The sequence below is a fragment of the Anomalospiza imberbis genome, chromosome 1 (genome assembly GCF_031753505.1).
Source record: "Anomalospiza imberbis isolate Cuckoo-Finch-1a 21T00152 chromosome 1, ASM3175350v1, whole genome shotgun sequence".
NCBI lineage: Eukaryota > Metazoa > Chordata > Aves > Passeriformes > Viduidae > Anomalospiza > Anomalospiza imberbis.
In genome coordinates this window covers 134,002,852-134,130,405 of record NC_089681.1, presented here as the reverse complement: position 1 = coordinate 134,130,405, position 127,554 = coordinate 134,002,852, and the positions used below count along the sequence as shown (strand labels likewise).

At 42.2% G+C, this 127,554-nt stretch overlaps 3 protein-coding genes and 1 non-coding gene across 5 annotated transcripts; 1 reads left to right on the top strand and 3 right to left on the bottom strand.

The window, feature by feature from the left end:
- Positions 1 to 9,824: 9,824 nt before the first annotated feature.
- SPAG6 (sperm associated antigen 6) lies at positions 9,825 to 44,380 on the bottom strand. Its single transcript, XM_068212761.1, has 11 exons — positions 44,245 to 44,380; positions 44,049 to 44,144; positions 33,041 to 33,207; positions 29,427 to 29,610; positions 22,550 to 22,755; positions 21,528 to 21,701; positions 18,979 to 19,131; positions 16,408 to 16,599; positions 15,115 to 15,231; positions 12,269 to 12,414; positions 9,825 to 10,068 (listed from the first exon to the last, which is right to left on the bottom strand). Exons 1-11 carry the CDS (start codon positions 44,267 to 44,269, stop codon positions 10,002 to 10,004), a joined length of 1,527 nt encoding a protein of 508 aa, XP_068068862.1. The 5' UTR covers positions 44,270 to 44,380; the 3' UTR covers positions 9,825 to 10,001.
- Positions 44,381 to 54,478: 10,098 nt separating this feature from the next.
- Positions 54,479 to 65,304, bottom strand: BMI1 (BMI1 proto-oncogene, polycomb ring finger). 2 transcript variants are annotated; one of them, XM_068212733.1, is made up of 10 exons: positions 64,635 to 65,304; positions 59,506 to 59,639; positions 58,998 to 59,094; positions 58,233 to 58,288; positions 58,060 to 58,110; positions 57,689 to 57,797; positions 57,553 to 57,598; positions 56,909 to 57,007; positions 56,492 to 56,572; positions 54,479 to 56,406 (listed from the first exon to the last, which is right to left on the bottom strand). In XM_068212733.1, the coding sequence occupies exons 2-10, from the start codon at positions 59,615 to 59,617 to the stop codon at positions 56,077 to 56,079; spliced, it is 981 nt and encodes a 326-aa protein (XP_068068834.1). In that variant the 5' UTR covers positions 59,618 to 59,639; positions 64,635 to 65,304; the 3' UTR covers positions 54,479 to 56,076. The 2 variants fall into 2 exon arrangements, with proteins under 2 accessions (XP_068068834.1, XP_068068842.1); XM_068212741.1 differs by lacking the exon at positions 64,635 to 65,304 and adding an exon at positions 60,148 to 60,278.
- A 1,268-nt stretch (positions 65,305 to 66,572) lies between these two features.
- Positions 66,573 to 70,095, bottom strand: COMMD3 (COMM domain containing 3). Its single transcript, XM_068212749.1, has 8 exons — positions 69,915 to 70,095; positions 68,960 to 69,071; positions 68,792 to 68,855; positions 68,669 to 68,703; positions 68,297 to 68,357; positions 68,155 to 68,211; positions 67,997 to 68,056; positions 66,573 to 66,939 (listed from the first exon to the last, which is right to left on the bottom strand). Exons 1-8 carry the CDS (start codon positions 70,045 to 70,047, stop codon positions 66,880 to 66,882), a joined length of 582 nt encoding a protein of 193 aa, XP_068068850.1. The 5' UTR covers positions 70,048 to 70,095; the 3' UTR covers positions 66,573 to 66,879.
- A 29,203-nt stretch (positions 70,096 to 99,298) lies between these two features.
- TRNAN-GUU (transfer RNA asparagine (anticodon GUU)) lies at positions 99,299 to 99,372 on the top strand. The gene has a single exon. It is a non-coding gene; the product is annotated as a tRNA-Asn (tRNA).
- Positions 99,373 to 127,554: the final 28,182 nt, after the last annotated feature.

The window sequence follows — 127,554 nt, the reverse complement described above, 5'->3', positions numbered from 1 at the left end:
CGGGGCAGCCGCGCTCCGGCTGCGCGCTGAGCTCCGCGCCCGGCGCGGAACTCGGGGCTGGCAAAACGACATCAGGGGAGCGGGATGTAGCAGCTTGTGCACTCTGCCAGCCCTCCGTGCTGCGTGCCTCCTGCACGGATATGTAAAGAGTGAGTTCTCTGTCTCTCCCAGTTCCTCCGTCTTCCCCGGTTGTTTGGGCTGTACTCGGAAGCCTTCCCTGCATTGCGTCCCCTTTTCCAATGCCCAGTTCCACGATCTCGGAGATTCTTGAGACGGCTTTACCGAGGGAGGACTGACAAGCCCAGCCCGAAGAGAGATTTCTGCTACCACTTAGAGGAGCTGCATCCCAGCTCCCCTCCCCCAGCCCCTTCAACACCACCCACACAGCAATCCATCAGCATCACCCTTGGAGCATCTGGGGGCAACATGTAATTAGGAATGATGCTGTCTGCCATTTATAGACACACTACTGCAAGGAAAGGCTGGTGAAAGTAATACCCACCGACAGACATACCTTAGAGCGTGCATCGAACATTAATGGGGGAAAGTAACGGAAAGGTGGAGGAAAGATACAGAGAGGAGAGAGAAGGATGAAAGCAGCAGTGTACTCCTCACAGCTTTAAACTAAAGCAGTCATTAAAATATCCTCTCAGTGTGACCATGACGTAGTTGTCTGATAAAAGTTTATTTGAAGAAATAAATCAATTCTGTATAATAGGAACATCCTCTCTTGCTGAGTAAGTAGACTTGCGCTTGCTCTGTGATCCCTTTACACAAATACAATCCAGCAGAAACTGTGCAGGCATCCACATGTTGCATTGCCTAGGCACAGGACATCATGGGGCCCATGGTGTTTTCTCTCAACGTTTTTTACTGCAAGAGATCTTCTTTCAGATTTACCTGACAGCTGATACTGAGTGTCTCATCTCAGGCATGCTTGGTTTGGTATTGTTTCTTTCCAATTATTTCCAATTTTGAATCTCCATCTTAATTTTTTTTTTAAGTATTTAAAAACTTGTTTGTGCTTGTCACAACACTGTAAGTATTTAATATGCAGGCTGTGTGTTCGCTCTGGAGCATACATTAGTCTATTATCACAGTAAAAAACAGCTGTTTGTGAGATGCTGTAACAATTCTGCCAACACTCTGACTAGCTTTGGATAAAGCAAAGTCAAACAAAAGGGGTGTGAACTATGACAAGCAATGTGTGGAATGGTAATTCAGAAGGGCTGAAGGAGATGTGAAAAGTAGTTAGCCAAATAAACAAAAACGGGACAAATTATTTAAGTGCATCATGACTTGGAAGCAAAGAACAGAGGGAGTACATGAGGACTGGGAAAATATTGGAGTGAGCTAAAGTTGAGATTCCTGCATTTGTCCCACAGAAAAAAAACCATGTAGGAGATATGTGCATCCCTGAATGTCAGTTAAAGAAACGAAAGAGGAAAAAATAGAGGTGAAGGAAATCCAGAAGACAGTGACTGAACCACTATTTTGCTCAGTAGGAGAAAGGGAAGGGATGGACCAGCTGCCCACTTAGGACACAGCAGCAACAGACGACAGCAAAGATCTGAGTTCTGTGCTTTTGGGGCTATGGCAAATGCTCTTCTAATGGAGAGTTTTTCAATTGCAGTATGAAGCCAGATCAGTTCCCTCCATTGCTTTGTTTTGTACTTGGTTTGCTCATCTGCAGCAGTAGAACTGGTGGCAGTTAAACAGGATGGAATTTGTATCAGGCTTAGAAATTGTCCTTGCTGCCTACAGTTTCCCTGCAGAACAGCTTCAAATTACACCGTGAAGTTTTTTTTCATTACTCTGTGAAGTCACAGAGATCCAACCATCCCACCAGTCCAGAGCACATCATGGGAGCTGCACCACCGTCATCTGACTGCCATATGCCCCAGCCCAGAACGTTCCCTCAGTGCACAGTCACCCTCAGATCAACAAAAGCCTTTGCCTGGCTGAGGGTTTTCAGGACCATCTCCCCAGAGAAGTAGGATGGCCTGTCTGCACCATTAGCTAACTAACAACCATCTTTTATCTATTCTTCATGTGTTTATCACCACAGGATTCCAACACCACTAGCACCACATTTCATTCATCTGCTACAGATTGGAATGAACATTCAGCTGAAGTTTTATTAACTTACTTGTGGATTTTCAAGACTTACTTTTAGTTTTGTGGATTTTTGCAGCTCCTTCAATAGCTATTGCTTAAGGGTTTTCACACTATGATCCTGACAGGTGACTTAACACTGTATAAAATATGTCTAGCTCTGTTCATTTGGACTGCTCACATTGAGGGGAAGGAAGAGGTATATCCTTCTTTCAAGATTCAAATAATATTCATTGAGATTACAGAAAATTACTTGTGGCCTCAGAGAAGAAGAAAAAAAAAATCCAGATTTTAGATTGCTTTTATATTTCTGTGTGCTTCCTTTAGGTGTGCAATGATGTAGCTCTGTCTATTTTCACACAGAAGGAATCCAGCTGAGAGCATGTTTTATTATAGTTCCAGATGATGTTCAAGGGGATGAAAAACTCATTTTTCTCAGGTGGTCAGAGAACAATTCCCAGTAAACGGACATTATTTCCTCTCTAATCTGAATTCTGCAGAGGAATTCAAGTTGTTTATAAGACATTTGAAAGATGTTTCAAAAAAAAAAAATATGGTCTTGGACTTTTTTACATTTTCAATTACTTTTAAATCTCTTAAGAACAGTCATTTAGGTCAGAGTAGTTAAACTGCTATAAAACAGCTGCTAAAGCAGTCTTCTATTGTAGATTAAATGGCAATTTTACCAAACATTCACACTGCATGACTACATTAGAACAAACACAAATCTGGATTTAAAAAACACTTAGGAGGGGGAGGGCTAGGCCTTAAGTAGTGATTCATGACCTCATGATAATTCGAGTCCATGGCAAAAAATTTAACAGATTTTATTACTAGTTGGTCATGTCTGATTTTAAAAAAATACAAAAATAACGAGAGGTGGTCCAAACTGGAGCTCCACACTTAGAGGGAAAGCCAAGTTTCTGCTCTTGCTGTCAGTCAGGGTGATACATCACAGACATAGCTATAGCTTCTGAAATGGCAGCTTCTTAAAACATTGTCATCAAAACAGTTCATTTTCTTCAGTTTAACCAAGGGAATTATCACAGGGAAATGAGTTATAGTCAGCTACACATTGATGGCACTGATGAACGGTAACAGCATGTAGCACTCATAGCAGATTTCAACTTCAAAGCATTATGAACATCCCCCCTGGGACATCCTGAGGAGCTGCAAGTCCTCATTGTGCCAGAGCCAGCTAGGTAAGGTTGATGCACTGATGCCAAGTGGACATGGGATGGAGGCAGGGAGAGGAATCCATAGGGTCTCAACCCTGTAGGCATATGCTCTGGGTGTGGTACCTCTCTCCAAGGAAGGGTGGGTCTTGACACATGCAATTCTGGTGGAGCAATTTCAGTTCCACCCCCTAGATGTGACAGCATACAAGCAGCACCAGCACAAGGCCCACTCTCCTTGAATCTTCTTCAGCCTCCCACTGCCAAATTTCCCTGTCTCTTGTGTGCTCCAAGACCTCGTAGTCTTCATAGATAAGCTGGTATAGGGTTTGCTCTGGAGTGACTGAAAGCAAGGAAGTTTCATATTGTTAAACTGCTTATAAATCGCTTAAATTATCCCTCTTTCCATTTCCATAAAATAAAAATGTCTGTATGACTCACGATCCAATGCTTGGCTGGCCTGAGCAGCACTGCCACGGTGTCACTGATGCAATTGCCTGCCCCAGACTGGAGGCAGAGCCCCATGACCAAACTTGGGGACACTACAGCAAGGATGTGTTAGCCATGAAAGGAGATGGGGAACTTGAAGCTTCCTTAACATCCATTTCCCAAAGCAGGTGAGGGCTGCATCACCAGCATGTTACTGATTTTTCAAACCTCCCTTTCTATCTCATGCTCTGCATGGCTGCAGGTTATGTTTCCAACACAGAGCATGAGCCATTCCCCAATGCTAGAAAGATTTTCCTACCATTCCCTCATTTGAAGCACTGCTGGAGAAGAAAGCAGGGAAGTAATTTTCTTGCTTCTGCTTTGCTTCCAGTAAAAAGCAGAGCTGTTTGGAGCACAGGTGATGAGTACCTAGTGCCTGATTCTCACTGCAATGAAAATCAGATGTATGCTGCTGGCCTGGATGGAAATCAGTACCATAAAGCTGGCATTAGTGAGCACAGGAGCTGCTGGCCAGCCCCTAAAGATGCTTTACAGAGGCAAGTCTTGTGAAAGCAGACAGATGTAATTTTGATTACATTTTGGTTGACTATGCTTACAAGTGTGTACATATGTATATACAGGGAGGAGTTACAAAAAGACCAGGGCAGACTGCAAATGGGAGCTGTTATTTCCAAATTTTACACATTACTTGAGTCACAAAATATTAACTGCACCTAACCCAGTGAACTCCCTTCCCTCTTTGTTCATATTCACTCTAGTATATCCATCATTTTTGATTCTCTGCAGATTTCCATTGCTGGGGCTTATTTTCTGTGACTTGAGAACCTGAAATTACACTATATATCTTTGTAGTTCATTGAACTAACCAGTATTTATTTTAATTTAGTAAGGAAACATTTGGCTGGGTGTGACCAAATAAATACTGTGTCTGAACCAACACAAATATAGTTTGCACAAGGCTATAAACCTGTCTCAGAGCTCTAATGATATTGCAAGTCAATGAAGCTTCAGTGTTCTCATTAACATGATTCCATCAGACCTCTATGTTGCATATTATTAATTTTTAACAATAGATTGTAATATAATTTATAGCACTGTGGGGCAACAAAGGCTGGATCCTGATAGCAATCCAACCTTTTAGGTTGATAATGGCTTTAACACTGACCTAATACTGAAAGGTGAACGTGTTCAGAGGGCATCAGACCTAATTATAAATAGAACAACAGGGATAAAACACATCACTAGCCTGCATCAGCGAAGACAAAACTTTCCTTGAGAGCAAAGGGCACAGATCTCGTCATAAGATTATGAAGAGTTCTGCTGCTAAATTGACACAAACAAGAAATCAAAAGCTTTGTTTTAAAGAAATATATTAAAACACTTTTCCCACCCTTTGAAATTTAATTTTTGTTACAAAAGGAATAAAATACAGAAGAGCTAATGTTAATCTGAGTACATATAATTTAACTCAATTTGGAAGTTGGAACAAGCATATATTTATGAAGAAAAAGCAAGCCTTCAAAATCTCTGTAGAAATGGGCTAAACAGGTGACATTAGTAGCCTTGCATTGTTCCTCTCCATGGCTTGCTGATGCATGAGAGTGAACACAACCGGTTTCTGCTACGGACAGCAGCTCCCAGTCCCTCAGCACCTCACTGAGCACTCAGAGCCTTGTGATCCGACCTCTGGGCAGCAGGGACGCAGCCATGAAACGTGCTTAACCCAAGCAGGAGTAACTTCTCGTGAAAGGCAGCACAAAACCATTTCCTGGCTTAAAAGGCATTTTCATCATCAAAATATGCATTAGCATTGCTTATACATATTTGCTAACTCAGTCTTTTGTGCTGTATCTAGAAATACAGTACAGCAGTAATAACATAATTAGTATTTTCACTAGCTAAATTACGGAGCTGGCTGCAGAATAAAGCACAGTAGCATCAATATTATCAGTTAAGTATTATACAAAAATAACATCAATAGTTTTAGTATAGTCACAAGATCTAATAATTTCCTCTTTCTCTGTGATTCCTTTAAATTGTATCAGATGAGGAAACTCACAAAATCCACTGACTGTTAGTTCAACTCCAATTCTAAAAATCTAGGTAAATTTTTGTAGGTTCTTGAACAATATTTCTTTCTGAATATGGTATTAGTTATAAAGAACTTAAGTTCTGCTGCATCAACCTCTCATATGAATTTAATTTTCCCAGCACTTCTGTAAGTTAACAAGGGGGTAGAACAGATACTTCACAGATGAAGATGATGAATCATAGGGATTTGTAATAATTATCCAAGACCATAAAAGCAATCCTATGTCAGTGTGAGAAGTGGAACCACTGGCTTTGCAATCCAGTCCTACTCTATATTTCCTTCCCCCACTGGTCACAAAGGGAGATCTAAAATTCCAACAATCAAGATACTGGAAACCAAGCAGACATTAAGGAAGAAATTGAGGCAAGTGTGCTTTTACAGATTCCTCACATGGTGAGACGATTGTCTGCCACCCCTTCATACTCAGAACTCAGAGGACTCAAATTTATAACAAACTTGAAAGCATCCCATGGCACTTTCCATGTTTAAAACTCCCCTTGGGCCAGGCTAATTCACAACCCCCTAGACCAAATCAAGAACACTTGAAGATCTACTCACACTCCATCCACTTCCTAATTACAGTAACTTTATGCTTTACTTCACAAAGTGAGGCTCATTTCCTCCACCAGTTCCATTCAACTTCAACATTTTGTTCATTTGTTTGTTAAGATGCAGATCTCCAGCAGCTTGATCACTCCAGATGAGACAAAGCAATCCCTTGGTAAATCCCTCTGGACATACAGAACACATTATATGCACAAGAGTTGAACTCCTTGAATTTCCCCTTTTCAATCCTCTAGGTTTCCAGTCATTCAGATAAAGAAAGGAGCTTTTGTAGGCCAGTTAATCCATCTGCTGAATGAAATATGGTAAAAGTTCTACACATCTACAAGTTCTGTCAAGGCCCTGGTTTACATCTGTAGTTGTAAAAATAACTGTAGTAATGCAGACAGAAATCACGGCTCAGGCCCCCAAAGAAGATCTTTAGAGACTTGAGTTGAAAAGTCCCAATGCTGCAGTCAAAGGAACAGGCAAAATGATTTAAGGGCTTACATTTATTTCTGCTAAAGCCCTGGCTTAATTATCTTTGTGTGTCTTAATAAGCCACCTCTGTGAGAGGGACTCTTACTTGAAACGCCTGTATGTCCTAGGCTCCAAAGTAGGCACTGTTGAGTGGTAAGCTGAGACAAACATCCAAAGGCAGTGTAGGGGCCAAGCTGCAAAATGAGCCTGTTGTTCATCTTCTCTAGCACCACAGTCACACACTTGCATGAAAACAGCATTTGAACGAATTAAAATGCAAATCTACATTTTATTATATGAAATTGAGACAAATGATACACACTTGAAGCCTGCCAGAGCAGCTATTACAAACATTAATATAGTTTTAGATGATGACTTAAACCAAATGAGAGGATGGAATAGAAACACTGAAGAAACACCTTGTGAAACACTACAGGAAAAAAGCAACTCTTGCCATAGTTACATAAGTGAAATACTAATTAGCAATAATTCTGCTGTAAAGGGCTAGATCTGTCTTGTGTAGACATGTACCTCCAGGGAAGCCTCCAGCCACAAGGTGTTTGTGCAAGGCAAAGAAGCAGCCTGCCAGCAAAGAACAACTGCCGGGGTCTCTACGTGGGAGAGGACTTTGCACTGCCACAGCCTAATGGGATGTGGCATCGTCCAGGAATCCTGCAACAAGAGGCCAAACAGCCACTGGCCTAGGCCAGAGCTGCCCAGGGATGTAAAGATGTATTTATGCTAGGTCTGATTTAGATTGTGCTCTACACAATCAGATCGCTTTGAAGGTTTGCCTTGTGCAATCATTTCCTTTGTCAGGAATCAGAAAAAGACTGTGAAAAGACTGTGAACAAATTGTTTAGGCATTGAAATTTAACCCTGTGGAATCCTTACAGTGTAGCACAGTGTGACACAGCAGGAGCACATTTGTCAGGGGACTGAAGCCTCTTTGCTCTCTCTGCACAAAACATATACATTAGCATTGTGTGGGGTGGGGGTGCTCCCGAGCCCACCAGGCAGCTCTGGGGACACGCAGCTCCATGCCTCTGCTGCCTCCCATCTGCACACAGCCCTCTGCACCACTTCTGCTCTGTTAGGGAAAACAGAGGCTTCACATCCTTCAAGATTGTCTTGAAGCCCTTCCATTGCATTTTGGTTCAGAGATTGCACAAGATTTGATTTTTAAATATCCACAATGCACCTGAGAAAATTATTAAGTATTACTCTTAATAACAGTCTTCTTAAGTCTCAAAGTTTTTCCACTAGCCTTAATAGTGCCAGAATATCCTAGCATTAATGTCAGAATATAAACACTAAAATCAAAAAGGCATTTGGTAGAAGCTAGTCAGTTCCAAGGCTTTTCACTTAGTTGTGGGCTAAAGAAAGAACCCATCTGGTGTGGATTCTATACCAACATTCATGACACCAACAGTTTCTGTCTCAGTCTCTGTACAGTAAGGTACTGTGCATCCCCTGCTCCTCCTGAAAAGCAGAGTCTGAGAGCACTAAGTACCTCACAGCAGGAGCACAGCCCTCTGTAGAAATAAATTTTAACACAGGATAGCCCACAAATATTTTTGTGAACTGTTGAGAAATATGCTGACAGGAATAAAAAATTAGTCATTTGGAATTCGGCAAAGAAAAGCCACTCTAAATAATTTCCAACTGCAATCAGTCTTTGCTCCTGCTTTACAAGTAATAGATGAGACTATCCTTCTTTAGATGAGACTAACCCATTCAGTTATATGTTTAAGAAAGTAGGTAAGTTTCTCACCAGTGGAAGTTTTCAAATATTGTCTTTCTTTGTGGCTGCCAGTATTTCCATATCCCATTCCAGAAACACTGTTTAGTAGTCTTTGGGGAAAATGAAAAACAAAACAAAACAACATCCAAAAAAAAACCCCACCAAACAAACAAAACAAAACCAAAAAACTACACCCCCCCAAACGGCTGCAAATGAGAAAAAGAAAAGTGCTTAGAACAAAAAATGGTAAATGACAGTTACATATTAGAGAAGACTAGAAGGTTGTTTGCTGTGTGATACACCAGAGGAGTAAGCAGAATGTAAAAGTCTTTTCACTCTCCAAAAGAAGATGAAAATAGTTTCAGGATGTTCTACAGATGGGAAAGAGCTCATATCTCTACATCAATGTGATCTGCAGCTTCAAGACTTAAGTTCCAAATGCGTTTTAACTCAACTCTTCAGCTCTTGAAGGATAAATCCTAAGCCACCTTAGGCCCATCAGTCCATTCAGTGCAACCTAAGTGTCCTCAGATTTCCTCTGAGTGTGCTCAGAACTTTGCTCACAGTGCTCCTGCAGCCAAGCAAACCTCCTCTCTTCTGAGCCACACAAATGTGCTGCCGACCCCCGCAGAACCAAACCTCCAAGGGTCCTTCCCTTCGCGTCTGTGGAAGTTCTGAGTTCACTCTGTCCTTCTCAAGAGGAACAACCATGCACAGCCCCTTTCCTCCACAGAGAATCCAGCCTTAATTAGGAGGACTTTGGCAGAAGATGTATTATCTACCAGGCCAGGATCACCACACTACCATATCATGCAGAATTCAGCCCTTGTATCATCTTCATCTCTGATTATTTCTTTGTTTAGCTGCTACTAACATGTTTGGAGATGTAAAATCACAACACTTTACTTCCTCAAAGGTAGCAGTAGGAGAAATCTCAGTGCAGAAAGAATTCCATAATTAGAAAAAACACAGTAGTCAGCTTTTTTCCCCCTCATCAAGCCTGGGAATCTTTAAACAATATACAAAGGCAAAAGGGGAAAATGGTAATAGTACTGAGAAGGCTAAAATTTGAATGAGATAACAAACTTTTTTTGTGGAAGGAAAAGGAAATTACTGATTCTAAAAAAGCTTCTGTGATAAATCATCACTCCTGCATGAAATTCCATTCATATATGTGGCATACCTGGTAGTAATGTTAAAGAAAAACAAAAAAAGGAACAAAAACTTAACAACGAACAAGTTTATAAAGAACAAAATATAACTTGCTAGAATTGCTGAGCTTTTTCAGTAGTTCAAACAGTAGAAAGAGATTTGAGAATCAAGCAAGGTTTTCAACAGTTGTATTTGTATTACAGTCATAAAGGCATAAATGTGAAATGCAGCTCTAATAAAACACTGAAGTTTATAAAACTGGTTGGTAATTTTCCACCCTTTCCAGGAGTATCTCAGAATATCCAGGGGAATAATACCTGAAAGAGAAACATTTTGTTTGTGTGTTAGACTACAAGGCATGTTCTGTGCAAAGTAATGAAACACTATGCATATTTCTACTGATCAGGAAAAAATTAAACACTGGTCAAGGAACTCTACAGTTGCTCCCCTACAATGTTTTAACAACCTGCTTTTCAACTTCCATTATCATTTATACTTGGAAGTCAGGTTTTTAAAAATATATTTAGCTTCTTTTAAGGCATGTAGGTAAGCAGCTACATTTTAGATAGGTTCAGCTTCAGCTGCCATAAGCATTGTCTTTTCTGATAAATGTAGGTGCTGATTTCTTTTAAAATTATGGCCTTTAACAAAAAAGCATGAGTTTACACAGAACTGTTAGCTGCAAATGACAATAGTCTGCTGCTGTTTGTCAGACATAAGCACACACCACAAAACTCACACGAAGCCTACATCCATGAGAGGGACATTGGTTCTAGAACCAAAAAAAATTGTCGCAGTGACCTTCTCTCTCTAATGCCACTCAAGGATGGACATCATCCAGGAGGTTTTCATTAGAGTAGGACTCTATGGTGCCATTTCTGCCCTGCTGTCATTCAACTGGTTTTCCACAATGGACCAACTACATGCATCCAATATGCAAGCATCAAAGCTGCATTTAGTTCTTGTTTTCCAGGTTAAGAGTATCTGAAATTTAATAATGTATTATTCTAAAAACATACATCTCAGTATATTTCTAGTTTTGTAGGCATGTGTATTGCCACCTCTGAGCCCTGAAAGCTTCAACTATAAAGAGAGAACACACCTTCATGTAATGTAGGCCTAAAATATACTCAAAAAAAATCCCCAGTGCTTTCCCTTGAAGGAAAATCTATTTACCTTGTTAATTTTCTTTTTTTTTTTTTTAATAATTTCTGCATAATTAAACCATTTTTAAACTTCATATTAGTTCTGTGATTTGTAAAGCTAACTTTCCAATGCATTACTGTATACAGTCTGCCAAAAGCCTAAAATAACAGGCCTCCAGGACAAACCCAGAGCTGGATTCTATCACAGCTGCTGTGCCTCAGGCAGCACAACCAACACCAGGCAGAAGCACAGACAGGCAAGCAAGAGAAGCTCAGAGGGGCCTTTTCCTTTATTACATCGCAGGCTAGATGAGTAACCTTTTTTCATTTACAGGGGGAAAAAATAGCTGTAACAAAAAACATTATTAATATCCAGAAAAGCATAAACAAATTCCTCTTTCTCTCTGAAGTACTAGCTCCAGAATAAAATTTCTTTATGACTTTGCTTTTACCCATTTGACAGCTACTGGCTTTTCTTTGTGGAGACAAACAGGGTTTCATTTTGTGAGACTTAGTTTCTAGCTACTATTAGCTGAAGAATTCTGCTGCTATAATTAAAATTGATGATGCAGATTTTCAGAGCCTGTAGAGGGAGTACATGAGTACAACATCCTTCTGATGTGTTGATGGAGTGAAGGACTGGTAAATGGATATCTAGAATCTAGGAGGGCATTTCTCTCATTATTACAATTTAGGATGGTGACATTTTGACTGTAAGCTATTTAATAGTGTTTCTGTATTCATTAAGGGCAAAGTTCAACTTTGTGCAGACAGCTGGTGTATGGTCCTTTTATATAACACTTAAGCCTTGTGATGAGGCTCAGGGAGGAAGGGCAGCTGTGGGCAGACCAACTGTGCAGGAGAGCCTCTGGACCCTCTGTACATCAGAGGAAGTTTCAAAGGAGCCTCTGAATACTCTAGTTCAGACATACTATTATGAAAGTCAAGGATGCAACCAAAGATTTACCAATACCTGCATTTTGGAGCCTAAGTAATCCACAAATAAGTTACCAAAATCAATATCCCACAGACATTCATAAATATGAGTGGTTGTACTGAAGGCTCAGAGTCCATCTGGGCAGTGCAGGACTGACTTTTTGTCACACTTTCCTGCAAGAGCCTGATTATTTGGGCTTTGTTGACAGACAAAGAAATTTGATTCCAAATACAAAAAGGGAAAGCGTTCTAATGTATGTGTCCAGAGGTTGTGTTACCACTGGGGCAATTAACCAAATGTTATGCTTCGGTTTTATTAAAACCAAAATTCACTTAGGAGTTAAATTACTATTTTAAATCCTTCCTTTTTGTTGTTCCTGTGAAAAACATCTAACAATGTTACAAGTATGAATTCTTTAAATTTCATTTTCCCTACCTTACTATTTCCTCTGGATAGCAATTGTTAATAGTGTTGATATATTCCTGAAGAAGTGACCCAGGTTCTGCTTTTATTTCTTGAACCTTTTTAAGTCCACCAGTTGTTACAAAGAGACGACGTGCTTTACTGTCATGTGGTAACACCTACACACAGAATAGTACATAAAAAAATATTTTGAATTAATCTGTATGCTACTAGGCTTATATGGACAGATAAAATGGAAAATCAGAGAAACAACATCTGTAACGACTACTGTTTTATAATACCCATCTGTATAGGGAAAAAACCCCCAGAAACAAGCCCTTTATAATTATAACATAATTTATCATGTACTTTAATACATAACATATATAAAATAATGAATTTAATATTCATCCTTACATAAATAATATTTCTTGAGTTATTCCTACAGAGACAATAAGATTGCAAAGAATAAATAGATAATCAAAACAGAACACTAACATGGAATAACAACAGCATCTGTTCCACTTAAACCAAGTTATTCAGGTCTTTTATGTCAATTCCCACAGTTTAATTGTAGAGCTGAATTTTATATCATTATAATGATCTAGTATAGATTAGTGCATGAAAACAATACTGAGAATTGTTGCAAGTGAACAATACAGCCTTGAAGCATTACATGCTACTATTAAATTCCTAGATATTAAAATCCTTTAACACACTGTGTATCCATGGAAGCCTTTTACAAACACACACACAAAGCAAAAACGTGAAGTTTCTGCAGCCAAAGGGGATGAGAAGCAGAAATGATCAGACAATAACATTCTGTGCTCCCTGAGTGATGCCAATACGCAGCTCTGTCCAGAGGACGGCAGGGAGGGAGAGAGGAAGGAATGAAGGGAGGGAGGTGGGGGCTGGGCCAGGCAAGGGAGAATGACAGCATGTAGTCCACAGGCCCATAGGGCTGCAATATTATTAAAAAAAAATAGAGAAAAAAAAAAGATAGAAAGATAATGCAAGATGTCAGCTGCATCTACAGCAAAACCAGATGCGTTTAAAATCAACTCTGAGAGTTACAGATTACGAGGGCAAAAGCATTTTGTAAGCTTCCACACTGGTCAGACATTAAGCCATAAATTTGACTGTATTTCAGTGTAAAACAAGAGCCTCAAATGAGGAAGGGAATGCCTAAAAGGATGAAGAAAAATAACAAAATTTCTTCTATGCATACCGGCAAACAACCTTCATTTCTGCAGTTCCTCTAGGCTGTACAAAATCAACAGGCAGGTAAAGAAAAAGCAGGAGAGCACAAAGACTTCTCTCTATTATATCCTCCACAGAAGTGTCAGGAACAACTGTGATTTTTTTCATTGTGGGAACTGAACAGACGTCTGTTTTCACATATCTCCCACAACAAGAACTGCCAAGGAGGAACTAGCAAGGAGACAGGATATGGCCCTTTCCCTGCCTTCCTCCTCCACACTGTGACTTCCAGGCTGGATAAGACAGCAGAAAACTCTCTGGAAAGAGGCCCTAAAGAGAGAGAGCACCTCTAAGACACAGTCTCTTCCCCCAGTCCAACCTGAGACAGCACAGATCTGCACAAACCCTGAAAACATTAATGCTAAAATGCACAGACCGGCATGAAAAACAAATAGCACCCCATTTTGAAGCACAGCTTGGAAATCAGGCTTTTACTGTGCCATAAATAAGCCCACAGAAATAACAGACCACAGCTCTAAGAATAGGAAATTCCCAAGCTATGGTACAGGAGAGAAAAATGCTTTTACTGCAGAGAACTTAAAATTAAGAGTATACTTCAGAAGAGCAAATGCCAGACAAGTATAGTTTAATAATGTATAGGCAAAGGAGAAAAATGAAACAAAACGAAGTATCAGCTGATATGAAGGGCACAAAACCATTTCAATAGCAAGCAACATTCAAATATACACTGGATAACAAATTGCTATGCACTTGGCTGATTAACAGCTCCAGTCAGAAAGAAGCAGCAAAAGGGACTGGATTCTGTGCAAATCTCCAGTCTTTGAACAGCTTTACCAAGAAGACAGGACAAATGAATCTGTGGCAATGTAATCAGAAATCTGCACTACCAACAGCAGTGCTTCCAGATCTGTCATAATCAGAACTGAGTATCAAGACTGTTTTACTTGGCCATTTCCAGAAAGAATATCTCACCAACAGAGCTTGGTATACCCTGCTAACAGGTTACACTGCAGAATATTGCACAAAACACAGTCTCTAGTTGAACAGGATTCCCAACACGAGCTGAACATGACAGACACTGCAAGTCTCCCAGTTAGTTAGGAATTACTTACAAATGTTAAATATTTTTAATAAATTGTATCACCTTTACATGCTGCATTCAAATCAACAATGTATTTAACAACTAACTTGCAAAATTTTGAGAGGGATGAAAAAAGATTTGGAATTTTCACACTTATTTGCGACTGAAAATTAATCAGGATAAAAGAAGTGAAGCCTTATATTATTGTAAAATACCTGACTTAAGTCACTGCTGTACAGACAGCTTGTAGTTTATCCAAAACAGATGTGACTGGGATTTATGTGATACATTGGCTCAGTGAAAATATTTGCACGTGAGTTAATATTCCACTTAATCTCAAGAGGCAAGGAAGAAAAAAACACCTTGCTTATAAGAAACTGTTTTCCCAGTCTTAGGATGAATTATAGCAGATTCCAAATGAAACAGTATCCAGCTGTATAAGACAAAAGAACAGGATCCAATCTGCTTTGGAAGGGGATCCTTGAGGATCCTGAGAAAACAACGACACCTTTAGAGTGGCTAAATGGGAAACAATTAGCAATTAACATATTACTCACCACGAAAAGCCTTTTCTTACCTTACTAAACTGCCCAATAATATGCTTCATAATACTGGGAGGGGCCTCATGAAGCAGTGGTTCAAGTGCTGGAAGATACGTGCATTTCTGAAGAATGTTCTTTAAGGCTTTCTTAGTCTATTGAAATGCAAAATAAACTTTCTGTAGTAAGATATCAACAAAAACAAGAATTCATATATATCACTGAAGTCTGATCAAAAAAGCAAATTGATCAGAATTTTCAATGAGCAATTTCTGAATAGAAACTATGATATCTATGAGGTCACTTAATGAAGAATCAATTCTCTACTTAGATTTATTAAACCTCAAAACCTACAGTGCATCGTATTATTATTATGTTATCTACAGTCAAAGCAATGGCAATTTTCCTTTGACTATAATGAAAGCTGGAGTAGACCCTTTAGGTTAATTGAAGTACTCTAATATAATAAGAAAGTTAAATCAAAACATATTTTAAAAGACTGTGTATTAGAAGTGGCTTACTAGGAGAGGCTGCTGGTCTGGGATAGCAAAGTGCAGTACTGTCCAGGCAGCGGGGAAAAGAGAGAGTGGTACAATTGTGCATTGGTGCATATTTCTGAAAACAAACTCAATGTTGACTGATACAAGCAGTAGTCACCTTCTTGGGCAGGATTACAGGTACAGCTAATTTGGCTTCAATATTTTTGGGACTACTGGAAATTACTATATGAAAGGTACTTTACATGGAATGGAGTATTTCAGTGGAATGTACAGAAGCATAGTGCAACATGGGAGATCATATCCTATCCTTTAACACTCTTACTGTTGCTCAGAAATGCACTTTACTAAACTGCAACTCTACTGGCTCCCACACAAGGAAAGGCCCTAAATATGGGCAGTTGCATGTTTTAAAGAGCAGAGCCTTAATTAGCTGTTACAGTTTTATTATAATAATAAATGTGTAGGAAAAATTATTACAAGGACTGTAATATTTTCTACAAGAGCCTATACATGCAAAAAAAGAAGTGGATAATTAGAAATGAGTCACAAGAAATTACAGCAATATGGGTCTATGCAACTCTGATCTAAACTGGGAAAAAAATAAGGGATTTGCTGTGGTGGCTGTAGCATATGATTTGGTATACACCATATGCACATGCATTAGGACCAGCCAGTCCCCTAATAAGTGACACAGCCTTCAAACACTGCACCTAGGAAAGCTGTGATTCAGTGAGCATCAATTAAAACACATATAATTTAGTCATTTTTAAGCACTTAAATATCTTGATTACAATTAATATACCTCACTGCAAATACTACAAATCTACTTGCTTTTGCTTTAAGATCTTCTGAGCTGCATGTGTCCACAAAGATATCGAGCAGTGTGGGCAGCACGTTTGCTACTGCAACATGACGTGCATGCTCAGTAGTGTGTCTTCCAATCTGTCCCAAGGCCCAAGCAGCTGCTGCCTTAATATGATCTTCATGTTCTTCTATCAAGCAGACACACAGTGGTGGTATTCCCTGTAGCATTAATCAAAAGCACAACCTTTACAAATGTAGACCAGGGAACGACAATGCGAAACAGATACAGATACTTAGAAAATGTTTCTCTATTTACGCTCTTCTAAAAAAAGCTGTAAGAGGATGCATGCTACTAGTGTCATATTTTTACAACATCATGATTAGCAAGAATTTTCAATAAATTTTAATAAATATAGTTAAAAAGAAACAGATTCAATGTTCTAAGTTAGAAAGCGGTTTGAACAAGTAAGCAAATTTAAGGTATAAAAAGAATACACAACATAATTCAGGCTGTACTGAGTAAAGGTGGCAGTTTTTCTCAGACTGAAAATAAAAGAATTTGAGCGCTTATGAATCTATGATAGCAGTTTAAGACCAGAAGGGCTCAGTCACTGAGACTTTCTTTTTTTTACTATCCACAGGACTAAATTTCAACTTATCAACCTCTTCTTGAGTCCGGCAGCTCATGTTTGACTCACTCAATCACTTCAAGAAGGGTTTCAACTCTTGATTTGCAGACATCAAGAGATGGAGGTCCCACATCCAGCTGTTACAAAAGTTGTTCTGGTTCAGAGCCTTTATACTTTCTCCAGAACTACTTAGTAGCTGGTACTTTATGCCAAAACACTCCAACAGGAAACATTCCATGCTACTTTAGGTAAGGCAAGGCTACTAAACCTCTGTCAAAAAAAACCTTTTTCTCCAACCCATGAATCCTTCTTTACTCTTTTCTGCACAGATTTCTGCTTTGTTGTTTTGGGTTTTTCCCCAATATACTTTTCAAATACAGACAGTGGAACTATACATATTACTAAAACAAACAGATTAACTTTTCTTTTCCAATAATGCTTCATCTTCTACTCTTTCATACCACAAAGGACTAAATTGTGGGTGTTTTTGCCACTGCATTACAGCAGAAGACCACAATGAAGTGTTTGTCCAATATGATCCCAAAAATCATTGCTTGAAATCCATCCTTTCCAGGTTAGAGTACCATGGAATGGAACTATCACTTTACACCATAATATCATCAGTGTCTAACTGCATATGGTTATGCCACAGTGCATTTTTTTCAAATGGTTCCAGTTTACCAAGCCCCATCCTCAGCACTATGTACCACTCCACAAGCTTAATTTCCCCTGAAGCAGGTTTTTTTTTTTTTTTTTTTAATGGGTTTTGGGTTTATTTGGGTTTATTTTTATTATTTCTTTTGTAGATCATTCATTAACATATTTCAGTTGATCAAAGTTTGCCCAGATACCTACAACAGTTCTCACAGCAGTTCCATTCAGTTATGATAGGAATCATTATTATTCTTCAAAATTCTAACTTAGGGGCTTCCTCCAGAACTTAATCCTGGTTTCCTCCCACTTAATATCAAGCACTCAAAAGCAGGAGCATATTTGCTCTAGGCATCCCTAAAAGTGGAAAGAGAGACACATCCAGAGAAGAAGAGCCTCCAGAGATGGCAAGAAAAAAGCATCTATTTCTTTAGTTTCAAAATCCAGAAGAGCATTTTTTTGATCACTCCTACTTTCCCTGTATACTATATTATAACAACCTCCATTTTTCAACTTGAATTTCTACTAGAAGACATTTCTGTTCCTTTATTTATATTGTTTTGTTGCTTCACTCATACATAGGTTTTAAATGACTGACATAGTGTGAAAATGGGTCAAAAATGATAGTGAAACTGTTTCCTTCCTTCTGTCATTAAATTAGCATTATTTACATCGGACTACTAAGCCAGACACTAATTTCACCTATTGCAAACATTGCAAATTCTCCCTCTTCTTTTGCAAACATTGCAAATTCTCCCTCTTCTTTATCATTGCCCAGCAGAATTTATTTAAACCTGAAAATGTATAACTTTACTCATTTGAAATGTCACTTGCACAACTGAATCAAGCCACATTACATAAGAAACTGAGCTCTTTTCAAGTCTGAAGATCACTGTTGCAAGATACTCCAGCAGTACTAGCAGAGCCAGGCTTGTACAATGAAGAAGACGCCATTAAACACAGTTGTTCCAAAGAAGCTTTCGATGCAGCCACAAATACACATTTTAAGAGGAAGCAGACTACAGAAATTCAGTGACTTATTTTCTGTACCCATGCAATTGCAACACGGAAAAATCACGCAGTGTCATACCAACTAATCCACGATGTTTTGTAAAAGGTTTAACAGCATAAAGACACCCTTTTATCAGGTTGCCGCAGAATTTCAGTCATAGAAAGCAATAATGCTAGGAGAAAGTGCATTCATCGAGAGCAAGTACATAATCCTGTCACAAAATACATTCTCTGCCTATGTTAATTTGTATCTCTACCAAAGAATACTGCTGAAGAACTACAGGAAGGCAACAAAGTGATTGCTAACCTTGGAGACAATCACTGCCATTGACAAGTTCTCCGAATGAGCTGCCACATAACCAAGTGTCATGATGCCAGGCAGTCTGACAGTCCCTCTGCAGCTGCCAATACAATCAATCACAGCAGCAACTCCGCCTGAATTTACTATAAGCTGTGAGAGCTGAAAAGATAAACAGAAGAGATTAGATACTCTGAAGTATCAACAGGCAAAAAGAACCACATCAGAGAAGCCTTGTAATGTATTGCTCCTATTTTCCAAAATAAAGCTGGAATAAAAGTGTATCATACAGACTGTTGGGAGCTAAGTGCAGCAACAAGTTTTCAGGAACGAGGCTAATTTGCTACTGTGTTTTTGATTGACTTTACTGCAAGGAAATCAGAGTTCGGAATCCTTGATGCTGTATAATATGGAATGGCATATTCTCAGCTCCACCATCACACACCAGAGAAATGTGCAAATGACAGCCTATCACATGACTGATCTTGAAGATGCACCTAATGAGCCAGATACTGTTTCATCCTAGTGGACCCTCATTCCCAAACTAACATCCTATGTTCTATGCAGTGACAGAGGCAAAGGCCCATTCCTCCTCTCACCTGCATTCTAAATTACCTCTGTGGCATAAAAGCCTTTGTGGATCCTCACACTGATGCATGAAGCCAAGGACAACTGTTCTGGATGTGCAAAACCAACTTGGGCTGCACCATTCTGCCATGTTAGTATGCTCTGAGGGAAATGTCCAGGGAACACACTTGATGGGTAATGGAGTCTGCCCCAGAATGCCAAATTACACGGCCTTGCTTATAAATGATAATCAAGCTATGCAACATGGGTTTCTAACAAAAGAAAATTTGTCACATCACTTGAGGAACAGCAGTAGAATATGTATGATATCAATAATGCATAGAAATCAAAATTATTTCATATTATAATTATTTTTATATTCTTCCACGTTTTTAGGTATATCCCATTCTCCCTACAGATTCCAAAGCAAAAGGAATGTGTTCTTAAAAGTCAAAATTAAATGAACAAAACTGAGGCACATGAATTCCCAAACCAGTTGATTTCTATAAATATGAAATCCACCTTTGTCTTACAGCCTTTAAAAGGGGATTGTTTTCTTCATGAAACAGCCAGATGAAACTTTCAGTTAGTACTTAGGAAAATCTGTTCACGTGATTGTGAATTACAGCCAGTGGCAACCAAGTCCTACATCTGGACACAGCCATGTGCACCTGGATGTGCAGAGCTCCTGCCCTGTCCCTCAGCCCTTGCGCTAAGTCCCTCTGCTGCTGACCTTCACATTAATTTTACTGCATATGCAGCTAGAGAGTCAAGATCCAAAAGCCATGAGTCTCAAATGACACAGCCAAGTCCTCTAGAAATATCATTTGCCAGCCCGTCTCCACTGCAACATGCATTGCTTGAATAGAGTTCCCAGAGCTGGACAGTCATCTCTGTCCATCTCTGTCACTCTAAGTCAGACATGGATTGTGACTTCCCATTGGGAGTCACCAAGATGCTTCCTAGTGCTCCTTTGGAGAGCTGCTAGCATGGCCAGCTCCTCTTGCATGGAGGATCTGGTGGTGTCAGAAGCTCTTCTGACTTTACCTGCAAGTAAAAGTTTGGTCTCTGAGTTTGGTCTCTGGCTTCTGACTCTAGGGCCCCCTTTTGATAATGATAATTTCTTTACTTTTTTGAGGAAGTGAAGTTGCATTGCCCATGAGGTACATACAGAGAGAAAGCAGGAAATGTGCCAAGACTGTAAACTTTTATCACCAGCTTAAAGACTGGCAGGCTGAAGAAACTGCACAATATTCATGTTTAAACACTTTTCAGTTGTTAAGTTAGCATCATAATTTTGAAATTACTATGCTCAGCATTAGTGTGTTCCACAAATACATGGCTTATATTTCATTCCAAAGTCATATTTAGAGCCTTTTAATTATCTCTGTGGTCTGGCAGATTACCATAGTTATAATTATATGGTTTTCCTATTTATTTTGTATTGACTTTGCCAAACATCCCCACCTTCTTAAGGGCAAAAACACTGTAAATGCTCAAACTCAAATTACAAACTCAAGTTACCATCAGGTTAATAATAAATAAGAGAATTTTTGATCTTTGCTGTCATTGGAAAAATAATTAAAATGTGATCCCAGCACCCCTGAAGATTTTTAAAAAGACACACACCATCTATTATTGTTAAAGGACGATCTTGCAATTTATTAGCTGGTATCATGACTTCTGTGAGGCTTTTCTCGTAATATTTTTAATATCTAGGACTGACAGTACTGTCAGCCAAGAACTCCCTCTCTGTGCTGATATCTCATAGAATGAAGTAGCTAGGTATACATTTTATGATTCCCAGTTTCCTAACCCAATTCATATTCAATACACATCTCATAATATCAGCATTTCCATATTTTCCAATGAACATGCCAAACAGCCATTTGCCCTCCCTTTCGAAAAGCAAATGACAGAATAATCCTGTATTTTATTTAAAGTGTAAAATCTAATGATATGACCTTGTATTTGCATTTTCAAGGTTTTACCTCAGGCGTATGCTTTGCTATCTCTCTAATTAAAGTTGCACCATTTTTCTTGACATATTCATCTGAGTCCTTCAGGCATGTGAGCACAACTGGGAAAATTTCTGCTTCAACCACCAACTCTGCAAGTTCCACTGAATGCTTTGCAATTTGGCTTAGAGCTGACAGCACCTGACGCTAGTAAATAAAAATCGTTATAAAATCAATAGTATACAAACATCCCACAATACACACTCCCCCTGCACACAAAAATCTATTGCATCAAGGAAAACAAAGCAGGATAGGGAAAACAATTACAGCTATTTTACAATTCACTGAGTCAATTCATGCACAAATATAATGGCACAGAACATTCACTGGTTCCTGAATAAAAGTTTCTCTTTTGTTTTATCCCATTCAAGCTTGTATGTATTAAAATACATATGTATACACACCATTTAAAACTGTAATTTAAAATTTACTGAAATCTATAGAAAGTATTTTTATTTGCATAAATTGGATCTATCAGATCTTATATTAAGAAATTTTTGTGGCATTTTTATGTTGTCTTCTGTTTGGTAGAGTAAGACAGAAAATTCAGAATAAACAATTTTTTGTCAATTAAACGCTAGTGATTAAACCTTTGACAACAGCCATTCACATCAGATAGTACATTCTAAAATACAGTAAGTTCACTATTAACTGGCTTATCATATGATCTTTAGTATGCAGAGCCTTTTTTGTAACTGAAATGTGCAAATCTTACCTATTAAAAGTATCTGTTGCATTCTTCATATACTATATATTTCTAAAAAAACCCCATACTTCTCACTTTAAAGATTAGTTTAGCTGTTCCTCACAGAGCTGCAGTTTTTATCCAGTATCTAAATTTGTAAATATGTGCAGAACTCTTTGTCACGAACTACATAGTTACATTTTGTTAATACCCAAACCAAGAGCTTCTAAATAAATATGCACATCCGTGTCTTTGATTCAATCTCAAGTAATGACTGGTATAATGGAGATTAAAAAAAAATTAAAAGTACCTTCAGTTTAGCATCAGGGTTCGGGATCATCTGAGCTAAGTGAGCGATAGCTCCTGCATCCACTACTGTCTGTGCTAACTCTGGAGAATGCTTTGAAATATCACTGAGAGTTGAGGCAGCAATCCTTTTCAAAGCAATTTCTGGCTCCTGGATACAGAGCACTAAAAGAGGAACAGCGCCTGCATCCACCACAGCTTGTGACAGTTCTGTAGGTCCAAGGAAAGTAATTAAGTGAGTATGGGTGACTGACCCTTGTGCAAGCCATTTTTCACCCTGACAGATACAGCAAAGGAAAAAGGGGAGGGTGTAGTTCACTGTCTCGACATCTGCATTTCAAATCAGCCCTCCTGGTTTCATAAACCGTGTGGACCAATCCACAACTGAAAAGAATGCAGGTCAATAGATGGACCCCCATTTACATGCACACATTTGAGGTAGATTAGGCTGAAATGGTTTGTTATTCTGTTTTCTTTTTCTTTTTTTTAAAGTAAGCAGATGTCAGCTGTTTAAACCCTGGCTATTCTACACTGATCAATAGGAAAGCATTTTATGCATGGCTAACAACAACACAGAAAGCCAAAGTACCAAAATTTTATCAACCGGCTAATTAGAGAGCATTTTACCCTCTTTAAATGATAAGCAGATATTAGCATAGATCAAATGCCAAAAACAAAAATACAAAAAACATACATAAAAGATTTCCCTTACATAAAAGATTGCAAAAATGGAACTTGGTGATCAAAACTAGTCTTTGCTACCATACATGGGATGAGACAGAATTTATACTTTAATGACAAGAAAATATTATCATACACAATTAGACAAATGAGAAATATCATCAGTAATACTGTGTGGCTGAGATTAGCACAATATCCTTAACTAACTGCACGTTAAACAAAAAAAAAATCTGAGCATGTGATTAGCTGACATGGACAAAAATTACACTATTAGAAATTCATTAGCTCTCTCTGTGTATGCAGCATTAATCACAGTCCTAAAATGAGAATTACTGGGTATCAGAAGCAAAATTTATATTATAACCAAGCTGTGCTATTTTAAAGTAGTGTTGAAAAAGTGGTAAAAACCATAGGGGATTCAATAATCTATTAGGTTCTTCATTCAGTTTTGCTACACCTTATTATGCATATCCATTATTATCTTTAACATTTATCTTGACTTACAGTACCATGGCAACATATGGCTGTTGTATTTCAAGACTCTAACTTAGCTTTTGATTTATAGTCCATCCATAAAGAGATTTTCACACTAAGAAAAATACAGCATACTTCATTAAATATACATAGACTAATATAGTTTTTCATGAAATCTGTAAGTCATGTCATCATTACGTTGTTAATATCCAAATAATGTTCCAGACCAGATTTGTTTTCAATTAGTGAGTTATAGCCACACACTGTAATACATGTGATAAGACAAATATTTACACTGTATGTTATTTTATGATACAATATTTTAAAGAAAATATAAATATTACATAAAAAAAATAAATAATGCAATAATTTTTAAACTAATACAATACCCTGAAATTATCTTAGTTGGCTAGAGCGTAGTGCTAATAATGGCAAAACTGTGGGTTCAACCCCTGTACAGGCTATTTACTTAAGAGTTGGGCTTGATGATCCTTGTGGGTCCCTTCCAATTCAGAGCATTCTGTGAATCTGTAAAATTAACTCTGCTACAAAGTTAATTTTTCAAATAAATATTTGACTGAAAATGTAGTGCATGCATCCTCAAAATACACCTATCATATGATTTCAACAAACTCAAATGCTGTATCTTCAGTTTAAAAAATCTGAAGCGAAATGTACCTGAAATGTATGTAAAAACAAATCTGAAAAGGAGATAAGCAATATAAGTGGTATAAGTTACAGTCAGCTTTTCGTAGAAAAAGCCATGTCCAGTTTCTTCAGATCATGTTTTGCTGCTGTACACTGACCAAGTGGAATAGATGGTGATATACTGACCAACAGCCCAGGTTAACCCCTCCGATTGTGCCTCAGAACTTCAGACCAACCAGAGCTCCACTGCCCACAGTCTGCTGGGAAATGCTAAAATCAAGAATCTGATGTCAAGAGGAACACAGTGCTGGAAGAATGGATTATTTGATGTCTCATGAGCTAAAAGCATGAAGTTCAAGCAGGGAGAGAAAGAGCAATACTTTCAGGTCACAGCTACACTCAGGCGTGCAAAAGTAACCGTAAAAGATATTTCAAGAGAGCAAACTAAATCTGATTCAATTTAGATCAGCTCTTGCTGCTAGAAGTCTGACATCATTTAAATACTGATGGTTACTGTTGGTCATGGGTAATTAAATGGTTTTTCTTCCAGTGGTGTTTATAAGGTTCATGGCTAATAACTTACCACATGAAGGGCTGGACCATGTGTCAAGATAGACAAGTCGTAAATGGACAGTCAGAAAAACAGAAAAGCTGAGGCAGGGAAGAAAGGAAATACAGTATTTCCCATCTTGTTTCCCTGCAAATTCAGCCCAAAATTACAATTCTAAGCATTAATGATTCTATTATAAATTATAAATCTTTTTTTTCCTCAAGAAAAGGCACAAATTATCTTCCTACTTGTAGAACATCTTTAATGCGGATTATACACCAAAGGATTAATGAAACTTTGCCATCCAATTAAAAACTTTGCTTTTCAATTAGAAAGAGGTGGGAAAAAATTTAGGCTGAGAAGGAGTTAGAGATTAAAACAAACTTGGCAATAAGAAATTTTTAAAACCAAATATTCAGTCAGAAAAAATTAAAATAACTGAAACTAATTACAAAAATACTCTTCCAAATACTATGCCATGGTTGCATAATAAGGGCAAAGACAAGACCGATAGACAGCAGAGAAAAGCTAATGTATGAACCTCATTTAATTCCACAGAAGGTTATGAAAACCACAGGCTGGAAACTCATATTGGGATACAACTCAAGAAACCTGTCCAACTACATGATGATAAAGTTGAACTTCTCCCTGTGTGAGTGAAAGTAGGAAATTGAGCTCCATTTGTTCAGACACAAGAGAACTACAGCTCAAAACTGACCAAAATTAATCGCTTTCATCCAGATCTACACGAGGAAGATTTTAGCAAGTGGAGATACTGCAGACAAGACTCAAATGGATGTAGAAGAAAGACTAATAAAGATAGATTTTGGAGTCTGAAATGCCACCAGTTCTAGTACTAGAAGTTGTACTAGAGTTGCACTGGTTTGTCTCAATACAAAAGTACTCCCCAGGGAAGAAGAAATTAATTCAAAGTAGAAGACTCATCATGAGTTTATGTGATCAGGAGGAAGGAAAAGCCAAGTGGAGCCAAGATCCTACCTACATACCCACTGAAAACATTGGGAAGTCTTACAGGATTATTCTAAACTAGTTTAAGGTGTTAAAAAAAAAAAAAAAACTACTAATATTATCACATTGACAATAATAGCATGGACTATAAAAACCAGATGAGGGTAAAAAAGATCAAGGTGAGAAAGTGAATATCCAGATTGTCCCTAGAGAAAGAAAATCAGCTCAATACTATATTGACAATATCCCCATAGTAGAGCAGCAGCAAAACCCCTGGTTGGAAGGAAATTCAAGTTTCAGTTCAGACCAGGGCTCTCAAACAGATCTTGCTGTGGTAGCAGGTGCATCCACAGGAAGCAACAGGTTTTGACCAAAACAACCACCAATACTGCATTTTACTGAGAACTGTATAATCATGTTATGGCCACATAGAAAGACTCTAATTCCCACAAATAGCCCAAAGGCTGCCCTTCAAAATCAGAGGGTTATGCAGGCCTCTACAACCACAGTGCTAAATATTCCACTGGAACCAGTGGGAAAACCTTTTTTTCAGGAGGATGTAGGTTAGACTCAAATCACTGAAGAGCTGAGGAACCGGTTCTTGTAGGTGATGCTGCTTTGAGTAGGAAGCTGGACTAGAGATCTACCAAGAGATCTTTCTAAGCTGAGCTATGGTCCACTGTATGACAGAAAATGACCAAAATTCTGCTCTTAGCAATAAGCTTCAGTATCAACAGTGTTGTTTACTCTTGTTTACCTACCAATTTACAATATACTGAAGCAGGTATGAGACAATGAATAAATTACACCTTTAATGCAGACCAAGAAAATGGAAAGCCAAATTATTTGCACACTCCAAATTTTGCATTTTAACTGAATATGGTGTAAGTAAAATGTTGCAAAATATTTTTCATGGACCTGATGGTATCTATGGTATTTTAAATATTTACACTTCTTTTTAAACCCAAATAGTAAAAATAATGAATGGCAAAATCACAGCACATTGATTTGTACACTTTGGAGTAAGATTAGTATTTGAAATTCAGCTCAAAAGGAAAGAAAGAGCAGAACTGCAAGAGCAGTTCCTAAATTTTGGAATCTGACCTGGCAAGATTCCTAGAATCTTGAAACTTCATGAGACATTTGTCTTTACCTAAAATCTCACAGGCCTTCTGGAGACATCTGTTCCCAGAAGAACTGCATTTTAAGAGATTTTTGTATGAACTCAGTATAGAACTTGCTAAGCAGAGTGTGTTTTCATTGTGGGGGGAGGGGGAAAACCTCAATTTCTCAAAATTGAAGTCTTTTCATGGGAACATACACTGCAGTTCTTAGTAGCTTTAGTGGGTCAGGGATGCAATTTCTGATTAAAAGCAGAGAGATTCTCACCATTGCAAACAGTTATCACTGAATGCTGGGGGGCTTTGACTGCACTCACTAAGACAGAGGTTCACATCCTGCCTAATACAGATCAGGACTTTAATCCCAGAGAAATGCCCTAATCATTGAACTTTTCTTGCTGGGACAAACAAATCTCCCTATCCCCCAGTCTTTTCAGGAGAGAGAAAATTCTTGTCTTATTATTGTCCCAGTTCAAAACTAACAATTTTTGAAACTGAAAAACTTTCTGTGGCTGGGGAAAACCATTTCACACCCAGGTCTAATTTTAAAGTTAAAGCTGCATTATGTGTCCATAATAATTGACTGTCCAGACAGTGAATGACAGAAAATCATGACCACCAAATTTTGTCAACAGGAGCAAGTCAGTCTTATCCAGAGCTTCTTGAACAGTAAACACCAGCTACTGATAAGAGAAAGTCTCTGTATCCTTTTTCTCTATCTCTGTATCCCATCTCCAGCAATACAATGTTGCAAAGGCATGCTTGTAGCGGTGTAAGAAACATATGATGCACAGAGTGATCTTTTCTCAGTATAACTCCTCTACTTTCAATAATAATTTTTCAGACATCCTGTGACTGTTGTAGAGGCAGGTAAATCCCCTAAATTGGCTGTAGTTGGGCAATTGTTTCAGGGGTCTTTCGGTGGGCTTTTGTTGGCATTCGGGGTTCTTTTACTGATTACATCTCATGATCTGTCCATGTCCTGATGCTTGCAGCTTTGTAGCACTCACAATTTCAACCTAATTTCTGAGGACACTGTTCTTATTGTCATTGTAAATTGACATAAGGTATGCACCCATTCACCATCAGCAAATAAATTATTCATAGCCATGGAATAAAAATTTGTACAAGGAATTTTTTGTCTTCAACACCCCCACAACACCTGCATCCTTGCAGACAATCCTGTCACGGAGTGAACTGGATCACCCTAAAGCTCCATCAGCATTCATGCAGTGAATAGCATGAAGGGCAATTGAAGTGAGTCAATATTGATTTAGTGACATAACAAAACCGCAGAAATGTTTATGTTAAAAGTAACACAGACACACACATACACTACACACATTTATACAAATGAATGCTTTTGATATTTAAACAAATATCTTTCAGATGGAAGGAACAATTATTTCCCATCAAGGGTGGAATTCAATCCTGATGACCAAATGATAAAAGATCATTACCAGAGAGGTGTCCCAATAATTAATTTGTTCCCCAGAAAATGCAGTCTGTTAGAAAGACGCTAACAACTTTGGAGACTGTCCCAGTAAGCTAACCTGCTAACTGGGAAGGGGGAATCCCCCATCCCTTCTGCAGTCCAACATTCTGTATTGATTAAAAAACAAAGAAAAACACTTTCAAAATCAGTCTATGTACGTTTTAGAGCCAAAACCAAATATAAAACCATGAGTTCATGTTATGATCCTATAGTTAGTTTAACTTTGAACGATACAATCACTAACCATTTCTCCCACCCCTTCCAGTTTCTTCCCTCAGTTCTTTCATTCACAGTCTAAACTTTTACTTGAACTATATAAATAGCTGGTAGAAGAACTATCAACCATGTGGATCAGCGTTTAAATAGGAACATGACACCACCAGTGAGTTATACAACTGCCTGTGAGACAGCAGTGAACTGCTCGATATTGGATTCCTAGGATCTATTCCTGACTCTCAGAAAGTAGTGTGGTCCACTGGCTAATGATAACATAGTGCAATAAATTTGGCCTATTTATCCTGCAAACACTACTGTAATGAATGAATGAAACTTGCTTCTCCGTTCAACTATGTATATCAAAGAAGAACTAATGTCAAGCAAAAGAAACCTGGTTCTGCAGTAACACCTACACAACATATAAAGATTCAGAAATCTCTTCATAAAGAGGAATAAAGCCGAGTGTCCTTTTCTGACCACAGGCCCAAAACATCTTCTCTTAAAGCACCTCTCATAACTGTCCGCTGCTGGTGTCAGGTATGCCACTTTCCACAAAAAGGTACAGCATTGTTGGAATGGTACAGTTACACTACAGTTTTATCCCAAATTTAAAATTTTGTAACTGTAGAGATGAAAAAGCATCTTGTTATATTTACCAAAATAACACAATTTATTATTGTTATCACATGACATTAAGTTAAAAGATAACACATATGAAACTTGTTACCTGGATTGTGTCGGGCAATATACCCAAATGCCCAAGATGCACCTTCTTTGACTCCAGGGTCAAAATCTTCCAAGCAAATCACCAGCATTTCCAGTGCTCCACACTGAACTATTGCCTGAGCTAGTTGTGGAGAATGTTTAGCAATTGCTCTTAGCACAAATGCAGCTGCTTTCTTGTAGTAACGCTAGACAAATCAGAAACAAACAAACTTTCACTAACATTAAGAAATTCAAAGCATAATATAGTATAGACATGCCTAAATTAGACTTTTTTAGTAGCAGCAATATCTCATACAGATCCAAATCAGGACCACTAGACATCACACAAACAATGAACCTACAGTTCTTTGGGACAGCTCATGATATAAAATCTGCAGCAAGTGCATAAACAGAAACAATGAGAGAGCTAAGAGGATATGGGAAAAAATAGGTAAGCCTGTTTGTTTAAGTGAGTAGTGAACAACAAGAGCTGCAAAAACAATAATGCTTAACATATTTAACCAGATTACAAAGGTTATCCAGGGCAAGCTCCTAAAATAATTCTACCTATCTGCAACACTTGCAAGGTTTTACACTTTCTAAAATACATACCCTCACAACATCTCTATGAGAAAACAGTAGTTACATTTGCAAACAGGAATCTGAGACAGAGAGAATTAGATCCAATAAAAGAGTTTAGGATCTGAATCCTGAAATGCCTAAATAATGCCTAAAACCCACAGCTAGGATACTGAAAACCCATCCCACCAACACCCAGTACTGAATAACCCCAATTTTGACCAAGCAGACTGCAATTTTACTCCTGCCTGTGTCCAGAAAAAGCTCGCTTTGAACAGGACTAAGCACCTGGCCCTTTTGTCATAAGGGCACGCAAAGTCTAAGCTCTTGTCTCAATTCTGCCCATCTCCCTCAGTGCTGAACCAAATAATGGTTTCAGTATATATAATACATGACACTGCACACAGTATGGGGATCCCATGTAAACTGCAGCAGTGATTTCTTCTAAAACCACAGTTAAGTCTTTCCTCAAAAAGTCACATTTCAGTCTCCTGCAGTTTTATAATCGCCATTAGGATATAGAAGCTGAAGTTTCCTCTACTGCCTTACATTTGCAAAACCCAGAGCCCAGTTAAAGTACTCTGGCCAGAGAAAACCATGTTGTGAGAAAGACTGGTTGTTCCCCTCCCTCGTGAAGGGCAAGATGCATGGGGACACAAGTAACCTGCTGCTATGTCTATGTGCTGGAGTATGCCCTCCAGCCTGGGCACTGACAGGTGATCCCTACGGACAAGCTCTAGAGGGCTCTCTCTCCGTATGCCAGCTGGCTTTGATCTCATCCCAAGATGCTTGATTCCGCCCTGCTCAGCACAGGGAACCTGGGCACTTTGCAGTGCTAGTCCTACTGTCAAGGCACCCAAAACTTAAACAATGTGAAGCCCACATCCCTTCTGGATCAAGTCCAGAAAAACAAAGAACCACGTGAGCGCTTTTGTGCATCCTGTAAGGTACCCAAACACCTTCAAAAGCCTGATCTAAAGCACTAAGATATGGCAATAGAACAGTATCTGCAATGGCTCCCCAGAAAATAAAATGCACCCAGGCCCACTCCCTGGCCCTAAAAGAAGGTGACACAGCATAACACATCTGTCCACCTAAACTCCTCTTTCCTCAAAGCACAATGGCCTCATCTATGCTACTGGAAACTGTTCCTGCCTTGTGCTATCCCTTAAACCATGTCCAAGCATTGTTGAGTAGCATTGGCTAAAACCACATCAGAGAGCATGCTACTGATTAATGAGCACAGTCATCTTTCAGTGCTCCAGCACATGTCCTTACCTTCCTTAGTTTACCAGTACTGATATAATTCCTTTATGTCAAAAATCCAGTTTTCTAAGTTAAGGTCTACAAGCAGGTACATTAAACATAGCAGTTAAACTGTATTTAAAGCATTAAACCTCATTTAGGAAGAACAGAAGTTAAGGGAAACAGTACAGACAAACAGTCCAATCCCTAGATAATGCAAGTTACTGTAAGTTTTGCTGAACTCAATGGAGCCATATTTGTTTACATAAGTCTGTACAAATACGGGTATGTTGTTTCTGTTAAGTAATTATGCTCCTGGCAAAGAAAAACACTTCTTTGTTTTCATTATTCAAAGCACATTCTTTAGAAACAAACCGTATTCACAGGCATAGGCAGAATATGCTGTAAAACTGAATTTTGCTCAGTTTAATTGACAAAACATTGATCTGGGATGTTACCCTGTGACTGTTCCCCATAAATCAGTAGAAACAGTATTCATTGTGTGCTCAAAGAATCTCACCCTTAAATACAGATGTTGATACATTAAAAGTGAGTGGAATGGAAAAGGTTTCTTTGCCTGTGGGAAGTGACAAACTGTCTGCTTGCTAAACTCTGCATGAACTGGATGAGTTTCCTCCTCTTGCCCTCAGTCACCAAGGGTAGCAGGCTTTCCATGACCTCACACAAGTCTTGCTGTTGTTTCCCCTAATTACTCTATCTCAGGGTACTTGAGCTAATTTAGTGAGGGTTTCAAGTTGTAGCAGGGGGTAGTTTCCAAACCAAGAAAGGGTAGAGTTTTGTTTCACATATTCCCTTAAAAACAGAAATAAAACAACCAAAATGTTTACAACCTTGTCTAATTAAAATCTTTCTTTTCATACTATACCAGTATCTTGCCATCAAAGTTTTTCTTTAGTGTTTTCTTTTCCAATTTTAATTGTATAGACAATGATTCTATATGCACAAAAAGTAAGCAATGAATACATTTATATCTTTGTTTTCCTCAAAAGATTGAAAATGAAAATACATGGTTTTCCAAACTATATTTCCATTGAAAACCTACTTTTCATAAATCAAAGCTGCAACATAAGTATGGTAGTAATATCAGTGCACTTAACCCTTCAGCTGTCAGTTTCCAGCTGCTAGGAACCTTACTTGAAAGTATTTCTGTTAATCTAGATTAGCATCATTCAAAAAATCAAAGCTGAAAGAGACACAGAGCTTGAAGAAAAATGTGAGGAAGGGAGTGGAAGAGACCAACAGATTTATTTGCATTGCAATTGTGACTGTACTTTTTTTAGTTTTGACAAATATGAAGATGAAAACCTTTCCATATATTTTCCTGTGACAGAGGTTTGTTATTTATCATGCTACAGATTTCCAGAGGCCTGAGTTTGGAGATACAAAGTATTTCACTACAGAAGTTCAGGGGTTTTATATGTATTTTTCATGTGTCTGGTATTACAGACAAAAGCTAGTCAACTATCATGACAGCTTCCAAACTGTCTCCTTTTTGAAGAGGGTCCTTTTACAAAGCATCACTCAACATTTTAAAAATGTTACAGTGCAATGAATGTATTTCCTACAGTGCATTAAACAGTAATACAATATTTTAAAGTCAAGCTTATTTGAAGTCAGACTTCAGCATACAGTACACAGTGATCTCTCAGGGGCTCAAACATACATGCTGCTCTGACTTCAATACATTTAATGTCCTATCAGAATAACAGCAGATGCCGATACAGAAAGATTTCCCTTTCCCTGCATAATAGTTTAAAAAAAATATTATTTAAGAGAACAATCATGCCTTACATTCTCCTCAGGCAATGAACATATGAGCTGTGGAAGAATGCCTGCCTTCACAACTGCCTCTGCCAGTTCCACATCATAATCAGCAAGTCTCCCAAGAGCCAAGGCAGCGGTCTGTCGAATACTCGGGACGACATCCAGCAAAAGAGGTCTCAGCAAACACACTACACCTGAGTTGCAGTAGGAAGACAAAAGCCAATTTGGTAAGCAGAAGTTTTACTAAACATTTGCCTTTACTCATAAAAACCTACTAAATTACTCTTCCAGGTAATAAGAACATGTAGGAAATCCAGGTGTTCCGCCGAAATGAAGTTGGCACTTGGATAGCTCTGCTGATGTATAGCAATGTTTCTGCCCACTTTTCATTGGTACAAAACAATTCTGAAATCAAGAAAAAGGCACATGTAGAAATAAGGTGTATTCAAATATCTATAAAATACATCTTAAAGTTTACACAAGAAACTAAGTTATATTCAAACATACCTAAAATGCATGTGTTACCGTGTGCACGGGAAACTCCTTCTGGAGATCCTGGTGAGAAGACAATGGCATGTCCCTCATTCATCATGCCAGTAGAACCTCTACATTGAATTACACTAAATTACATTTCATCTGTTGTAAGCAATGACTGATTTGAAGACCAATATCCATAATACATTACACTCCAGATAGAAGAGTTGTAGATTTTCTTACCATGTTATTATTTATGATGTGTTTTCACCGATGAGTTCACAGTATATCAGCTAAGCATAAAAAATGTGAAAGTAGCAGCAAGGGAAACTACAAGAAACTACAGACTGAATGACTGGATAAAAAAATGGCAAGTGCGTCGCCCTGATTTCTTAGGATTTTCTAAAGCCTTCTGAATTTACATTCTTGTAGAGAACTTTCTCATGCAACTTTCTGTAAACAACCTATTGTTTTGCATTCTTTCATAGAGGTGGAGAAATTTGATAGACTGGTAGTTTGTCCAGTGTCGTTGAAGAGGTGGCACATTCACCTTCCAATCCACTGGCACCTTTTGAGAACTATAAATGATTGGAGTCAGAAAAAATAAATTAGTCTCTTCATGGTGACCAAAGCTGTGGTGCGTCGTTTTTCCTTGTGTCCTCTGGTGACACAAGTGAAAAGAGGCTCATGCAGGGAACCCAACTCCAAACTCACATATGCAGTGATGGACCCCAAACAGATTACTACCAACCAGGAGAAAAATCTCAATGTTAGAACAGAGAGCTCCATAGAGATCCCAGCTCTTGCTCAGTAATAGAGGAGAAACTTTACCTGCAGAAGTATACAGAGTGCTCAGGATTATTGGGAAAGGGGTAGAGGCTAAAGCAGAGGTCATCACTATCCTACATCTAATACCCTCCACTAAAGTAGAACTGAAAAAATTTCAGTGAAAGGGAACAAGGATGATCAAAGATGACCAATCTGTATGTGGAAGCTCTTCCTGTTAAACTAAGACTCTTCAGTAGGGATAGAAATGAGATCCAAACAGTTATTTAAAGAATGTGATTTCGTAAGGTTTGGGAAGGGAAAAATACTTGTATTGTGATCCCTAGAATGTGCCATGCCTGTAGCAGCCAGCTCCATGAATTAACATTTTGGAGCTTTATATCTTACCCAGAAAGCAGAGGTCTCTGAAAATGGAGATGTGATACAACAGAACAATGAACACTCAGAGCTACAGGTATCTTTGTATCAGCTCTCTCAGTCCTTTCCACTAAATTTTTATTACAAATATAAAGATCTAGTTGAGCAACAGTGAAAGAAAGCAAGTCTTGCCTTCTCAAGGTTATTAGCACTGAATAAATGCCTTTTGGTGTGACAGTGCCACAACAGGGGGACCACTGCCTAATGGCAAGCAACAAACACCCAGGTGTTCAACAGGCACTCCATGACAAGGAAAAGCTGAGGACCTCAGAGCAAGGAATAGTCCAAGGGGCTGCAGCCTACAACAAGTTACACCTGTAGTATACTTCTTTCCCTAAAAAGAAAAAAAAAAACAAGTAGATAAGCAGTAAAATTCTCACTTTTATTGTACACCAAAACCAAATTGCTCCCAGCAAGAAGAAAACAGCCAAATCATCTATACATGGCTCTGAAGGGGCTGGAAGAAAGATACAAAACACTAACCATGGAGGTCATGCTGTCCACTAAATTTTTTTTAGGAAGGTCAATACTGTAGACAAAAGCTGCACTCTCATGAGAGGTACAGCCTCCCAGCATGTTCACAAGACAAAATAATACAGGTTTCAGCGGGACACATAACCAAAGCAAGTAAACTGAACCTATGGAAACAGGTCTGTAATATAGCTGGGGTCTGCTCACCCTTCTGTTAAAGCCAAAGGGAACTGAAAGAGGCCTCCTGTGTACCAAATGACAATAGATCCTCCAGTATTGCAAGATCAATGTGAATTCATTTAGCACTTGCAGAAATCACTACTTCAGAATGTGGTCATCATACTGATATCTTCTCATGAACCCTACATGGCAGGTACAGTGTCATTAGCAAGTTATGCTTCATATCAAAAACCACTAAATACTTTATGTGACAAATTAGAAGTAAAAACAAATATATGAGTTGGGGCCAATGCCATTTATCATCTATTACCTTCTAGCCAGTCATCTACACCCTCTGTGGGAGAATATTTTCTTGTCCTTCCCTCTAACACCAGTTGCATGGTCAAACAGCTGCTGAAATTCCTAAGGGGACCTCATACTGTTCTTATCATCTACATTGAAGGTATTTCAGTGAAGCAGGAACTGTTAGAAGTAGTTCACTTGCATTTACTGTACAGATATCACATTTGAGCTCCTGACTTGAGATAATATGAAAACAAGATTATTTAATACATAAATTTTAAAAAAGAAAGGGGAAAAATGATTTTACTGATATAAAAGAGCCTGTCAGAAGTGGCTGGGAGAGAGGGAAAGGAACACTTCAGCCTGCAGTGTCCTGACCCTAAAAAAGCCAAGATCCTGATGGCTGAGACATTAAACCATGATGTGTCAGACTGTTTAATTCTGATGATCTCAAATCCAGATAAATCTCAAATTTAAAGATACTAGAGCTAGATCAAGGCCACGTGACACACTTCTGACCTTTATGACATACCTAGGCACGGCAAAATGTAAAACCACATTTAACAAGGTTTACATACATATATGATTTGACTTGTTCCAAATGTTGGATTTATATATTTCGTATTTTCAAGATTAGCTGATACAGCTTTCACTTTTGGAACAGCCTAAAAAGCCTTCAATCTGAAAATGCTTCCAAGCAGCATGCTTCCCCATGACCAATGCCTTTCATTTCATGACGGTATAAACCACGTAAAGTTTGGTGATGATATTTAAGCACCAGCACAAAATGTTCTACTGCAAATTACTTTAGCTGGTACAACTTATAATAAGGAAAGAGATGAAAAATGTAATGGAAGTTACTATTTGAAGAAAGGACACAAAACGTTACAACACAGTTAGAAGAAAAACCCAAGTTTAGAAATAATAGCAACTGTACTGGTCCTCAAGGAGACTGTATTTTCTTAAAGTCATGTTTGAATGTAAGAAGAGACAGTGGAAAAATAATTATAATGGAACGAGTTTTGGAGAAACAAGACAAAGAAAAAACAATTCCTGGTGTTGTACAAGCCTTATATTCACATCAAATTAACTGAGAATTGAGAGAAGTATATATAGGCCTAGACCATGCCCGTGCATTGAACATAATTAAAAGCTTTTACCTCTACTTTCCACCTTCTCTTAAAACCACTTTCTTTCTCTGTGTCAAGATGCTTTCCATCACCTCCAATTATTCTGCAAGACCAACTGCTTGAGGAGCTTTCACCATTGTCATCATTTTTGTATCTTCAGCAGACCTAGTATTTCTTTCTTTACAGCACTTTAAAAAATTCATTCTGAGAGTGTGAAAACAGCTAAATAGAGACCCTACAGTCTCCACTCAAACACCTATAGGAAGCCAAGATAGCCAACCTTTTCCTCTATGACTTTTAAACGCAGTGCTGTAAAGGACAGATGTGCCTGGCACAGGATGAGGCTTTCCTGCACTGGGCCCAACCCAGCTCTTTGTTCCAGGGACAGCTGTATTTGGTGACCTCCTCTATTTGATCTCTTCCTTTCATCTGTCCTGTTTACAGCAAAGTCTACTCCTCCAAAGTGGTCCAAGCCAGGATTCCTATCAGCATTTTAATTAAATTCAAATATATTTAACATTACTAAGAGCAGGGAAACAGGCAAGAACCTTCCAACTACTTCCTTTTATCTTGACCATTCACTCAAGTGAACAGGGCCATACAGATCATGGAGTAGCAGTGTCTTGTTGCTGAAAACTTTAGAACTCTTTGGTCTTCTTCTAAATAAGTCTGTTGTGACAGCAGTAGGAAATTCATTAACTCTAATTCAAAAGCAACCACACAGAAAGTAAACTACAAAATAAGGCATTTAGACTATTGGACTAGATTTATTTTGGAAGAGTTCCCACTAGCACTCAGAAACTGAGTAACAGAGAATTACTGCCAAATATTCTCTCTTGCATCACAGAACCTTGACTGACATTGGGCACGGAACGATTCCCCTTTCTATCCTCAGTTTCCCACTCAAATTTGTTTCAAAGAATGACACACTTTAGAAGCTGAATCACTCTTAACACACATTTCTCAAGTGGAGCTGCTACATACATGCCTGATGCACTTTCTTTTAGCAAGCAAGTGCTGGCTGCTGCCTATCTGGAAAACAAACAAACAGAAAAAAATCACTCAGGGCAGCAGCAGGTTCCAATTTTTTTTCATTCTAAGTTTCTATAGAAAACAAACAGTCACTATTCTGGAGATAGCAATCTTTGCTTGGCCATTTTGATTTTTTTGGGGGAAACAACCTGGAATTCATGCAAAATACTTCTACCCTCCTCCCATCCCCATCAACTCCCTGTCAAACTTGACTAGTCACAAAACAGAATCACTACACTGGAAATTCTTTCCATTTCTGCATCTGAAGATGACTACTCCTACCTTATCCTCCTTCCTTAAAGAAAAAATAATTTCTGTTTGAAAATGTGGAAAAAAAAGTCATTCTACACTACTGTTGTCTCTGGACACACTCTTGTCTTGAAGATGCTGTCCTTCTAATTTATGCTTTGGACCAAGATTACATCTTCTCATTTTTGTGTGTTACCTGTTACATTTAGAACATCCACAGAGCTAATAGTAGCACTCAAACATTCATCATATCAGATTGATTTTTCAAAAGCTCTTTATGTCAAATTCAGCTGAATTAACAAGGTAATGAAATGGAAATTTATTTCTGCCTCACCCCAATATCATATCTTCAACAAGCTTTTTCTAGGAACTGCATAGCAGTGAGTTTTAAATCCCCTGCTTAAAACAAATTTCCCAGAAGAGCAGTGAGATAGAATTTTCACACTCACTCGTCTTGACACAGTCTCTTCCAGAGACAGCAGAGTATGCAGGTCTCAAGTACATACTCCTCAAGTGTGACTTGTCACAAGAAAGGACTCCTCACCACCACAGTTCCATGCACAGCACAACTACCATCCTCCAGTAATCAAAGGGAACATAAATACAGTTTGGTAACAGAGACTGTGCCTGATCAAGTAATTCATACAGCAACTACCAGATGGTGTGGGACATGATGCAGATTCAGTTTGACAGTATCACTGAAGATTCCTGAAAGATCAAGGAACAGTAAGTTTCTCCTTCTTAGATGCCAGACCCTGTTTCTGCATTAATGAAGCAGAACTAATCCTGTTACAAGACGACAAATTTCTGAAAACATCCCTTATAGGGCTGTTAGTAACCACCAGGCAATGGTGCACAGACACACCAAAACCAAGGTGGTCACAAGGAGCTGCTTCTTTTTAATGTCCACTTGTTGAGACTGAAGTGTCTAAAAAATTCTGGTTTTGACATTTTACTTGCAAACCTCCAGACAGGCCAGGAGACTGAGAAGGGGAGGAACAGTTGAGCTTTCACTTGATTGAGTTGCCGAAAAACCCTCCAGCTTCAGCTGCATTTATTTTCTCCTTCTATGTCATCTCTCTTGTACTTTCCTTAAAACAGCCTCCTTCTTCCCTTCACCTGGCACCACAATTTCATAAAGCCTTTGGGAAAGCCACTCTCCACACCTGATCTACTACAACTGCAAAGACAACCTTTTGTCTTTTATGCCACATTGCATTAATCCTCTCCCACTTCCCCTGCTGCTAAAGCTCAGTAAAGCTTTAAACTCAAAAATATTTTAGAAAACACAAAACCAAACCAAACAAACAACAACAACAAAACAACCAACCAAAAAAAAAAAAAAAAACCAAACCAAAGTTGTGTGAATCCCTTACAAAAGAGAGTACATAAACTCCAGTGTTGAAACTGGCTACTTGGGGGTACTGGAGTCTGTCCATGCATATCCACTTGCAAGATCCAAATGCTCCCAGGCTTTCTATTAAGCACAGTGCTATCAAATAATATTCTTTAATATTATATAAAATATAGAACTATATCCTAAAATTCCATTCTAGGCCAAGTGTCCAATGTCACATTGAAAAACAGTACATTTAAAAACTGAGAAAAGTATGGGCAAAAATATTCCATGTAATTGGAGGAAGGAAATCAATTTGAACAGCATTTTCTTAAAAGTAAAGGCTCCTAAAACCAATCCAGAGATTCGGAAATACGGCTTTTAAAACCTATCACCAGTGGAATAGATCTGGAGCCAGGAAAGAGCTAACAGTGATGACATCACACTTTACCTACACAAAAACAGACCACGAAGCAGGGGAAAGTCTGCCATGCCACAAGGGCTGGTGGTGGAGCCCTAGTCTGATTCAGGTAAGTCCTGCCTCCAGGTTTTAGCCTCGAAGCAGCTTGATACCAGGCATAATGTAAGGGAGAGCTCGGCTCAGGGCTGTGGGCTGATGGAGTGGGAGGACAGTAGGAAGAGATTCACTGGGACAGGATCTTCACTTACAGTGACATTTTGGAACTTTCCTGGAACCATGCAGACTATCCAGCAAGGCAGAGGAACAGCAGTTGAAGTTATCTGCCCAAGACGATAAAAATACCCCAGCAGCAATGTGAAGGGAAGCCAGGTGTGCAGGGCCCCAGCACACAGGCTGCTGCACCACACAGATCTGTTTTTCCACGTTCCAGCTTTCCATACTCAGCTTTTCCAGTTTTTCCATACTCAGCTTTCCCCATGACTTCTGCAGTCATTGCACTTAAGAATGTAATTAGCCCCAAGAAAGGGGTTAAAGAGCTGATCTTGTAATATCTTTGGAGTCAAAGTAGCAAGACTAAACTATTTCTTAATCACAGTGATAGCCTTAAATAACTCATATATTAAAAACAAGATTCTCATCGCCATATGTTCTAACACAAGATAAATTTTTTAAAAATCAAATAATCAAAAACAAATACACAGAAGTAATTATTCTGATACATATATTAATCCTGAATTGTAAATGCCTTCAAAAAAATCAAAACAAAATGCAATTTCAAAGGGGTTGTTTATTTACAGAGCGCTGCACTTCACAAGGAAAAAACCCGATGAACATACTAGAAGCACTTCAGATTTTCACCCAGCTCTTCTAAAAGACAAACAGCTGCCTAAATCTCAGTGCAAGAGCAAGAGCTCAAGTTCATCTGCCATTATAACCGAAAATAGCCTGTTTCTTGGATTTTAAATTTTGGAAGGATGAGGAGATGTGGAGCTGAATAATGCATTCCAGTACCAAACTCCAGGAGCAGCAGCTGCCAAACGAACAGATTTATTTTTAAAGAGTATATTTAATGTCATTACTATCAAAGTAGCTTCTCCCATTAGTCAACAGCCCTCAAGAAACAAGATGTGATAAAATGTCTGTCATTGTTTCACATGTATATTCACTAAGTGGAAAAGGTTTAGGAGTTTTGGAGCAGACTTTTCTCCCCAAGTATCAACTAACTAAACATTCAAATAACAAATCCTATAATTATTCATGGTAGTATTTAATCATAAGGAACAACTTCATCAAAACAAAACAGAGAGTTGGAAAACACACAGGAATGAGTTCCAACAAAAGAATCTCTCTGATCATTCCTTGCACTTTCCTGCCACCAGAAAGCTGTTAAGCTCCCAGGCACTAACGCCCCCAGGACATTCTTGACCAGGAAAGAGTCAGTGCCATGCAAATGTGTTGAAGCCCAGGGCCAGATTCCAGTTCCTTAGTTACAACATCGTTGAGATTTCTGCCCAGTGGGAAAAGCAGCTCCAGAACGTGAGGAGATACAGAAGCTTCAGAAGACAGATGCCCTAAGAAAATGTGGCTTCCTGTTGGCCCTCTCTGACCTTCTTTTCAGCTTCCCACCAGTTTTCCTTACAGGTCATACATAGGAGTCTCCACAGTAATGGTACCTCAAGGTTTCTCAACAGTCAAGCCAGCATAAGGAACTGGTGCCTCTGATCCTAGCTGCTTGCTCCCCTCCAGGCTGAGGCTCCAAATGTGCAACAATACCACTGCTTGTACCTAGTTTAATACCACAGAAGCAGGGCTTAGAGGGTAATAAAGAATTACTTTTTCAACACTTCTATATTTCATGATGTTAGCATGGTGTCCAGAGACACCTCCACAAAGAATAAGGTCTCAAACAAGTATTTATTTTCCTTATAACATGTTAAGTATTTATCAAAAGGACTTCTAAAATATGATCAGATGCTTTATTCCTTGAGCACTCATCTTTCATTCTTATTCCAGGAATATAAACTGAGGCCACTAATACAAGAGTCCATGACAGCACACTTTAAGGATTTAATTTTGTTCAAATTCAAGTCACTGTAATCTTGCCTTCTGCTTTTGCCAGAAAGATACTAAACCCTGACAACTTTTGACATCCAACATAGAACCCTGCAATATGCCCCTGACTCCTATAGCTAATGTAAAATAACAGTGGGCAAAGACTTTCCTCACCTTCTTAAAACAGCAATCTCCATAAGGGATGGCTAGAATTCTTATTCACCAGAACAAGAAACAAGCCCCAAACCTTTTTAAATTCAGATTTATACAGCAATACACATATAGACAGGCATCTTACTTAAATCGTTGCTCCAGCTATCACTAGATTAAGATCATAAAAGGCACACCAGTTATCTGCTAGACAGAGATGTCCCAAAATATTTGTTTTAATAAAAGGACCAATTTTATTTGGTGGGAGGTTTTAAAGAAAAGCACTTAATCACATATAATTTACAAGGTTTTTAAAACTTGTATCTAGCACATCCAGAAAAGGCCAAAATGAACAGCTCTCATTGCAATTATATATCTACAAAGTATTTTTAAAGACACAGGTGGGAAAGATGGTAAAATGCTAGTGGGCCATCCAAATAAATTGTAACAGCCATATTTGCATACATTCCCCTTTTGTCCAGCACCTGAAAAACTAAAGCTTCTGGAAAAGTAGCTCATGACCAGAAACAGCCAAGTAGGACAATCTACACAAATGCACATTTCCACATTACTACCCAGAGCCTAATCCTTGCAAATTTAACCTTCAGACCAGCACCAGCTGTGTGCAGAGGAAAGTTTCAGGCCTCTGAACTGATTATTTGTTCTGCACAAGCAACAAATCAGTTCTGAGGTAAAGTTACCAACCAGATTGCATTAAATAGTTATTTTAAAAAGAAATACTATGCAATTAAAGTTAGCTTGGCAATTTGCTTTCTTAAAATAGAAACTTTCTGCATTTTTAAAATGCTGAGCTGCGAGAAGCTTGCTTATATAGGATCTCTCTCTGGGAGCTGCTAAAACCAGGACTGTAAAAGGACACAGAGGGACCTCTTCATACAAATAAAGCATAAATCATTCCTATAGCCACGATGTCCTCTTGGCAAATAGAGATCACTTGTATAAGCTACAGCAGTGTCATTAACTCACCAAAAGATGGAAAACAAAACAAAAATTCAAGAGCCGCAGCAAGGTAATACAAAAGGCCTGGTATCAATATGCCACTCTCATAATGAAAGGAAATGTTTCCTTAGCAAGAATTTAAGTGATAGATTTTTAATAAAACAGTTCTAATAAATGGTTCTAAACACAGTAACAGAAAGCTGTAAATATTTACACCATTGGTTTTCTTTTTCGTTTGCTTGTTAGATGTCATTTTATTTGAGAAAAGACTGATAGCTTTATTAGATCTGGGAAACAAGTATTAAAACAAAATCGAGACACACCAAAACATAATCAATTCATGAATATCACATGGCAAACCAGCCACTGATCTATAGCACATTTTCAAACTGTCATTCAGGTAATCAATTACCAGGCACTTCTTTTTCTTCTTTTAAGCTCAGGAACCTTGGCCGAGTGGAGTGGATCTGCCAGATGCCAGCAGCACAGCAGCTGGTAGAAGTGCTCCCGCAGCTCCTCTTTCTAAAAATGTTCAATTTGGTTCACGACATCCCATGACAGCAATATAACCAAATCAAATCCCTCCTAAACTGAGCCAATCTGCCGGCAGAAAGCATCGAAGAATTTAGGAACAACTTGTAAAGCCAGTATAAAAATTTGTTTATTCTAAAAGTAGAATTTCCTTGGCAAATTAGAGCAGGCTTCATCGGGAATTCCAATCTCTGCAATTTACATCAAGCTATATCAGAGCCGAGAGAAAGTAAATTTGAAAAAGGATTATACTGAGAATTTTTCTTTGAAATAAACTGGAGGTTTCGGCCAGAGACATCCACCCCGCAGGGGCACGCGGGGCAGCCGCCCGCAGCTGCCCAGCGCAATTTACTCTCCCTCCGCAACGAGGGGGACTCGGCAAGCAGTGAGGGCCAAATCCTACTGGAAAAAAATCTCCGAAAACTGAGCGGCCAGCGGGGGAGGAGGGAGATTAAACAAAAACCGGGGAAAGGCCGCGGCGGCTCCGCTCTGCCCCTGCCCCCGCCCCGGGGCGCGCAAAACCCCGCGGCCGCGCACGGCCCGGCCCCGCCGGCTGCCGCGTACCTGCACTTCGGAGAGTGTCGATGCTCTGCGGGCGGGCGGCGAGGTCGGCCACCGCCTGCGCGAACTGCGACCGGGCGCGCTGGTACTGCTCGAACACTGCGGGCGGCAGCGCCGGGGCGCCGGGTCAGCGGGCGGGCGGGCGGGCGAGCGCCGCGCCAGCCCCGCTCCCCCAGCCCCGGTCCCCGGCCCAGCCTACCTTGCAGGACCTGCCGCTGGCTCATGGCAGCGCCAGGCGGGCTCCGCGCCCGCGGGGATTTCCGCGCTATGGACGCGTCTCCCCGGCAACCGGGCGGAAGCAGAGCCGCGGGGGCGGGGCCTCGGTAGTGACGTCACGCGGCCGCCCGCCGCGCACGGGCCCGCTCCGCCCCGCGGGGCTCCGCGCGCCGCGCTGGGGCCGTGCCCGCGGGGACGGGACGGGACGGGACGGGATGGGATGGGATGGGATGGGATGGGATGGGATGAGATGGGATGAGCGGCGACGGCGGCCCGGCGGGCTGCGCCCCGCACACGTGTGTCACATGCTCTCTGCCGGCACAGCTGTGGGTATCGGCACCTACGGAGGTTCGTGGGGGCGAGCGGACCGGCAGCTCCGCGGAGAGGGGAGCGCCGCTGTGTCACGTCTGTAGCACAAACACAGCACAGCACCTGCGGGAGGGTGTCACACGGCGTGACATTAAACGGGGTACAGCCACTGTGCGCGCTCACCTCTCACCGGCGGGCAGCTGCTGCTCTCGGGAGCGCCGGGGAAGGATTGGGTCGGGCAGGGAAGGCGCAGCGCCCGCGGGACGGTGCCGGGCTCAGCGCAGGGACGTGTCCGGGCCATGGCCGCGGCGCATCGCCGAGTTCCGCGCCGCGGAGGCTGGCCGGGAGATGTCGGACGGCCGGACCGGAGCTTGCCCGCCCCCGCTGATGTTTGGGAGCGGCGCCGCGGGCGCCCCGCCGGTGCGTATCGGTGGGACGCGCTGCTCCCCCTTGGGCTCGTCCCTTGTTCCGCTCCGCTACTGCGCAACTTGCCAAGGGCTCGGCGGGCAGACAGGGGGAGACTCGCCGCTCTGGCGAAATTCAGCGCATCTCCCGGCAGAGAGAGGGTCCACCTGCGTGGCTCCCGCTTCCCTCCGCTCCCTGGGTGGGGAGGGAAGATAAAATCTAAATTAGAAAAATAAGGACAGCTCGAAGCTGCTTGCCCCCCGCCGCGCCTTTATTCTTCGTGGTGTCCTTTGATTTTAGTTTTTTCTTTCCTATCTCACCACCGACGCGATTCCTCCTCGGGGATCTCCGCTCTTGCCTTACTCCACCGCGACGACCCGCGCAGGGGGTTTCTGCGCCTCATGGGGAATAAACTTGTCCCGTGCAAGGCCGCGGAGCCCCCTTCGACCCACGGCCCCGGAGCGCGGCGGCGCCGGGGCGGTGCGGGCAGCGCGGACGCGCAGGGGTGAGCCCGTGGGCTACAGCCTCCGCCGGGAGCCACGGGAGTGTGGCAGAAGAAGCGAGTGCCCCGCTGAAGGGAAGGCTTTTCTCAGACGATACACAGCGCGGTGAATGATCTGCGCGCCCGTCCGCGCAGAAGACTCGCGCAGCGGCAGCTCCCCGCCCCGCTCGGCCGCAGGTGGCCGGGAGCAGCATCCGCTCTCTCGGTGCAGGGGGAGCGGCGTGGGAAGGGGCACGGTGGGGATGGGTGGTCCGGCAGCAGCCCTCTGGCTCTGCCTGGCACAGACACAAGATACTACTGTGCACTAAAATGGGTGGTGGGGGGGGGGTATTTTTTTTTTCCAGCAGCGTATCACTCTGGTAGATAAGCTGCGCACTAGATAAGCTGCCTTCCACTTTTTCCCATCTTGGTGTCCGGCCATAAGGACTAATTACAAATAATTCCCTTCATTACTGGTTGGCAAAGACATGGTTGCATCTACGAGTAAACACAGCCTTGGAGGTCTGTATAGCAACTAGTGCAAACGGTGGGACTGGAAAATGAAATCAGTGTTATAAGGGTTTGAAGAGAAATAGACTCTACATCTCCCCCAGTATCTTTTGAGGGCGATTCCCAAGATGCAGGATACTTGTGAACGAAAGTAATAGTTAGCTCTGCTATCGATCAGGCTGCTCCAAGTGAAATTGTGATCCACAACAGAAAATCAGAGTTAATAGTCAATAAAGAATGTTGCTTTCTGTAGCCACACATTACTGCACAGTGGCTTCAAGATTTCATAGGCGGGTAATATGTCCTGCAAAGCTGCAAATGTACAAAATCAGACGACTGACACTATATAAACATATTATTTGATAGGTAATATAAACTTTTGTCTCATACATTAAAGTTGGAATGCTGAAAGTACTTCAGCTGCCTTTTTAAAGTTTAGAAAAGTTAAAGAGAGACGTTTGAATTTTTAAAAACTCCTGTCTGTGTTAGCTCAGCTGAAAAGAGAGGGGCTAACATACACAACATCATGGTCTAAAATGAGCTACGTCTTTCCAAGAGTATTTAGTGCAGGAAAAAAATCTCTTTAAGCAAACAAATTAAACAGGTGGCGTGCTATTCTTTACAATAAAGGAGACAAATAAAATCAGATTGGTGAGAAGGTCGTTTGCCACTGAAAATATTTTGGGAAATTATCACCATGTGTACTTGAGAAGGGAACAGCTGTTAAACACATTTCTTTATACTTATTTCTGTTCCTAAGTTAAATAAAAAATAAACAAATGGTGATTAATTACTTCCAGAGGTTAAAAAAAAAAAAAAAGCAGATGTGTCGATTACAGATAAATTGATTTATCTGTCTAATTAAGTCTAATGTTTGGATAAGGAACAACAAAACGCACCCTGAGTGCCACCAAGTCTTGCTGTTACACTTCATTGCTTGATACTAACTCTGTTCACATGGTTAATAATAATAACGAGGAATAAACACCATGCAAATGTGGTCTACGGAAATGTCACCGGCTCTCACAAAAGTACTGAAGACGGAAAATCATTTATGGAAATGACGTAGTTGTGAGACTTCATTGCCTGCTGCTGGGGTGCTCATTAGTAGGAAACCTGTGTCCTTAAGCGGGTGGTGTTAGTAATGACTGCGTTACCGCACACGTCAGCTTAAAAAATAAACCGGAGACCAGGGGAATAGGCAACAATTATCTAAATGAATAATGTGCCTTCGCTTTCTGGTGGGTGTTCTTTAATCTCAGACTTTGATTCACTCGGAAATACGCCCGGAACGTGGCGAGAGAGCATCATTTTCCCCAAGACGGGGAAGGGCGAAGTTGCTCCTGGGATTTTTTGGGGGGTGAAACGTGCCGAGGGCGTGGATTTTCCCGGCTCGGTCTCGTCCCCGCGGGTGCGAGGCAACAGGTGACTCAGCTCCGGGCGCTGCCGGGTGCCCCACGCAGGATCCCCGGCCGGAAGGGCACTGGGATCCTGTGCACTGGGTGCACTGGGTGGCCGATCCGGGATCGGGCTCTCCGCCCCTCGACGGCTCATGCCCCGCTGCGTCCCGGCTGGCCAAGCCGCGGATGTTCTGCTGCGGCTTACAACTACACGACGTCCATTCAGAGGTGAGGTCTTCCCGTGCCTCGGTGCGGCGGCTTCCCCAGCGGTTCGGGAGGCCCCCGGGACAGCCCGCCGGGGCTGCGGCTCACCCGGGCTGGAGCCGGACCGCCCCCGGCCGTCCCCCGCGCCCGTCAGCGGGGCGCTGGGTCGCCCCATCTGCCTCTGGAGGGTCTGCTGCTCCTGCCACACGCCTGGCAAATTGTTTAAGGCGTTGAGGAGATATTCATGGGGTTACAGAAATTAGGGCTTTTAATCCCATATTTGCACAACTCAGCTCATTTGGTGGGAAGAGCAACGCACAAACTCTCCCACAGATAGGAGTTGGACGTGCTGGGTTTTTAAAAGCCAGGAGTTTGAACGTGGAAAGGTTAGTGGGAGTGAATGGGACGTAGGCAACTGAAGTGCTCTCTCGAAAAGAGTACACTGAGTGAAGAATCTCCAACTCCACGTATAGCCTCTACTGAAATTAATTTGGATCCTTGAATAGTTTATTTATCAAATTAAAGTTGGGCTATGCCATTACCTGATTTTAGCAAAAACTCTGCTAGAGAGACCGTAGGAATGGAGAGTTCTCTCTTTTTTCTCCCTGAGCTTTGGCTCGGGGCTGCAGGGACTCACGTCATTCTAGCATCCCCTCTCCGGATTTTCGGTGGCGAGTTTAGTCTGTAAGACCTTCCTATAGAGTAAATTATTTCTGTGAGGCGAAGACAGAAACGTCGAGGCACTTCAGACGCGCTAGGAGTGAGGACTTCTCTTTTTTCTTCACTCAAGAGGACGACGCTGGCATTTGAACAGATATTTACAACAACTGCAATCGTGTCAACGGGACAGATTTGGCTAGTGGAGATTGGTGCATCACCATTACAATCGGGACGGCTGAATAAAAATTTTAAGAGATATATAAACCGGAAAATGGCAAAACGTGTCAGGTTGACTTGCAGGATGGGACCAGGAAATATTAGCTAGTAGGGCTGAACCCTTTTCACCACGCGCATATGGTTACACCTCTGGTTTCCTGCGGAACCGTCAGCGCCTGTGCAGTGCCATTAAAAAAAATATTTTTTTGGGACGTTCCAAAACTGAAAGCCGGAGCTTAATTTATTCTGGGGACTTGAAAGGACCGAGGTCTTCCTTTGTGTCTGATGCTCCGGGGGAGGGTGTGTGTTGGCTTGGCGCTGAACGCTACCCGCATCTACATATGTAAACCCAGCAGCGTTTCTCCCCCCCGCGCCGGTCGGCTTGCAACTCTCAACAAAGCTACCACACAATGCGAAATGCGCGGAGCCTGCGCGGCTGCGGCTGAAAGCCAGTATTTAGCTCTTGATGTGGAAGGACCAAATCTGCGCGGTGCCCAGCGGAGCCCGCAGCGCGCCCCGAGGCCGTCCCGTCCTCCTGCACCGTTATTGTCCCTGGCTGCTGTGGTTAGAGGGGTGGGGACAGGCAGCAGCCAGACGACCGTATCCCGGTTTGCAGAAGAAGGTGTAATGAGAGGCGCTGGCAGCAGCAAAGGCTGCAAATCGCTGTCGTGTGGTTGCTATTAGCAACAAATCAGCTGAACAGCCTGCAAACCCCGAGCACCTAGGGCGGAGGTGGCAGGGAGAGCGCCGGGGCTGGGAAGGCTGGGGTTGATGCGCGCTTTCCCGAGGGGACCTCCCGTGCCACCCCGAACTGCCTCCCTGCAGGACGGCCAAGGAGGGGCAGGGCAAGGGGAGATGCTGCCACCGCCGCGCACTGCGCTCCAGGAGAGGGGAAAGCCAACCCTCTTAAAAGAGACAAAATGGCAGCTCATGGCTTGTAGGCATCCTTCCCGGCGCTGAGCCGCTGTCTCGCCTCCGCCGGTCCGCCCTGCTGCCAGCTCCTCCGTGCCCGGGGGCTCTCCCCGCCTACCCGGCAGCACAGCCCCAGCCCGGGGAGCACCAGCGCGTTGTCCCCCGAGGCTCTAGCCGCAGCCCTTCGCAGCCAGCCTACCCAACCCAGAAATCGAAGTGCCATCGCTTCGGAAGGCACACGTCCCGACCGGCTACATGGAAGCACCCATTGGCCGGGCGGAGCTGCGGCTCCGCGCACCGCGCACCCAGCTGGGCTCGCGCGCTGCCGGTGTCGAGAACCTAGGGGGTGTATGCGCAGGCTCCGCAGCCCGCGCAGTGAGAGCTGCCTCGCAGGGGCATCGCTCACTCAGCATTCCTGCACCGTGGCCGTGCCTTCCTTTCAGCACCCTGTTAGCATCGCCTTTTGGGTATCTTGATTTCAGTTGTTGGGGCTTTCTTCTGGTTTTAATTTTGTTGTTTGATTTGTTGGAGAGTTTTTTCCCTCATTTCCCCTTCAAAGGTTTGGGATTGTGTATGTGGCGTTTTTGGGGGGTTCTTTGGTGGAGTGTGGGGATTTTGTTATTTTGTTTGGGTTTTTTCTGATTTTTGTGTTTGAGTTTTGGGGTAATGTTTTTGTTTGGTTTGTTTTTGGTTTGAGGTTTTTTTTTTTTTTTTGACGACTCAGTCCACCTTGGAGGCCTCCATCAGCTTCACGATGTTGTCTCACAGATTAGAAAATGCCTCGTTGAGAAGGCAACTCTCGAGCATCCCCAGCACATGTGAAGGAGGAGTAAGAAATGTCACCACTGGCAGCAGTGCCTGGGATCTCTGCGCTCCACGGAGGCCCCAGGATGCGAGGCGGCTGCTCCCGGCCTCGGCCTCCTCCACTGGGGATGCGGCGGCCGAGAGGCAGCGGGGACGCGGAGCCGGCGGCGGGCGCTGAGGGGGAAGGGCTGCTGGCTGCCTCTGCTATTGGAAAGTGCCTCTCTGCCACTGCGGAGTTCTCACCCGGCCGCTCCTGGAAAATGTACCCCCTCCACACCGTTGAGAGCATCGGCGTTCGGAACGGGGAAGGCATCTGCCTGTCCCCGGCGACAGGAACATACAGCCCTTTGTCTCTCTAGCCGAGGTGCGATATTCAGCTACGGGGCATGAAAATAGATACGCCAAATGGCTACCGCGACCCCCTCCTATCCCTCGGGGAGGTGGGCTCGCCCCGAGGCCCCACTGTGCCCCGGGAAGGGCTGGTGCCGGCCAGCCTCAGCGGGAGGCCGTGTGCTTGCGGCAGGGCGGACGGGGATGCAGGACAGCGGCGCCCCGCAGCTGGAAAACCCGGAATGCTCCCGTCCCGCTGCGCACATTCCCAAATGTCCGGGCCGGCTGGAGCACCCTAAAGGCCAGGAGGCGGGAGAAGGCAGAATGGACGCAGCACGGTGCGAAGCCTGCGGCGGCACCGCTACACCTCAGCGGAGGGCGGCTGCGGCCGGGGCTGCTGCCTGCCAGGCGCGCCCGCTGCACCCCGGCCGGACCCGGCACGGCCCGAGAGCTGCCAAAGGCGCGACGGGAGCAGCCGCCGCGGCCGCCGGCGGAGGCCGATGAGGCGGCGCTGGCGGGGCCCGTGCGCGGCGGGCGCGGCGCGGGGCGGCCGGCGAGTCCCCCCGCGGATCCCGCTCCGCGCAGCCCCGTTCGAATCTGGCGGCGCGGGGGAAGTTCCGCGGGCGCGAGAGGTGCGCAGGCGCAAGATGGCCTCTGCCGGGCGCGGGGGGCGCGGAGCGGGGCGGCCCGCCCGTGGAGGGGCAGCCGGCGGGGGCCCGGCCGCGCCCGCGGCACCGGCGGCGCCCAGCGCCACGTTTCCACGCCGGCTCGAGAAGCCGCGTTCCCGCCGGCGGAGGCGAAGCGGAGACAAATGCAGCAGAACCGTAGCTCCCGGCTGGGCTCCCGGAGCGGGCAGCGGCCGCCCGCCCGGCGGCGAGGAGGCCCGCGGGCTCCTCACACCCTTGGGGTAGTGCCTCCGGCGCCGCCACTCGCGGCCTTTCCGTGACTGCCGCTGTCTTGCCCGTCGCGGCCGCGGCTTCTCGTCAGCGAGCGGGGATGGAAGTCCCTCTCCCTGCCCAGCCCCGGCAGGAAAACCTCCTTTGCCGTGGGTGTTACGTGTCCTTCGTGCTCTACCCGTTACTGACATTGATTTTTTTCCCTTTAACCCACATCATCACTTTTAAATAAATACAAATATCCCATCCCCAAAGACGGCGAGACCGAGAATTGCCTGGTCCACACCGGGCTTTACAAGTGTTTCTGTTCTCCTGGCGGGACTCCTCTGTTGGTCGCGGGAGAAGCGAGTGAAGGAGCCAGAGTTGGAAAAAAAAAATCCTCGCTGCCAGAATCCTTGCCATTCTCGAGTTAATAAAACACAAATCAGCAGTGGGTCAGAGCTCCCGGAACGGGGCAACGACACTGAGCTGCGGAAAGCAGAGATCCGCAGCCTTTGGGAGGTGAGGGCAGGTTCTTCTCCAGGCGTCCTCCGGGTAAGAGACGGGCACAAAAGATGAAAAATAAACTGTTTATAGTAAAATAAAGGAAATCCGTTTCAAGTACCCAGAGTAGGAGCAAGAACGTTAAAAATTAACAGCGGAAACAGGAAACACTTATCTGAGTAAACATTGTCTCAGAATTTCACCGTTTTAAAATTGGGAGGGCGCGAGGTGCTCGGCGGAGCCGCCGCAACCCTCCTCCCGCTGCGGTGCCTGCGGCGGGGGCCGCCGCCGACCGCCCGTTCCGGGGCCAGAAATCGGAGCCCGGCACGACGAGACAGCCCGATCCTCGTCAGCCAGTTTGGTGGCAAAGATCGGAACTGCAGGAGTTCCGCGTGGTGAGAGATGAACAGTCCAAAAGTGATGTTTGGAAGGCAGGAGCAGTTTGCTGCCGGGACTGAGAAACCGGCGGTTCGGGGCCGCGGCGAAATAAAAAGAGGCGCAGGGTTGGCGGAGGCGGAAGGAAGGAGAGCTCGCCTCGGTACCGGCCATGGGAAAACTTGCTTTGGGCGCGCTTTGAAAATCCCCAGCGACTCCTGGGGCAGCGGTGCGGCGGCGGAGGAGACGGCGGTGGCCCGGCGGCCGCGGCCAGAGGACCAGAGGCATCGCCAGGTCGGGAAGGGCGGCCGCCGCTGCCGCTGCCTCCGCCGTCGGGTTTCTATGCCCCCCATCATTCAAAAATGGGGGAGCGTCGTTTTCTCACGGCGCTTCCTGGAGCTCCCCCGGTGCTGCCCGGGTCACCGGCGCCGCGGCGGTGCCGCCCGCCGCTTCCCTCTCCTGCCCACGGGACGCTGCCGGTGTCGGAAATCTGTCGGCGGTACCCGCCCGCCAGCGTCGGCTTTCTGGAAGTCATGGGCGCAGGTTGTTGAGAGAAATGGTCAGTCCTTGGAGATAACCATCTCGGCTCAGCAAGCTCGTCATGCTCCTCTTTCTCTCCCGGCACCTTTCTGCATTCCGTCTCCCTGTTTCTGACCGTCTTCTCCAGAAGCGTATCGAGCTTTTCATGCTTCCTCTCTGTTGCTTTCCCCGGGGCTGGATCCCCATTCGTGCCGGACACAAAAGCGCTGCTTGGAGCTGCAGGCAGCTGAACCAGGGCGGAAAATTTGGTCGGACGAAGACAGAAAAACATCCTTTTCCAGCCGGCACAGACCACTCCTGCCTCTATCCTTGACCAGGTTGCTTGTTGAACAAGCTCAGGAAAACGCTGCAGACTTCACCTTTATCCCTCCATCTATATAAACGCAACGTTAGATAATGAAAAGATTCCTCTTACATGTACTGAGCGGAGATTTCTTTCCTTTCAGAGAGAATATAGGTATATGTGAAAGGAAAACCTGTCACTATGTATATGCAAAGGAAAATATTGTGAAACCGGGAAAGCTGACATAGCAACTTCACAAGTAGAACACCAAGATGCTATCTTTGATCGTCCTCCCAGTTGTGCTTAGCAGTATATAAGCATCGCAGTGCCATCTGCGCAGGGCCAGCAGCAAAACAAAAGTTTCACATGGCAGCACAAACATCCTCGGCGGCTTTTGCAGCTCGGCAAGAGAGCTACTAGAGCGTTTGTTCTTGTTCAGACAGGAGATGTCAAAGTGGGAGAGGTCGAAAATACTGTAAGAGCTTAGTAAACCCCGAAGGGAAATATCCAACTCCTGTTTCACTGCCGAGTGCTTCACGGGCACTTCACAAAGACCGAGATTAGCTCCGTATTGATGCTAGAAGTAGTGATTAACTGCTATTTCGAGTAAAATTAAGCACATTTTGATCAGTGTGCTAACATACAAGCCTCTGCTGCAGGTTCAGTGCTGGTTTTTGGGCGAAATAATTCAACCAGTACAGTGTGATTCACTCATATAGGTGAGGCAATCATGCCAAGATAGACATTCAGTGGCATTGAGAGGTATCTTTCTATTAAAACGTATTTAGTTCCACTAAGGCTTTACAAGTAATCCAGGGTAGCACAGGCAGAGTATTGCACTCGCCATCACAAAAATCAAGGTCTTCCCTTCCCGGACAGCGCAGTTTAACAGGGGCTAAGTTTGAACAGAGAGGAGACAAAACCTGTGGCTGACGGGGATGTGAGGATGAACCATTTGCTTATTTTCAGGAATAAATCGGGGTCAAAAGCAAATGTTTTCAAGACAGGCAACCAAAACAAATCACTACAATTTCTAGGTGTTTTTTTTCCTCCATTTGTTATTTTAGTGTGCTATACTGTACTGTTCACTAAAGTACTTGGTACATCCAGAAATACTTCCCATGAGAACAAGATGTTTATCCTTTAACACCACATTATCAACAGAGGTAATTTGCTACTTTTCAATGAATTATCCCTTTTATTTGTTTATTTCTTTGATCAGCTATAAATGAAAGTTATTCGTGTATATAAAACTGAAGTTTTTACTGTTGAAATTGAACTGTACATGTTTACTACAGGAAAAAAATATCAACTCTTGTTTAACAAGACATATACATCAATAAGCAATAACCTTGTGGAGGATTTGCAATCACCTGGTCTATAAAAACAAGCAGGACAAGTAACAGCAATTTATATGCAAAAGTAATGATTTAATGACTATAAGCAAGACAAAGCAATAAGAATTGTGCTTCTTTTGCAGACTGGAGACAATGAAATGTTGAACTACAATTTTTCCGTACAAACATGAAACAATATCCATATAGAATAAACACCCTCACAAATGTATAACTGATGGGTGATGAACACACACAAAGTTCGACCAAAGCAAAGCACAAACTGAAGAGTGTTCCGGGCTGTTCATATTTTATGGTGGAAAAGTTCCTCCTACTGAAAAAACCCCACCCATAGAAGCCTCTAATAAAATGCACCTACTTGCAGGCCATTAAAGAGAAGGCATTCTCCACAATTTATTGGAAATATTAAAGTACCAGTTAAATTTTAATGAAGTTAGTACTGTACCATATACATATATATTATAACAAATTTAGATAAAATGCCTTCATCCAGCCACTTGCTGGTTCCTTAAAATTTATATCAAATAGTTTATGGCTTCTATAATGATTCCATGTGCTTTTAGAAACACAGTCCCACCACACCAAATAATAAAAAGGTAATCAAACAGGTCTAAAACTTCCATGCCCCTTGATTTCTTTTTTTCACTGTATCACTTCAACATTTGGTAAAGTAAAAATATTCCACTTGGAAGAAAAAAAAAAAAGACAAAGCAAGTAAAATCCTTTTAAGATTGCCAATTGCCTCCAGGTTATCAGAGACTTGAATGTGCTTCCCCAATACTGTAGCTCTCACACACAACGTGTTTCTTGCAGTATGAGCAAAGCTCAAACAGGCGGCATCTGCAAGGGTCGAACCTGTTTAGAAATTTAACAACCATATCATGAGTGCATGAAACACAATATTTTCTTTATAGTATTTATAAATATATCATACAATACTGTTTCCTGTTATGTCATATACCAATATGGCATTGTACAATAAGCATAATGCCATCTGATTCTTACAAAAGCGAATCATTTAAACAAGTCAGTAAATAAAACGGTAATACCCGCTTTTAGGCATACAGATTGTAAAACTGAAGTTTTCTTTTGATCGGTTCTGCGCAGCAACAGAGAAGTAAAAGATGCAACATAAGAATCAAAATGGCTAATACGCAAAAATTGTTATTCACAGTGACATGGCTACATATATGCATTCTTCTATGCATATTCTCTCAATTTTGTTGGATTTCAAGATGAAAAAGCACTTGCTTTCTACAGGTTCACAAAACAGTATAAGAACAATAACAATCAAAGAGAACGCAATGGAGGAGTTAGTCTGGATTAACAAACTACTTCCCAGGATTTGTATTGACTTCTGGAGACTCCTGGCTCCAGATGATGGGGACAGAAACAACTCCACATCATTCAGAACAGGTGAAGGTGTAACTTTCGTTTGTTTCCCAGTCCTCTGAAAAATTTACATTTCAATCTTGCGTTTCCAATAACGTCCATCCTGAATGTCACCTAGTCCGCCTTTTATAGCCAAGTTCAGTGTTACTACAAAAGAAAGCAATTTGGATGATAGTCACATGGATTAGCATCTATAAAGCTGTAATGGCATGGAGAGATCTATATAAAGGAGGGGTGAGGGTGGTAGCCTGGTTGGCACATCAACCAGATGAAGTGGCTGAGGAGCCATTTATTGATGTTTTCCGAGCTCTGTTGGTAAAGGAGGACTGGTGGTTACTGCTGGGGCTGCTGCTGGTGCCATTCATGGTGCTGGAGATGTGGGGGAACTGGGGGTGAGGAGACTGGACTGGCGTGCTGGGGCTGGGCAAACAGGAGGAGGTGGAGGGGATGCCTCCTGCTGGGCTGCTTGCCTTGTCGCTCCCAGAGTCACTTTCCAGCTCCCCACTATTATTCAAGCCTTCCCTCTGGTGACTGATCTTCATCCTCTTGCAAGTAGGTCGGACCCGGTATTTCAAGGGCAGAGGCCCATTCTGCAAAGCAAAAGGAAGACCCTGGTAAGTGCCCTGCCCAGGCCATGACCTGCACCCTCCCAGGAGGCACACTGGAAATACTCACCCGCCTCCAGGTATAGATGTAGGCAATATCCATTAGGGTGTAGTAATCCTTCAGAGGCTCCTCTTCATACATCACATCGATCTGTTCAAGATATGAACCCTTGCATTAAGGGGCATCCAGGCACTTACCTCTAGCACATGACTGCTCTGAGGTAAAAGTAGCCCCACTGTCACAGATATCACAAACACATCAAGGAGCAATTTCTTAATACTTTGGTATTTACAGCACTAAAAAAATTACGTCACCAAACTCTACAGACAGATATTTTAAAAATAAACCAAATAATGTATGGCACACACCAGAAATACTTGGCTGTTTCCACTTGCTGGGACCGGCTGTAATGAGAAAATGAGTTCTACCAAAAACAACCCCCAAAACCCCAAACAAACAAACAAATCACTCTTCCCCCATGGGTACCTGGAAAGTGTTAGGTATATCCATCTTACTCCGCAGGAACTTTCTTAGATGCATCACTGTCATTGCTGCTGGGCAGCGCAAGTATCTTTTGTCATTCACCTAGTGGCATAGCAAAGAAAATCAGTCTGCTGAGAATGAGCCATTACTCCCACCAACCTTGTATTCTAGCATTTCGTGTTGAAAAAAGCGCACCTTACTAAATTATGAACTGTAATACAATGATGCCTGCTGTCTTAGAGGGCACATCAGAAATAAGCGGCAAATTACAGTTCCAGAGAAAGTAATTTAAAATTGTAACTAAATTAAAATGTAAATATTTGTATTATATTTAATATCTTTTTCGGGTACATACGCAATACATGTTATTTTTTTAATAAATTACTAAATATTTTCCCCAAACTTTGACAAAAAATCAGATTCTGCTTTAAAAATAATACTGTGGGTATTTTGAATTTTAAAAAGTTGCCTGCATATACAGCTGTATGAAAATGTTTTACCTCTTCTGTACCTAGTGCCATGACAGGAAGTGTGCTTCTCCTTTATTCAAGACACACATACCTACATAGTTTTCTCAGCTACAAACCCGCCCCAAAGTTGTGTGTGTGTGTGATATGTTTCCCCTGGAGTAAAGGAAAGTTATTTACCTCTTCCTTTGATTTTTCTTTCTCCTTATTTCCTTTTCGCTCCAGTCTGTGAGAAGAAAGGACACAATTACAACACATAATAAATACAGGCGCTATCAAATAGGTAAACATAAAATTTTGCCATTCCGGAACTTGCCTATTCTGGTCAAAGAATTCAATGGATAAGCTTATTATCTCATCGTCTGTTATAATTCTTTTGTCTTCATCAGCCACTTCTCCCCTGTCTTCATTAGAGCCATTGGCAGCTGCACAGAAATTTCCACAATAATTTACATTTTGAAATTCAAATCAAGAAGAACTACAATTCTCAGAAACAAGAAAAAAAAATCTTCACAGTAAGATAATGAATGAAAGCTACCTGACTGTTAAAACAATAAACTTTTATTATGCTGACTTTACTTCTTAAAATTCTGTGACAGTAATACATCACTTGTAAGTTAAAAAGGAAACAGTAAAACATCTAGCTCAATGCCACACATATTAAAGTTGCAAACGAGAAGCTTTTACCATCAGCCGACGGATGAGCAGCATAAAAATCCCTTCTTCTTTTCATTTCATCTAGATGGAAAAGCATATATTTTTCTTTTAGTAGTTACTCTGTAACTCACGGTATTGACATAGGATAGCAGCTCTGGTTTTGTTTTTCTGCTCTTAATAAAATACCTGATTTAACTACTTACTTTTGAAAAGGCCTGGTACTAGCTTGTATACAATATCCTGTAGAGTTTTATCTGACCTGAAAAAAGAACAACCCCACAACATAAAATTAAGCAGATGAAGCAATATTTTAATCCAAATGGCAGCTCCTCACTTATAAACTTTCACAACAACGAGGCATCTTCTACAAAGTGGGAGGCCAGTCATAACAAGTTAACTTACAGGACCTTGTAATCAAACTAACCCTGCTTGCTCTAAATACCACTCTGAACTAAAACTCATCCATGTTACCACAACTGAAAAAGAAGTCTCTCAGACTGAAGGAAGGCCTTAAAAACTCCATGTCCTTCCTAGAAAGTACAGAGAGCAAAACGCAGCGCTGACAACAAAAATGTTTCTGAAAGGCAAATGATATCTTAAAGGCTTTTGCCTCTTAGTTTGGAAAGTTGCAGCAGGAGTTTTCATGACTAGGAGCTGTGGTTGGAATGATGCATGTCTTGGAGATACAGAAAGTAGAGGCAAGAACTATCGGGTGGTCGGAGAGGGAAGAGGCATCAGTGACTGGTCTATGCTAAAATAGGCCAACAAAAACATCTAGAGGCATTTTCAGTTTCAATCAGTGAAGAAACTCCAAAGAGCGCACATACACACGAGGTAGCTTGTAAATTGACAAGCCCTTTCAGATTTAAATTGCAGATGAAGAGATAACATTGACACCGACTACTGCTGGTCTCCCCATATAAAGCAAAGACGAGTGATGCAGTGTGCACTTCGCAACTTTCTCCTACCTTATATTCAAAAGCGGTCGAGTTTTGTGAACTTGGACATCACAGATAGGACAATACTTGCTGGTCTCCAAGTAACGCACGATACAAGTCTTACAAACTGTAAGTCAAACACCACAGGCTTTTAGTGATGCTCCTAGGTGCCGCTCAGATATGCATAGATAAAGGTGCGATTTTCTAAACTATGCAAGCTAGAGCAAATCGTCCATTGTCATCAACATGCTGCTTAAGCTAAACAACTACCCAAATAAGCCGCAATTACCATGAAAAGGAGACGCTTATAGCACATATATTATTACTTTAACAAAGACCGTAGGGCCGTCCTCAGAAAATCTGCACCGCGGCTGGAACACCTACTTCCCCTCCCGTCGGGGAGGAGGAGGGCATCGGTCTCGAGCCCCTCGGGGGGTTTGGGCTTGGAAGGAATTTTTTTTTTTCGTGTGTGTTCCCGGGACGCCGGGAAAGGAGGGAAGCGGCGGGGGAAAAACGCGGAGCGCCCGGTCGTACTTACAGGAGTGGAGGCACTCTATGATGGTTGTTGCATCAATGAAGTACCCGCCGCAGAGCACGCACATGAGATGGGGGTTTAGCTCGGTTATTTTGATTCTGGTTGTTCGGTGCATTTTGGCGTGGCGAGGAGCGGTTCTGAAAGACACACACACACACAGAGGACCGGTCAGCGGGGACAAGCACGGCGGCGTCCCAGGTGCCGCGGTCCGGCGCATCCCCTTCCCCCGTGCATCGCATCGCATCCCCCGGCGCAGAGGAAGACCAAGCGCGGAAGACGAAGGCGGCGGCGGCGCGGGGCCGGGTGGCGGGCGAGGGCCGGTCCCGAGGCCGGCGGGGCGTCCCCGCATCGCACCGGGCCGGCCTGGGCGCAGCCCCGCGGAGGGGCGGTCGTTCCGCGGCACCCACCTCGCCGTTCCCCGGCGGGCACGGGCAATTCCCGCGGCGCGGCGGCACCGGCCGGCTCGGGCTGCGCGGGCGGCTCGGCGGCGATGCGGCGGGGAGCTCCGGGGGCGACACGGCGGGCACCGGGCTGCCGGCGAGCAGCACAAAGGGGAACCAGCGCCTCCCGGTGCGGCTGCCCTGGCATTTCCGGAGCGCGGGGAGGGGCGGCGGGGGGAGGGACGGAGGGGGGGGACACACGCACCTCGGAGCGGGGCCGGGCACCGGGGCGGCGGGGCCGGCCCGCCGGGGGGGTCCGGGCGGCTGCCGCTGCGGCTCGGTGCCGATCCGGATCTGCTCCGCTCTCCGAGGGGGTTGCTATAGCAACTTACACTTACACTTGGCATCCTGCCACCGCTGGGAACACACGAGAGCCGGGCGGGGGGCGGCCGGGGGGGCGGGCCGGGCCGGGCCGGGCCGGGCCAGGGGGTGGGACGCGAGGCCCGGGGGCTGGCGGAGGGGGTGGAGGAACCAAGAAGCCCGCGGGGGTCTGGGAGCCCGGCTGCGAAGGGAGGGGAGGGGGAGGGCGGGAGCGGGCCGGGCGGGGTCGGGTGGCACAGCCCGGAGGGTGCCCGGGCGCGGTGCGGGGCAGCCCGGCCGGCGGGGGCGGCCCCGGGCTTTGGGGTCTCAGCCTGGCGGAGGCGAGTGCCAGAAGCTCCTCCCGAGCCTCGGCCATTTCGGATCCTCTCAGGGGCCTCTCTCCACGTCGACTCGGTGCGAGGAGCTGGTCTGAGATAGCTCCTCTCCCCCTCCGCTCCCTCCATCCGGCGAGCAAAACCACGCCGCGCTCCCGGGGACCGAGCCCCCTGCACCGCCAGTGGGGTGCCGAGCCCCAGCTCCCGCTCCACCGCGCCGGCATCCCGGCTCCCTCCTTCTCTGCTTTCCTCACTTTTCTCCTTCCTACCTTTCCCTCACTCCCAACTCTTTTTCTCTCTTTCTTTCCTTCTCCCACCTTTTGACGCTTGGTTGAAAATCATCCCGCGGACGAAGAAAGCGCGGTGCAAAGTTTTGCAAAAGGTGTAAGGAGATTTGCATCACCAGAGTAAGGTGCTTGGACGGGAGAAAACAAGTCTCCGGATACTTAAGTAACCCCCCTTTTCAGCAATAAAGCACACCGAGAAGGGGGAAAAAGCCCAAGCCGACTTTAAACAGTACATTAGTGACAACATGCGAAGGACCATGTGACCAGATCATTCCTAAAGCTAAATCAACACCTTGTCAACACAATGCAGAGACAAGAGTGAAAAACAAATGTCATTTTCATAGTCTGAAACCCATAAAACCCCATCGGATGCACTGGCACCAACGCTAGATGCATACACACTGTTTAAAATGAGAGGGAATAACAGATAAAGGGAAAAGCACACACAGGGAAAAATCCCTGTCAGCCACGTCAATTGTAGAGTAAATTATTTTCTGTCAACAGATCCTGAAAAACGTAATGTAACAACATTGCTCCAGTCCAAGCTATTAATTTCCCCAGGTCAGTGCTCCCAAGCACACCAGTTCCTGTCCTTGGTCCCCTCTTCTCCCAAGGCAGAGCTTGCGAGACACCTCTCACCGCAGCACCGTATGCTCAGATGCGAGCAGCCACTCGCAAACTTCAATGTTAGGCAGCGGGGAAAAGAAAAAAAAGTTAAAAAAAAAAAAAAAAGTGGCAACACAGTAAGGCTTCTAAAAGCTTTGAACGTCAGCCAAACTGACCAGGACAGGGGTACAATATTCGTCAGAAGTGTGCACAGCGCCAACGAGCGACCCCGACCAGGAAACTTCTCTTGTTGCTGCAGAACCCTTGAATGAACAGCAGATAAAACTCCCCAACATCAAACCATAGCCGGCCAGCACAAAGAAAAGCAAAGTTCCAGAAGCACCAAGCCAGACCAGGTCCCCAAAGCTGTTCCCAGCACCGTGTGGGAAAGCAAGACCCCCGCTGCATTGTACTGCGGTTTAAATGTCGCTTCCAGGGTCCCTGACCCTCTGCGTCTTCCTTTTAAACTGATACCGAGGTTTTGCTTTTCCCAGAAAAGGCAGAGACGGAGTTACTGCACGCCTCCCTGAAGAACCCAGCGCCCTGAAGCTGGCGGCTCTGCAGTCCCTTTAGGTACTTACACATGGACAGCTTTCACGGTTCTGTGTTTTATTTGTTCAAGTCACTACCTTATAATTCATAAATATCTAAACCAAAAAAAAAAAAGAAAAAAAAAACCCCCAGCAGTGACCGAGGTCACACAAGTCGGCTGACCGAGAATTCCTTCCCAGCCCTGACAGACTGGGACAAACCTTTCAAGACACTAACGCGTTTATTTCACGCAGGCGAAGCCCCTTCCTAAATGGAGGGGGATTAAATTCAACCGTGAAACCTGTTTTGTCGAAGCAACCCCTAAATGCGGATTATTTATTGCCCAAAGTTAGCACATTTTCAACGTGCTATGAGCTATCTTGAAAATCAGTGATTTTTCCCAGCGAGCTGAACTAGGCATTTAATTTGTCCCCAAAAGCCACCCGCACAGGCACACGCGTGTCTGTGCCTGCGGGGATGTAACATGAACGCAGCACATTTTACTACATCAGCCTGAGTTTAATATCTTGCTACGAGGGAAACCCTTTCAGATGTTTTTTTCTGCTCCTGCTGATCGCACGGTGAATGCCAACACTTCACAGAAATACAAACAGCCTCTTAGCCAGGACAATATATATTTACACACTGACACATGGAACAACTAAACGTAAAATATATGTGGATAATACCTGCTACAAGTAACCACTGCCAGCCAACCGATTATACAGAGGCCTTAAACAAGTTATGTCAAAATGAAGAAAAATAGAAGTGCATTCTCCTGCTAAGAATCAACTACATTATTAAAAATCCATAAAGGCAATAAGCTATCAAACCTTGCTTGACAGGTCTCTAACAGAAAATACATACATAAAAAAATAGAAGCATCGCTCGGGTAGGTTTGTGTACTTTGTACCCATCTCCTCTCGGAAAACTCTCATCAGGAATAAAGCAGCCTTCATTCTACATCTTCACCCATTATCAGCCAGAGCCACTTGTACTATCGAGCCTGTTATTACTCTTTCGCTTAAGAATGGCCGCATATGTTTTAAAGGAGAGGACAGTAGTTCTTTCAGAGGAGGCACACGAACCTCAAGTATCTCTGCGCAACTCGCTGTAGCGAGAAAAGACCTGAATATTGGCAACAGAGTGCAAAATGACCCTAGTCTCTTAAATCGCCTCCCTGGGACCAAGCGTAAGACACAATCTATCCACTTTTAAAAATACAGTAAAATGTTTATTTTGTAATATCCAAGCGATCAGGTAGGTCAAGACTTCGTGTCTCTGGCAAACTGCAACACAAGTTTCAGTTTCCAGGACGGGCTGCACAGAGTCACTCAAAGTAGTTTTACTGGACTGTACTGAACGTCCCTGGTCTTAGGGACAGTCCCACAACAGAAGCTGCTCTCACCACTACAGACTAGGCAAAAAAATTCTTTTAGCGACAAGCTTGCAAATGGGCACACATGCCCAGGTTTTCTTCGAATTTCCTGGAGAGTGGAGGAGTGAATCAAAGTTTTTAGAGGCTAAAAAGTTACTGCCTCACTTTTATGGAAATGCGATTTTTTCCCTGCTTCTTTTCACCTGATTATTTGCAAATGTTTACAGCAGACACACAGAAACATCCCGCTTTATATATTACCAAGGCCATTCAATTATAAAAACATAACACCAGCAACTTTCAAGTGCTGCCCATAAGCAGCACGAGGAGCCCACTCGTGACATCTTTAAGATCTGACAAAGCATTTCATGTAAATTTACCCTTCCCGGGCTGAGGGTAAAAAAAATACCAACCAGAGAAAAGAAATTCACACACACCACCCCCCCTCCGCGTCCCGCAGACACATCACCTTTGCTCCAAAGGCTCAGCAAACCGCTCGCCCCAGCTCCCCAAGACCGCATTAAAAGTGCTATTCTTACCCCCCAAAAAAGTTATTTCTCTGCGTTGACCACCCTTTGCCTCTCCCAGTAGGCACAAACCCCTAAAGTTCAGCATTTAGAGCAGAAATGTAAGAGGAGACATTGGAAACAACTGGGAACCGCCATCTTACAACCCATCCAATTTCACAGAAGTACTTGTCCAACTTAAGTTAATAACATTTTCTGCTGGGTGCCCCGGCGCCTAACAACCCCCCCAGGAGGAGCGCTACCCCCCACTGGCTCCGTCTCTATAAAATGGGTGCATTATCTGACATTTTAACCCCCCCCAGACACATTTCTTTCGGGGAGGACTGAAATCACTTGACCCAGGCAGCTCCAGATTTCACGAACGTCCCTGTTTAATCAAAATCTGCCTTTAAACAAAGGGCGCTCGGGCCGGGCTGGCAGCAGGGTCGGGAAATATAAATATTCTCCTCGGGGGCCATGTGCATAGAAAGGTTTTAGGGGGCGTCTGGAGAAAGAAAGGAACTAAAATTTGCAAATGTGGGTGCGTAACGCGAGCGAGTGCACAGGCTGCTGCTGCTGCGTGTCTGTATGTGTGTGTGTGGCTAGAGCAGCCTGTCAGCGCTTTTCCCATACGGAGAGCTCGGGGGACACCTAGGCGCCCCTTTGCAGCCCCCAAACCGGCCGAAAACCGCCGCCGAGCCCCCTTCGCCCCCCGCCCCTGGTAAGGCGACACCTCGCTTCATACGTACCCGGAAAACGGAGCCGGTTGGTGATGATCGGAGCGGCCAAAAAAGACAATGAAAGTTAAAAGTCGTTCAGCAGAAAATGAATGTGAGCCAAGCGGCCATCTTGAAATGAACTGCAGACGCTGTCAATTGCAATAAGCTTATTGCCGCCGCCGCCGCTGCGCTCCGCTCATTTTAGTTACAGAACGCCCGGGTCTCCTCCGCTCCTCGCGGGCCCTTCTCGCTCGCTCCCTCGCTCTCTCGCTCTCTCCGAGTTGGCCGCCCGGGCGGCTCAGGCGCTGGGAGCGCACAGTCTCCCCGGTCCGGATGGGTCCTCTCTCCACCAGCCCATTGTCTCTCCCTCTGCCCCCCGCTCCGCCTCGCGGCCTCTCTCGCGTTCCTTCTTTTATTATTATTGTTATTATTACGAGTATTATTGTTGTTGTTATTTCATAGTTGGTGGCGGGGACCCGGGGAGGGAAGGAGGGCGGGCGGGCGGGCGGGAGGAGGGCGGAGGAGGGAAGAATGCAACGCTGAAGGCACACAGTGGAAACTGACACCGTCCCCAAAATGGCTCGGAGTTCGCCCGCCCCGCCAGCGTCACGTGGGGCGCCTCATTCCTTAAGGGCGGCCTGGGAATTAGCGGCGCTGCCGCCGGGGCCCGGCAGCCTCCCCGTGACCCAATCCCGCAACCCGGCCGCCTCCTCCCCCTCCGCCTCCCCCCTCCGCTCCCTCCCTCCCCTCCCCCGCCCGCCACCCCCTCCCTTCCCTCCCTCCTCCTTTCCTCCCTCCCTCCCCTCCCCCCGGCCCTGCACGCGCTCGCCCGCGCGCCGCCGATGCCTCCTTTTCCTCCTTTTCCTCACCGCCCGCCCCGACCCCCGGCCCCGCTCCGCGGCTCCCGCCCGCCGCAGCCCCAGTGCCTCCCGCCCTCCTTCTCCGCGCTCCCTCCGCCCGCGCCGCGGCTCCGCTGCAGCCACCGCGCTCTCCGCTCTCGCCCCGCGCTGCCCTCTCCATCCTCCCCGCGCCGCAGCCCCACAGCCCGCACGCCCTCCGGCCCCACACGCCGCCCGTCACCCTGCCCGCGCAGCCCTCGCCTCCCTCCGCGCACTTGTTGCGCGCTCCCGCCCCCGGCCGCCCCGTCCCGCCGCGGAGGGAGCTCCGCGGGGATCCGCACCGCGGCCTCGCGCCTCCGCCACCGCGTGCGCGCGCTGCCGCGCGCCCCTCGCCCCGCCGCGCTCGCCCGGGGCCGCGCGGAGCCTCCGGCGTCGAGGCGACGCGTCCCCTCGAGGGCCGCGCGGACGCTTTTCCGCCCGAGCGGCGGCGGGAGCGGGTGTCGCGGGGACCCGCGGTGTCCCCACATCCCGCGGGCGGGACGGGCAGCCCCGGAGCGGGAGGGAGAGAACCGGGGGAAGCCTGGCGGTGCTCGCCTCCGGCGAGGATAAGACGCCGCCCGCCGCTCGGGCGCTGAGGAGCGGAGAGGAAAAAGCCCCGCTCCGCTGTGAGGGACCGGCCGCCGCCGCGCATCCTTCGCGGGGCCGCTCTCCCTCGCCGGCAGGTGCGGACGGACCGCGCCTCGGAGCCCCTCCGCACCTGCGGGCGGGAGCGAGCGGCCCCGCGGAGAGCAGCGATGCCGGGCGCGGCCCAAGGCGAGCGGGAGACGCTGGGAGCAGCCGCGCCGTCGAGCCGGAGCCGCCACCCGGCTCCGCTCCATTCCGCGGACTCTGCCGGCTTTCCGTGAGGCGCCCCGGCTCCACAAGATTAAACCGAATGCTTTCTTGCCCCCGCGCCGGGGTCCGACTTTTCCTCGTAGGAGAGATGTAAGATCGGCTGGAAATGACAAAGCGCGGCGGGCGATTTAGCAAAGGCGCCGTAGCCGCGGCATGGGAAGAAGGCATTTTTGCCTCACTGAGCTGATCTAACGTTTAGCATCTTATTTAGGTACAGCTAATTCATCCATAGAAATTGCACAACAGGCGCGAATAAACCTTTATTAGATCACAGAGAAAAATAAGCAGTGACAGTTGTAAAAATATACAAAATAAGATAGAAGGAATACTTTGATGACATGACAGTTCTGCAAATATTTAACAGGAGTTAATAAAAAAAAATTACATGAGCAGGGAATACCCAGTGCAGAAGTAAAAAATTCACTTAATTCACATCCAAGGACTTAAAAAAAACCCAGTTTGCATCAAGAGATGAAAGACATTTGTCATTTAGGATACACTTAGGAAGGAGAGTGCTTCAGCAGGCTGACACCTTCCTTCAATCACATCTGAGTCGCTCGTTCTAGACTTTTTGCAGCATCTTTTAGCTTTCCCACTAAGTCCTAAGAGATGAAATAGAGTCTTAGAATCAGCATATTTTTTAAAGGTCAGCTAGAAGAACAGAATATTTCTTTTAAACAGAGACTCAAGTGAAACCAGCACCTTGTAGTACAAAGAAGTGTTGCAACTGATGAACAATGCAAGCAAATAATTAAATAGCTCTGTATTTTACAATGTAGTCAGAAAAGTAGGAACTGAAGGAAAACACTTTTAAAAATGTATTTTCTCCTAAAATAGATCATTATTATTTACACATAGATTTTATTGGTATTGCCACAGTGGCAAATGCTGACATTTGCTTCAGACTTTGAAGTACTACATGGATTTCTAAAACACTGAGAATATTTTGAGTACAATTTTGTACTAGGACCATTCTCCAGCCAAAGCACATCAGATTTCACTATGCCAGCAAAGCGACTAGCAACACTCATTATTGACAAAAGGACAACTTTTGAGACACATTTAAAAAGAGGAGGTGTAAACCTTAAGTTTTAATATCTTGCTTTTCCTCTCCCACCAAGCCCTCTTCCCGATCCTCCACAGTTTGGTCACTTCCAAGCATTACAATACCTCTATTGTTCAGTTACACATTTAAATCGCTAAACAAAGATCAACGTTTGTTTCAGGACATTTCTTACATGTCATTAACACCACTGAAGAGCCTTCAGTTCCTTCTCTATTTTTAATCATGACACATTTAAATCACTGAATCAGCTTCTTTAATCATTTGTCTAAAGCACGGGAAATCAGAGTTTCAGAAAATGAGTTTCCTCCCACATGTACATATGGATTACAGTTATGAAAACAGACAAAATATTTATGCACGTATGTAAAACACTCCCCACACAACTATATTCAGTTGCTTCCCAACTTTATTTGAAAAGACAATAAAAATACACTTAGATAACTTTTATGGAAAATTCTCTTACCCTCCCAGTATTGTTTTTTTTTTTTTTTTTCAAGTAATAGTGTATATGATTTCATTTTGATTGGCAATTTGTTAAAAACATGTACATCCACAATTGGGGCTAAGCACAGAAAGATGAAGGAAACAAGTACCTGTAATTGCTCCATTGTACAACTAAAACTAACATCTGGGTGTGATCCTGAATCACTGTTCTGAAGGGGAAAAAAACAAAGAAACAGCAATGTCTATTTTATTTTAAAAATATATTGAAATTGCACTTTTTCCTTTGAGGGTGCTGGGAATAGAGTACCTCTACGTTTAAGGTCACCAAATAGGAAGGCTGATAAGTTTTATGAAGTTGATTGTTCTAAATTAAAAACAAAGAACATATAAAAAAGCCAGGTCTCAGTATTAAAACAGATTAAAGAAAGACCTTGATGTGTTAAAATTACCTTGATCTGATATTCCAAGCGCCAAGACACATCAGTTATATGGAGAGGAGATCTACCTATGCTGAAAGACACAATAGTTACAAGTCTCCTATGCTAAAAGAAAAGGTCATTTTCTCAAGCTGTCCATCAATAAAGAACTTTTCATGATCCTGGTAAGGCTTCCTGGGAAGTTCTAAAAGGTTATTTTAGAGTAGAACTCCAAATGAAGAAAAGTTTCAATAACTGTTTTCTAGAGTTTGTTAAAAATGCACTTTATTTTTTAATGGAACAATATTACTTACTTTAATCACCTAAAGTATGCAGAAGTGTTTTCCAGGACAGTTTCAAACTAACTGTAAGTGAAACCATGTCTCTGCTGAGCGATTGACCTACCTTCCCAATAGGACTTCCAATGCATCCTTGTTTTTCTGAAGCAAGAGAAAAAAAAATATTTACTAGGTTCAATAAATTCCTATGAAAGGAGAAAAAGTGGTATGTTGAAGTTGGTTTAAAAACCTGATATTCAGTGCAAAATTGTTCTATTCTCTCTTTGTCCAGTTTGCAGTCTTCTAGGCATGTGCTACAGGGAAAAAGAATTTATTAGTTTTCTGTTAACATTAACTCAGCAGTACACTTCTAAGTAACAACTGCTAGAAAAATGGTTTAACTTCCAAGTGTGAGTACCTTATAGCAGATATGTCAGCTTTCTGCTTCCCTGCCTCCAGAATACATGTTGCAGCCGCAGCATGGCAATGTTTTAATACTGTAGGGTCAATATCTTTCAGGTCTGGATCGTCTAAAATAAATGAATTACTGATGACACACTTATTTGCCAAACCCCAGCACACGCTACCAAAAACTGCTGCTCGCCCTTTGAACGCTATCTTTCCCACAAAAACGTCAAAATGAAACACATTTGGTGTTCCAGAGTGAAAGGACAGAGCAAGCAGGCAAGGTGTGAGGAGGTGGAGGAGAAGCTGAGGGGCTGAAGCACGGGCTGGGGCAAGCCGTACCAGGCGGGGCCGTGCGGCGCTGAGCGCCCCGCCGCCCCTACAGCTCCTTCCCATAAAAAAAAAAAAGAGGAAAACCTCAATTTCCTCTGCGAGCCCCGTCCGCGATCCTCAGCAGCCTCTTAATGGCGAGGAGCGGGACCGGGGCCACCGGCCGGGAGGGGCACCGGGACCGCCCGCCGCCCCCGTCCGGCACCGGCAGCTCCCTCGGCCCGCGGAGGCGGCGGCGGAGTCATTAACAGCGCAAAATTAATGGCACGGCCGCGCATCCTCGTGCCGGGCTTGCCGTAGGACGTGGCCACGCGCGAAAACCCCCGCGGGGTCGCAACGAGGGAATATCGCCTCCTGAGCCCAGCCCAGCCCGCGGACACGAACGCGCGGGGGTCCCTTCCCGACCCGCCCCCCTTATTTCGGACAGGTCGGCGCTTTAATGAAGCAGGCGAGCATGAGCGATGACACCCCGCGCAGCGGCACCCTGGAGCCGCCCGCGGGCAGGAGCCGCCCCGTGTGTGCGCGGGGGCAGCGCGGACACGCGCGGGGGCGGACGGAGCCCCGCGCCCGCCTGCGCGCTCCGCGGAGCGGCGCGGCCCGCATTCCCCCCCGCCCCGCCGCGCCGCGCCGCGCCTTACCCAACCCGGCCTGCGGGTGATCCAGGAGGCTGCGGAAGGCGGCGCGGAGGAGGGCGGCGAACGGGCGGCGGGGGAAGCGGCGGGGGTCGCCCAGCAGCCGCCACCCGCCCTGCGCGTACGGCGACAGCTCCATTGTGGGCGCCGTGACCTTCGACACGCGCCCACGTGACGCGCGCGCAGCTGATCGCGGGCGCGAGGCGGGGCCGCCGCCGCCGCGGGGCGGGCGCGGGCGCGGGCGGGGCGGGGCGGGGCGGGAGGCGCCGGTGCGCGGCCGCGGAGCCCCGCGCGGTCCGCGCGTCCCCGCGGGCCCCTGCCCCACCCAGCTCCGCCGCTGTCCTCTCCACCCGTGTCCCGGGCGTTGCCCCTCGCTCCTTGGGGTTCGGAGAGGGAGGTGATGCTGTTTTCGTGGGAGGTGATGCTGTTTTCGCTGGAGATGCGCCGCACGGGCGTGTTTTGGGGGGTAATTAGCTCTCAAAGAAACTTGAAAATGCTCGTATCTCGGGAAATCCTTGAAGCGCTTGTATCTCAATAGATGTCTAACGTGCATGTGTTGGCGTGAAGCTTTACAGCCCAAAAATGTGTTGCTGGCAAACTCAAATCCTCAGGAACAGAGCCTTATCCCTTCGTTATAGGGAATCATAGAACCAATGAGGTTGGAAAAGGCGTTCAAGATCATCAAGTCCAGCCCTCGACTGGATACCACCGGACCCACCCAAGCATATCAGAGCGCCACAATCTACTCAGTTTTTTTGACATGTCCAGGGATGGTGACTCCATCACCTCCCTGGGGAGCCTGTTCCAATGCTTAACCACTCTTCCAGTAAAGAATGCTATTTTGCTTCTGAAATGTCTCTGTGTATCATCAGATATTCCCCTCCTCTCGCCATGGTTATAGATTAGCGTATCAAACCACGTGTTTTACCGGTGGTTATGGCCAGCTGAAATGTGAACTTACTATTAAACTAATTTCTTTTTTCCTAAAGTAATTTTCTAACCAGGATTGCTGTTGTATTTTGGCAAAAGGCTTTGTACATTTTGACATACAAAAAAATAGTTACAGATACACAAAAGAGCCTTTTGTAGTGATTTAGGAAAAGTGTACAACTGCTGTCTGAAAACACTTCAATGAAAATCGAATAAATTCTTCAAGAGGTATTAACCTCTGATGTTAGCATTTTATTCTTTAGGTATTGAAACATTGCCATAATCCTCAAAAATACTAAAGTTTACTAAAGTAACTCAAAAGTAAACAATGAAATATTGTGTGGTTATATGTCAGCTAAGGACCAAATTAGTACTGATGTAATCAAAAAAGGTAAAGGCCTTAGTGTGTTACAGGAATCATTAATCATGATGTAGATGACATTTGGAGTTCATGTACAGAAAATATTTTAATCTCATTTTTTTTCTGTGTCTATTCTGAATGGAAGGTAACAGAATGTTACTGTGTTACTTGGCATTCTTTATTGAACAAGCACTTCTGCTGAACAATTCTTAAAGGGAAATGCAATGCTGAAAGCTACTCAGCCTAAAAAATATGAGTAAAAGCTAAAGGCCTTTGCCAGATTCATTATTTTAAAATAATGGCTATACAATGTCAAAAAGAACAAAAAAAAATTTTTTTGTCTGAACTTTCATGGCAATTGAATGCAATTCTAGCAGTTTTTTGCTAGAATTAGACCTGCTGATTTAACCAAAAAGCTGTTTGGAATTTTGTATCCACAACTCTCACTAATTACAATCCACCATCTAAAGGCTTGGTCCAGCTTTGGAGGCCAGTTCCAGCTTTGTCCTAGAACAACTGGTAAGATTAGACTTTATCACATCTCACCACAACACATTTTAGTGTTTATTTGAATCATGCTACATTTGAGGTCATCCATCAACTTCTTTTTCATTTTTCGTGATTTTAATATTTTTGTGATATTAATTAATTAATGTTTTCTGCAAACCCAGCCAGTGCATGCATCTCCTTCACTATGGATGTAGGCTATCAAAAGATTCTGCCTGCACTTTCCTGCCTCCTCTGGGTTGTCTGGTCACTGTGTTATAAAAACATGTTTGTATACCTAGGTCTTAATTGTGCCCAAATTGAGGTAAAGAGGAAAATCATACTGGCTGCAGGATCAGGCTCTCATTTCTAACTCTCATGTACAATATTAGGCCTCATGTTACTGAGCAGAATGAGCATGGAGTGTTTTGGAATACGCTCTGAAATACTATCTCTGGCCTGATACATAAAAATTAATACCACTGAATTGACAAACTGCAAGCTTCAGAGTCTGGCAGACAGAAGTCTCAATTTTATTTATTTTTTTTTGCCAGAAACAATAAGGTGGTGGTGACAGGCAGGTGGGCTGACAAAATAAGACTTTCTCTTTTTTTTTGGTATGGTTATCAAATGTAGACATGACACCTAAGAAAAGCCAGCATAAAATGGAGGAGAAGCAAAACCATAATATGGAGGTGAGGACAGAGTTCTGAGCTATAGAATTACCAAGGTAAAGAGACCAGGGATTTAAAAATGGGTTGTCACCTAAAATATATTAAAATGAACACACAGGGTATGATTGCACATTCCATCAATTTCTTTTACAACATCCCATTATCATTTATAGCATATTGAAATTTATAAATTAACATATAGCTTTAAAGGCAAAACAACTGCTAAAGAGTCATTGTAAGATTATGTAGTACTTGTAACTCTCATCACAATTTCATCACAAAATTTATATTATCAAGTTCTCTACCCAGTCTCTCAGCTTATCTTTTGTTTTTTTTCTTCCAAAAAAATAATGGGATTGATTCAGATGGGAAGATTGCTCTGAGATTTTACTAATTGTTTAGAGCATATACACATTTTAAAGAGCTGTTCATTAAAATTTCCTAGAGAAATTTAGACCTGTATATTGAATGAAGAAATTATGAAGGAAATGCATAAATATTGAAGAATAATTAATCAGGGAAACAGACTACCTCAACCCATGCTGGACAGTAATTTTTGCAACTTGAGCTTTGTTACTTAGAATAATATAGTTCAACTGTTCAAAATGAAGGGAAATCATTAGTATCTCCAGAGAACTAATTGATAAAATTTAAACATTGGCATAAGTATTTCTGAAAAGTCTCAGATTAAATTCTTTTTATCTGTGTACTGCTCTTCATAGAGTTAAGAGACAGTAACATAAGATGATATTCTAACACCAGCTTTCTGCCAGATTATTACTGAATTCCAAGAGTTTCTTCCACATATTAATGGAATGCCCCTTGAATTTTCTTTTAAGTAAATATCAAGCCTTCTTTATTATAAAACATATTTTTCTGGATATTTTAAGCAGATCAAAACAGTAAAAATAAATCAGTATTTTCTACAAAAATTATTTCTTGCTGGATTAATATCTTTAGGGACAGCATGATATCCATATAACAGTAACTGACATGGTCAGTTACTGGTATATGGATATAGAAATAAAGAGAGAAAAAAGAGAGAAATAAAGAAAAGGAATCTGCATATACCAGAAACTCCAGGAACATTTCTCTCATAATCACAGGCACAAAAGTGCAGTATATTAATAAAATACTGCCTCGAACCAGGCAATTAAGTGAATTATATTAAATAATTATTATTGCAGACAGTCCTCATATCTGCTGAAAATGCAGTGCTTGTCGCATATTGAAAATATTTGCTTTCAGAAATTTTTGGTATGTATTAATTTCAATACATGCATTGTTTGTCTGGATACAGGGAATATTCAATAAAACATGCTTTGTTTGCTTACAAATAGTTCTGATTACCAGTTAGGGAACTTAGTTTTTTATTTAAATATGTGAAAGCACTTGATTTATTTCCATAGGGTAAAACCTATAGTAGTTGAATACATTTTTTACCATGTATTTGATATTTTTTGGTCTATTTAACATGAAAACCATTTTTTCTACTAGGTAGTATTTTTGGAGTTAAATGAGATTAATTTATTAAAAAAGAAGTAGGTCTTATCTATTTACGTTTTGGTTAGCTTTATTCAACTTGCTTTTATCTTATATTTGTCAAAACTTAAAATCTTCTGATTTTCCCTTCATACGTGAAAAAAGCCAGATATTCCTAGGCTGTAGAAGAAAAAAAAAAAAAGGAAAAAATTTAGAGCTTTCGCATTTTAGTTTTACTTTTAAGCTATTGATATTTCAGTCCTTATTTAAATACTCAGGATAAGAGGCAACCAGAGAAGTACCACTGCTTAAAGCATTATAGTTCCTCTGATTTCTAACAATTCAGGAAAATCTTGCATATTATAAAATTCAATTACCCCCTTATTTTATCAAAACACAAATCAAAACTCTAAACATTTATTTGAATTTATATTTTATAATTTCTTGCCAAATAAAAAAAAATCACAGGGATAATTTGCATACTTTATGTCTAAGATCATGCAAAAAACTGAGTAATAAAAGAATGTAAAAATCTGTGGATGTGAGCCAGAGTCCCTGTGATATACTAGACAGTATCCTCCAGGATAGCAGCTTTGTGTTTTATGTGTTTTGACTTATTTTGAAGTCCTTCTAATCAAATGGAAGTCCTGTATTTACTGATTTTTCAGTCTTTCTCTTTCCTTCTTTTTCTTTCACAGAGAAATAAAGCTATGTAGCTGATAATGTGTTTGCTCTTTCTTCGGATAAAACTCCGATGTCTTTGATTAAATTTGTGGAGTTTACAAATGAGGCCTACATAAAGCATGCTGCTTTTAATGTCAGATGGAGAAATACAAACATTCCTGCTGCTTTACTGGAATTACAGCGGCAATTCCATGTCTAGTCCCGTGTCACAGATGAACGGTTTGTCGTATTCACAAGAACGCTAGGAACTGCTTTTTAGTTATTATATTGGTATTCTGTCTTTGTAAGCCACACTTATTGGAAGCAGGTCTTAAATGGAAATTTTTGCTACTTTTCAGATGATCTGACATAATTTACAGATACTTCAAAGTTGAGGCAGCTCTCAGATACAGATGTCACACCTTGTATGCAAAGTTCTTTATTTCTAGTTTATTTTGTAGATTTATTGAGAAAAGTCTAATGTGTATGTGAATTTTAACAGTAAGACAAATATAATTGAAATTTGTTAATGTTTAAAGTAAGGCTTTTTACATGTTTATACACATGATGGTAAGATTGTAGCCTTGCTGGTGGAGACCTGTAAGGAGGATAATATGTTCTATTGTCAAGAAGCATTCACAGTCTGTCACATTAGTGCTAGAGATGTGTGTAGAAGAGTAATTACTATAAGCTGACATCCTGGAAATGTAAGTAAAAATAGATAAACCTCAAAGGAAAATTAAGCTGTGGGGCTTAGGTACTATTTGTCTCCAGATGTTTAATGTCACAACACTAAAATGTTATTTAGCATTTTAATTTTGCTATGTAAAATAAATTTGTATTTATATAACAAACAGAAATGTGATTTTCTTAGCTCTGCACTTAGTTTCCTATCAAATTAGATAAAAGCAGAAATACAGCCAGTGAGTTATCATTAATCCAGTATTTAGAGGTACATGATATAACATTTTTAATTCTCTTTATACAGTTCCCCAGTACCAAGCAGCAAAAGTATTTAATTCTGCTAATGTCATAAACAGTTTTTATATTAAAAATAAAAACTTGTTGAAACAGTTGTAATATTGCAGCAAGAACAAGCACTCCATGGCATTTTTTTGCTAGAATTAGACCTGCTGATTCATGAAAGTGTTTGATTCTGGTCATAAAGCAAGGCTTGCATGCCAAAATAATAGATGCCTTAAAAGAAGCTTTGATAAATGAAGTCCTGCAGACCTTGGCATTCACAGTTTCCTTTTGGCAACAGTGAGGAATGGCTGAGTAAAAGTTAGGAAACTGACTTACTTAAAATGGTTCATTACATCTAAATATATTAGGGCTAGATCTGGAGCTAGTGTGAATCAGCATATCTGCCTTCAAATTACTTATATTGCATTGTGTCAGCAGAGAATCTGGCCCATATCCATTATCTAGAGGGAATATCAACTACTACAAAGCATACTTATCTAACCAAAAGCAAACGTAGCGTACGTAGCTCATTGATGTTTCTTGTAACACTTATGTTAACCTTTATAGTGTGATAAAAATCTGGCACAGTTATGTATGGTTGCAAAGGATCTTGCTTTGATAATATCAACAATTATAAATTAGCACTTATTGCTTTTAATGCTGCTTCAAATTACATTGATAAAAGCTTAACTTGATATTGATGAGAGGACTAGTAATTTAGGATCTTGCTGTTGCTCTAATTAACTTTACTGGGAGCAGAATGCGGCCTCTCCTCTGAAACAGATCTGCCTATCGAAGTAGTATAGTGGTCTGGGTTTTTTCCTTTTAAATTTTTTTTATATCTGTAGTGTATTTTCTGTGTTCTCTTGCTGCACATATTTTGTACCTTGTAACAGCCACATTTTACACTAAGTTTAGAATCCTGGCTTTTACATATAAACAAATGTGTTATTCAAGTCAGTAAAATCACCAAGAGCGAATTCAGATACAGAGGCATCTGCAGAGTTCCAAGTTAAAAGTTCTAGTTGAAATGACGACCCTGCAAGACCCGGAGTAAAATAACAAACCCTGGTTCATTCTTCATTTGTTTAGCTCAATTAATGAAAATTTAGTAGTTATCAGAATTTTGAGCAGTAAACACTGGGACTAAGAAGTATCTCAATTAGTGGATGTGATGCTACAGCGATTAAACCTGTTCAGCAGATGCTCCAGCAATAACTTATGGGCTAATCGAAGCATTGAAGTACATGGAATTTTACACATGCTGAATTGTCTGCATCATTTACACGACATCAAATTTACCTCAGGCTGTGGAAATAGTTTTGCTCTTAAAAATACTGTTGTGATTTCTGCTTGTTTTAAATAGCAAATAACATTATGATCACTCTGAGAAAACAAAGGTGAATGCTTTGGTGACTCTAAATTTATTGTACCGGCAACACCACTGAAAACTACGAGTGTCCATGTATTCTCTGTTTCATGCAAGATTTATTTGTTGTGAGAGAAAACCCTGATGGTTGGTTACTGAATTAGGTCAGTAAGCAGTAGGATAGTGATAGGGGAGATTCTATTGCTCTTGGGGATTTAGACTTCCTAGCACGACATTTAAATCAATAGGAATCATCAGCTACCCTAATCTGCCCATACCAAATAGCACTGGGCCTAAGGTAGTGGAGAAATATTGGAAGAGACCCTGGAAAATTGCTTTCTTTTCCTTGAAAAAATTAATGAAATGTATTGTGTAGGTGCTTATAAAGATTTTTATCATCTTTTCTGTATCTGCAATTTTATTAAAAATACAATGTAATTTCTAAAAATAACACTAATTATAATAATAATCACTTGTTATTTATGCAGCCATAGGATTCAACTATTTTTGCAAATCCATCAGCAACCTGTCAAAATGTAGAGAAGAAAGCAGCACAAGGAAAGTAATTCCAGTTACAGTATAAACTAAATGTTAAGATCCTGTCTTGCAGCTGCTGGTAGTAGTTAATACAGCACCGGTACAGTTAAAATGACAACAGAAAGAGTTAAAATTACACAGCTATGTACAACCAATATGAAGAAATTTAAGAAGTCTCTATTTTGTAGGTTAAATAACACTTAATCAGTAATAATCCAAATTACTGATGATAAAATCCAGAACTATATAAGTCCATCAATGAGATCAATGATAAATCTGCGTTGTTTTCATATCCTATGCTTTCAGTGAGTACACAGGAATTTGAGGTGGATGTATACTGGCATAACAGCTTTTAGAAATCTGGGAAACAATGTTTTTCTAAAGGCAAATTTATTTTCCTAATTTCTTAGCAGCAGTCAAATATAATTTGGTTTTGGTCAATTTTCTATATAAAACCCTGAATTACATTTGTTATACAGGTGATAACAATTTTAGATAATGCATTATCAACAGTGCATCACTGAAAAAACCTCTTCCCTCCTCTTGACTTATGCTTATTATAAAACATAAGTAAGCCCTTTCTTTGTTTATATGGTTATGTTTATTAAAAGGATCTTTGCAGACAAAGGACTGTATCTTAGACCACCTTTCAGAATAAGCATTAGAAGCTCCCTTCAATTCCACTGTATGCTCACCCAGGAACATGTTAACCTTAGAGAGCTACGTCAGCTTGTGGCAGATATTCGCTGACGGCATCATTCTGACTCTGTCAGCCAGGAAGTCTGCTTGCAGCACCTACATGGGATGTGTGTGTGTTCAGGCAAATGTTGTTGCCATTATACCATTTTTACAGCAATAAAGTTCCATTGAGGCCAATTAGGAACTACTAGAGTGGAGACAGAGCAACAAATTTCAAAATTTGATCCATCATTTCTTGGCTGTCAAACCCCGTGCCCATCTGCTCACATGGCAAGCAGCCCGCTTGCAAGTGAGCTGGACCTTTCCTCTAAGAAATGAGTGACAAGGAAGAACAGTTTACTTGGTCTCTAACAATGCAAGCCAGTTTTTTTCCTGCAGGAAGTGTGGTCCAGTATCTATGAGAGCTGGACAGCATTTGCCTTCCTTCACTTAGTTATATTTTTTTACATGTATGTTGTTAGAAATGGTTAAGCAACAGAGGAAAGAAAATCAGGGGTTTACTGGTACTGCTTGCTGCCAAACAGACAGGTTGTATTGGAACAGGTGCTTTGAAAATCTGTGAAAGCCAGCTGAAAGGTGTCAAAATGTGCATAACATGAACCAACAGTTCACAGACATTTTGTGTGAATTTGGTGTTGTATCAGGAAAGTTTAGAAGGAGCCCTCAGCAGAGATTATCTGCCTTAGGAACAGCCAGCCAGTTTAACAGGCAGACCCTTGTCTGCTCGATCACAGCGTGCATGATGCTCTCATGCAGGAGGGAAGACAAAGGAAAGAAAAAAGATTTCCTTCTGTTACATTTATATACTTCATTATCTTGGAATCATCAAATCAGGAAAAAAGACATAATAATCTCTTCCTAAAATATGTTAAGATTATCATCTAGCCTAAAAATAAAAGTAAATCAATTGAGACTCCATAAGCTGTATTTGGGTGAGTGACTAACTGCCGAGTGTGTGCAGGTAAAAGAAAGTAGAATGTGTGATCCTTTTTTATCATACTGGTCAAACTAATGCCTGTGAGCCACACTTGTCCCTTGACCTTGTTAAATGTGGCCCACGTGTTGGAGGGAGTACAAGAAACTTTCTGACACATTCCCTTCCCACATGTTTTTCCTGCAGTGTGCTACTGTAGATAGTTCTAAAACACATGGGACTACAAGTGGGTTCCCCATGTGCATTTAAAACCTAACAGAGCTACAACAGTCAAAACCACATGGGGATAGAAAAGGAGGAGCAGGGAAAAAAAGGCTTTTTAACTATTTGTGCTCATGTTCTTAATGTGCCCAGAGAACACATGGGAGAGCAAGAGCAAGACAAAAAACACAAGGGAGAGCAAGAGAAGAAAGGAAGAGAAAGAAAGAAGCAGACAGAAGCAAAGAAAAAGGAACAAAGCAAGATGGCATTGAAAAGGAAAAGGAGAAAAGACAAGTGAGAAAGGAGAAGGCATTGCAAAGAAATGACAGGAACTGACAGGAAAAAAATCATAGAGAAAATAATTTCACTGCTTGAAAGGATTAAACCAAATAAGCTTGCCTGTGCTTTTCATTTCAGCTTTGTAGTTTGTGTGCATGTTTAGTTTTAAGAATGTAAGAAGAGGCAATCCTGTGCATGTTCCCCCATGTCATCCCTCCGTTCATTTTGTCTCCCAATGCTGCATCTTTGTTTCTGCTTTTGCTTTCTGTCTCATTCCGTCTCTTGCTTACCCCTCCCCTTTTTCTCTTCTCTGCCTCTCACAGGCAGTGAATGAGATGTAGCATATCATTGTATTAGCAGGGCCAGGTTTTTCCCGAACCTGCCTTAGAAATGGAATGCCAGTACGTTGTTATTCTTTCAGCTTTCCGACCCCTCACCCCCGCCCAAGACTCAGCGGAGACAGCCTGAAATCCTCAACAGAAACCTAAGTGAGCATATGAGTGAAATGTGACTTTTGCTCCGTGTCAGTTATGGGATATGGTCATAGTCTTGATTTCAAGGAGCTTTACAAGAAATCAGTGCTGAGAATTTTTTCACTTTCTTGGTGAAGTCAAAGAGGAACAAATAAACTCTCTCCCATCTCCTCTCTCATGCTTGTGGACACACATCTGCATGTGCAGTCTCTCCTCTGCACATCTCGAGGTGTATTACTCACTGTGTGCTCCACTTACCCTGTAAGCTGTCATTGGGAAAGACAGTTTTGTGTATTACATAGCAAATAGAAGTACTCTCACAGAAATTTATAAATATTATGTTATCTAATATGATACTTTTCGTTTAATTTGAATTGGAATGAAAATTAAATAGTTTTGTATCAATTTTTTATTATATTATTGGATAGCCTTTTGTGTCATCTCAGAATTTTTTCTTTGATTTGGGGAAGAAAATAATGCTGAGGTTTGGCATTGCATTTAGATTTATGATTTTTATCTTTAAAAACAAAGCAACAATCTTTAAATATACATGTACTCTGGTTTTGTTTCTGCTTTCTTTGGATCTTACACTCTATTTTTCTGTTTCTTGTTGTTGACCCTTTTTAGCTATATGCCAGGATCTCAAGGTTTCCAAACTAAAACCAGGAGCTCAGGAGGATGAACAGCTTTCAGGAAACGGTCAACAGCTCTCAGGGTGCAATTCTAAAGGTCATTTGTTATCACATCTGTTCCTGTCAAGGCGTCCTCTCTGAGGCAAAGCCCATCTGAGAGGTTGCAAACCCTGGGAGGTTCTATGGTAGGATTTTCTCTCTCATGCTGTATGACGAGACTGAAAAGAGTGCATTCATCTGTGGAGTTCTCCCAGTGTCAGAGAAAGCTGTCAGAAACCTTTTCCCCCTGCCCTATTTCACTGTGACCTTCATTTCCCAGCCAGTGGCCTGAGCCTAAGTGCAAAACCCTCCCAGTCAATATTAGGATTTGTCTGATTTCCCCTGGTTCTCTTAAGACAGAGTAAAACTGGAAACCACCATTTGGCAGAAACTCCAAGATTTTTTGGATGTGGTTGTGAAGAATGAGAGCCAGAGGAGAAGGGGAGAATGCTGGCATTGAATGAGTAGCCCAGAATGAGTGCTGGGGATAGCTTTGCTAGCGTTGGAATTTCTCAGTGCTGAAAGTTGTTCACTGCATGGAAGTTATGGAGCTGGTTAGGCTGGGCAAGTCATGCTGCTCAGGCTTGGAGGTAGAGTCCTGCTCTGTGCTTCCCATTGTCCACTCACATCACTAGGATCCCTATGCCACATCGTACTAGAAAAATGCCATAAGTGTTTTGTATATAGAAGAGGGGACCAGCATGCAATTTATGGCAGTAGGCAGTAATCTAATTATTTAAGCTGAGATATTACCATGATATTGTACTCAAAAAAAAAAAAAAAAAAAAAAAAAAAAAAAAAAAAAAAAAAAAAGGTAAAATTTAGAATATCCTGTATTATCTAGTGGAATTTCTGTATTATTCTAGTAGCATATCCTGTATTATATATATATTTTATATATATATATAATACCTGATTAAGGTATAATATATATATTAGGTAATATATATTTTAAAACGTAATCACATTCAGGAGTACTCATTCACTTATTCTGTTATTTACAGGACTGTATTAGACTAATGTTATCAGCCAAATCATCTGCTAGCACAATCTGATAACGCTCTCTTGAGATCTATGTAGGTGTCCCATTTATTGGCTAGACTGCTTTAAATAACTAAACCATTATATGTCTCTGTTCATATTTTGGAAAACAAATTGTTTCTGTAAATTAAAGGAAGAGAAGACATAGTAGCTTAGAGCATAACCCATTTTTAAGCATAAATAAATTCAGACAGATTCTTTACACGTTCTGAAATTTCAGTAAATTTTTAATGTCTCTATTGCTCTATTGAGGTAAAAAAGTTAGGTAAAAGGTACTTTGTGGAAGAGGCTTTTGTCCTTGTTTACAATGAGGAGGTATTCCAGAACTGTTCCACGTTGCATCTTACATAGCAGACAGAGGATAAAAAATGGTGCATTCTGCATTTGCCACTATTCTGCATCTGTCACTCAAAGAAAGTTCTCTTTCCCTTTTTGGGAAAGTTGCCTAAGGATGATGGGATATGACTGATAGCAATAATCCATATTTAGGCAACTAGAAAATTGTGACAACATTAGCTAGAATAAGGGAATGCAGACAAAGTCAAAACATGTGTTATGGTAACTTTAACTTGCCCTATTGTTTCTAGTTGTTGCAGTGCTATAGCTTTCATTCCTACCTCATCTTGCCATAGAAGTATACATCTAGCTTTGAAATTCAGCTCTAACTTTAAATTATTTGCTTTACACTTCATATAATACAATTAATAGTCTGAAACACAGCAGTTGATCTTTGTGTTGGGTTTGCTTGGACAGGTTTTTGTAATGAGAGGGCTACGGGGGGTTTCTTTGAGAAGATGCCAGAAGCTTTCTCCATGCCCAGCAGAACCAATGCCAGCCAGCTCCAAGACAGGCTTGCCACTGGCCAGGGCCAAGCCCATGGTGGTGGTGGTAGAGCCTCTGGGATAACATACTTAAGAAAGGGGGAGAAATCCTGTGCAACTTCACATGGAGACAAGAGTGAGAATATGTAAGAGAAACAACTCTGCAGACACCAAGATAGTGAAGAAAGAGGGTGGAGAAGGAGCTCCAGGTGTGGGAGCAGAGATTCCCTTGGAGTCTGTGGTGAAGGCTACGCTGGTCCAAGGTGGAGCGGAGATCCACATGCAGCCTGCAGCGGTCCCCACGCTGGAGCAGGTGAGTGCCCAGGGGAGGCTGTGACCTTATCAGATGACCACCCTGGAGCAGGTTCCTGGCAGGACCTGTGAGCCTGGGAGAGAGAACTCCACACTGGAGCAGGTTTGCTGGCAGGACTTGTGAGCCCGCAGGGATCCACACTGGAGCAGCTTGTTCCTGAAGGGCAGTGTCTTGTGGAAGGGACCCGTGCTCTAGGTGCTTGGGAAGAACTGTAGCCCATGAGAAAGACTTGAGCTGGAGAAATTGGTAAGGACTGTCTGCCACGGGTGGAACCCCATGCTGGAGCAGGGGAGGAGTGTGAGTTCTCCTCCTGAGGAGAAAGAACCAGTAAAGAAAATGCAATAAACTGATCACAGCCTCCATTCTCTATGCCCCTGTGCTGGGGGGAGGAGGTAGAGAAAATGGGGAGTGAAGTTGAGTCTGGGAAGAAGGGAAGGGTGGGGAAAAGGTATTTTAAGATTTAGGTTTTATTTTCTCATTACCCTACTCTGACTTGCTTGGTAATAAATTAAACTAATTTTCCCAAGTCAAGTCTGTTTTACCCATGGTGGTAACTGGTGAGTGGTGTCTCCATGTCCTTATCTCAATCCATGAACCTTTTGTTATATTCTCCTTCTCCTGTCCAGCGGAGGGGGAGAGTGATAGAGTGGGTGGGCACCTGGCATCCAGCCAGGGTCAACTCACTACAATCTTTAGACACTAATTGTACAAGTAAGTGATCTTCTACTTGATAGATTGCAAAGTGTGTTGGATTTTATCCCTGATTATGGTAATAATTTGATTTGCCTCAACATAGCTATTAAATAGTTACAGAGAGATTGATTGTAGTGTTATGAAGGATTTCACATTTAATGGTTTTATGAGAGAGATTCAGAATATAAACAGGTTTCATGACTGTTCTTAACTGGAATATCTGAATATATACCCTTCCATCTCAGCAACACTCAGCTTGCCATGGAAATTTTTGGCAGAATAACGATTTCTTTGATTTTCCAGCCCTTCTTATCACAACATGTTGCTGTATTGCTAAGACTATAACAATGAGGACACGGTTATCTAAACCACAGGAGACAAATGCCCAGAAAAAAGCACTATAATAAATGAAAAAAAAAAGGTGTAATGTGTTATGAGCCTGATCCTGTTACATGATAGATCTCAGCCAGATTATTTCATTCTGTAAAGTTCAGAGAGAACCGCTCCCACAATGTCTGCTAGGAAATGTGGATATTAATTCTGATTCTGCTTCTTTTACCAGTCACTCTACTAATTAGCAGCAAGACATGGTGCTGGTAACTTATAGCTACTGTGTAGCTTGAACATAGGAGCATCTGCAGTGTCTATACGTGGGCTGCCAAGTCCCATTGCATGTCCTCTCTTCATCCACTGTGCCTGCTAGAATAACATGTTATGATGCTGGACTTCCAAAGAATATATTAACTTCCTGACTCTCTATAGTAATACCGTACAGCTGGTTCAAATAAACATTCCAAGCCAGTGCATTTTTCATCTTGGAAAAATAGCAATCCCCAAGAAGTTTTGTATTTATTCAATGCTTACTGTCATTGCCTTTGACACCGAGAACAAAATTAATAGTTAAAAAATAGGAGTTACTCTCTAGGCCTTTGCATTGATTCTCTTTTGTTGTTCTTCATTTATTTTGTTGACCATTGCCATCAAAAATAGAGGAAAAACTGCTCATGGCATTAATTTTCTTGAGTTATTGCACTGTTCTGTCTAACTAAAACTTTGTGGTTTTTTTATACTTTGAATAAAATGTAACTCTTTTTATCTGCACCAGAATCCTTTTAAAGAATTCAGATTGCTCTTGACTTTACCTACTTTTTGTGATATTTCACTGATATTGACACAGAAACCAGGTAATTAATATGTCTATGTTAAACTTTTGCATACTATTAAAAATATGTTCATCTGTTTCTTTAATGATTCCATTGTCAGTTCATCTATTAAGGCTTTTATCAAAAAAGCAGTTGAAACATGACTGAGAACCGTAGGCAAAGTCATCATGTCAATAATGGATATTTTGGCTGGATAAGGACTGTGGGTTTGGTCATATTTGATTACATGATTTTTGAAGTTAAATTGTTGTAGATGCACTGGCTTTTGTCTTCAGGAAGAGTTTACATGATTAAATAAAGAAGGATTTTGTTCCAAATATTGTTCATCCACAACATACTAATTCCCATCAGAGAAAATGAAATATGTCACAGCCTACAGATCTCCTATTTCTATTTCATACTGCCATTTGTTAAGAAATTTCCTCAAGAAAATGCTTAGATAAGCCAGGCTTCTGAGTTGGTTTCTTGTAATCTAAGCTGTAATTATAGAAAAATATATGGATAGACTTATGGAAAGTATTGTGCATGTCCATCCTTTTCTGAATTTTGTTTTAATTCTTTGGGCTAATTACGAAGAAAAAAATTAATATTTCCAGTAAGTTGTGGAACAATCAGAATTATTCAAATACATGTGATACTCAGTCTTAAGAAGTTTTCAAAAGCTGGACATTAGTGTTGATCTCTCATCCAAATGGCAACCATGTAAATGGGAATGTGTCCCTGGTTTCAATGGGAGCAGGAGTAGGTGTTAGTTTTTCATTGTTATACAATACACGAAGAAGGCAATTGTGTATGCAAGACTTACAGTGATGTCAGATCTACATTTTTATATGGTTTGTTACAGTCTGTGAATAACTGGACTGTATGGATATAAATCTGTCTTTGATTAAGATAGATTATTCTGGTGTCCTGTTATAAGATTATTTTACATTAACGGAGCTATCATTGACAAGAACAGAATCATTCTGATTTATAGTACACTCTGAAAAATGTACACATCTGTGAAAAACGGCAACTTACGTCTGGAATTAAGGGTTAGATGCATGTTCTTTTTATTCTGCCTTTGCATAAAGAAAAACTATTTTCCTGTTACTGGTTCACATAGTCAACGTAAATTTGCTTTTCTCAGACATCTTTACAGAATTTACAGATAAGGTTTTACGACTGGAAGCAAGGGAGTATTGTAAAACTGCAGTATTAGACAAAGTACGTAAGAACATTCTGAACCCCCAAATGCTATATTAAGGTCACACACGTTTTAAATTAGGACCCTCTGTTCTCACTCATAAATGTCTCAAACTTTCAACTTCTGATCTGAAACTTTTGGTTGTTGAATATTGTAACAGTAGCCACTGGAATTAGTAGATACTGACCCTTGTGCCATATGACAGGCTGTATGTAATTGTTCATGACCCTGGCCAGGTTCATGTGACTGAAGCGAAAAAATTAAGGTTAGCCTGTCACTGGAGCTCCTGCAGGCTGGAACTTTATAATGCAGGTAAAGGTGACTGGGTTTTGAGTTAGTCTGTCAGTATAAAATACACTTACATAAAGAATATTATTAGATTTAAATAAACTTCCCGTTCACATGACATCAATCATATTCATAAGCATGAGGAAAGCAAAACATAGCTCACTGGCTTCAAATGCGTGGTTGTTACCAGTGAATGCCTGAGCATTTCTCTTTTATGTTTTCAGCTCAGATTTTTAAAAATTATTTTTGGTATTGTTTCTTTGTTGTTTTTCTTTTGTTCTTACTATCTGCAAGACATGTTACATGACAAGCACTGAGCATCTATTTATGTGGAGCATTCTAGGAAATGGAGAGTTATAAATATGTATGTCTGATGATAATATGGAACTCTGACAATGATACTCCTGCCTGTGTTTTTTGGAATTGACAATTCAAAGCTATGGTTTATTGAAATAATGATAAAAATAACATTCTAAAAATGTACTAGTCACTGAAATAATCAAAAATACAAAAATGTTTTTAGTCCCAGGTAGAAAAGCTCCTCCTTGAAATATTTACAGGAAAATATTCCTGCATCTCCCTATCCCTCAAGATCTATTTTCTGCAAAGCTCTTTAAGTGTGAGAAAGGATAGAGTTTCGCAACAGTTTATTGCTAGATTTACAATGCTGGCGACAAAGTCATTCTTAAAAAATGGGATAGACTTCTCCCAGGAACTGATCTCTGGTTGGGTTAATGGATTATATGGGCCAGACTATGCCTGTGACTACTCCTTACCCAGTAACACTGCTGAAAATGTGTGTGAGATTCAGTCTGGTGAGAGAGAGCTTCTGGGAGCCCAGCACCCTGACCCTCTGGGTAACCTCTCCAATGGAGCAAGAACATGTCAGGGTCAGGCTTCTCCAGTGGCACAGAAGCAGTGGGAACAGCCTTCCCAAAGGTGCCATAAGCCAGCCATGTCCCTACACTGGTCTGATTATAGAAAGATTGACCCTTTTGCAATTACCCCTAACTTGTGTAGTTTGAAACAATCATTGTCAAGACTGCTGGTCAGCTCATGGAAGGCTGATTGTTCAGCTGCATCCTTTGATTTTATTGATTAGATTTTATGAGGTTATCCATTGTCCCTTACATGGCATGTTAGCTGAAATTAGCAGGATGTAAAACGGACATTTTGGAACTCATATTTATATATTATTTTAAATAATTTTCAGAAGACCTCTGCCCTGGCAAAAAGCAAAAATTGGCTGAAATGATTTGGTGCATTAAATTGGGTGGGAAATTCTTGTCCTTACTGACTACAATAAGATCATTGTGTCCCGGAGTCTTTATCATACCACATAACTGATTTATGGAATCTTGCTGCTGTGGGCAGCTGTATCTCACTGCCATTGATACTGGTGGCAAAATCTCCTTTTTGTTGTCTTTGTCACAATCAGGATTGGGCTTCCCAGTGCCTGCAGCGTAGAAATTGGGTGGCTCCTCACAGTTGCTGTGGGTGTACAGTGATTTCTCACTCTTCTTTGTCTCAAAGGGCTTCATTGAGGGCTGCTGCACGGCAGTGAAACTAGCACAGCTCAGAGTGTGAGAAAAGTACACCAAAACCGTACAAATTCACTTCTGAAATTTAAATCCCTTATAAAAGGTGGCAAGATTACAGCTGTCAGTTCTGGCATGTCTCTTGGGTCGGTCATTGCCTTTGAAGTGACCCTGGCCTTAGATCAGGGGAACTTGCTTTGCATTATGCGGTGGTGGCCAGGTGAGATGGGTGGTGCCAGGTGGAGAAGAATGGGAAGGAGCCCTGATGCCGTGGCCTCCATGGGGGTGGCCGGGGTGTGCTCTGGAGCTGGCTGAAGGCCAAGCTCTCAGGATGGCCATCGTGGCCTGGTGGGTGGCTGCTGGTGGCACTGCAGGCTGGCTGGGGTGCAGCTCCCCCAGGGGAGTCCCGTGGTGGTGGCTGTCAGGGTGTGTTCCCAGCAGGGACCAGCAGCTCCATGTGCAGGGCTCAGCCGTGCAGATGGCTCATCTGCACCTTTTTTATGAGCAAAGCACAAAAGTGTGTGAAATCCAAACCCTTTGCCATCCCTCCAGCTTAGTGGTTCTATTTGAAAAACAATTACACAAGATGCCACCTAAGGCAAATCACATAAAATTAAAAGAAAGGGTACAGTGATATATCCTCAAATTTCATGTCGGTACGAAGGTTTAAAATCCTCAGCCTTCCAGAATTCCTGTGGTTCAGTGCTTGGTCACTAGGGGAGAAAGTACAGTAATCCTGCACAGAAATAAATGTGACTGATTCCTGTTTGCTTTCAAATAATTGCATTTATTTACATCAGTTTAACCTCCATTTAAAATGTCATGTATATCTCAGCTAGATGAGTGCTTGTGAAAAAAATAGCCTCTGTGGGAAGTGTTTCGAGTAAGCAATTTGTTTTGCTTGTAATTAATGGATTCTTACCTAAAGTACAAGTTATAAATAAAAATAAACTAACAGTGAGTGGTAGTTTGCTGCTGTCATTCAAATAGTGGACAGTTGGGTAATTACAGACCATCAAAGAACTGCTGCACTGCTGATTATTATCTTTTAAGAATTTGCCAGCCTTTCATCATTCAAAAGAAACTTGCATTGAAGTCTTTAAATATATGCTATTAATAAAATAAACCTATTAAGTGGTGTGATGGTTGGTATTTACAGCTCACGCAGGGGAACAAGTCACCTTTCCTTTGTTGCTTTGTCTGATACAGAATACCACATTGTGAAATTGGCAGCCAAATCTCATTTAGCCACGTGTATCCGTGTCAATACCGGGGGCTTCATTCGGCAAACGTGTAAGCAGCTTGGCTCAGACGAGAAGCTTTGGAGCAGAGCTGGACTGTACCTCTGGAGAAAGTTACTTGAGTGTTTGTAAGGCCAAGTCTTGAAAATGTCAGAAAATCTATGTGCCTGAAACTCATGTGCAAACCTTTGAACTGAAACCAAAAATCATCAGTGAGGAAGATGTAGCCATAGTTGCATCTGCTCTGCACTAGAAATGCATATAATTTCTATCACATTTCATACATACACTTATGCCATGTGTTGCTAAGATTTGTTATTTAAAATCCTTATGAGTAATATCTTAATATGTATTTACAGAATTTAATTTTCAAAACTAAGCTAGATATTAGGCACAGAATTATTTTTCACAGTTGTGACTGTCCACTTATCTAATATCAAAATGATCAATTTTGATCATGGTACATAATCATGCTACATTCCCATGGTAATTTTAGTTAAAAGCTGGACTTAGGATGGAAATTATGTTAGATATAACCCTTTTCCTCATTGAGGTAAACCCATATTTAATACATCCAAAACTACGATCGTTGCATTGACTAGAAGTACCAATTGAAGCATGATATCGAAAAACATGCTGATGCACACAGCGGTGCTGGAGACTGAACTTTCTGTTCTGGGAGGAGGGGACACGCGGGGCAGAGCTGGCTGTGACAGGGCTCCATCAGAAGTGCTGCAGAGCTCTCGGAGCATGTCAGGCCTCAGCACTGCTGCGCTCATCTGCCTCCGAGCCCTGCACAGGCAGCAGACTCGCTGTCTCCAGCAAGGAGGCATCCCCCACCTCAGCTGATCTATGTGGCGTGTCTTCTGTTTATCTCGTGTTTATATCGGAATAAAAGAGTCATTCCTGCATCCTCCATTCAGAATACTTGAGTGCTTCCATTCAGTAATAGAATCAGGAGATTGGATAACTCATCTCAGTAACATTGCCAGGATGGGGATTGTAAACATCTGTAAACAGAACACTGAAATTACAAATAATATAAGACAAATGCTAAATATTGTACTCTTTCATTACTTTCATTGAGCCAGACTCTAATAATCATTAAGGCATGTAAAAAATATAGAAATATATGGTTTATATGAAAGGTCAGTCGCAGTCCACAGTTATTTTGAATTCATTGAATTGTTTTTAGCAGGCATATCTCTACGTAGCATGATCTCTTGCCCATTTTCAGCAAAACATGCCTAAATTCATCATACATGAAAACAGAGCTGGAGGAAGAGGAAATGAACAATTTTCTAATTTAATCAATTTAAGAGAAATATGGGGGGGCTCTTTAATGACCATTAGCTGATGAAATACAAATGATCTGTACCTACCAAGCTGCAAAAGCCTGTGGAAGATGGCAGAAATGCTGCTTTTAAAGGCTTTTGTAGTCCTGCAAGATTAGTCTTATTATAAATCTGCTTGTTTGTCGTTGAACTGGATACTGTGATTTGTAAAAGAGCAAAAATACAATTTTTATCATTAATATCATCATTCTTTTTGATGTGGTTTAGCTTGATGGTTTTGGCATAATGTTTTAACATGCTCTTAAAAATCCTGAGTTTAAAAATGAAAGAATTTGAGAAAAGAGTCGGTCTTAAATTTGCTTGAGAATTTAATTGAGAGTGATCTTAACATTACAATTTTGTTGATTATTTTAATTTAAAAAAAATGAAAATTTCCAGGTGCACTGACAGACTCAAGTACACCTGTGGGAAATTTTGAGGGATGGGGGTTGGGGTGGTTTTTTTGGGCCTTTTTGTTTTGGTTGGTTTTTTTTTTTTTTTTTTTTTTTTTTTTAATAAACTGCAAGAAAGGAAAAAGGTTAAACCTCTGAGAATCTGGAAATGCCAATCACATGAATACATGAGGAAAACAACTATTAAAATGTTCTGAGTGCTAGCAGAATTTTCTAAAGCTGGTTAATGTGGTCATGACAAGAGTAGGAAGAGCTATAAGACTTAGAAATATGCTGTACACCATCAGGTGTTCTTTATCTTTTGTATTTACACCTAGGTGGTTAGTTGTGGAAGCTGAACCAATGTACAGTGTATTAGCAGACAGTGTGCAAATACAGAAAAAGGTAATGGTCCTACATCACAGCTTGGCTTTGTGGAAAACTGAAAATGCTGGGTTGTGTTCTTTGGAAAAAATGTAGCAAGTTGTAATGCTGGATCATTAGGAGTCTCTTCAGTAGCACCTGGGATGTGTTGCAGTGAATGTTTTTTTAATATACCATTTCTTCATGAAGTAGAATTTAAAATATTTGCAATGATGATTTGGAGACAGTAAATAATTGCAAAACAAACCTGTGGAAATCTAGAAAGGCTTTTATGTAAGGAAAGAAAAGTGAGGAAGGAGAAGGGGAAAGGAATCATTTTAGACCTTTCAGGCCTGGATTGTTCCTGGGCAGGTGAAATGACAATATTTAGCATGTTGTCAGACAATTCTTGGGCTTATTATTAGGGCCTTACATCACAGCCTCAAGGAGAAGGAGGAGGACTTCGGTAGTGTCAGAATGTGCTGCTGTGAACAGCTTGTAAGTTTTCCCTTTTCCTGGGAGGGTTTATGCTGTGTGTGAGGGACAGTGCTCTGCATAGAGTAGAGATGTCTGAATGAAAGATCCCTTCTCCCAGGGATGGCACATCTCACTAAATGTTCTGATTACTTGAGCCAGGGGCATTTTGACCAAAATGTATGAAACTTTGGAGATGTGATCTCTTCTGTTCTTTTTTTTTTATTAAATAGCGCATATGTTTCTGGTTTTAAGGGCAATTTTTCATCTTATTCACCGTTAGTGAATTGCATACATGTGGAAAAGGAGAGAGAATTAGCTTGTGTATGCTTCTGAAATAATTGTTAGTATAGTCTAATATTAGTTATAATAAAGTCCTTCTGAAGTTGCTCATGGTAAGGACAATGGCAGAAAAAGAAAGTGCTTCCTCATAACACTCTTGCTCTGTCTTACCTTCTATGGACCACCTTAGCTATATTAAATGTCTAAACAACAATCTTTGTACACTGTATTCGTACTTTTAGACATCTATCATGCTTTTATTTTATCTTTTGTTTCCTTGGCAGATGATGCTATAGGGAATTAAGATAAAGTGCAATCATCTGTCCAGTTTCTTTCCTATAGCTATATTGCATATTATATTCTCAGACCCCACAGTGTTCTGCAGGAGATTATCCAAGAAATGATAAATCCTCAGTACGAGCCATCAAAGCATCACTGCCAGTTTGTAGCCGCCAAGAAGACCCTCACATCTCTTTCACGCTCACTGCATTATTGATTAGCCTGTGAAATACTGAAGCTCTATTGATTGCAAATATTTAGGGATGAAAAGGGAAACACTGTCCTCAAAGATATTTGCAGTCTTCTCTCCTCTGTTAGAGATCTTTCTTTCCTTGTATTTCTCTGTCTATGTTCTTAACTTTACGTACAGGAGGCTGATGTGCTCCTTCCAAGGGCACTGGGAAGGTGGGCAAGCAGCTGCCTCACCCTGCTGGGGCCAGCAGCCACCAAAAACCTGAAAGAGGAAAACGAAAGGCAGTGTCTACATAAAGACTGCTTGATTGCTTTTGCACACACACATGCATTTTGACAGAAATTATAGGAGGCAAAACTCATTTCCTGTTTGTCTATCTTTTCATTCATTTGTTGTGGTCGGTCTGGCAAACCCAGCACATTTGTATTTTAAAATTACCTTGATGGTCCAGGCCATGATGTCTGAAGCAAGTCTTGCCTAGATAGCACAGAACTGGCTGATGTTCTAAGCCCATCAGAAAACAGAGCTGTTGAAATCCCAGTGCATTCTGTCTGGAGTCTCATGGGTTCTCCTAATCCAGCCCTGTGTAGACAAGCTAAAATACAAGGCCTGAGAAAAATCTTAGCTTGTCAATCCGTTTGGGTGAGAGCTGAAAAGGGACTTTGCAAAAGCAGAGCAATAAAATACACAACAATTCCCTGCAAATTCAGCAAGTTAGTTCTTGCTGTCCCTTCTGCAGAAAGTCCCTGCTTAGGAGGGATGCTGGCACATGCAGGTACTTTCTGCCTGGTTACTGTACAGTTAGTTTTCTGCCTGGTACTCAAGCTGAAATCATTAACATGTGTCTTGTGTGTTACCTGAATGAAAGGAGAGTTCATGGGTTATTACTGCCCATTTTTTCTCTTTGCTCCTGCACTTCCCTGTTTCGATTACAAATCCCCCTCCAGGCACAAAGCAAGCTGGACACCTACAGTGCAGCTAAAGAGTTATTTGCTCCCTAGGTGGACACTAATGAATGACTGCAGTGCTGCCCTGAGTGAGGGGGTCCCCACTATTAAAGTTTAATAGAAAGATCTGAGAAACTGGGGGCCAAGAAGAGGAGGAGGGGACAGGAGGCTGTGAGTAACTCTCCGAGTGCCTTCTCTCTTCCTTTGCTATAGTGGAGATTACACCATCCTTTAGGACAGGAGCAACAGGAGACAGGTCAGTTCCCTCTGTGTTCTCCTTTTGCCTTCAGTCTCACTGCAAGCTATTGAAGCTGCAAAAATATGATTGTTCCTTTCCACTGTAAAATCTCTGAAAGCAGTAGGACTCAAAAACTATCTAATTCAGGCTTACTTTAGTTTTTCTGATTTTTTTTATTCTTTTGTTTCCTTCATGCTCCACGTTGTCCCCTTTTGTTTCTCCCTAATCTGTCTCTTTTCTTTACTCTCCCTACTCCAGTCTTGCTCTATCTCATGCTTTCCAGGACTTAGGATTAGGATAAATAGATTTAATTTGAGGGCTTAAAGGTGATTGATTTGGGGTTTTTAAAATATTTTAATATTTTAATATTTTATTCTTTAAATATTCCAGCACCCCTGAATTCCTGTGCATGGTAAGTGATGATAAACTATCACAGAACAGTAGAAGTACATCACCCATTATTTCAACCAATGTAAGTATAAACCTCCTCAGCTTTTCTCTCTCCCACAGAATTGGAGGAGACTAATATCTAGTTTTAGTTTTGCTTTTAGTTTTTGGGGCCCCATTATTGTGAAACTTGTTCATGTCTGAGACTATATAAAGAAAAGGGATTTGTTATGATGTATATAGCGAGATGTATCCTTTAGTTTCTCTCTGCTGTGGATTACTAAGAATATTCTGAGTATCTCTCATGTAGTATCTATAAGGAACAAGACTCTTGTAAGGAACAAAATCTCTTGTATACCATTCTTATGACAACTTCAAGAAGGAGTTTTTTTACTGCAGGTTCAGACCACCAACAAGTTTGGTATCCTGAGGTCCTACAGGACGTTGTTCACATTGCCAGGGACAGCTAGGGGACAGCAATGGAAGAAACTTCCTCGCACCAGAGGTGTTTGAGAGAGTTAGAATTCTTCTGGAGATAATGATAACCATAGGCATTCAAGTTTGGTTTCAGGATGGGGTATCATAACCTCCCTCCATTTGAGAATAGAGTTACAGGATTAGAAACTTTTGTTAATATTTTGCTGGCTGAAAAGAAATGCAACTGGAGAAACTAAAATATATTTGCTTTTGCATGATTCTTTGAACCTTCTGTGCTGTCGCACAGAGCTCTTCTAGAAGTCAATGCAAGAACACTTTGAGCCTATAAATGCATCCTGCAAAGAGCACTGATACAGGAATTTGATTTATTATTTACTCTTTGAAAAGTGGTGTTGCCAACACAACCTGTCAGCACAGGTTTCTTAAGCCTGTAGCCTGGCCAAACGTGTTGGATTCCTGTTTGGAAATATCTGGACTGGATCCACAAAGCTTACCCATGTATTCCTTTCTCACTGCCTTTCCTTCAGACATTCTGGCTGAATTGTAGCACTGCAGCAGATGTAAACCTGACTGGTGTAATGACCTGCAAAATAACTTAGAACTGGTGAGACTATCAAGGAGATGTGTTTTCCTTGGCATGGCAAGTATATGAAATTTGTTCTCTTCTCATTTCTTAACAAACTATGGGTTTGGGTCTACTCTAAAATTTGCCCCTTATTTTTCTCCCTGAAATTTAACCTGTTTAGGAAAGTACTTTTATACCATATAATCTTGTTTACTCTTATTTACTTGAAGAAAACATGTGCTTTCATATTACTCTGAATACAGCTGCTTTCCTGAACTGAGGCCTGTGCTGAGAACTTAAATGTGAATTCTGGACTTTAGGAAATGGTAGAACAGGTTGGTGCTTCTGAAAACATCGGCTGGAAATTCCTGTGCTTTCATGTGTGTTATGTAGAGACAACATTAAAGTTCAGTTGCATAAGACTAATTCTTATTTTCACAATATTCACTATTATTTTAAGAACTTTTAGACATTCGCAGTATGAGCAGTTCAAAAAACCTGCAAGGACAGGAAAGTTCTCCCTTTCTTACCATGATAATAAGAAGTGCTTGAGATAAATAAGTGCTATGTGGGAAGCATCATTATTACTCTTCCCATTTCTTACGGCAGTAAACTTTTTTTCTTTTCACTTTATATTGTATATGGGGTTTTTTGTTTTCCTTTTTTTTTTTTTTAGTTTTGGTTATGTTTGTGTGTGTGTGTATGTAAACTATTGAACTGACTGCCACAATGATTGCACTCTTTTCAGTAGTCAGCAAGAACAGACAGATTGCAGGGAATGGCAAAATAAAATTCCCCTTACAGTGTGCTGTTTGAGATCTGAAGATCAATTCTGAATGCAGCCCTCTCTATTTGGTTTGGGGTTTGCTTTTGTTTTGTTTGTTTTTGTCATTGTTGTGGGCTTTTGGGTTTTGGTAGGCTTTTTTTCCACAATTGCAACTGTATTTCAAATTACTGGTAATAGCAATGGCTGTTCTAATTTTGTCACAAGTCACACAGAAACAACTTTTTGTCTCTCCTGAACATAAGTGCAGCTACATATGTTGTGATCTAGAACCAGGCAGCCTGTGCCATTTCCTTTTGGCAAACATGGAGGTTGGGAGTATGGTTGACTTAGTTTACTCAACAGTCTGCAGTTGACAATAACCCAGGATTTCTGGATTTTCTCACCTAGTCATCATCTTTTGTGTGACTTGTATCAGAAGAGAAGCCAGGGCTAAGCGAACTAGATAGCTCAGTAAAATACTATTATTCAGTCTTGTCCTTTGCTTTTAGGGTAAGTTGATCAGATTTGGAGGGATGTCCTCTTAGTTATAACACTTTTCTGATTTTATTAACGGACCCAAGAATAGAAGTGTTTAGTTTATAAAGTCTGCAGAGAAATATAAGCCATCTTTGTATCTGGAAAGCAGCAAATTTGTATACAAACAACTGAAAAAAACTCCCATACTAATGCATTTTATTGGAAGAATAATATAACAGAAGTCTTGCGATTGCTCAAGAAAACCTGTCAATACCTGCTTCTTCCAACCTTTTGAATCTTTCTTCAGGAATTATCTTTTCCATGGTTTGACGCTTGCAGCTCCATAAAGAAAAATCTTTTGTCATGGAAATCTTATTCTCTGCCCATAATAACTCTAATAGCAATGATGAATTACATTTATCTGTCCATTTATCTTAATGTCCTAGTTCTTGTAAGGATTAGAATGGTATGTTTCTGAGGAAAACACAAGAAATCTTTGGATGGCAACCTAGAGATTTCTGTTACAAAGTAAGAAATTAGAAATGCATTTGGACAGAAACTGAGTAGCTGTTACACAATTTTTTTGTGACTATGAATTTTTGTAGTTTGGGCAGAGTTGTAACTTGAGAAGTGACAAATAGCTGACCAAAACTGACACAGGATAATAAATAAAGTAGGTGTATGTGCTTCTTGGGGGAAAATGGTCCTTTCCCATGTAGAAATTGTAGAAATAGAGTAATTCTGTGATACAAGTGTTTCTGCTATATCCTGTGGAATTGATTTTAGGAATTGCTCTGGGTGGAAAGCTAGATTTATTTTTTTCTGAACAGCAGATGAATACATGGTGTATTTATAAATCTTGTAAACAATACCAGTTTCACCCTCTGTCCTGCAGTAACTTTCTCTGACATTTAAGAACCAAAGACTATATGTGAAAAAGGTTACAGATGTCATAGCAATGAACATTTAAGCCCACAGATTTAGGAATTAAAAAAAGTTATTATATAAAATATAAATTTGTTCACATTATATAGTATTCTATTTTAATATATTAAAATGCAATATATTGTTATAAATTTATGTTTTTATAAAATTTTAAACCATAATATGAATCATAGGTAGTGAATGCAATAATAGTATTTAAATTATATGCATGAGATATTGCAAAGAACTGAGCACCTCCCAGTATAATCCACAAGAAAGAGCATATCAAGGAACAGAGCTGTCCAGAAATAAAGAACAAAACCCTGATAGGAAGGGTGATTATTCTGAAGTAGCAGCCCTTTCTGGTTTCTGAATGCCTTAGACAGTACTTGGGCACTTCCTTTCTACTAAAGATACAGTCAGACACCTTCTCCCAGCAGCAGGTAGCCCATCTTTTCCATTTGCAGAGCAGTGATGGATAATGTTGCCCTCTGGTATGATGTCTCACTGGTTAATGCTTCCACAGTCAGCCAAGCCATCCCTGTTTGGATCTTTTGCTGATCTGTAGGTTTCAAGCTTTAAGGGGTAATACTTACAGCTGCGTATGTTCTTTTTATTTTGTTTTTTACTTTGTAAGACTTTAAATGAGAGATTCTGAGATGCAGCGAGGAAGACTGCTGAGAAGAAAGGTGCCAAGTGACTATGTAGCCTCAGCTACAGCACTCCTCTCACTGTCACTGCGTTGAGTAGGCAGCCTTAGATGTCTTACACCAGGTTAGACAGCTCAGAGTTAGAGCTTGTGTTCAATATCAGAATAGCAAAGATCCTTTGTAGATCTGGCCTCTAGACACAGAGTTTGAAAATTGCCTACGTTCATTAAAACTAATGTGAATATTCATGTGCATAAAGTAAAACATTTCAGGGCCCAAAATCCACACCCAATCTACAGGTCTGTGGATCTATGGGTTAGGCCTTTAGTCAGACAGAAATCTTGTTCATTCCACTAAATACCCATTGGCTTGTACGTAAAATCACAGGATCGTTTGCTTGTCATCCTACACAGAGCAGACAGAAGTGGTCCAGCCTGTGAGCTGATTCTTCTGATCCTGAGAATAGCAGATATCTGGGTAGGAAAATATGCAGCAGCAGTCATGGTGTCCCAAAAAGCAACCTTCAAAATAATTATTTCAATTACTCTTCAGGACTTGCATATCTTGTATTTCTCTTCCAGGTTTTAAAATGTGTCAGTCGATAAGGTACCAAAAATACACAGTGAAAGAAAATTGAGCCATCCTGAGATAATGCTGGCATTTATGTAGGTCTTTTCAAAGTATTGGAAAAACTGGAAAGGTTGAGCTGTGATCAGTAAATGATCAGGATAAAGTTACTCACAGGGATGAGGAATGAAGTCAAACAGTGTTGATGAGCAGTATTGTGCAAAATATGAGAGTCTCTGGTTTCAGGAGTGAGGTGGGACTTCTTGGTGGCGGATCGGTGGATACCAGGAGATAACCAGCACTGCTTGGAAAGCAGTCAGTGCCTGTGCTGGTGTTGTGAGTGCCATGTGCCTGCTCGACTCCAAGGGCTTTTAATGGGCAAAAGAGCCATCAGGCAGAGCTTCAGGGAGACAAAGGGACATCATGAAGCCAAAGATATTGTAAGAGTTCAAAGAGATTCAAACAGTATCAGTCTGTGAAAGCAAAGGGGAAACAATTCTCAGGTTCAGATGTGAAACATTGTACTTGCAGAGCTGTAGGTATAGATTTACTGTAAGGTACTCTGGGAAGAAGATTTTGATAAAGTAATAAAGAGGAATGTTAGCTTTTCTTCATGATGGTTTCCAGTACTTAGAACTGTAAATACACTTAACCCCCACACACAGAGGACTGCTGCCTATTTTAGAGAGTCTAACTGTTCCCTGCAGTCACATAAAACTACCTTCTAAATATATTAATAGGGTCATTTTGCCGTGGTATTTGGAGATTATATTTTGGTTTGCATATGTAACTTATCAGTTAGCAGCATCTGACAAGAAGCAATTTTAAGTCTGATTCATTAATTTATTCCCTAAAATAAAGATCACTGCTGCCAACAATGATTTTGAGAATGAGGGTTTCTCATTGGGTAGGGGAAGAAAAGCCGCTGTTCTCGCTGTTTCCGCAGCGGTTTTCTGGCGTGCCTCGAGGCTCGCGGTTTAGGATCCCGGGCTCGGTGGGTCCGCAGTGGCCGCCGGTGGCCGGGGCAGGAGCGAGAAGGCGGCAGGGACACGACAGGGGCAGCGCCACAGCCCTTGTGCAGCAGGGTGGAGGCGGCTGCCGCGGAGTCTCTGTGGCGCAATCGGTTAGCGCGTTCGGCTGTTAACCGAAAGGTTGGTGGTTCGAGCCCACCCAGGGACGAGTTTCCCTTTTGGGCTCGGCGCCGCCCCCGCCGCCGGCCGTCGTTTTGTGCGTGTGCGCCGGGGGAGGATGTGAGATTAGCGCCGGCGGCCCTGCAGGCGCCGCGTGTTGCCGGGCAGGGGGGCCCCCGGCGGGGAGCGCGGCGCGGCGGCCCCAGCTGCGGCGGGGCCCGCCCCGAGCACCGAGCACCGAGCCCTGAGCCGGCCGCAGAGCGGCTGCCCTGCCCACGGCGCCCCGGCTGCTCCGGGGCCACACGGCCGTGCCCCGTCGCTCCCGGGCGAGGGTTGCGGGACACCCGAGACCTGCTTTTGCCTGCCTGCGGCGATGCGGGTGCTGTGAGTGGCCCCCGAGCAGCGGCGGCTCTGTCCTGAGGCTGGCGGGGACCCGAGTGCCCGGGAGTTTCTGCACCCCCTGCTCCCGCGGCGGGAGGTGCGAAGGAAAATACGGTCTTCGAGCTGCTCCGGGATAACGAGCGATGCTGCCGGGCGATTGGAGTTTTCTCCGGGAGGCGCTCACCGTGCTCCAGCACTCGAGAGATTGCCGACGGACAGCCCGGCTGGGAGCCGAGACTCGGGGACGAGCGCCGCTTGCGAGGAGGATTATTGTGATCTCTGCCGAGTGCGACTGTGGCCGGCGCTCCGCGGCGCGGTGTTAACGCGCACACCGGCGGCCGCGTCTCTCCGCGGCGGAGGGAGCCCGCGCAGCCGGGTGAAGAGAGGCGGCGGCACGGGAGCCTGGCGGCAGAGCCGCCTGCGGGGCTCCCGCCGCGTCCCGGGGCCCGGCGGGCAGGACCGGGACACCGCGGTGCCCTGCGGGTCCCTCCCCGCCCGAGGCGGGACGTGTTCCAGGCCCGTTCCCTGCTGGCAGGCGGCGCGGCCGCTCCGGGCTCGCCCTGCCCGCGAGAAGCCGCTTTGCATAAATGAATGTTAAAAGCAATTACTCTGGGAGCTTCGCCTAAACGTGTCAATTAGAAGTTGGCACCTTCGCCGTATCCGAGCCCGAGAGCCGATTCCAGCGAGCGCTCTGGTCGCGTGAAATCCGGCTGCCTTCCAGCCCGACCTCTGCCAGCTCTGAGAGGATCTATTTACAGTTTACAGAAAACAGGATCCGTATTAAAAATGCCCCTTCCCCAGCGAAGCTGTATTTCACAGATCTTTCTGTTCAACCCGCCTGGTTTGAATAAGGGATACAACCCTCTAAAGGTCAGGCTGTGCCATTGATTTACCATCGATGACAAGATACGGCCCTCGCTAGCCAAGATAGCAGAGAAAAGACATGTATTTAGAAACACCGAAAAATCTTTTGAAAGTCGTAAACCTTAAATCGTTGATGTGATGGTATTTTTTTTTCTTTTTTGCTATCATCCACATATTTTTCATTTCGATAAAACATTCTGAAAAACTGGCAGCCGTGTGCTGAGCATCAGGGGAGGTGTAGCTCTCTGCAGGACCCCCTCATCAGCGTTAGCCACGCTTGAACCGTAAATATTTCCTGCTGCTAGGGAGAATTTTATTTTAACTAAAGTGGTTCAAGTAAATTCCCTCCTCGATATTTCCACGTTGTTTGCAGTGCAGGATGTATTCAGCCCGGTAGCACTGCATCCACTGCAGCCAGCAAAGCCTCGCAGGGGATGAAATCTAAAAATCTGCATTTGCCAGTGCTCGGACCGCCGCGCTAGCAGGCAGGCATCAAGACCTTACAGGAACCACCACCAAGAAAAAAATTGATCATGTCAGTGTGAAGCAGCAGTGTCTGCAAAACCAGTAACAATTTAGAAACTAAAATTAGCCGATAGTTCACAGAGAAGGACAGGCGTTTCTGCTCCCATAAAGCAAGTCTTGCTCTCCTTAGCAAGTCACAGATGCGTTTTCTAGGGCTGGTTATTGCTGACCACGGGGTTTGTAAAGGCTCATTCCAGTTGCTACACGTCGCTGTGCAAGCGTGCACCGTCAAACCTGTTAAAATAGGTGCGGGGTGCGAGCATCCACACCGCGATCCTGCGACACGTGTACAGGAGGAGGCTCATCATGGGCTCGGTAATACAAAGCGACGTTTGGGCAGTGCTTGATAAACTCATTTTGTAGAAGTGGAAAGCTCGTGCATGGGAAGTGCCTCATCCCATCTGCTCACTAACTAATTACAATTAAGGTTGTGGAGAACGGGAAACCTGATACATTTTTGGGACTAGACAGGGAATCGAAGCTTTCTTTGTATGAAGTAAAATTTTTTCAGAGGTCAGTGGAGCTTTCAGTTCTTAGACATGCAAAAAGCTTCTCGTAGCTGTGTAATGTACCCAGACAAACCAGCCGGTTCTTGCCTTAATCCATTTATCTATATGCAGTCTAGGATAGACGCTGCTCTAAATGTAATGGGGGACTGCACCGTCTGGTGCTTTTAGGAAAAAGACTTGACATATTCAAAGTGACCTCTTAACTAACACGGACATAAATTCCAGAGTAAGTATTCCCAACCGATATTCCAAGCAATTTCTGAGGCAGCTGGAGAAGACTCGCCGTCGAGACGGTCGGGAGAACCCAGAACCCGCGGACTGCCGGTTGTTTCAATCTGGCATCACCAGCGCCTGGATAAACCCCAGCAAATCGCAACGCGCCGCGGCTCTTTGTTCGCGTGGCGGTGGGACGGGGACGCGGGGCTGGGGGCAGCCGGTGGCTCGGGCGGGGGACAGAGGGGACAGCTCTGCCGCGCTCCCCCGCCTCGGGCAGCGCCCGGGGGCTCCGCACTCGGCGGAGCAGGAGCCGCCGCCGGCCGCCCGTGCCCGGGCGCTGCGGGATGGAGGACTCGGAGAGCCGGGGTTCCCTGCGGGTGCAGGTCCCGGTCCCCTCCCCGCCGCGTCCGGCGGAGCCCTGGGGGATGGGGAGGACACGGCTGCCCTCACTGCTGGAGCCCCCGGCCCGAGCCGACCCCGCCGCTGCTCGGGACACTCACAAACACGGGGACGCGCGGGGACAAAAGAATACTCTTCCCCCGCCACGGGAAGCCCCAGGGCAGAGGTGGGCTCTGCGTGGGAGCCGGAGGGATCCGCGCCGCCCCCGCCCCTCGCCGGCGCTTCCCGCTGCCTCCTGCCAGCGGGCGGGGCCGCGCGGAGCCGGGACCCCCCCGCAGCCGCCGGCGGCAGCGGCCCCGCCGCCCCCCGGCCCCCGCGGCCGCCCCGCCCCGCAGCTGCTCGGCCGCCGCCCGGGAGGGACCGGGCCCGCGCGGAAGTCCAGGTGCGGGGCGCGGGCCCCGCCGCCCCCGCGGAGCCGCCGCGCTCCGGGCGCTGCCCCGGCCCTGCCTCCCGGCGGCGGGGGCGAGCGGGGCCCGGCCGGGCGGGGGCTCGGCCGGGGCTGTCGCGGTGCGGGGGCGCATCCTCGGCGGCGAGCGGCGGTGCGGGAGCGGCGTCCAGCTGGAGCGGCGGCCACAGGGCTGCGCGGTGTCCGGGCTGGGAGCGAGGCCGTGGTGAAGCAACTCCCTTTGAACTTTGACCAATATTTAATGACTTGGGAGGCAGATAAGACGGGGAATAAAATATTCATGGTCTCGATAAAGACATGGACCCCGAGTACTGGAAAGATGAAAAACTGTACAGCTCGCAGAAAGGGTGCAGAAAACAGCCATCTTGAATATTTTAATCTCTGGCAAGTGTTTCTTTGGAACAAAATGGATGTTGGAGGGAAACAGCATAGTTAACATTACTGTAGCCTTCCATTTCTAACACCATCCCTCTCGCAGAATTCAGCTGGCACGGAGCAGGGAGACTGGAAGGAACGCCACAGCCTTTCATCTGCCTACAATGGCAATAAATAATCATAATCTGAATACTGTGGTCTGGAAATTTAGTACCTCTCTAAGTGATGGTGCTTTTTTTTACCCACGATTTATATCGATTTGTTTTCATCGACATAAGTCACATGTAATGCTGCAAAAACACTCTCAGAGCTCATGCAACATATAGTAACAATTGCTCTGTGTTCGGCCAGAACACATCGGTAAAGATTTTTTTTTTATGATATTATACATTGTTACCACCACCAAAATCAAAGGAGGTATTCCTACAAATTACCCTGGAAATTGAATCAAGGCCTGGGTTCAGAGTTTGTTTGTGTATTCATGATATGAACCAATTATTTTAAGGATTCATTGTTTGGCCATAAAAATCACTCTAGGCTGAAATTAGGCTTAAGAAGTCCCCAGGATTTTTTCCACTTCTACTAAAATGTGTTAACAGCTGTCGTTATTTTTTTTTCTTTCCCCCCCATCTCAAACTGATGGTGAAAACAAAATACAACATGCTGATTTTAGATGCTTTTTGTTTTCATATAACAAATAGCTTTTCCATAGCTTTTTTATTGTTGTTGTCTTTTTTCCCCCTAAGAATTGCAAGGATTTTAATATGGTAGGCCTTCACAAATTTAAATTTGTTTTGTTGTTTTTTTGTTTTCTGGGTTTTTTTTTGGGGGGGTTTGTTTTTTTTTTTTTTTTTTTTTTTTCTTTACAGGGTAACAACCGACTGAAGTGGGGGGTGTGGTGAGAGCAGAGACAATAAGTCAGTGGTTCAGCTACACAGGCTCAGAAAGGCTCCTTCCCCGGGATTATTTATTTATTTCTTTTCTCGTTGCTGTTTGCTTACTGTGGACCTATTCCTTCAAAGATAAGCACAGCAGAAACAACACACTTAAAAAAACCCCAAAAAACCCAAAGACAGCTAAAAAAATATTATGCAGGGATGGCTGGAGACCATTGTCTGAAGATTAAAGAATAGGATTTTGAGACAGAACTGCTTGATTTTATTCACTTATTGGTTTCTATAAAGTCAGTTTGGGCAGCAGTTCTAATCCTAATTGTTAATGATAATGTTCCTGTTGAGAACTGTGCTGTTCTTATTCAAGTTTTTAATTTTTCAAGGAAATTCTGAGATACTGCATATGCAGAACCTGTTTATTTCAGCATCTTGGTACAGCTTACTTTCTGTATCTGAACATTTTTGCTTTAATTTCTCAGTTCCATACTCTCCCCCATGGATTGATACATAAAAATAATCCAGCAACTCTTCTGTACACATCCTGATGTTGGTACAGCATTTCTTGATACTATTTGAATCAAAGGCGCTATGAAACCAAGCAGCTTCCTAGTTATTTTTCTATAATTGTAGCACACAGGAATCTCCAAAGAATAGCATTTGTGAAAAGCAGAGTGAGCAAAATTACTAAAATGCAAATTACAAGCTCCATCAAAGGCTAAAATTACAAACTTGCGCTTGTGAGAAAAAAATGCATACTCTAGAAACAATAACCTAGAAAAACAGGCACTGACTTTTTAATGGGCAAGTCTTTTTCTGAAAATGAAAGTGACACTCAGCTCAAATATTTAATATTATCTAAGAAACACAAAGATTACAACCAGATTGAGTAATACTGGGGACTGCTGTAGTGCCCAGAAAGGAAAGCTGTGTTACATTTGCTGAAAGCTTAAGGAAGTGCATTTAAATGTCATGGAAATCCGATTTATGTGTGAAAGGTATGTAGGGTTCCAGGGAGGAAACAGGGTGTGAAGGACCAAGGAGATATAACTCTGTATTTTGTCCCACAGATATGAAGAACAGAGAAATGTTGTAGAAATAAAGAGAAGAAATAAATTTATTTCTAAATTATAAATCAATAAAATATAACAGACCTTTAAAACTATTTTAATGATTACTCAAAATATATATTTTGCCACAAGAAATGCATTCACGGAAAGAGAAATGACAGTGTAGTATTTTTCCTGTAAAGAATATGACTCTGATTCATGAAGTTCATTTGCCCTAATGTACTTAAAGCATTGTTACATAAGATAGGCTTAGATTATTTTTTTCTGTTAAGTAACATGTTCCTTTGTCATCATCATAGCTTTGTTGGCAAAACCTGAAAGCTAAATTGCACCTTCATCGTTAAATAGACAGGGATGAGTATCTGGGAATTTCCAAATAACTGAGGCCAAGGGACTGGTGATTTTATATTTTATTCCAAATGGACAGGATATTCTGGTTATATTATTTTCTTGTGTCATTGGCCCATCAGGTTCTGCAAGCAACTGTTAAGTGCTTGCTAGAGTAGTGCATATCTTGATAAGGAATAATTGCTTTAACAAGCTGAGAGTTGTTTGAAAATATTCTGCTTAAAAGTTGGTGTTGCTAAATTTCTTGTACTATTAAGAAGATTATTGTAAAGCAGTGAAGTAAAATGGCAGGATTAGAGTGACAATTTTGGTCTCCTTTTCACTTCACAGATTGTCTGCAAACATTTCTGGTTTTGTAAGACAGATGTGTTCTTCAGATCATGTCTCTAAATATTTCCTCTTCTATGGTTCAATTGAAAATAGGCAGTGATAAGTGGTTACTACTCAAAATTAAGATCTTCAGTTTAACATGAGGACATACTTTATCTGATTTTTTTTCTTGGGTGACACAAATATTCTGAAACTCAAAAGTTAGCCTTGCAGATACCCTGCATAATTTGCTTAGCCTCAGCAGAGTGAAAGTGATACAGAAAAGGTCTGTGCCATGACATGCACTGTGCTTGGTACTCCTGGGCCCCACGGGGTGGCCAGCCCTGAAGTACTTCCAGTATAAATGAGATAAAACTTGTAATTAATGATGTGCAAAGTTTTCAGTTTAGGCAAATATTTGCAAAAATGTTTTGTTCATTTTCCCTTAATATTTAGCAATGGATTCTGGGTTTGACTGGGTCTAACTTAAAATGAAAAAAAAAGGAAGGACTTTTCCTCTTTCACTTTCCTTTGGGCAGCACAGTCTGGACAAACTGAAGGTGGAGTTTCCCCACAGCTGGTGGGGCCGTGGCTGTCCTTGACTTCTCACTGCCAGCTTGTAACTTGTTCTGTTCTATCATGTTGTCCAGACCTTGAAAAACAAGGATCTTTTGTATGCCTAACCTAACTATTCCCTTTTTTCAGTCCTAAAATCCAGCACTTGCTTTTACTGCTGTCACATACTTTTAAAATCCCAGATATGCTGGCTGGAAAGGTAATAATTAGGAGTTTATTGTGGAAGGAAGATAAGATTATCTGTAGTAAAGATTTATTATTAGAAAATGAATAGCCTCATTTTCAAGATTTAAGAGACTTGTACAAATTACCATTGCTGGATGGTTTTTTAGTTTCCAGTTCACATTAGTACTGAAAGAACAGTTTGGGGCCTATTACCCAGCTTTTGGAAAGTATTCTTGTGGTGGAAAAATTTGTAAGGGATTTGGAAATGAGGACTCATCTGGCTAGTAGATATTCATAAAAATCTTAATGACTTCAGCAGCCTGAGGCTGTTGAGGCTGGGCTGGGCTTGGCTGGAAACTACGGGGCTTACAGGAGGATCCTCTCCCTACATGTGTGGAGGTGATAAGGGAAGAGCTGAAAAAAGGCTTTGCAATCTTTGAGTATATCTGTGGCTGGACTGACACCATCTCTTTTAAAAATGATTCTGTGTTATAAATCACATTCAAAAAGATAGTAGCTCTAATGCATAGGACAGTTTGGAAACTTGTGCATAGAACTATTCAGGTTTTCCTACAAAGGCACTTTGCAATTCTATACATGCCATTTTCTTGCTTTACTTTGCAGCTTTATGTAAAGAGAATATTCCTCTGAATGGAAAGTGTTTTCAATTTAGTTTGTGTTGCTTTGGAGGGCTTTTTAAGCTAAAATCACAATGTATTTGACTTAAATGGTGACACTGTTATATATGGAAAAGCTGCTTTCCAACACTTCCAGAGGCTTTTACATACTTTAGTAATTTTACTGTTACTCAGACATCTGTGTGCTTTTAACTCAAAGGCAATGCTGTTGATCTTAGGGGTAACTTGACATTGGTGTTAATATGCAAAGGATAAATCTACTTTATGGTCAGTTTGGCAGCTGGTTTGAAAAGTGGAGTGATACAAACCCAGAATTGGCTCATTAAAAAGAAAAACAACACCTTCACATTCAGACCTAGGCTGGTCTGTGTGTACTGAACACATGATACAGCTGGGCCAATTGATGCTATTGACAGCTGGGGGTTGTCTCTGAAATCCATGCTAAATTTTCACTGAACATATTTAAATCTGTTTCTCTGTAAGAAAATGTAGGAGATGTTGTCTTGTTCTCACAGAGCTGAAGAGGATGGCCCTCAAGATGAGGAATACTGTGGTGCTGCTGCTAAGAGAAAAAAGGTGTATTTTAGAAAAACTCAGCAGATGGTCATTCTCCCCAGGAAATATTCTCCTGTCTCTCAGCCATGGGGCTGCAGTACCCTGCAGCAGTCTGCTGCCCTGCCAACCTCTGGGGCATTCCTCTGGCAGCAAACTAAAATCCCAGCTGAGTACCAGCACGGGGCTGTGAAGTGGCCTGGGAACTGCAAGGTGAGTTGCTGCAGCACGATGGCATCAATGAGGCCACCAAAACAAGATATTTTTTGTTACCCCTGCTTTCTGTGAGGTACAGGGCTGAGGAACACGCCATCAAATAAGACATTTTTCTTTAACTGTTACTGGTTATGTATTAAATCTCTGTCTCTGACTTTGCTAAGATTCCTCTTGCAGACAAGCAGATTTGCCTGTGACATTACTAAACTGCAGAGGAACAACAGATTTTTGCAACAACGCAGTCCATTTATTACAGTGGTCACTGTCATCCCTAAGAGATTTTTTCCCAAGTTCGGTGTTTGGGAGACTCTGCTGATTTTGCTAGTGATTCAAACTGTTTTTCTCAGCCTTTCTGGACTGGGGATTTAGGTGTTGTCTGCAGGAGGCAGCTGGGAATGTGGAGGTTGCTGTGGTCCTCATGGAGACCCCAGAGCATTTGCTGAAGCTCCAGCCCCACCAGACTAGGCAGTCATAGTTTCAGAGGCAAAAGCTGTCCTACCCTGAGCCCTCAATGCCCTTCATTGGGGAGCACAAAGAAGAAAGAAACAAGCTTGTTTGCTTTTGTGGTGCTGGTGCAGTTGGCAATATCTTCAGAATGTTTGCATGTGGTCATATAGACACAAACCATCCTCTCCTCTCCTCTCCTCTCCTCTCCTCTCCTCTCCTCTCCTCTCCTCTCCTCTCCTCTCCTCTCCTCTCCGATTCAGTCTCCTTCCTCTGCTCTGTGTTTGGAGCAGTTTTTCTGGTGTGGGTCACATGCAGCATCCATCCATCCATCCATCCATCCATCCATCCATCCATCCATCCATCCACCCATCCATCCATCCATCCATCTGTCCATCCCTTTATCCCTACTGCTCCTTCAGCTGGCCACACTACTGGCTTAGCTCCTCTGGAGCAGCAGTTCCTGTCAGGCAGCAACATGAGTGCTGTCTGTACAAGATGAATTTTCTCACTCATGTTTTCTCTCCTTCTCTCTCCATTTTCCCTTGGTCTTTCTGCTGGATTTTTTTCTTCTCAGAACCCTCACTCCCTTTGGTCACTTTCCCATCTCCCCCTGCCCCCTTTTCCTTTCTTTCTTTCATTTTTCTCATTTCTTGTATTCTCCCTTCACTTATTTTTCTCTCTATTATCTTTCCTGTTCTCCTCTGCATTCTTTCAATCCCAGCAGGGCTCACGCATACAAATTGACCCCCTCCCAGCCAGTAATGCGATCGAAGCTCTTTGTGGCTCCTGCTATCTCTATGGTAACTATCAGGGGGGTCTCGGCAGTGCTGGTAGACCCAAAGCATCGGCCCACGTCCTGTTGTACTGCTGTTCTTGCCAGTGTTATGTGCTGACCACATGGGCCTGACTGCTCATTTACTACTACTTCTTATTAAAAAAAAAAAAATGATACCCGAAGTGCTTAAATGGGGAAAACAGACTGCACGCTTGGGCACAAATTGTTGTTGGGTTCTCAGGGTTTTGGATGATGGTTTCTGGTTTCAGAGTTGCTTCGCTTGGTGGATCTGTTGTTTTCTAATTGTTGTGGAAGTGTCACATTGGCTGTTCTGGACTCTGGAAATTATGGTTTTGCTGCAAAAATGAGAATCTGCATTGCACGGGCGGCCAGCGGCGCTGCAGTGGTGGTGGGTGTAACTGCCAATGCAGACTGAGAAAATATTTACAAGGGGTTAGCATGTTATGAATGTTGTGAGCTCTTGCTTTTCCCCATGCTAACCAGCTTACCACATACACCCAGTTTCTGGGACTTCTGCAAGCATGGAGCAACCATAGGATTTGATGGAAAGAAAGACTGAAAAACCTATGGTGTGACAGGAGAAAAGGACGTGGTTCCTTTTGGTGCTCAGATTTTCCTCAGATATTCAGGGATACCAGTGGAGAACTAGGGAGACAATGAAACCTAAGGCTTTGGTAATTATTATTTTTGCAGTACATACAATATTAAAAACGCAATTCCTGTCATGACTGTACTCCAAATATTGTTCTGTTACATTCTTCTAAATCACTGTGATTTTTGTGCCCCCTCCAAATGCATATATATTTGTGCCCAAAAAATTTATTCCATTTGTCATCCCTATTAATTCCATCAGATTTATAGGCATCAATATATAAAATCTATTACTTTTTTCCCCCAAGATTTTCCTGGCTTTTTAGAATAAATAGTTTCATAATTTATTTAGCTCTGTAAAAATTTTTGAAATGAAAGAACAGTCAGCTAGCTTTATTATATCCTGACATTACATATTGCTGTATCACTTAGGATGTGCAAAGTCAATCAGTTAACTACACCTTACCAGCCCTTGAAAATTCACTACATGAAAATTCACTACAAACCCCACACCATCCTATTTGAAACCCTTCAACCTTCAATCAGCCAGCAGTGTTGACACTGAAAGCAGCACCTTGTTCTAATCTTTGAAAGGAATAAACTTCAGAATTAAATTCTTAGATTTTTCAACTGGCTTCATAATCCGTATTCATAAATTCATTAATCGTTTAGTTCACTTAGAAGTGCATTGATGGAGCGTTTTACATCTACTTGTTTGTGTATAAATCAACATCTATAAACTGCCTTTTTGGGTGAAATGCAGCCAGCGGTGACAGGGTTAACACTGTGGGTATTTAAGTGGTCATAATTAACAGTCCATTAAAATGAATGGAGTAAGTCGCACTTAGTAATGCTGTTGTTTAATTCTGCCTGTTTACAGACTCAAGAGGACAACAGTAAGGGGCTTGAGATTGCCCAGGGTTTGCAGTAGGAAAGCCAGGAATCACATTTTAAAATAAATTATAACTAGATTTTAAAAAACCATTTGGGGAACATATTTCTTGGTTTGGGAGATTTCTGTTGTCCCTGTTCATTTTCTCAAGTAAGAGGGTTGATACTACCTACGATTTTGCTTTTCTCTGAACAAGTCCACCAAAACAAAGCCCTTACTATGCTTAATCCCCTTCCAATTATTTCTATAAGCAATGGATTTTGTTATTAATAGCGATGCAGGAGAAACTCGGCTCTTCTAACCTGTAAATGTCCTTCTGGCTCTGATGTGTGGCTGCTCTTCTGCAGTGTTTAACATCTGATATAAAACCTTGCTATTAATGTTGTCAATCTTGAGCATTAAAAATATGAAATAGAATATAAACCCAACATGCCAGACTAGAAAGTCTCTACTGTATAAAAACCCCTTGGCTTTATTTGCCTTCCACATCCCCAAGTTTTTACAAAAAGATTTTTCAACTTATTCTCCAGTGAAATTGAAAATTAGTTTTGTTAAAAGAAAGCTGAATTTTTCATGTAATCTCTTAATTCCAAGATGTGAAGCTTAAAAAACCAGAAAATCACAAGACTGTGCTATATCAAGACTTGCAATAGAACCCTGGGGGTTGCTAACTTTGCTGCTGAAGAATGCAGCTTTTGCTGCCAGTCTGGAGTCAGAGCTCTTGAGAAAGCTGGGCCAGGCCCTGGTGGACAATTCACCATTTGAACAAGAACAATTTTAGCCAAAAAGCAGTAGTGAAACTGCTAGAGAAGCCTGTCATTTCAAAGTAATATGCAGTTCTTTTTATAAGGTCTCCATTTTATTGGTACAATTTTTTCCTTGTAAAGGATTGTGAGTGTAATTAATTATGGGCAATAAATTGTAAGTGTATTTCATAGCTCCTGTGTGTCTGGCTATATGACAGCGCCCAGAAATGTGCTTGTTAAACATACTGAAGAGCAATAGAGTAAGCAGTCATTTTCTCTAGATTTTTGTTGGGTTTTTTGGTTTTTTGGGTATCGAGGTGTCTGAAAACAGTATGACAAAATTTAAAAATTAACAATCCCATGAAATGTTTTAACTACTAATGTCAACATAAATTACTGATTCATTTTTCCAGACACAGGAAGGGCAGGGATGCTGCTAAAAGATAACCTTAAAATACAATGATATAATTATGTTACCCATTCTTGTTAGTAATAACATATTAATGAATAAATACAGTTTTGCTTTTGTCTACAGTTTGGATTTCTTGTGCTTTTAAATGTAACTTTGAAATTTAAAATTATAATGCTATTTAAAAAATAATTTTGAATTTTTGATGACAACTCTTAATGTTAATTTTAGCGAGCATGTGTTTGGTTAAATTAAAATTAGGCCATAGTACCTTAAACTTATTAAGGAGGAAAATGTGCCTGAATGAGCCAGAGTGATTCCAGGCAATCCTTTGGAGAAAATCTCATTTCATCAGGTTTTCCTGGGAAATAATGTTTATAGAAATGTAAATTGATTTTGTTTAAAATAAATTATTCAAAATTACTTTGGCAACTTGAATTCTGCACATCTCTGATTGATAGAAATTGTTAATGTTTCAAAAACAATGAAACTGAAAAAAATAGTCTGAATTAACAAGAAACAGTACTTCATGCAGTATGCCCCATAAAACTGTTAGTTATTTTTCAAAATGTAATAGGTTTTTCATTGATTAAAAAGAGAATCCAAAATAGAGGAGAAAGACACATTTGAAAACCAGTAGAATTCTTATTCATTAAGCAGGAATTAAACCAGGTTACAGTAATATATAATCCATTGTAAAGAGGAATCTTGGTCAGCAGCTTGAAGGCAATATGAATACTTGTCTCTTTAAAAAAAGGCATGTCTTACCTCTTTTTTTACCTGATACTCCATTCTTCGGTGATTCTGGATCTGTGTCCCTCCTTTAATTCACCTTTAACTGCAACCACTGACAATTTCAGCAGCAAGTTCTCTGTGCTTTTTCCTTCTGATTGGTACTGTAAGTAGCCACAAATCCTTTGACTTCCTCAGAACATGAGCCTTTGGTTTCCACGGATTAGGAGTAGACTGGTTGCAGGAAGTTCAGTAAATGTTCTTCCCAAGAAGTAGAACCATACTGTTTCTTTGTTCCAGCTGTAAAGAACCTGCCACGATAACAACAGCCTTTAAATGATGATGTCAAAATGTCAAAGAGGAAAGTGGCCGTGTGTGAGGTCAGGAGTCTCACTGATGCAGAAAGCAACTGGAGAAAAAACTGGCATGAGTTCTGGTGAATTTAGGAATGGGCTCAAAAAGTGAATATTTATGAGAGTGGTATAATATATTTATTCTGGATACAGAATCTGCAAGTTTCCTGGTTTTGTTTGGTTGATTTTTTGTTTGCTTGTTTTTGTTTTTGTTAACTAAGGTTAAACATCCCTCTGTATATGACTCTCTTACTTCTAGCCCTGCACACACTTCCTCAAATGAGAGGAAGAATTTGTGACCTTAATCCTTATACAGAACTCCAATTTATTTAAACTAGAGCCTTGGATTTTGAGCTGTGAACCTTGATTTATATCAAGATTGTGGTGATAATTTTGATTGATGTGGATTTTTATACCATGCACATTTTACATAAGCTGCTCACACACACACACTCACAGAATATTCTGAACTGGGCTGGACCCACAAGGATCCTGAGTCCAAGCGTTGAGGGAATGGCTCGTCCTTGCACAGGCTGACAGAACGGTATCTGACTCATACTGCTGCTCCAGTCGAGCGTGGTGCAGGCTTGCCTAAAATACACAGGTGTTCTTTGCAAAATAAAGACAACTGTCTAAAAATCACACGGTTGTGAGGATGTGCAATTTAAGAAAGAAAAGGGCTAGAATGCAGCAGTGTTTTCAGAGAGTAGGTGCTGTCTCCAATGTGGGTAGTGACTGACAAGCGCTCTCCGATCCCAGTGCTTGGATGTGGTCTGGGAAATCTCAGCCTGCTTGTTGTTACAGGCAGGATTGCAGGGGTGGTGCTCTGGCCTTGAGTCAGACTCTCCCTGGCATCTGTGCTCCCTCCCTGTGGTCTCCTACCAGCCGAAGGAGATGATGGTAAGTGGCACCAATATAATTGTTTTAACGAATTGCACAGTGATTTTTTTAAAGAATTATAATAATATCTAATATCACTTTGAAGGTACTAGACACCAGAAGGTTTTGGGTTGTTTTAAATGTCAGAAATGAAATTTCCAACAGTTCATTTTACTGGCTGCTACATAGGAAAGCTTTTCTGAAAGTGTGTCTAAGGCACTGAGATAATTCTAATGCACAAATGGACTTTGCTTGTTGGAATAAATAAATTACTAGCTTTCAAAACCAAGAAGACAATTAATCTGGGTTACAGGATGGTTTTTGATTTTACTGGACATCAGCTCATACCTTCCAGGCTGATCTAGGAAGGATTTAAGCTCTCATTTTAAGTAAATCAGTCATTACTTTCTGCAAAGGTAGATAATACAGCCTATAGGTCCCATAGCACTTGTTGCCTGTTTCTGGGTCATACCAGTATGTTGTGCACTTGGTTACCTCAGATTTTGTAGGATGAATTCCTTTGTCCGGGGCTAGGGCTAAGTACAGCTGCCAAGGATGTCTGTGATTCCAGTTGCTCTTCAAGGCACAAGGGTGTTTTTGTGATCTTAGTCAGTGAATATGGATCACTCATTTCTCAAAAAAAAATTATTGCACACACCAGAAATGGAGGCAAGACTTTTTTTTTTTGTTTAATATTTACAATTCACTGCAGATGTTTTTAAATAGTTTGGTTTTTTTCTCCAAAAGGATTTTAAAATCTTTTAAAATCTTGTATGTTCTATTCATTGAATAAAGAGAGGAAGAAAATCAATAAATAATTGGACTCTGGTGAGCAGGAGCTTAATTTTAACTGGTATTTCCTCATTTACATACCCAAGGTAAGAGTCATAAGAGATTCTGCTTTGGAACTAGAGAAAGGCACATTGCTGGGGAAACTGTTTGCCAGTTAGGAGAAGCCTGCCTTTAAACTCAAGCCAGACAGTCTTTCTTGCAACAACTTACTTCTCTTTCTTGGTAAAAATATTGATTTTAAAAGAAAAACATGAATAATGATTTTTTGTCTTGTTGAGAAAAAGTGAATAATTTTGCATCATACAATTTTCCTACATTTGTTCTGAGCAGAGGAGAGAAGAGAGTTTCAAAATTTGTGGCATGTCTCATTTGTGTAAGCTTTGATTCTGTGGACTGCAACCACATGTGAGAGAAAGACCTCTTGAAATACATGGCAACTGCAAAGGCTTTATATACCTACTCTGTGAGATTTACTGATGGAGTATTTGGATCTTTTCCTAAAACTCTTGCTATGGAAATTTTTGAGGAACTGATGCCATACTATTTACTAGCTGTATGACTTGGCATGGGATTCTCTGCTGGCAGCGCCATGGGACTGGTCCCACCTTGAAATGCTGTGATCCATGTTAGGCCTGGATGTTTGAAAACTGTTTGTCTTTACTGGCAGATGCTGGAGGAAGATCAGAGCTGCAATTAACCTATTTACAGCAAAAGCTTGCACATGACTTAAAAAAAACCTTCTAAACTTTAAACCAAAAAAGATTTAGAAGTTATAGAACAAATGACTGAATAGAGCAAATCTGGGTTTAATTAACTGTAAAATTGGTTGCAAATGTTTTCAAAAGCTTATGGGCTGGGAAGTTGCTATTTTGGAAGCTCTCGGCAAGTGGCACAGCTCTCCAGGGAGAATGTGGGTGGTGGGAACGCCAGGCTGCTCTGGGTGATGGAGCCAGGTGCCCCAAGGAGTGATGCAGCCTCTCCCAGGAAGCAGCTGAGCCTGGGGCTGTGCGTGGGGCTTGCTCGCTCAGAGGAGTCCTGACCGAGAGTGTGAGAGTGTTTTAGGTCCTATTGCTGCTTCTGCTGCTGAGAAAACTCAAATCATTTGGAATTTCCTTGCTTGGAAACACTTCCTTGCACAGTTGCCTTGGGGCCCGAAGCAGCGTTACTGACTTTGGTGTGGACCATCCCTGGACAAAGCGCAGTTGATCACCAACCTCTTGGGATTGTCCCAAATGGTGAATCAGCTCCCTTCCTGGGGATGCCCAGTGCACATGGAAGCCATGAAAAAGCAGGGAAGGGTGAGGGGTTTAAAGAAAGCTTGTGCTGTCAGAAGTTGTAACTGCAAATGTTTGGCAAAACATTTTTCAAGGGGCTGGAACAAGGGCTAATTATAAGAATTGATCATTCTGTTATTGTGACTGAAAGGGGTGACATAGCAGAGGAAAAAGTATTTCCAGAGCACTTCATTTTTCAGATTGTATTTGTTTTCTGCAGAGAAGCATCCAAAACTCTCAACCAAACCTCCGTGCCTAAATAGCAGAGACTGGCATAGAGAGAGTCAAAATACAGTGTGTATTTGTCAATTTAGGTTGCAAATCTAACTTCTGATCATTTCCAAATTATCAATGGCCATTATAAAAACTGGTTTTGTGGCAGAAGCCTTGGAAACGGAAGAGTTTCTTGGGCAGTGATGGGAGTTGAATGTAAAATAAGTTTTGTGTTTACTATCTGAGGAGCATTATTAAGAACTATTTAATTTTCCTAAAAAAATTCAGCCTTTATCTAGAAAAGAGTAAACTCTGAAAAAAACCCAACAAAATCCCCCCCCAAAATCAAACTTTGAAAAATGGCTTAATAATGAAGCTGAGCAAATAATTTAAAACATAATTTATTCATTTTATGTAAATAATGTAATAGATTGCCAAAGTAATAATTTTTTCAAATTTTTAAACTAATATATTTCTATTTTAATTACTATCTGATGGATTAAAGTATTTGATACTTATCTGGAGTAGCTCTCAGTCAGAGTTGCAGCAGCAATAAAGGGCTCTGTTTTAGTTCTGCGGTCAGATCAGCATACAGCCTTATCATGGGAGATTTTCACATGTGTGTATTTAAAATCTTCCTCACATATGGATGTTTGTACACTACGTGGTTGTGAAAGCAACTGTCACAGTTTGTTTGCTGTTTCAGTCAGCAAGCTTTTCCTGTCAGCTCTGATCAATGATTTTCTTCCTTCATTTCCGCTGGTGACATCTCACTGAGGTTCTGTGATCTTGACCTGGCAGTGCTGAGACTGCTGAAGCTCTTTCGCTTGTCCTTTAGTCCATGTTGGGAACTCACCTCTTGAAGTTATTATGGTCTTTAAGCAGATCCCATTTTTGAAGATGACCCTGTATCCTCTTAAAATTACCGGTTTATGCTGAGCACTCCAGCTCAGTGTGCAAACTGAGGAGACAGTGCTGCTCTCCAGGCTCTGCGGCAGCTTGTGGCTCTGCCGTCTGTCCGTGGGGCAGGGATGAAACCCCAGCAGACACAGCATGTGAGAACCTCACGGGTGTCATCATTTTTCACAGCCTTCTGGAGGGATAGCAAGGTCATTTTGGTTTTACAAGTGACAGCAGAGGTACAGGGCCACTGCACTCCAAATCCTTAAAGATATTTAAACAACTACTCTCTGTATAGGTGCTGGCTCCAAGTAGACATCACCTGTCTGATGCAGGTTCTGCAGATCCTTCCTGCCAGCATGGGCTTCGTTTTCTTTCATTTGTGAAAGGAGGAAAATATTTGTTTCAGAGTGTAAAACTTCAATCTTAGAGGCTACATGGGTGTTGTTAGGACCTGGTAATTTTACTGTTATGGAATAATGGGGAATTTTCCTTGTAAGGCCAGCCACTGTGGTTCAGAAAACTTTCACTGGCCTAACAAAGTAGAAACATTTACAGGCCTCATCAGGAGTAAGTAATAACTTTAATGGAGCAGTTAATTAGTTCAGCTCTTTTCAGACGGGATCATTAGAATTTAATGAGAATTAATAATTTCATAAAGCATGGAAATATATTGCCCCAAGCAAAATACGGTAACACACATTTCACAGATAGATATTTTAAATGAATACAGTGACATTTTCTCATACTGTTGGATGATCTATAATATTTTTATGTAGTAACTCAAGATAAAGTATTTGGCTTCCATTATAAAGTATGATACTGTTTCAAGATACCAAGTCCCCATTGCTTATGAATAGGAATACAAACCTAAATACAGCGATGTAAATGCAATTTTTTATCACTGTTGGCTTTTTTCTTGAACATTTAAAGACAAAGAAACATCAATGTAGAGCAGCAGAATTCCTTTGCCATGTGCTGTAATCTCTTGTGTCAGTGTTAGCACACTACCTATTGATTAAAACAAGCACATTAATAGTTTGAGAATAAGAAGTCATAAAAGCAGGACAGAAAATATTCATAAAACATATATTTGGGGTATTTTAGTTGGACATAATATGTAATGTAACAAATATTATGTCTTGCAGCATAATAAGCAATGTAACAGACAACAAATAAGTATTCCATATAAAGGGATTTTTTTAGTCTAGCATTTTATGTAAATTATTATCTATAGTTTTTGTGGCATAAAAAGAAGCCATTTCTCACTTCCAGATTCTGGGCTGGTTTAAATTAACCTGACTTCCACTGACATTCATGAGGTTTTACCAATGTCCATGAGTCAAGGATGGGGCCCAAACACTTTAATGAAGATTTTGGAAGCTGTAGAAAAGAAGGAAGGAAATTCCTTCTGTATATGGTATAACTGCTGATGTGCCTTTTTCACAGAATTTTTCCTTTGCTGCTTGAACATATGGATGACATCCTTTATTGTATTCATTGCAAATTGAAATGGTTGATCAATAAACCCAAATTTGATGGATGTTATGCACTGTTCCTCTGAACATGGCCTGAACTTGCAGGCTAAACAAACATAGCATAAAATGGAGGCAGCCAAAAAAAGGTGTTGATCCTGTCCTGTCCCCACCCCTGTGGTGTGATGTAACATATGTACATCTAGCACGGTGAAATCAGCATAAAAATGGTGCCATGGGGCAGGCATGCAGACTTACATAGTTTCTAATATTATTCCTGAAATAATTAAAACTTGGACTAAACATGTCAGAGTGAGTAAGGGCAGTAGATCTCCCCTGCCACTGGGGCTAGGCTGTGGTACCCTATCATTAGAGCACTGTTTGTGGGGAGATCTGAATTCCTTATGCTGTAGCAAAACCTAGCCAAAGCACAGACAGATCAAACTATTCAGCTTTTCATCATGGTCCAACCCATTTCATTTTTCAAAACTGCAGAGCAGTAAAATGAAGCATTCTTTCTTGTTGGCTCTTCAGAGAAAAAAAAAAAAAAGCAAAAAAAAAAAAAAGCAAGAGAAAATGCTGGCTCAAACTTCAAATGCATAATACATCTCCCATCACAGATGTGAAAGAAAATTACCTACCAGATCTTTTTTCAGTAGGAGTTTCTATTTAAAGTGAAACATGTGATCATTACAGTATTTCAACAGTTAGATGAAAAACTGCTGCAATATATACATACATGTATATAAAATTCTGCAAGGGGGAGGTACTTGAAGTGAGCATTCCAAATATTGGCCATCCAAATATGCAACAAACTACATTCTGCTTCGCTTAATTTTTCTTATTAACTATTTTAGATTTAAGACTATGATGCATTTTTTCTCAGCTTCTTTTTCATCTTCCAAGCATGTTTTCTGTTCCTATAATGATTGCTGTAATCTGTTCTGTTCCTATAATGATTGTGCTGCAGCAGCACTGAGGCACTAGTGGCTGGAAATTGAGAGTTACTGTTTCCGTATAAAAAAAAGAGAACCTCCTCCAGAAAGCTGGCAAATACAAGAATACAGAGAGGGGACATGAGGGCACAACAGAGCAGGGAAGACATTGGAGCGGCAGTGCTTGTTGTACGTGCAGAAGTGAGGGGTGAGGTTGGATGTGATTACTGCTCAGTAGTCACTGGGTGGGGAGTTGAACAGGCACAGGATGTGGCAGCATCTTGAAGGCCCTGGGGTCTGATGCCAGCTGGTAGCTGTGAGCAGCACTCAGAGGACCCTGCCCCCCGCTCCCACGCTGGATCATGTGCTGGAGGTAGCCCAGGTTTGGCAGCAATGGTCTTTTTCCATTCCCATTCTGAAAGAATTTTCACCTGCTCTCCCTAAGCAAGTGGGAAGGTAAGGGAAGGAGGAGGCATCATGTCTGGGGCCTCAGTTACTCCTGAGTTACATTTCTACCTGCTTTGGAGACATTGGTGCCATGAAATGACCGTGCATTCCCTGTGGGAGGGCGAGCAGTGAAAAACTCCCTGCTCTTGCTTGCAGGTAGCCAGCAGCCTTACACTGCTTCTCCTGACTGGCCCTGCTAGAGACATTCCTGGTCTTTTCCTTTTGAAGTCTGCCTTACACCTGTCTCCATCCTGACAGGGGTCAGGGTCATGAGAACAATTGCTCTTCACTCACATAATGGGTCTTTCCTCAAAATAACAAGCAAAGAAAATGAATGGCAATAACAGCTTTCCTAACCCAGATCTTCTATGTTGTTTGAATGTTGGTTTAGGCATTAATTAGAGAGAGATGAGCATCATAATTTCTACGCTTGATCATATATTCTATGATCTAAAAACTTGCTACTTGATCCCATCAGATGATTAGTATGTTATTGCTGTATTTTATTAATTATTGATGCCAAAGTTTTGTTTTCAGCATTTACAAATACTTTCAGTCAATTAACAGTAAATGAAAAGGTTTCAGTTTGGTGAGATCTATTGTAATTATATTTACTAAGTAGTTTATTACCATATGCTGAGTATGTTTGTACTTATGTATAGCACCTACAAACTCCATTAAAAGAACATTAAAGCTGCAAAGTGAAGTACTATGAAATGGGGAAATGATGGTGTTTTCCTGTGCAAATTTAAAATTCCAGAGAAATCAGACCTGCAGGTTAGCTGTCTGGACACTGTACACAGTGCATGAGGAGATGCAAATCCTCCAAGTGGGATTTATAGAAACTCATGGTCTGTAAGCCGCCTACACTCACTAACTGGGGGTGCAAGAGACAGGGCTCCATCTGAAACGTGACTCTCCAGAAGTGAAGCACCTGGCTGTGGTCAGGAAGGAGCCTCCTTGGTGTGTGCAGGACCTGCAGCCTGGTCTGTGCTCTTTCCCAGGGGAGACAGGCATCAGGACAGTCTCTGAGGGAAAGGTGTGTTGCTGAGGAAAACTCCTGCCCTGCAGTGAGATTTCTGTTTACTTCAGGGAGAGTGTAACACCCTGGTGGCCACAGGGATGCTTATGCATTGTGAGTATGACTGTAACTGGATAAATGTAGGAATGTTACAGGAGTGGCTGACAGACTTGAGGGCTCCCTTTGGCACCACCTCCACTGCTAGGTATGAGAGGCACTCTTGGCCACTTTCTGTGGCTCAGTGGATCTTCACTTCTTTGCTGAACTTCAGCACAACCTCAAAATTAAGGGGTTAAATGCACCCCCACAGATTTGCCCTGTCGATGGGATCTAGGAGTGTTTGAACTCCCTTCAGTGTATGGAGAAGTAGTCTAAGTCTGCTGTCCCTGTGCAAGTCCTCAGTCAGGAAACAATTTTATAGAAGGGATTACTCCTGCTACCTGCAGGGGCATCATAAAACCGGTGATCCCTGCCCCACCTCTGGAAAGGGAGGCTGGAGGTAGAGAGAGAGTTGCAGACAGTGCACACCGAAAGGATGCAGGTACTGCAGCCCAAGGGAAGAGAGGAGCTGCCATGAGCAGTGAGAGAGAACTGCCCATGTCCTCTGTGCACTTCTCTAGCAGAGGGCTAAGGACTGTTTGCTCTTTAATGAAAGTTGAAATTGCTTAATGCATTTGAAGAAAGGCTGAGAAGGCAGGCAGAAAGCTCACAAACACAGCCCTGGTTTGTCCTTGTCTGATGTCCTGTTGTTCAGGAGGATCTTCAAATGTGCATATCCTGGGGATTTTGCAGTCCTCATTCTGAATGGCACAGTCCTCATTCTGGGGCTACTGCTCATATGAGCAAAGAAAAGCTTCACAGTGAGCAAAATTCCTGCTGCTTCAACCAATGGAGCTGCAGTGATAGCCTTTTCCTTGCAATGGGTTCACCGGAAGGCTCTTGCCTGCTGCTCTGGCTAGAAATTATTGGACTTGACTAAAGTTCCTGGGACTGGGAGCCATGTAAATAATAGAGGGTTCAGGCAGCACTTTAAAATGCTGTTTTCACATGCACATAAATCCCATTTAGCAGTATTTTTGTCAAACTGTTCCTTTATGTGATGTTCCGTATGTGATGGCATAGGAGCCAAGCCTAAAATTTATTCTTTAATGTGTTTCAACCTTAACTTCTGTCTGAGTTCTTTAGTTGGTGTGAATTCATGTAGCTCCTTTGGCTTTAGAGATGTGATGATTTACACCAGCTGAAGAGAGGTTCCCTCTTTCTAGTGTCATTTCCTTGGGTCTTTTTCATATGGTATTTTCCTGTCATTTCATTCTTCATTCTTTTCCAAGAATCTTAAATGTTTCACTGTAAACATTAAAAATCCACTTGTGTCTTTGGCATCCATTATAACAATAGAACTTGTTTTTACATCTCTCGGTGGTACAATATAGAGGCATTGCCAAAAGCTATCCACTATCATTACAAACATGGGAATGGAAGACATATATAAACATAGAAGTGTAACCCCTTTCTCGAATAAGAGTTTATAATAGCAACAGTGAACTTGACCCAGTGCATTTCCTGTAGGGATAAGGTGACCTGCAGGGGTTAATGGCCCGTGGCTTTGCCTTGGGCTATCATCTCACCCAGCTAGTGATTAATCCTGGAGAAATGCCCTTTGCTCCCATCATTATCCCTTAAATGGAACCCTTAGAATTCAAAATGATTTTGGAATGGAATTTACCACTGCCCTGCACTCCATTCATTGCAAGGAACTTTACTGTAACTGCATGTCACACTTGCATAAATAACCTTCAGAGGAAAAAAAAAAAAGAAAAGAAAGATGAAAGGACTGGCCCAGAAAAAGGAATAAAACTCCAGTGCAGGCTACCACTGCTGGTAATATTCCAACAGCAGGGTGATTCTATAACAGGAGGCTAAAGCTGCTGCAGCAAGTGGAGGTAAAAGAGTCCAAAAGTATTTGATGTTTATAAGAATTTTCCTGTGCAAGCATTAACTGTACCATACTTTCAGGCAACAATGTGTTATGGTTTTTGTTTTGTTTACTTAGCTGCTTCCCAGGGATATTCTTGACAAACTAGGTTTTCTTAATAAACTTAGGATGACAAGGTCCCTGCATTGGCAACACATGGTCTGAAGAGCTGCTGAAGGAACTGGTTATTCCTCTGGACAAGCAAAGTGCAAGAGACTGTGAGTGTTGAGGTATTGTTCTGCTTCAAAGCCAGAAAGCTTCCGTTCATCTGCTGACCTCTCTTGCAGTTCTTTTGTTTGCTAATTGTATCTGCTAGCTGAGCAGCTCAGGTACAGCACATTGCTCAAATGTTATTCCAGAGAATGGAGTATAATCTGTGGTAGTAAAGCAATCAGTGACCTCAGTCATGCCTATACTCCCCTCTTAATCCATCTGATGTAGGCTTCATGCCTGGCTATATTAAGATACACATGCCTAGTACACAAGGTTGTAGAAACAATTAAATCCACTTAGTGTTTTTTATCTTTTTATAGGCACGAGTTTCCTCATACACTGTTTTAATCAAGGAATGTTTCAGACAGGAGGATATTCAGCATCATATCATATTGGTTGCTGGACAACCAATTTAGCATAACTCTACCATTAATACACTGGTGACAAAAGTCTGTAATGCCATTCTTACAGTCCCCTGTGTCATATGTACTGGTCACATGCACACATCAGTAAGAAACATATTCCTAATGTAGTTGGACTAATTTTATGTGTGGAGCCATGTAACCTGTTGCATGAAGTGACTCTGGTGGTAGTGGTCACCCAGTGTATGGCTTTATTTTGATCATAGTAAAGGCCATTTTTTATTCAGTAGCATCTTGCACACTTTTTTGTTTTTCTACTTTATTGTGGATCATCCTCAAGCAAGACAAGCTAAAACTGCACAGCTGAAATATTCTCCAACTGGTTCAAGGTCAACAGAGTTTGGGATAGTCTCCAATAAGCTTCTCACTCTTTCTCTGATGTGTGGCCAGCATGCAGCAGAGTGAAGCAGGGCTGTCCCACTCCCAGGCCTGGCTCCTGGACTCTGTCCCTGTGGGTGCTTGTCTGACAGAAGCTGCTGACTGCACCATAGAGCAACTCCTAAGCAGAGATGGCCATGGTCTTCTCTTGCTCTTTCAATGAGTGAACCCAAATCAAGATTTTGATGGAAACTGGCCTTCCAGACTGTACCAGCATTCCCTGCAGGTGGTATCAGGAGTGGTTTCTGATGAGTACAGGTGATGGTGTGGCCCTTCTCTGCACCCTTATCTTGCTTGCTGAGCAATGAGCTGTGATGCACTTTGCCTGGTCTCTGTACTGTGTGGAGCTCTGGTCTCAAACCCATGAACAAGAACTTTGTGGATCCGTGGCTGAAGGTACAGTCATAGGTAGAAGGTCAGCATTGGAGGAGCACACACACTGAACAGTTGTAGCATTTGAAGCCTAGAATTTCATATTCTTGGGGTTTAGTTTTTAAAGTACTCTCCAGCTCCTCTACTCCTGCAGTAGCCAGAAAAAGCCATGTTGTTGTGCCACGGCTTTCTGTGGCTGCTGGGTCACCTAGCAGTGCCAGAAGCTCAGTTCCCAGGTCTGGGACCAGGACTTTCAGGTTCTTTGTTGTCGAAGTTTCTGTTCTGCACTGTGCCAGTCAGATCTAACATAAAGGCAGACAATACAAATGTGATTCTTTGGCTTGCTGGCCTTCTTTCTTGATGACAATCTCATCAACCTCTCTTGTATCTCAGTCCCCATTCACGGCGTCTCAACTAAATTCTAAAGTGACTGCACGATATGTCACATTGTGGAAAGATGCAAGACCTCTCAGGATACTGTTGCAGAGCTGTATTAACCAGAGAATGCAAATATAGACCCTGGAGCTACCTCTAGCTGACCAACTCCCTCATGTTTTGAAATATTTTCCCCACGCTTTCCTTAAATTTTCTCCATATTCCAAAATCATGCTAAACCTCTGACTATGTTTTGGTAAGCTGCCTATTAAGTGGGCACTAATTGTACATAAATATTTAACATTAATCATGTAAAGTAACATGGGAAAGGAAGAGAAAATCAGGACTAGGTTTGTTTGTTTGCTTGTTTGGGTTTTTTCCATGATGCTGGAAAAAGGCATTAAATATTTTGGGGATATTTCATTTTTTAAAATGAGATTTTTCTTCCATCTTATTTTTCATCAAGACTCTACACATTATAAAATAATATTTTGTATTATCAATACTTATATCAATGCTTATAAGATTTTTTTGAGAAGTCTTTGTTTCTTTGTTAAGAGAAAGCAGCTGCTGAGCATCAGAGATTCCTATTACATTTTTTAGCAACGCCAGGTATCAGAATAGTTCCTACATATATTCATATACATAAGTGAATTGAAAGAGGGGTGCATGTCTTTACTTTTGGGAGTAGCTTTAGTTCTGGAAATTAGAAGAAAAAAAGCTTACAGTTAAATTTTTTAAGTGTTGCAGCTGTTAGGAAAAAAAGGAATTTTGTCCGAAAATGAGTGTTCTGATTCTAGTTTGTTGGGAGGGAGAAAGAGTAACAAATTGTATCATGTTTACAAGCACCTGTGCAAAGTGTTGCCATATGTGTAAAACCTCAGGGCATGTGGGGCCATACCACAGTTGGGACACCCATCCTTCCTTCTGATTTTTTTGAGGAAGGAAGTGTCTTGTTCCTGTCTTGGGACTGGGAGAGGCAGTCTGGGATGGGACCAGTGTTACCACCATCACTATAAGGATTATCTAAATCAGACTTGTGTCATGTTTTTTTATTTAAAGACAATGAAATTCCTTGTTGGTTTCGTGTCTTTCTTCTTTTCTTGCAATGCTACCAGTTTGAGAAAACATTTAAAACAGCCATATGCCTGAAAATAATTAATTATGAATTCTATTAAATTCTCCCAACTGTTTTCATTTTACCAGTCTTAGAGCCAAGTTTCATTGTGTGTTTGGAGGGAATCAGGCACCACAAAACATGAAACCTGAAAGAGATCTCTACATTTTATTAGGGTATAAATAATGGTAATAATTTGTTGGAGCTCCTTGAATAACACAACAGAGTGGGGTTTGGTTTACAACATCATACCATGCCTTGTCTGTAGAGCTCGTGCTGCAGATTGTTTTACTGCAGATTGGCTCCTGCCCGTGAGAAGGTCATAAATGCCCACCTTAATCACTGGATATGTCTAACCCCCCTAATTTAATCCCCATCTAGGGCACCATGTACTTTTTAAGATGCAACTTGTAGAATTTTAAAGAGTGGAAAATATGTTCTTATTAAGGTGTAGTTGAGGCTGCCATGTGCCAATGCAGGGGCTGGTCCCAGCCGTGTTAATCATAAGGGAGCAAACATCAGCCCTGTAAAGGCTTCACTCTGCTGAGACACTGGACTGTCCAGGACTCGTCTAAAATTCCTTTTGTTTCCTAAAATAATTTTCATCTATTTAAAACAAGGCCAGGGAAGGGAGAGAAACAACAAAATTTCTTAAAACAAGAAACCAGAAATTTTTGTAAACTGTAATTATTTTTTAAAGTGAGCACTATTTCTAATTAGCTCCATAGGTTGGATTGTATGGCACATGGATGGGTGTGAACTTCAAGCATACTTACTCTGTCTCCTCCTGCCTCTGCTCACAAGGAATTCAAATACAAAATATCACTCTGGGAAAATAAAATTGAAAACTTAATCAGTTGACTAATATTTTGCCCTTTCACTTCCAGCACTGTATCTAATCATCATGACATTTAGCTAAGGGGATGCATTAAGAGATGCGTTGCCTTTGCTGGTGCAATGAAGTAGGCTGCTTTCTAAATCACCTGGTAGACAGCCTTTCCACTGGCAGTGTAATGTCTCTGTGCTCATTCCCTGGTACAGAGGTCCCTAATCCCAAGAGAAGGGGACAGGGACATGCAGTGAAGCTGTGCACCAGAGATCACTCCAGTGCATCCCCATAGCTAGTGACCACGTGTATTCCCCAGATGATATTTTCAACAGGAGAAGGGCAAATGGCCTTCTGGAGTAATCCTTGTTTGCAGAGATTTGAGTGCAGCTGTCAAGGAAGGGCAGCAGAGCCAGTATTGTTCCACAGAGACTTGTGGCATCATGGCCGTGTTGCAGCCATTTATCATCAGTCTCTGTCATTCCCAAACCAGGGCCTCTCACATGATAACACAGAGTGCCACTGCTCCTTTACTGACGTGGTCCCTGGTTAATCAGTTTGTTCAGGTTTTGAATGCTGTATTCAAGCATATTTTTAACAATGAAAAGCTCTCTGTGCAAAAAGAAAGGTCCTACGTATTTGAGTCACATTCTTTTCTCTCCAATCATTTCAGGTTTTGTGTCACTTGATTTGTACTAGCTGTGGCTCATTATTAGAAGTATTTGTCAGTGTGGGCACTAAGGCACGCACAGCCCTACATGTGAAATTTAATTATGGGCATGGGAATTTCCTATCCATTCCCTTGAAATATTGTTGTTTAAAACTTGATAGAGTGAAGGTTTTGCAAATTGAAAGAGAGAACCATGAAGGAAGATAGACAGAGGAATAGACAGAGGGGTCCAGAGATGCCTGATGTCTGGGGATTGAAGAAAAAAGCCAGGTTCCCTTAGGAGCAGCGAATGACCTCCGAGCCATTGGAACAGAGAAAAAAGAAGACACCCTGAAGGCACTGAGGGATACAGGATGTAGCCTGATGACAAATACTGAGGGACGGATCCTCGAATTGGATCAAGAGAGAAAAAAGGGCTTGGAGGGGAGAAAGACAGAAGGCTAGAGCTGAATGGAGTCTTCTGTCCAGAGGACCTTTAAATCAGAGATTGTGAGCACAGGATGCACGTGGTGATATTACAGTCCAAGGTACTCAGAAAAGCT

Coding starts and splice junctions, on each gene's coding strand:
- SPAG6 (XM_068212761.1), bottom strand. CDS start 44,269: ATGAGCCAGCGGCAGGTCCTGCAAG. Junction 44,145..44,244: donor CCAGCGGCAGGTCCTGCAAG/GTAGGCTGGGCC, acceptor TGCCGCCCGCAG/TGTTCGAGCAGTACCAGCGC. Junction 22,756..29,426: donor TATTGCCCGACACAATCCAG/GTAACAAGTTTC, acceptor TTGGACCTACAG/AACTGTCACAAGCTGTGGTG.
- COMMD3 (XM_068212749.1), bottom strand. CDS start 70,047: ATGGAGCTGTCGCCGTACGCGCAGGGCGGGTGGCGGCTGCTGGGCGAC. Junction 68,358..68,668: donor TTGGAAGTCCTATTGGGAAG/GTAGGTCAATCG, acceptor TGTGTCTTTCAG/CATAGGTAGATCTCCTCTCC. Junction 68,057..68,154: donor TGGTGACCTTAAACGTAGAG/GTACTCTATTCC, acceptor TTTCCCCTTCAG/AACAGTGATTCAGGATCACA.
- BMI1 (XM_068212733.1), bottom strand. CDS start 59,617: ATGCACCGAACAACCAGAATCAAAATAACCGAGCTAAACCCCCATCTC. Junction 57,798..58,059: donor TGCTCATCCGTCGGCTGATG/GTAAAAGCTTCT, acceptor ATTTCTGTGCAG/CTGCCAATGGCTCTAATGAA. Junction 57,599..57,688: donor GAATTCTTTGACCAGAATAG/GCAAGTTCCGGA, acceptor TTCTTCTCACAG/ACTGGAGCGAAAAGGAAATA.